We start from the raw sequence: 144,179 nt of genomic DNA, 5'->3' as shown, positions 1-144,179 counted from the left end.
CACGATGTAGCCCTGCCCCATACGTTTATATGAGCCCAAATGTTAGCAGCCCAGTCCAGCAAGTTGTAAGTGAACCTCAGGAGGTAGTGATGACAGCGCTGAAGGGGGTCCAGAAAAGAGGAGTCCAAACCTTGTTTCCCTGCATTGGAAGGCTTGAATCTGTAAAGATGCAAACTTAGCCAATCAGGATGCGGCCTTCTGAAATGGGCACCGCCGGTGAACCAATCTAGGTTCACTGTGAGCGAGTCTCTCAGATGGCTGCAGCAAGCTAATTACAGCTCACCAGGATTTAGCCCTGCCCCTGCCCTTACATTTATATTAGCCCATATGGTAGCAGCCCAGTCCTGCAAGTTGAAAGGGAGAATAGAAGAGCTCACGAAAAGAGAAGAAGACATTGTGCAAAAGAGGAGAAGAGGAAGGGTGACAGTACTGGTGGAGGTCCAGAAAACAGGAGCCAATCTCTGGAGAAGAACTTACCTGCCCATTGAGATATGTCTGAGAAGTTGCTATCATTGCTCGATATCTGGCCATTAAATACACATTGTTTCCCTCTATTGGAAAGCTTGAATCTGTAAAGATGCAAGCTTAGACAATCAGGATGTAGTCTTCTGAAACTGGCACCACCAGTGAACCAATCATGGTTCGCTGCGAGTGGGTCACTCAGATTGCCGCGTCAAGCTAAATACAGCTTGCCACGATATATATCCCCACCCCTTCATCTTGGTTTATAGTAGAACGAGTGGTATCAGCTCAGTCCAGCAGTAGGAAATGGAGCAGATAAGAGCTCCCGAAAACAGAAGTAAGAAGATGTGGTGCAAAAGAGGATAAGATGTAGGAGTAATTGTACTGGAGGAGTTCCAGGAAAGTGGAGCCCAGCTCTGGAAAAGCACTTACCTGCCCATTGACAGATCTTTATGAAAATATGCTGCCATTGTCGGATCTTGGGAAAGAGAAGCCAAGCTCTGGAGATTTACTTGCCTGCTATACTTGTGTGGAAAAGTACCAGATGCAGACACCTGGGAGCCCCAAGAGGTAGAGATGACAGTGCTGGTGAAGGTCCAGGAAAGAGGAGGCCAAACCTGGAGAAGTTATTACCTGCCCATTGAGGTATCTGTCAGTTGCCATATTTGCTGGATCTCTGGTACACATTGTTTCCCTGTATTGGAAACTTGAATCTGTAAAGATGCAAGCTTAGCCAATCAGGATGTGGTCTTCTGAAACTGGCACCACCAGTGAACCAATCATGGTTCTCTGCGTGTGGGTCTCTCAGATGGCCGCGGCAAGCTAATTACAGCTTGCCACGATTTAGCCCAAACCCTTCACTTTGGATTGACAGCTCAGTCCAGCAATAAAAAATGGAGCAGGGTAGAGCTTCTGTCCATTGACAGATTTTATAAGAAGCTGCTGCCATTGTTGGATCTTGGGAAAGAGGAGCCAAGTTCTCGAGATGTATTTGCCTGTTATCCTTGTGTGGAAAAGTGCCCAATTCAGACACCTGGGAACCCCAAGAGGTAGAGGTGATGGTGCTGGGGGAGGTCCAGGAAAGAGGAGCCCAGTCCTGGAGAAGAACTTACCTGCCCATTGAGATATCTGTTTGAGAAGTTGCCGTCTTTGCTGGATCTCTGGACTGCACATTGTTTCCCTGCATTGGAGAGCTTGTATCTGTAAATATAGTAAGCAGAGTGGTCCTCGCTCCAGGCTCTAATGGGTGGATCTAGTGGATGTGTGGGGGAGGAGGGGGCGACTGGGGGGAAAGGTGGGGTGGGGGATAAAGTGGTGCTGCACGTGGAACAGGAGTACCGGATCCTGTTGGTATATGCTGAAAGAAAAAAGGTACACGTGCGCTCCTCGGTGTGTGTGTATGGAGGGGGGGTGGAGTGGGGAGGAGGGCGACTGGGGAAGGGGGGTGGGGGGTGGCGTGTAACAGTGTATGAGTACAGTGTGGGTGGGTATGAGGTGTGTAAAGGATGCGCCAGACACTGTGAATTGAATCCAACCTGTTTATTAGGTGAGGCACAATGCTCCCCAGGTGGTTCCGTTTGTGGGGTTGGGGATGGACAGATGGTTCCGTGTGATCCTGGTCAGGGAGTGGGTGGACCCTTGAGGGGGCTCCTTGTCGTGCGGCCCTTACTTCTGCACGTCCCCTTTGCTGGACCTATGGTCTACAGTCTTATTGGACCAGGATGTGTGTGTTGTCAAGGAAGTCCCGTACAGTAGCAATTGGCGGCGTCCCGCACTGGTTGTAATAGTACCTACCGGTAGGTCTGCTGTCCCTGGTTCGGTGCAAAGTTGGTATGTTCTCCGGTGTGGGTCCGGTGGTTAATGACACCCTGCGAGCCCGCAGGGTGTCTTCTGGACGGGTGCCCGTCACTGCTCTGTGGGTTAGGGTAATGCGGAGGTCCGCGCTGCAGTTCTGCCCCACGTATCCGTGGGGTTAGTGATGAGCACCAATGGTGTGTTGATGCAGCAGTGATGTGTGGGAGATGTAGCTTCTCCAATGCGTTTCGGCCTGAAGCCTTCATCAAGGAGTTACTGATTAATAGACTGAGAAGTGTTATATAGGTGGAGGGTGGGTGTGTGGGCGGTCTCAAGTGGGTGCATAGCCTATTCTGGCCGGAGGTGCTAATCTGAATAGGATACAGGTGGGGAGGAGGGGGCGGTGTTGTAATCTAAGTGATTGACACGTGTAGCGGCCAACCAGTGTGCGTGTGTGACTCAGCTGTGAGAGGGGGGGTGTGCGGGCGCAGAGTTAGCGCCACGTGGTAATGGCCGGGCTGTGTAGGAATGTGCTTCGCCGTGGGAACACTTGTCATATCGGGTCTCCGTCTGACGTCACGTACACACGTGGGTGCGGTGTCCTATTGTGTGTAAGCGTTGGTGGGTCATATGGTCGGAAGGGTGTGACGCGCATGCTGAGGGAGCCCCCTCAGCCGCTGGGGTCACGTGGTGTGGGTGTTCCTATTTACCTGTCCATTGAGATATCTGTTTGAGAAGTTGCCGTCTTTGCTGGATCTCTGGACTACACATTGTTTCCCTGCATTGGAGAGCTTGTATCTGTAAAGATTCAAGCTTTGCCAATCAGGATGCGGCCTTCTGAAACTGGCACTGCCGTGAACCAATCACAGTTCGCCGCAAGTGAGTCACTCAGATGGCCGTGGCAAGCTAAATATAGCTTGCCACGTTATATCCCCACCCCTTCATCGTTGGTTTATTTTAGAACGAGTGATAACAGCTCAGTCCAGCAGTAGGAATTGGAGCAGGGAAGAGCTCCCGAAGACTGAAGTAAGGAGGAGGTCCGGGAAAAAATAGCCCAGCTCTGCAGAAGTACTTACCTGTCCATTGAGAGATCTTTATTGAGAAGCTGCTGCTATTACTGGATATCAGGAATGAGGAGCCAAGCTTTTAAGATGTACTTGCCCACAATCCTTGCGTGGAAAAGTGTCTGATGTAGATGACAGAGAGCCACCAGAGTTACAGTAGAGGTGACAGTGCTGGATGATTTAGAGAAACAGGTGCACAGCCCTGGATAAGAACTTTCCTGGACCTCCTCCATTACAGTGTGAGAAGTTTCCGCCATTGCTGGATCTCTGGCCATTAAGAAATATTGTTCTAAGCATTGGAGAGCTTGAATCCATAAAGATACAAGCTTAGCCCATCTGGATGTGGCCTTCTGAACCTGGCACTGACAGTGAACCAATCACAACTTGTTGCAAACAGGCCACTCGGGACAATTACAGCTCAGCATGATAGAACCGTCTCCCTTCACTTACTGAGTGGTAACAGCTCAGCCACTGGTCCAAAAGGGTGCAGAGAAGAGATCCTGAAGACCTAAGAAAGAAGACGTAGTGCCAAGAAAGAGAAGAATTACCTCCAGGAAAAAAGATTGTAGATCCAGTACAGGAGAGTCCTGGAGTCCTTTGCTGTCCCAACTTCTTTACACGAAAATCTCTGAAGGATCCCCCTCCGTCCCCTTGGCGACAGTGCGCAGGCCAATTTCCATGCATGTATAATAGAGTCCCCGGGTCATAAACCTTTGCGCAACAGCTGTCCCGGCCGGCAAGTGTACCTGCATACTGGTGATCACAGATGCTGGCATGCAGGGGAAAGAGGGCGGGAAGCATTACAATTTTCATGCAAAAATTGATACAGAGGTCCTTATTGTTTTATCTTTATCTGTTTTTATTATTTAGATCGAGATCTGAACACATTTTAAGTAACCTTTATGCAGATATTCTGAAAATTCTACAGGGTTCACAAACGTTCTAGCAACAGCAACAAAGTAGCTGAGTAAATGACTCTTTGCTGTAGCAGACATATTGTGTAAGCTACTAGCTACAAGATTTCCAAACTCATTCCCTCGCCATTCAGACTCTCTACCAGCCTCCCCAATTTAAATGTGCCCTTAAGACGTACCTTTATATTAAAGCTTACCAGCTCTCCTTATAACGTTATACGCTCTCCTACAACCCTCCACTATGTATCTTTCCTAGTCCACCACCCCCCCCAACAGTTCCCCCCTTCCCCTTAGTGTGTAAGCCCATATGGGCAGGGCCCTCCTTCCTCTTGTGCTTTCCTAGCGCTCGCCATGTCACCAGGGCCCCACACCCTCCTCTCCTTCTCCCATTCAGTGACTCTACCTGCTCACCCATACATTGTGTACCGTTATCTGTCCTACCCAGTCTGTGGTGTGATATTAATGTTTGGTACCTATGCTATGCCGGTGTGTACTGTACTTATGATGTAATACATTGTTACTGTAAAATGGGCCAGATTCAGAGCTGTACGCTAATACATTGGCAGCTGCGAGCTTGCACGCTGTGTATGTGGGAAGATATGCTAATACCGGTGGGCGTGTAGTGACACACCCACCGGAGTCATCGTAGCTGTTCACCACTGCCTACACATACACAGCTTCTGATGGAGATTATGCCAACATTAACTCCCTGAGTGAGTCTATGGTCACTCACAATGGCTGACAGACCTGAGACGCCGATGACACTCTATCTGTGTACATGAACGCAGTGTCAGTCAGACGCACCCTGACAATGGTTGTGACACGCCTGTGTTTTTGCTGCCACTCCCAGCTACCTCCCACAAAATGGTCGCATCCTGTCAGTGATTTCAGAAAGAATTCTCATTGTGAGTGACTTTGCAAAGTTATCTTGGCGCAGTATGATCGGAACGCATGCGAAGTTGGCCAATGATCGCTCACCTGCAAACAAATTGGCATAGCGTACAGCTCTGAATCAGGCTCAATGTTTCTATATTGTACTTATGCTATAATACCGTTACTGTATAAAGTTTGCTGTTTTTGCCATGTACGGTGCTATGTATTGTACTTATGCTATAATACCCTTTTACTGTATAAAGTTTGCTGTTTTTACCATGTACAGTGCTATGTATTGTACAGTTGTACTTATGCTATAATACCCTGTTACTGTATAACGTTTGCTATGGTTACCATGTACGGCGCTATGTATTGTACTTATGCTATAATACCCTGTTACTGTATAACGCTTGCTATGGTTACCATGTACAGCGCTATGTATTGTACTAATGCTATAATACCCTGTTAATGTATAACATTTACTATGTGTGCCATGTACGGCAGTGTGCAATGTACTTATGCTATAATACTTTGTTACTGTATAACGTTTGCTATATTTGCTATGTATAGCGCTATGTATTGTACTTATGCTATAATTCCCTGATACTGTATAATGTTTGCTATTTTTTACCATGTAGGGTACTGTGTATTGTACTTATGCTATAATACCCTATTATTGTATAACGTGTGCTGTGTTTACCATGTACGGCGATAAGTATTATACTTATGCTATAATACTCTGTTACTGTATAACGCTTGCTATATTTGCTATGTATGGTGCTGTGTATTGTACTTATGCTATAATTCTCTGATACTGTATAACGTTTGCTATTTTTACCATGTACAGTGCTGTGTACACTTTGTGGCACTTTATAAATAATAGTGGATAATACAAATTATTATTATATTCACAGTTATGCTTTGCACTCTATCAATGTGTTATTGTGTTATCCAAATATGTTGTAGACTATGTGACATTTTCCCCATTGAAACAAATCTATCTGTATGGATTTCCTATGTCCAATGTATTAAACTTTATCTCACACCCTGTAATAATTGTAGCACTGTATCATTATTTGTACTTTTACTGAACCAAAATGAATATTCAGTAGACACTAAAAAATGTCCCTACAGTATATAGAAGATACAGTAAATGTTACACATGAGGAAATGAGATCGCAAGGCGCCATTTTGCGAATGGCCGCCTAAGCGCCATTTTAGATAAACTCACACTTTAGTACATGTGGCGATATTACTAATAGCATTATGCGATTGCATCTTTCACCATTTCTCATACACACATTAATATGCACAATTGCGCTGTTAACTAGTCGCATATTAGCGAATGCATAAGACCCTGTATGAAAACGCTGAATATTAGCTCCATGCACACGCATCTGCCCCAAGTTAACTAGCGTCTTTACATCAAACCCCACATACTCACACATTACATATTCACATACAAGGTTCCATACGCTTTAAGGTATAAGATTCGACTATGCACATTTATTATCATTGCAAGGAAATAAAGGTTATTTCGTAACTAAAGTTTTATACGTGATAAGTAAGCCATGTTTGGTATTGTACTGATGCGTACTCTCTCATCAGTATTCCGGTAATATCGATGGAGAGATCGCAACATGCATTTTCAACTTATGGACCTCAGAGACTTCAAACAACAAAATGTACATTATATGAACAACTGTTAGGATTTGCATGAGGCGGGAAACCAGAGACCACCAGTTGTTAGAGGCTGGATTGTGTCTATTTGAACCAACCTGTTAAATGCCTTGTAACATATGCCCTCTCCTTTAGGACCAATGGTATTAGCAACAAACTTCTCTATTGTGTTGTTTATTCCTGGGGGGTATAAATATGTGTGCTCTGACCCTGGGTTCCTAGTCTTCGTGCTGAATACTGATTGACGAGGGGTTTCTTGCTGATGCCTACATCTGGACCAGAGAGCGCTGCGTATGTATAATTGTACTTGGGTCTGTATAATTTCTTTGCGCTACGATGATGTGAGGATCATAGCGAGTAACTGCTGTACTTTTACTTGAATAATACTTTGTGCTTTGGAACCACAGGTCTGGAGTCTTTATTTACTGTATGACTGTGTACGCAAATTAGCGTCATCCTTAGAGGATTATAGGCAGGATATTAGAAGGTATAGGCAGGGGTATATAAAGGTCCAAAGGCAGTATTGTTAACACTAATACTGACCCTATATAGAGGATACAGTATATGTTACACATGGGCTACAGGTACAATACACACTAATACTGACCCTACTAAGAGGATACAGCGTATATTACACATGGGATACAGGTACAATCCACACTATTACTGACCCTATATAGAGGATACAGCGTATGATACACATGGGATACAGGTACAATACACACTAATACTGACCCTATATAGAGGATACAGCGTATGTTACACATGGGATACAGGTACAATACACACTAATACTGACACTATATAGAGGATACAGTATATGTTACATATGAGCTACAGGTACAATACACACTAATACTGACCCTATATAGAGGATACAGCGTATGTTACACATGGGATACAGGTACAATACACACTAATACTGACCCTATATAGAGGATACAGCGTATGTTACACATGGGATACAGGTACAATACACACTAATACTGACCCTATATAGAGGATACAGCGTATGTTACACATGGGATACAGGTACAATACACACTAATACTGACCCTATATAGAGGATACAGCGTATGTTACCCATGGGCTACAGGTACAATACACACTAATACTGACCCTATATAGAGGATACAGCGTATGTTACACATGGGATACAGGTACAATACACACTAATACTGACCCTATATAGGGGATACAGCGTAGGTTACACATGAGCTACAGGTACAATACACACTAATACTGACCCTATATAGGGGATACAGCGTATGTTACACATGAGCTACAGGTACAATACACACTAATACTGACCCTATATAGGGGATACAGCGTATGTTACACATGAGCTACAGGTACAATACACACTAATACTGACCCTATATAGGGGAAACAGCGTAGGTTACACATGAGCTACAGGTACAATACACACTAATACTGACCCTATATAGGGGATACAGCGTAGGTTACACATGAGCTACAGGTACAACACACTAATACTGACCCTATATAGAGGATACAGCGTGTGTTACACATGGGATACAGGTACAATACACACTAATACTGACCCTATATAGAGGATACAGCGTATGTTACACATGGGATACAGGTACAATACACACTAATACTGACCCTATATAGAGGATACAGCGTATGTTACACATGGGTTACAGGTATAATACACACTAATACTGACCCTATATAGAGGATACAGCGAATGTTACACATGGGATACAGGTACAATACACACTAATACTGACCCTATATAGAGGATACAGTAAATGTTACACATGGGATACAGGTACAATACACACTAATACTGACCCTATATAGAGGATACAGCGTATGTTACACATGGGATACAGGTACAATACACACTAATACTGACCCTATATAGGGGATACAGCGTATGTTACACATGGGATACAGGTACAATACACACTAATACTGACACTATATAGAGGATACAGGGTATGTTACACATGGGTTACAGGTACAATACACACTAATACTGACCCTATATAGAGGATACAGTGTATGTTACACATGGGCTACAGGTACAATACACACTAATACTGACCCTATATAGAGGATACAGCGTATGTTACACATGGGCTACAGGTACAATACACACTAATACTGACCCTATATAGGGGATACAGCGTATGTTACACATGGGATACAGGTACAATACACACTAATACTGACCCTATATAGAGGATACAGGGTATGTTACACATGGGTTACAGGTACAATACACACTAATACTGACCCTATATAGAGGATACAGCGTATGGTACACATGAGCTACAGGAACAATACACACTATTACTGACCCTATATAGGGGATACAGCGTATGTTACACATGGGATACAGGTACAATACACACTAATACTGACCCTATATAGAGGATACAGTGTTTGTTACACATGAGCTACAGGTACAATACACACTAATACTGACCCTATATAGAGGATACAGCGTATGATACACATGGGATACAGGTACAATACACACTAATACTGACCCTATATAGAGGATACAGCGTATGTTACACATGGGATACAGGTACAATACACACTAATACTGACCCTATATAGAGGATACAGTAAATGTTACACATGGGCTACAGGTACAATACACACTAATACTGACCCTATATAGGGGATACAGCGTATGTTACACATGGGATACAGGTACAATACACACTAATACTGACACTATATAGAGGATACAGGGTATGTTACACATGGGATACAGGTACAATACACACTAATACTGACCCTATATAGAGGATACAGTAAATGTTACACATGGGCTACAGGTACAATATACACTAATACTGACCCTATATAGAGGATGCAGCGTATGTTACACATGGGATACAGGTACAATACACACTAATACTGACCCTATATAGAGGATACAGCGTATGTTACACATGGGATACAGGTACAATACACACTAATACTGACCCTATATAGAAGATACAGCGTATGTTACACATGGGATACAGGTACAATACACACTAATACTGACCCTATATAGAGGATACAGCATATGTTACACATGGGTTACAGGTACAATACACACTAATACTGACCCTATATAGAGGATACAGCGTATGTTACCCATGGGCTACAGGTACAATACACACTAATACTGACCCTATATAGAGGATACAGCGTATGTTACACATGGGATACAGGTACTACACACTAATACTGACCCTATATAGAGGATACAGCGTATGATACACATGGGATACAGGTACAATACACACTAATACTGACCCTATATAGAAGATACAGCGTATGATACACATGGGATACAGGTACAATACACACTAATACTGACCATATATAGAGGATACAGTATATGTTACACATGGGCTACAGGTACAATACACACTAATACTGACCCTATATAGAGGATACAGCGTATGATACACATGGGATACAGGTACAATACACACTAATACTGACCCTATATAGAGGATACAGCGTATGTTACACATGGGATACAGGTACAATACACACTAATACTGACCCTATATAGAGGATACAGTAAATGTTACACATGGGCTACAGGTACAATACACACTAATACTGACCCTATATAGAGGATACAGGGTATGTTACACATGGGTTACAGGTACAATACACACTAATACTGACCCTATATAGAGGATACAGCGTATGATACACATGGGATACAGGTACAATACACACTAATACTGACCCTATATAGGGGATACAGCGTATGTTACACATGGGCTACAGGTACAATACACACTAATACTGACCCTATACAGAGGATACAGGGTATGTTACACATGAGCTACAGGTACAATACACACTAATACTGACCCTATATAGAGGATACAGCGTATGTTACACATGGGCTACAGGTACAATACACACTAATACTGACCCTATATAGAGTATACAGCGTATGTTACACATGGGTTACAGGTGCAATACACACTAATACTGACCCTATATAGAGGATACAGTAAATGTTACACATGAGCTACAGGAACAATACACACTATTACTGACCCTATATAGGGGATACAGCGTATGTTACACATGGGACACAGGTACAATACACACTAATACTGACCCTATATAGAGGATACAGCGTATGTTACACATGGGATACAGGTACAATACACACTAATACTGACCCTATATAGGGGATACAGTGTATGTTACACATGGGATACAGGTACAATACACACTAATACTGACCCTATATAGAAGATACAGCGTATGATACACATGGGATACAGGTACAATACACACTAATACTGACCATATATAGAGGATACAGTATATGTTACACATGGGCTACAGGTACAATACACACTAATACTGACCCTATATAGAGGATACAGCGTATGTTACACATGGGATACAGGTACAATACACACTAATACTGACCATATATAGAGGATACAGTATATGTTACACATGGGCTACAGGTACAATACACACTATTACTGACCCTATATAGGGGATACAGCGTATGTTACACATGGGATACAGGTACAATACACACTAATACTGACCCTATATAGAGGATACAGGGTATGTTACACATGAGCTACAGGTACAATACACACTAATACTGACCATATATAGAGGATACAGTATATGTTACACATGGGCTACAGGTACAATACACACTAATACTGACCCTATATAGAGGATACAGCGTATGTTACACATGGGATACAGGTACAATACACACTATTACTGACCATATATAGAGGATACAGTATATGTTACACATGGGCTACAGGTACAATACACACTAATACTGACCCTATATAGAGGATACAGCGTATGTTACACATGGGATACAGGTACAATACACACTAATACTGACCATATATAGAGGATACAGTATATGTTACACATGGGCTACAGGTACAATACACACTATTACTGACCCTATATAGGGGATACAGCGTATGTTACACATGGGATACAGGTACAATACACACTAATACTGACCCTATATAGAGGACACAGCGTATGTTACACATGGGTTACAGGTACAATACACACTAATACTGACCCTATATAGAGGATACAGCGTATGTTACACATGGGTTACAGGTACAATACACACTAATACTGACCCTATATAGAGGATACAGCGTATGTTACACATGGGATACAGGTACAATACACACTAATACTGACCCTATATAGGGGATACAGCGTATGTTACACATGGGATACAGGTACAATACACACTAATACTGACCCTATATAGGGGATACAGTATATGTTACACATGGGATACAGGTACAATACACACTAATACTGACCCTATATAGAGGATACAGCGTATGTTACACATGAGCTACAGGCACAATACACACTAATACTGACCCTATATAGAGGATACAGCGTATGTTGCACATGGGATACAGGTACAATACACACTAATACTGACCCTATATAGAAGATACAGCGTATGATACACATGGGATACAGGTACAATACACACTAATACTGACCCTATATAGAGGATACAGTATATGTTACACATGGGCTACAGGTACAATACACACTAATACTGACCCTATATAGAGGATACAGCGTATGATACACATGGGATACAGGTACAATACACACTGATACTGACCCTATATAGAGGATACAGCGTATGTTACACATGGGATACAGGTACAATACACACTAATACTGACCCTATATAGAGGACACAGCGTATGTTACACATGGGTTACAGGTACAATACACACTAATACTGACGCTATATAGAGGATACAGCGTATGTTACACATGGGATACAGGTACTACACACTAATACTGACCCTATATAGAGGATACAGCGTATGTTACACATGGGATACAGGTACAATACACACTAATACTGACCCTATATAGAGGATATAGCGTATGTTACACATGGGATACAGGTACAATACACACTAATACTGACCCTATATAGAGGATACAGCGTATGTTACACATGGGTTACAGGTACAATACACACTAATACTGACCCTATATAGAGGACACAGCGTATGTTACACATGGGTTACAGGTACAATACACACTAATACTGACCATATATAGAGGATACAGCGTATGTTACACATGGGTTACAGGTACAATACACACTAATACTGACCCTATATAGAGGATACAGCGTATGTTACACATGGGATACAGGTACAATACACACTAATAGTGACACTATATAGAGGATACAGCGTATGTTACACATGGGATACAGGTACAATACACACTAATACTGACCCTATATAGAGGACACAGCGTATGTTACACATGGGTTACAGGTACAATACACACTAATACTGACGCTATATAGAGGATACAGCGCATGTTACACATGGGATACAGGTACAATACACACTAATACTGACCCTATATAGAGGACACAGCGTATGTTACACATGGGTTACAGGTACAATACACACTAATAGTGACACTATATAGAGGATACAGCGTATGTTACACTTGGGATACAGGTACAATACACACTAATACTGACCCTATATAGAGGACACAGCGTATGTTACACATGGGTTACAGGTACAATACACACTAATACTGACGCTATATAGAGGATACAGCGTACTGTACCTGCACTATTAGATATATTTTGTTTTGATAGGTTTTTTTAAATACATTAGTGATACCCACCATAGGCTTAAACACAGTGTTTTGGTGGGGTATCACACTGTAATCGGGACTGCGATCGGAGAGGCTACGCAGACCCATGGCAGAGTATTGACAGGAGGTGCAACATGTGGGTGGTGACGGAGGGGTGATCGGGCGAACGCAGGCGTGCCAGTGCGTTGGAACGGCGTTGCAGGGGCGTGCATAAATTATCCACAGTGATACCATACACAGCCTGAGGCCTCATAGCATGCGGTGAAGTAAGCATTTCCCGAGTGAGGCCTGACCTGCCTTATCTGTGCGTATGGGTCCGATGTTACTCAGTGTTACCGATTGTTTAGCTATGTTGCCAATGTATACGAATGTGAGTAAGGACATCCTTATGTTAGGCTGCGATCGCAATGTGAATGCAAACACTTACACATCACCGCTGGTACTAGCAACTGCGTTACTTGCATATAAGTAGAATAGCGATCCATGCTGAATCAGGCCCATAGTCAGGACAAATCTCTGCCAACCTAAAAGTGATTTACTATATGCCAGTGAAATGTAAATTGATTCCCTCTTCATGTGACCTTGGTATATTAGAGGTTTGTTATAAGGGGTTTCAGTTTATTAGGATTAGATAAAATCTTACACAGAGCCTCAGAGATAATGATTTAGGTCAGGGATGGGGAACCTCAGTCCCGGGGCCGTATAAGGCCCCCGGAATCATTTGGTCTGGCCCTCTGAGCATTTTTCGGCTAGCCTCATCTGGCTAGAAGGGTGCATAGAATGGCACCCTGCAGCCAGAATCTATGCAGCAGTGCCGCCTGGATCATCCTTAGGGTGCTTCAGACTGTCACACCGCTGCCCTTACAGCTCCCCAGAGCATCCTCAGGATGCTCTGGGGAGCTGTAATCACCGGCAATTGTGGCCCTGCCCCTGTGTGATGTCACGTGGAGGGGGCATGGCCTGCACCGGGCCCGTGAATAATGTTATATACAGTATATCTAAATGGCCCTCAGCAGAAAAAAGGTTCCCCACCCCTGATTTAGGTCATTTCTGTAATGAATTTCAAAAACTATAATTTCATGTTTTACTCAGATGGATTTGCTACCTGGGTGCCACAGACTTATGTATTCAGAAAATTATTTTACACTTAATATTTACACACTGGACATAGATGATCAGTGCTAGATCGGTTTACTATAGTTTTCTGCTGCTGCCTGACCAGCACATTCAGTGTACTCACATAAGGTTACATCACTCTTTGAATTGCCTAGATGTTATCAGTAGCTCATTAGCATAAATAACGCATCACAATCATCATTCCGTGTCACAATGCCCAATGTAAGCAGAGCACCTCTGACAACAACCTTCTGGACTCAGTCGCTGCCTAGTCTACAAACGGGCAGCTTCTTTCACAAAGTGCTGGAAACGGATTGTGCCGATCTGATTGCCTGCTGCAGTCAGATCCACCACAGATAACAGACCGAATCCAAATTTGCTTCCTGCAGACATTTCTGCTTGCAGGTACCATAGATAGAGAATAGGAACTTGATTGGGAATGTGGAATTGTCTCCCATTCCAATGTTGCCGCAAGGCGGGTCAGCATGAGGAAGACTCACCAAATGGGACCCATCGTGCTGCTGTCGAGAACAGCAAGACTGGAGGATCTGTCAGAAGACAGTCGCTTATCTGGCGCTTTAGGCGATTTATCGCTAAAAGGAGACCACGCAGAAACGGCGACACCAATGTCACCCACCTCATCAGAGAGAGCATGAAGGGATCTCTATCCTGTGTTGATTTATCAACCTTCACACAGGCCTCAGACAGCACTTTTGCTAAGAAGTCTGCGTCTAATGTCATTGAAGACCAGCAAGTGTGCTTTGAACCAAAATGCACCATGATGCAGGCATCCACCAGCGAGCTCCTGAGCTGTTTTGCAGAGTTCATCGGTAGAAGGTATCACCAGCTGACCAATCTGTCACCTACAGATATCATTTTATGGATGGCGAGTATAGACGCGTCTCTCACTGGATACTGGCAGGAAGAAGGCTTCATCAACCCAACCAACGTACTGTTCCTCTACATGCTCTGCCAAGACTTCATTCTATCAGAGCTAGACAGTGAGCAAGACCTACTGGCATTTCTATCCACATGCCTGTATATATCCTATGCATACGTGGGTAGTGAGACCTCCTATCCAATGAAGCCATTCTTAGTGGAAAGTTCAAAGGAAGACTTTTGGAGCCGTTGCCTCTATATTATTGATTCCATGAGCGCAAAGATGCTGCGCTTCCACACTGACCACAAGTATTTCATCGAGGTGTTTGTTGATCTCATGGCTGAGGGTGGACAGGAAGGTATATAAACAACGTAGAATAGTACTGGACAAGTAACATCGCTCCAGGCTATAGACTACACACAGCAGCTCCACCATCTGCTCCAGGCTGTGCACCCACACAGCAACTCCACCATCAACTCAAGGCTGTGCGCAAACACAGCAACTCCACCATCAGCTCCAGGCTGTGCGCAAACACAGCAACTCCACCATCAGCTCCAGGCTGTGCACAAACACAGCAACTCCACCATCAGCTCCAGGCTGTGCACCCACACAGCAACTCCACCATCACCTCCGGGCTGTGCACCCACACAGCAACTCCATCATAAGCTCCAGGCTGTGCACCCACACAGCAACTCCACCATCAGCTCCAGGCTGTGCACAAACACAGCAACTCCACCATCAGCTCCAGGCTGTGCGCAAACACAGCAACTCCACCATCAGCTCCAGGCTGTGCACCAACACAGCAACTCCACCATCAGCTCCAGGCTGTGCGCCAACACAACAACTCCACCATCAGCTCCATGCTGTGCACCCACACAGCAACTCAACCATCAGCTACAGGCTGTGCACAAACACACCAACTCCACCGTCAGCTCCAGGCTCTTCGCCAACACAGCGACTCCACCATCAGCTCCAGGCTGTGCGCCAACACAGCAACTCCACCATCAGCTCCAGGCTGTGTGCCAACACAGCTACTCCACCATCAGCTCCAGGCTGTGCGCAAACACAGCAACTCCACCATCAGCTCCAGGCTCTTCGCCAACACAGCAACTCCACCATCAGCTCCAGGCTGTGCGCCAAAACACAGCAACTCCACCATCAGCTCCAGGCTGTGCGCCAACACAGCAACTCCACCATCAGCTCCAGGCTGTGTGCCAACACAGCAACTCCATCATCAGCTCCAGGCTGTGCGCTGACACAAAGTGACTTTTATTTATAAAGTTCTTTGCATTTATAATAAAATGTTTTGTTTTTCTATAAAATTGGTTGGTGTATTACTTTGCTGGACAGGTCTCATATATGGACAGGGTTCAACTACACAATGTTTTGTGATATTTTTTTTACAGCAACAATGCTCTGCAGAGGGCCCAGAGATCGCCTTATTGCCAACCAATATCTGTTTGCAAATAGGAAGTGGGACTTGCAAACATTTATCTAAAAAGACCCAAGAGTATTATGCTGTACCGGTACACACTGGCAGATAAATTGGCAATGTGCAATGTGTACCAGCGAATATGTCATTCACAGACATATACTGTACTACACAGACGATGGCAGGTATATCTGTTCATTGTGCTGTGTGTACGGGCGGTCTGCTGACCACCCGTACACTTGCAGCAGAGGCCGCAGGGAGGGAGGCAGATAGATGGAAGATGATGGTAGGTCAGTGTGTATGAACAACCATCATATGCAGGTGTGTATCCAGCTTCCATCTTTTTCAAGATATCCTACATGGTGGCATTGGTGTTGATACAAGTTTGCCAGCTTTATGCCACTCTATACTAACAGTGTCAGCTTTGGAGAGCTCTTGAAATGGGCTATACATACATTTGATTTTTTGTTTAGGTTTAGTGGCTATTTAAAGTAAATGTAGATTTTATGTGACTTCCTAATCAATGACAATTGGATAGAAACATTCACCTACTTTTATGGTTCATATGAAAATGTGAAGCTGGCAGAGAGCAGAGCAGCTGCGGGAACTAAGCTCCAGCACCCATTTCTACTCCATTTCCCCTCCAGCTCCGGGTTTTGGAGTTGGCTCTTAACCAACCAAAAAAAAAAAAAAGTGATTGGAATTGGTAAATCAGATTTTCCAACATGTTGGATGTCACAGATGGATTGGGGCTGCAGATTGCTAGTGTATGGACATGGGGCCTGATTCAGAGCCGGTCGCTATTTGCACTCGCTCGTCCAGAAAATAGGGGTGGCTATTTAAATGAACCGTTCGCTGTTTGCGGTCTGTTCACGCCTCTAGGTCTGAACGAGTGAACAAAACTTGCGGTCGTTTTTTGGGAAACTACGCCCCCTGGCCGCTCGCATCCTACGTCATGTCCGCTATTTATTAGATTAATCGAGTACATCGAACAGGGTATGAGCTGCTCGCTATTCTTGTGTTTGGTTTTTGCTACCACAATTTTGCGAGCAGTTCTGGCTATAAAATAACCCAGTGACGTGGTCAATGACGCTGCTGTTTTAATTATGCACACCCATAAAACGCCCGTTTTGACCTTTAAGCACGCCTGTGATCGGATCTCCACTCCCCGTTTCAAGCACCTTCCCCTGTTACCACCCACATACGCCTCATTCTGTCACTCAAATTATCAGGCATTCGCTATTTTGCGAGCACATGAATTTCGGCCGCACTGACTGGTTCGCGCATGCGTATAACGATCCGTAAGCATGCGCAGTTGGGCAAACATCGCTCGGAGCGAACGAACTGCCGCTTACGAGTGGCTCTGAATCAGGCCCATGATCAGCAGATTTGCAGACCGTTACTAGTAAAAGGATGGGCCTTTCAAGATTGGCAGATCTGAGTTTGCTGCAATGGATCTGCAAATCACTGTAAGAGATCTGTAATGTATGGGCGCAGATTGCTAGATAGGGAAATCCTAAGATCGGGCAATAAATCTTCAAATTGTTCAATTGTGGTTTTCAGATTGCTGATGTATGGGGGCCTTATGGGGGTATTTGTCACTAGGGTAATCTTTCAGTTCCTGTTGGTAAGTTGACTTGTCTTGAGGAAGGTCTCACGGCTCATCGAAACGTCATTTGCTGCATTTACTAAGTGCGAGTGCTGATCTTTTCTAAACTGACTACATGTCTATAATATATATATATATATATATATATATATATATATATATATATATATATATATAATATATGCACATATATAAGTCAAGGCCGTAAAATCATCAGCCCGACAGCGGTTTCTGTTGTACAATTTATTGTACACTGTTAATTTCATATTGTGTTACTGCATTTGGACAGTGTTGGAGAGAACCTACAGTAGGAGCAAGTGCAGGTTTTCCGGATTGATTAATGTATTCACATATTATTGTTATTTATATAGTATATGGAAACTACAGCTGGGGCTAAACCAAATTACAAAGACAGGATTCCTTCTTCTGTGACATATTACACACATAGGACCAGATTCAGAGATGTACGCCGGCTAATCTCACCGCAGAGCTGCGAATGTGTACGCAGCGGCTGTGCGAAAATACACAAATGTCGCAGCCCCCTGGATTTGTATTGAGACGCCCACCCGCGCAAATCCAAGTGACTGTGTAAAAAGACGCAGCATTGGTTGCAGATCAGTGGATAAATCGGCCTTCTGAGTAACCCTATGTTTGCACAGAACGGCTGAGGTGCCGGAGCCATTGTTACTGCATATGGGATCACAGAGAAAAGAAACACCCAGAAAACGGTCCCGACACACCAGAGCCGCCACCCAAACAGTGCCTGCCAGGTAATAACTTTGCAGATTACCGATAACTGCTCACCCATGAAATAACATGGCATTCAGCTGATGTGCCAGTATAATCTTTCTTAATATATATCAGTTTGAGAGGCAATAATGAAGGTTCATTACGATTTCCCTGACTACAGATGTGGACAAATCTATGTCCCATGCCCCATACAATAAATATATACAGTGTGTGATTTCAGCTTTTGCAGTACCTATGAAATAACACTTATGCTCAGGGTGAAGCCTGCAGCACTTAAGGACTCACCGACAACTCACTGAGCACTGCAGCTGGATAAGTCGCCTGGCTGGGCTGCCTTCACAAAACAGAGCATGGGCTTAGCTACTTCTGGGCGCGGAGTCTAGACCGTTGATAGGGCGGCATCTATACGACGTCTGGTGAGGCGTTGCACTGAGTCACTATGCATCAGCAAAGCAGCATATAGTTAAGATGTGGTGATACGGGTCACCTTACTAATGGCAGTGGGGGAAGGTGTATGCAGGGTCACCCTACTAATGGCGGTGTGGGTAGAGGAGCAATGGGGCTGCAGGCAGTAAGGAGGAGGTGACCCTGGAATATGCATATTCCCTGGGCTCCTCTGATTGGCTGCTGTCGTTGAAGGGGGCGGGGAGAGCAGGGAGAAGGCTCCTAATGCCGTCCTGTGCTGGCAACCAATTACATTCGAGCTATAATCTTCTAGAAGATGCTAGTTAAATGTTAAGTAGAATCTGATTGGTTGCTATGGGCAACATCTCCGCCTCTAAAAACTCTCACTTTAGTAAATTTGGGAATTTTGAAGTGGGGGTATGGAGAATCTAAGGTTGTACTCATGCGCGCACAGGAAAAGGGAGCGTGGCCACTCAAAAAGGGGCGAGCCATTAAGGAGTGTCCCCTTTTTATCATTGTAGTGTACCACATTGTAGTACCCTTATACCCTTAGTACCCTTATACACATTATGCCACACAATAGTATTCCTACTTATAACATATTATGCCATGCAGTAGTAGTGCCCCTTATAAAACATTATACCACACACAGTAATGCCCCTTATAACAAAATATGCCACACAGTAATGCCCCTTACACATTATGCCACATAGTAAAGCCTCTTATAACATTATGCCCCACAGTACAGACCCCCCCTGTAGCCTCTTACCTCTCCCTTGTGTACCTTCAGCAGCCTCAGTCTCATGTATTCGGTGCGGCAGGCATCCATGGAGAAACACCACCACCGCGCCACATCATTTCAAATCTGGTGCTATATATATATATATATATATATATATATATATATATGTCCTGATACAATAAGCAGCATTCGGGTGCCTTCCTAAATCAAAATTCAATTCCAAGAGTCCTTACAAATAAGAACAAGGCAGCACTCCAATACACAGTGTAGAAAAAAGTTGTATTTGAATTCATCATTGTGACAATACAGACATCATCGACGTTTCAAAGTCCTAAGACTTATTCCTTAGGATGTGTCACTAACAGTGCAGTGATCGTGCTCAGAGACAAAAAATTTGGGTCCCAGGGACCCCTAACTTAAAAGAATTGGGGTCCTTCTCCACTGATTCTGGGTCCCATCACATATTATGCTTTTGAGCTCCCCATAAAACATCAGACCACCCCACATGCCCCACACATACACCAAAGTCAAAATCGTATTACAGTACAGATAATGCTTATAATTACATGCCATGATCTCACATAGCCAACAGGTGCAGTGCTGGGGGCAGAGAAGTGGGTGAGGGCAGTGCTAGGGTCAGGTGGCTAGTGCTGGGGGTAGGTAGCAGTTGGGGTAGAGGGGATTAAGTGCAGACAGCAGTTGGGGTAGAGCTGGGGGTTGAAGCAGTTGGGCAGGGGGGTAAAGGCATGTGGCAGGTAGGGTAGCAAGGCGGGTTAAGTGTACATAAGATGTTGGGATAGTACTGAGGGGCGAGGAGATGGTTACGGGCAGACAGGTTGGGAGCAGGGAGGGGGTAAGGTGGTAATAAATGATGAACAATAAAATGACAATCCTGTGGACCACCCTCAGGAACCCCCCCTCCCCCGCCTGCCAGCCACATTGATGGATGCAGAGTGTTAGCCTCTGCGGTACACCTAGACCCCACCCTGTTTGTATTATTAGCAGCACGCATTACTGTAACCAATATAACCGCACCAAAACTCACCACACCTAACAAACCCCCACCGCACCTATGTCACTCCCACCCACGGTGCTACCCACTTTACACTTACCTGTCTATCCTCCGTGCAGTGTCTCTTCTGAATACAGGGTGCCATGGCAGTCTTCACGCAGGGGCCGGGGGCAGCAACAAGTCCTGATGCGGGACCGGGGGTCGGCATTGTCTTCAGGCCAGGGGCCGGCGCAGCCATCATACCGGGCCATACCTTCTCCCCACACAGCGTTGTCTCCGGAGGAGGGGGGGCGGGACCTCCGTATCTCCAAAACAGGAAGTGACGCGGGTGATGACTTAGGATGTCAGACTCATTGCTCTCCTCCGCGGAGCTGGGGGGAGAAGAACAGCACAATAATGTAATTACAGTGAATATAAAAGACCATGTTAAAAATAGCATGGAAATAGTATGTGACATTACTAGTGTATATAAATGTGTTTAAAAACAAAAGGGTGGCATTCATTAATACTCAATCTAAGGCCCGTATTCAATTTGAGGCGAAAAGTCCGTATCCGCAATACTTTTTCGCCGATGACGTCATTTTCGCCTGTTTTGACTTCACTCCGTAATTTGAAAGACTTTCCCCCTACATGGAAAGTCAATGCAATGTAATAGGCGGAAAAGTTTCCCCTATGAATAGGAGGCGGAAACAAAGTGCAGAATTGGGGTTTTGGGGTGCAACGTTGCAGGAACCCCCGTGCAGCCTTCAGACAGTCCCCCAAAGGTAAACTGTGTAAAAAAAAAAAAAAAAAACACACTTAAGGACACCCCAAAAAATTACTGAATTTGGGGGCGTAAAAAAAAAATGTTGGGGGACAAAGTTAAAAACTAGCGAACTTGACTCTGGGGGGTTCCCAAGTATGCCCCAAGTGTTTTTTTGATTGCAGGTGCTTGCGGCGGGTGGATTTTTCATGATCTTTTTCAACTTTACTTTAGCAACTTTTAAATATGATGGCCCCCATTTTCAAGTACCCCAAATTTGCTGGAATAAGTTATTTTATGCAAAAAAAATGCTCCTGAATACTATTCTGCACCATATACACAAAAACCCTATTTAGCAGCTATTGAGCCCGTTTAAAAACACCAAATACCTTCAGCAAGCCAAATCGGGGGGTACAATAGCTGACTCCCATATCAGAGCATCTTTTGGGGGGTGTCAGGCTGATTTCCCCAAATCTGACAGTACTTTCTGCTTGTTTAAGTTTCGCCGGGTCCCGTTTTCGCGTACTTTCAAATTGAATACGGGGTAAAGCGGGCACGCGCGCAATACTTTTCCGCCTACAAAACAGGCGAAAAGTCCAGGAGGTGAAAAAGTATCGCGGCTAGGCTCAAATTGAATACAGCTTATATATATATATATATATATATATACACACATACACACATATATATATATATATATACACACACATATATATATATATATATATACACATACATACATATATATATATATATATATCAGACCCTCCAACATGACCCCTTCCATCCCGTACATAATACTCTGCTCTTGGACTTCCTTCTTAATTGATGATTGCAGCCACCTGTGGTGAAACACCTGTCTCATCTATTACCTAGTTCAACACAGGTGACTGCAATCATACATTAGGTGGGAAGTCCAGGAGCAGAGTATTTTGTAATGGATGGAAGGGGTCATGTTGGAGGGTAGGACATATATATATACATACATATATATAATATATATACACAGATGCAGACACTCACATACACAGTTATACAGGCACATATGCAGTTACAAACACACACACACACATGTATTTATACAGTTACATAGACACATATACAGTTACACAGGGGAGGGGGCAATATAATATGTCACCCCTCCCTCATACCCACCTCACAGGCCGGGCAGCTGTCTGTTAGAGTGGGCTTTGGCAGCTCCATGATCCCTCCCATCTCCCATGGTGCATTGCAAGGTTCAGGGCTGTAGCCTGAGCTGGGAAGCCCCGCCCCCTACTCAGACACTGCCCCGCCCTTCTCTTCTTCCTACAGGACAGTTCTGTTCAACCTCAAATAGTGATGGGGAGAGAGAGGGGCGCCCAGGGCACATGCCCAAGGTGGCTATGAAAGACAGCTATTAATTGGGCACATTTGGAAGGAGTTTCAGGGGTCAGGACAGCTCAACATGCTATGTCAGCATGGAGTCCGGAGGGACAAACATTATTATAGTTTATGTATATAGCGCTGCTAGCTTACATAGTACTGTGCAGAGAATACATGTCATTGCTATTAGTCAGTCTCTGAATTCCCTAACACACACACCCACCCCCCACCCCTAGAGGTAACCCACGCAAAGGGGTAGGACATACAAACTCAATACAGACAGGTCATGGCCAGGACTCAAGAATCCAGAGCTGTAAGGTAGTACTGCTAACCACTACGCCACTGTGCTGCCCATCATCTTTCCTCCCAGCCAAGGCCTCCCATTTCTGCCACTTTCTCCCAACGGACAACAGTGGAAGTAAGCGCTTAGTCCAGGTATTCCATGACCCTGATACGGGTGCAAAACCGGTAACCGGCTGCAGATAAATGCATTATTAGGAATCTTAGGAGAACAACCGGTTCAGAGGGTTTTTTTGGTACATAAAACAAAGAAGAGTTGAAGATTTTAGAAATTTTTAAGGTTAATTGCAATTTAACATTGCCAAAAAACACCAGAAAGAGAACAGGATTTTGGAACAGGAAATGATCAGATAATTTGGCAAGTGGTGAGGTGGTGGCATTAGGCCTAATAAGTCCAGTACACCCAGTGGTTGTAAGGACGTCAGGGGAGTACAGACCAGGGCAGGATTTACCAATAGGCAACCTAGGCATCCTCCTAGGGCCCGGCACGTCCCATGGGGCCCGTGGCCCCCCAGGAATCCGGTCCTGACTAAGGCAGGCTTTTCTAGTGATATGTTTTACAGAGGCTCCGCAGCACTGTTCTCAGGCCAGTAATAGCGCTAATACTGGCAGAGGGCTCCGTCACAGAGCCTCTGCAAAACATCTCCCAGGAGAGCACCGCGTGACGTCATGGCATCACGCATCGTGGCCCTGCCCCACGCTCCCTCACTAGGAATGGCCATCGGTCTGCACTGCATCAGCAACACTGGCAAGCAGCAGCCCAGGCTCAGCCAGCCCCAGCACACAAGAGTGAGGAATGGAGGAAGACTGTGCTGCTGTATGTGAGGCCAGGTTAGGGATAGAGTTTTATTGATATAATGGGCCATATTATATTATATATGTGATTTAGGACACCTACTGTAATGAGTGTGCATAAATTACTGTAGGTGTTGCTGGAGCAAGGTACACACATATACCGTATATACTCGAGTATAAGTCGACCCGAATATATGCCGAGGTACCTACTTTTACCACAAAAAATTGGGAAAACTTATTGACTCGAGTATAAGCCTAGGGTGGGAAATGGCAGCAGCTGGTAGTGCCCCCAGTAGTAATTCCCCCTGGTTGTGCCCCCAGTAGTAATCCCTCCTGGTAGTGCCCCCAGTGGTAATCCCCTCTTTCAGTGCCTCCAGTAGTAATCCCCCCCTTGTAGTGCCCCAAGTGGTAATCCCCCCCTGGTAGTACCCCCAGTGGTAATACCCCCTTTTAGTGCCCCCTGTAGTAATCCCTCCCTGGTAGTGCCCCCTGTAGTAATCCCCCCCTGGTAGTACCCCCAGTGGTAATCCCCCCTTTTAGTGCTTCCTGTAGTAATCCCCCCCTGGTAGTGCCCCCTGTAGTAATCCCCCCCTGGTAGTTCCCCCAGTGGTAATCCCCCCTTTTAGTGACCCCTGTAGTAATTGCCCCCTGGTAGTGCCCCCAGTAGTCCCCCCCCCCCAGTAGAGAGAGACGTAATAAGAATAAAAAAAAAAATCACTTACCTGAAACTCCCGCTCCTGGTCCCGCCGCTAACAGCTCCTCCAGCCGCTTTGCATGGGAGAGACGTCATTACTCATGGCGCCTCTCCTATTACCCACTGCGGGACCCGGAAGATGGCTCCCGCAGTGGGAGCAGCAGCAGCCGCTGAGAGTGTAACAGACTCTCAGCGGCTGCTGATTACACCAAACACGCAGCTGCCGGCTCCGGCGGCTGTGTGTTTGTGCTGTGTAGAGCTGACCGAACTCCGTCCGGTCAGCGCTACACTTCACTCGAGTATAAGCCGAGGGGGTACTTTTTCAGCACAAAAAATGTGCTGAAAAACTCGGCTTATACTCGAGTATATACGGCATATATATATATATATATATATAGCAGCAAAGTCCAAATAGGGACAGATCCAGCACATCCAGTCGAAAAAATATTTAATGAAAAAACACCAACAGGGATACATAGCCATGTAGCACAGAAAATATACTTAGCACATAGTATCAAGTGTAAATAGCCTCCAGTGGGCTCGGGGAGCCATGCTCATAACCCGATAGGTCCCGACAGCAGCCGTTTCGCCTCCTTCGTCAGGGGACTGTCCAGTCATAGTGTCACAAACACCGCTAAATACCCCTATCAATCACCCACCAAAGAGGCTCACCTGCACCAGGCCACACGACGCGCCACACGGCCACCGGGCTCCCCGCTTCTCCAGGGCAGCTCGTGACGTGTAGCACCACCCGTCGCACCGGACATGGCGCAACAGCCGGAACCAACATCCCACAGCCGCTCAGACGAGAAGACACAAAGGTTCCCTGGCGCCGGAAATGACGCCGGCGGACCCGATAAAACATACACCAGACCAATAATAATAATAGCATATGGCATATCATAAGTCTAAATAAGCCATCTGTATACACACCCGATAACAGTATTCAATAACATCATTAAACACAGGTATAAATAACACAGGCAGAACATATGCCTGTGTTATTTATACCCCAGACCAATAATAATAATAGCATATGGCATATCATAAGTCTAAATAAGCCATCTGTATAAACACCCGATAACAGTATTCAATATCATCATTAAACACAGGTATAAATAACACAGGCAGAACATATGCTACAAGTGTAGACAAAGAATCAGGTATTAATAAAGAAACAGACAGATGACACACAGTACATGAAACACATAACACAAATATACCATATAATGAGGCAAAACATTATTGAACATATTATTAATATTTCAATAATATTTTACAATTATTTTAAGGGAGTCGAATAAACTGAATCGGCACTGGGATCAACCTATAATACAGACAAGCCATTCAAATACTCACAAATTGAGCAAAAGTGAACTCCTCATTTAGTCCATGGGGAACCATGGTTCCAAGTTTATGGATCCACCTGCATTCCTGTCTTAGCAAGAGTCCATGCCTATCACCTCCTGTTCGAAGGGGTGGCACATGATCGATGGGCATGAAGACAAAGTCACTCAGGGTATGACCCTCTGTAACAACATGTCGGGCAACCGGAGGTGTACTGGATTAAATTTTCACATAAGCTTTCTTAATGGAGGACCGATGCATCGCTATCCTCTCTTTAAGCATCCGGATGGTTTTGCCAACATAGATCTTCTTGCAGGGACAAATATATATATATATACTGTATATAACCGCCACATTCATATATTATATGTGTATCTTGCTCCTAATGTAATTTATGCATTGTTATTTTATAAGTATATAGTACCAGATTGACCAACACTCAGGAAGATTAGATAATGTGCTTAGGTGCCCTTCACATATGTGTATATAGTCTCCAGTATTGGCAGCACTGACAGGACTCATCTTATAAAATGAAACACGTTTCCACACGCATGGGATAAACCACGTTTCAATAATTTATAAGATTTTTTGTCAGCGCGTGGGAGCTTGTTTCTGTATATAAGATGAAAGTCCTGTGAGTGCCGCCAATACTGGAGGGACACTGTTGGAGCTGGCAGGAGGGACAATGTGGGAGGCGTTGCTGGAGCATATATATACATACATATACACACATCCTGCACCCATATTATCTAATACTAACCTCTCCGAGGTCCCGCGTCGGGTGTCAGCCCTGCACAAAATGCCGGAAAATGGTCGCCGTGGCCATTTTTCCGGAGTTTTGCGCATGCACAGTGAGGAAATCGCCGGAAAAATGGCAGCTAGTGCCCAGAGTCTACTGACGCTGCGGCCGCCGAGTAGAAAGGAGGGGGCCCTCTCCTCTCTTAATACGCCCCTGCACTGTAAATATATATATATATATATATATATATTGTGACACAGTCAGATTAGGGGTCCCTCTCCTGGGTAGAGGTCTCCTTCCTTACACACACACACAGCAGCAGGGAAGCAGCACACCAGTCTGGATGCGAGTACAAGCTGGTCGGCGCCAGTCTTTATTGTACAGTGTCAGAAATAACATAAGGAAAACATAACATAAATCCTAGCCCTGTCGGGGCACTAACTTCACAGGTGGTTCCCTCACTACCAGAACCTGGCAGGGCCTAATGCCCTCACCAGCAACAAAGGCACAGCACAACACTCACAGTTAGGTTTTCAAGTGTCTCTGAGCAAACTCCCTGCCTGCTCTCCCAGGTGAGACACTCAGCTCTAAACACACTAGGCTTATATTGGCCACTCTCAGGTGGAAACCCTAACAAGCCTGTTACCAGGCTGCGAGAACCAAAACCTGGAGAGGCCGTGGGTGGAGCCCTCCCTCTCCTCTCACCCACAACCCCCAGGTCCCAAACCGGCTTTTCAAAAAGCCGAAACTCAAGCCTGCTACACTGCAGACTTTCTCCTGGGGGTTTAAAACACATAAGACAGGAATCTGGGACAAATGTACCTGCCACAGACCACTTTACCAGTGATCCTATCACAATATATATATATATATATATATATATATAGTGTGCATCTGGAAAGTATTCACGGCGTTTTACTTTTCCACATTTTTTTATATTACAGCCTTATTCCAAAATGGAATAAATTAATTTTTGTGCTCAAAATTCTACACACGATACCCCATAATGACAACATGTAAATAGTTTTTTTTTTAGATTTTTGCAAATTTAATAGAAAAAAAAAAAAAAAAAAACTAAGAAATCACAAGTACATAAGTATTCGCAGCCTTTGCTCAATACTTTGTTAATGCACCTTTGGTAGCAATTACAGCCTCAAGTCTTTTTGAATATGATGCCACAAGCTTGGCACACCTATCTTGGGGCAGTTTCGACCATTCCTCTTTGCAGCACCTCTCAAGCTCCATCAGGTTGGATGGGAAGCGTCGGTGCACAGCCATTTCCAGATCTCTCCAGAGCTCTGGGCTCTGGCTGGGCCACTCAAGGACAGTCACAGACTTGTCCTGAAGCCACTCCTTTGATACCTTGGCTGTGTGCTTAGGGTCGTTGTCCTGCTGAAAGATGAACCGTCGCCCCAGTCTGAGGTCAAGAGCGCTCTGGAGCAGGTTTTCATCCAGGATGTCTCTGTACATTGCTGCATTCAGCTTTCCCTCTATCCTGACTAGTCTCCCAGTTCCTGCCGCTGAAAAACATCCTCGCAGCATGATGCTGCCACCACCATGTTTCACTGTAGGGTTGGTATTGGCCTGGTGATGAGCGGTGCCTGGTTTCCTACAAACGTAACGCCTGGCATTGACGCCAAAGAGTTCAATCTTGTTTCTCATGGTCCAAGAGTCCTTCAGGTGCATTTTTGCAAACTCCAGGCAGGTTGCCATGTGCTTTTTACTAAGGAGTGGCTTCCACCTGGCCACTCTACCATACAGACCTTATTGGTGGATTGCTGCAGAGATGGTTGTCCTTCTGGAAGGTTCTCCTCTCTCCACAGAGGAATGCTGAAGCGGGTTCTTGGTCACCTCCCTGACTATGGCCCTTCTCCCACGATCACTCAGTTTAGACGGCCGGCCAACTCTAGGTAGAGTCCTGGTGATTCTGAACTTCTTCCATTTACGGATGATGGTGGCCACTGTGCTCATTGGGAACTTCAATGCAGCAGATATTTTTCAGTACCCTCCCCCAGATTTGTGCCTCGAGACAATCCTGTCTCGGAGGTCTACAGACAATTCCTTGGACTTCATGCTTGGTTTGTGCTCTGACATGCGCTATCAAGTGTGGGACCTTTATATAGACAGGTGTATGCATTTCAAAATGATGTCCAAACAACTGAATTTACCACAGGTAGACTCCAATTAAGATGTAGAAACATCTCAAGGATGATCAGTGGAAACAGGATGCACCTGAGCACAATTTTGAGCTTCATGGCAAAGGCTGTGAATACTTATGTACATGTGATTTCTTAGTTGTTGTTTTTTTTTTTTATTATTAAATTTGCAAAAATCTAAAAAAAACTTTTTACACGTTGTCCTTGTGGGGTATTGTGTGTAGAATTTTGAGGACAAAAATGAATTTATTCCATTTTGGAATAAGGCTGTAACATAACAAAATGTGGAAAAAGTGAAGCACTGTGAATACTTTCCAGATGCACTGTAATCCACTAATAACCATGTACATGTAGTATTGTTTGAGGGACGGGGGCCCCCGAACCGGTATCTTGTCTAGGTCCCCATGAGGTCGAAATCTGGCTCTGGTACAGACAAGTGGGGATGTGGCAAAGCTTGCTGGTCTACTTAGCATGCTACAGCCAGGGAGGTTTTGGGCATCTGTAGCTCCCATCTAAAGTGATGGCGGCTATTATTTGCACAACCAGCCCCGCCCTGGTCAGATCCGCCACATTCTCGCACCCAAAATGCACGGGATTGGCCACACGTAGCGGCTTCTCCTGAGCCATTTGCCAGTTAAGGTGCCTAAAAGCAAGGAGCGCTGCAGTTAAGACACCACAAAGCCCTACTTAATGTGGATTTTTGTTCGCACCTCAGTAGAGCGTGAGCACAAATCTGCAATAAACGCAGCCTCAAGGCTGATTGCGCAAAACAATCAAATAGCTTTATATAGGCGCTAAACTGCCACAAAAAATGTAATCACCCATAATATGTCCATTTACCTCCACCCCCATTTACCTCCAGCAACCCATGCACCCATCCTGCCAGCACCTATTAACTTCCCCCACCCTCACACAGTGGGCCTGATTCAGACCCGCTCGCGAGCGCTGAGCGCTCGCAAGCAGGTAGATGGTGCCCTAGTGCGCATGCGCACGACGGGGGCTGCTCCGTCGTGCGCATGCGCGAGACACGGCTAGCGACGGGGAAGCCGTTGCTCCGAGTCTCGCACCAAAGGGGGCGTGCTGTCGATGGTGAGTGACAGCACACCCCCTTTGGTGGGCATGCCGGGGGCATGGCTGCCAGACGGAGGCGTTCCCATGGGAACGCCTACCGTCTGGGTCCAGCCCCACTGACATCACTAGTGATGTCAGAGTGAGGGATTTTGGCTCTGATAGAGCCAAAATCACTCCAGGGCTTGCGTTCACCAAGACCCTACCGCAGGGTCTCGTCGTAAGCCGGATGGTCGCGATGGTCTTGACCATCGCGACCATCTTTTTGGCCGCTCGCATATGCTGTGGGTGGTCACCCACAGCTATGCGAGCGGCCAGGAGGCCGCTCCAAGTTTAGGTAGGAGGGCCCCGATTCAGAACGAGCGCTCTGGTCAGAGCGTCTGGCTCTGAATCAGGCCCAGTATCCGCTAACTCAGTTTCCCAAACTCCACCATTACAGTACATGTTTTAAGGATATCCATGTTTGAGCACAGGTGAATTAATTAGTACCTCAGTCAATTTGATTTAACCATTTAGACTCAAGCAAGGATATCCTTAAAACCTGGACTAAAATGGCAGAGTTTGGAAAACTTTGCGCTAGCCTATTCCTGTTGAGAAACCCAATTATCCCCCCTTTCCCCTCAGCATCCATTAACTCATCTCTCCCCAATTCACTAGCAATCAACCCTCCCAGCACCCATTAACACATTCATCCACCCTATCAGCTCCCATAACACTGCACCCATTAATTTATTCATCCTCAGGATCCATTAATACAATCACTTAACACCTATTATCTTCCCCCCAACCAGCATTCATTAAGCCATTCATTAATCAATTTCATCCCAGTACCCATTAACACATTCACTCACCCTGTCAGCACTCATTAATCTTCCCCCACCACACACACACACACACTAGGGATGGACATCGAATCGCGATGGTTTTTACCATTTGATTGTGGCTTTCCGAAGTTTGTCGCCATCGAATGGTAATGATTTGATGGTGTTCCGATGGTACCTTTTTTTTTATAGGGGGCAGTGACTGGGTACAGAGGAGCTGGCTGCCAGGAATTACCTTGCTGCATGAGAGCGAGCAGCCATACCTGAATGGAAACACACAAGAGCCGAATGTGAGGACAGCACCAAGACTCTGGAGCAGCAGGTACTCAGTAACCTCTCCGGGCCTTGCCCCCAGTCTTGTCCCCGGCCAGCCGCGCTGCAGGGGTATTGTGAATGCGCCAATAGGGTTTTTGCTCAAGCGCAGATCATATACTTTCTCCATCATATTCTATTGATGCGATGGTTAGTTACAATCGCATCAAAAGTGAAGATGGCTAGACAATACTAGGGTAGGCTGAGGTGTTTAAATAGTGCTCAATTCCTATTAAAGAGCCTTAGAAAGGAAACACCACATCATACATCATTGCGCCATCGACACAAGCCTCACATGTTAATGCATTGCAGGATGGATTCAAGAAGTCATGTTGATTACAACAAATTCCGACCCCATCATCAGAACAGGTGACATTTTTCCTATTTCCAACTGTTTTGATGAGCCTGTGTTCCGGTCCCAGGAGTGGAACTACATGGTTATTTGAGTTACTGTCAGCTTGAACAAGTCCGGCCATTCTCTTTTGACCTCTTTCATTAACAAGGTATTTTCACCCACAGAACTGACGCTCACTGCTGGTTTTGTTCTGTGCACCAGTCTCTGTAAATGTTGTGCATGGCGATCACAGAAGATCAATACTTTCTGAGATACCCTGCCTGGTACCAACAAAGTAATTTCTACACTATTATGGTATTCAGTTTGAACGGTATGCAGTCGGGACCTGGCAGACCTAATCCCGACAGCCGGCTTCCCGACTGCTTAATCCCGGCGAGGGTTAAATGACAGGTGTCATTTTACTGAAGCCGGGAGACCGGTGCCCAGCATCCCGATCGAAGTGATGTCAGGCGCAGAGCGCGGACAGCCGCGCTTGGGAGTTAGGTTAGGGGCTCCCGGGGGGGGACTTAGGGTTAGGCACCCCCGGGGGGAGGTTAGGGTTAGGCACTGGGGGGGAAGGTTACGGTTAGGCACCCCTAAGGGAGGGTTAGGGGGTAGAATAGGTTAGCTAATACTTACCTGTGGACAATCGGGATTTTCATCCTTGTCGGGCTGCTGCTGTCGGGATTTGAACCGCCAGCCAGGGGTCCGTCGATAAATCATACCGATTCCGTTTGAACAACTGAACCTCTTCACCATATCTGCATGATGTCATGCATGAATGAGGAAGACACTTTTTGTTCTTATACTGCAAATGTTTTTATTTTAAATTGCAAGAAACTTAAAATTTACAATGAGTCAATCCTATAACACTTCACAAAACATTTGCAATGTAATACAAGTTGACCCCTTTTTAATTAATGTTTCATTAATGTTCGTCCCTCAGATAAGTACTTTCCATTGACAAATATACCAGCAGTGTGTCACCTGTGTAAGTTTGAATGAGTTCTCTGATGTTTAACAAGGCTATGTTTGTGTGCAAAATAATTTCCACAGTAAGTACATGCAAATGCCTTTTGCCCTGTGTGATTTATATGATGTTTAACGAGTGTGGATTTCTGGGTAAAACATTTACCGCACTCAGAACACGGAAACGGCTTCTCGCCAGTGTGAATTCTCTGGTGTTTAACAAGAGTTGATTTCAGGGTAAACGATGCCCCACATTCTGAGCAACAAAATGGCTTCTCACCCGTGTGAGTTCTCTGGTGTTTGACCAGACTTGATTTATCCGTAAAACACTTCTCACATTCAGTGCAAGGAAATGGTTTCTCGCCTGTGTGAATTCTCAGGTGTTTAACAATGTATGATTTCTGCATGAAGCATTTCCCGCACTCAGAACATGAAAAGGGCTTTTCCCCTGTGTGAATGTACTGGTGTTCAATGAGATTCGATTTATTAGCAAAACATTTCTCACAATAAGAACATGGAAATGGTTTTTCACCAGTGTGAATTCTCCTATGTTTAACCAGATTAGATTTTATTGTAAAACGTTTGCTACATTCTGAGCATGAAAAGGGTCTTTCGTTTGTGTGGATTCTCTGATGTTCAACAAGAGATGAATTCTTGTTAAAATACTTCCCACATGCTGCACATGAAAATGGCTTCTGGACCATGTGACGTCTCTGATGTTTAATAAGCTTTGCATTCTGGGTAAAACATTTTCCACATTCAGAACAAGCAAATCTTTCATTACCTATTTGAGCTGGCTTACATGTAGCAATAGCTAAATTATCAGGCAAATATCCCCCATGTTGAGAGGGACCATATAATATATCTTTGCTGGGAAGTACGGGCTGTCTGTCCTGGGTAATGATGTTTTCTCTTCGAGAATCGCTGGTGATATCCATATCTTCCATTCCATGATCTGGAGATAAAAATCGATGACGCTCTGAGGTATTTATGCTATTGTATCTATGTTCTGGTGCTGGAAATAAAATAAATATGTGTAAATATGAATCTTTGCACTAGACAAGCTATATTTACAATGAGGGCACAGTTGCAATCTAATTGCACATTATGGGGCAGATTGAGAGGTGGACGGTGTATGAAGTGCGCATGGACAGAGGCGATTTTCGAGCCCGCACACACTGCTCTAACCAATGCTGAAATAACCGCCCCTGCCAGGCCAGCGTTTTCTCGTTGCCATTAACCCTTTAGGGGCTGACCTGGGCTTGGATTGCTCACAAGGAAGGTATTTAAAAAAAAAAATTTAAAAAATTGAAATGGTCAGAAAAGTGTGGCTGACGGGCCCCCTAAGCACTCGCCTAGCCTATCTAATGGGTATTCCGGGCCTTCTCACAATGACCTTTGTACCCTGACAAAACCTTGTTGCATTTATAACAAGCATACAGATTTTGGGCTTTATTTATGAACTGCTACTGCTTCCCGGCGAGCTGCAGGTGAAAATTTAAAACGGCACCTGCAGTCAGTGTAAATCCCGGCGTGCTTTACACTGACTACAGTTGCCGTTTTAAATTTTCACCTGCAACCCGCCGAGAAGCAGCAGCGCTTCGTAAATAAGACCTTAGAGTTGAAATGGTTGAGTCCTATGTCTACCTAGCTAAATTCTGAATTTCTGTGTAAACAAAGCTACCCAGTATTCATGCACAACACGCAAAATGAGCCAGTAGGTCTCCTGCATGATAAATACTGCGGATTAGCAGATCAGCAATATACGGGCCTGATTCAGAAGCCTACGCAATTGCATTTACGTATGCAGATTGATTGATTGCATGTGCGCTGCGATTACGGACGCACTTAGGGATCCATCGCAGAGTGAGTGACAAGCTGTGAGCGTTTGGGGGTGTGGTGTCCGTTTCATGTGCGTACATAAATTAGCCACGGCATTTGTGTAGGTAGCATGCGAGCCCTTTGCATGCGAAGAGACTTACAATATCTGCGGCTGGTCAAACCTGGTGTCAATGCGTCGATGTGCTACGCTGGTACCAAAGTCTATGCAGAAGAGAGAGGTTGGACGAATATGAGAAGACAGCAGTGGACGCCTATGCCGCGCATTAGCGATCGTTTCTGAATCAGGTCCTGTATGCAGTTTTGGTGGTTAATGGCTGCTATCACCACATGAGCAGAATGTCCCTCCAAGCATGGAAGACTACGGCTAAGCTTGAGAAATACCACAGCACAGCGCAGATGCAGCTTATGTATTTTGTTTTGCTCCTTCTTTGCTAAAAAAAAGCTTGTAGGAATCAGGACTGGTCAGATCTCTTGGCTGTCGGCACACAGTGACCTGATACGAGGAGGAGAGCGAATAATGTAATCAGTGATTATTACTAACCTGTGCTGATATCTGTAGGGGTTTCCTCCTCCTCAATCTTCATGTTCACATTCTCACCTTCACTTGTGTTATCATGATCAACTACCCCAATATTTAGGCGTTCCTCCTAAATAACAGACATAATAATATGGATGATCACTTCCAAGCACTTTAGGCATATAACAGAAGCGTAAAAAGATGGAGGTGGCAGGTGGTCATGGTACAAATAATAATAGTCATGAATGACCTACGAAGGCACTAAAGGGGTTTTATTTCATTGGAAGAGGCATGTTTAAACTAGAGATGAGCAGTTCGGTTTAGGTTCAGATCTACCCTCACAAATTTTGGCATTCAGAATGAGGTAATGTGTCATCTTTCACAAGGGCCAGATTAAGGGGGGAGGGGGGGGCAACAGGGGCTGTCCTCCCTGGGCCCCCACACACAGAGGGGCCCCCACACAGGGTCGATGTGACCCTGCCGAGAACAGGTGCAAGCAGCACCTGTTCCCGGGAGGAGGCTCTGCAGCCACGGCTGCATTATTCAACTACAAGCAGCAGCACAGTTAGTTCTGCTGCATCAGTTTTCTAAAGGGGAGAGGGGGCTACCGGCTTTACGCTAAAGCATGACCTCCAAGTCCCGACACACTTATTCAAATTTGCCTTTACCAAATGGAGCCACTAAGGCCCCGATTCAAGGATGGACGCTGTTAGCGTTCAAAGACGCAGAAGCAATGCTAACATATGCGAACGCTTGCTGGCGATGCTGGCAAGAGGTGTCTGATGATAAAAGACACCTCCTGCCAGCATCGCAGATCTGAGTGCTGCGTCTGAAGACGAAGCATTGGATCACCATCGCGACCATCGGTTGCAATGGCCGCAGTCATCACCCATCTGAGTAAGCTTAAGCTTACTCAGTACAGGCACTGGAACTGCTCAGCCAGGGCAAGGAAAGCTGCCCCCATTTAGTAAAACGGCCCTCGCTGACGACCCTCCCAGCCCCCCAAATGGTCGCAGCATTTTAATCATGCTTCGGCTTTGGGGGCGCTGCGATTGATCTTGCAGGACTTGTTCTTCACAAAAGCAGAACGGGTCCAGAACGAGTCCTTCAAATCCGCAAACCATTGTGTTTGTGCTCATCTCAGAATCAGTACCTACAGTCCAAAAACCACGTACAGTAAAACAAAAGGGTACAGAGACATAGCGCTATATGGGTCCGACATAGTTTTTACAAAGTCTTAGCACAGGGATAATCACACATATTAATGTATTCTTCCAATCAATCTTATCCTGCCAGATATTCCATATACACACATAACAATAGAAACAAAAACACAACTTAGTGTAATAATAGCAAACTGGAACACCAAATTGGTAAGAGACATTAAGTGTGACTTTATAACACCTCCCCACAGTGACAGAAGACACAGCAGGTGTACCAGCCTTCCCTTTAAATCGCAATGAAGGGGATTGGAATGTCCCCTTACAGATATTCAATTATTGTGTAGCAGCTTATAGGCATATAGCAAGAAAATGGCAAAAAAAAAAAAAAACAGTAAAAGATAAAAAAAAAACAGTAAAACATAAAAAAAAAACAAATCCACCATTCCATAGTATTCATCAATGCAGCATAAAATAAAATACAGAAAAATTACATATATATTTTTAATGTGTAAATGTACCAAACATAAGAAAATACCAGCAGGAAATATCCGCTTTGTATAAAATGACTTGGAGACCCTCACTAAGGGCACCAGCAAACTATCCTGCAGCAAAGGAATTAAAATAATATTATATTTCCCAAGGTTTCTCTATATTACATACTGTAAATTAATAGTAAAACTAAGATGCAAACGTGATTAATGACAATTGTACTAGAGAAACACATTCTATATACTAATCAAACCTTAATGTATTTCTTTGGTGTGAAATCTTCCTCTGCTGAATCGTATGAAGAACGACTAGGATGTGTCTCAGGGGTACTCCAGTTACTGGATCCATCTGCAGAACACACACAGTGGCTGAATACATTGTCTATACATCTATCTCTCTCAGCTGCACAAGAGGTAACATACACAGTATCCAGAGATTTTGTACTGGTCACTAATTCTCACTATGGGCTAAGTCGGTGTGGCTCATACTCCTTTCACATCGCAATCCCGGGTTGGACCTGGAATTTTGGACTCGGGTCTCTCCCGGCTGAGACCCCTTTCAGACTGGCGGGTCGACCTGGCTTATTGCCGGGTGGATGACGTCAACGTCATTACGTGCAGAGTCAGCGCTTAGAGATGAGATCATCTGCAAGCGCCGACTCTTCCTATGCTGTGAACGGACCCGGGTCACATTGACCCGGGTTACTCGTTCACACTGCACCACGGGCCGGGTTCAACCCTGCTCGTTACTCTGGTTGAAATGCCTGGTCGCTCGACCTGGGTTATTTCAACTGGGCCCTTTCACACTGCACAGTAACCCGGTTTGCTGTGCGTTCATGCAAAATAACACAGGTTATTGCTGGCAGTGTGAATGGGGGCTCAGTGGCAGAGAACAGTATTAGACTCTTTAGGGCTGAGCGGTAGACTCCCTGTGTGGTACATCCCCTGGCTTTTGGTAATGATAATAATATACATGTGTGCTCTGTAAATGGAGATATGCTGAGTGTGCAAACAGAGTAATATATTAGCCCAGTGTCCTTGCAAGCATACATATAATGGTCAGCCTCATTTCAGTACTGAAAGTTAGAGATGAGGCATGGCACCCCCCCTCCCAACTAAAACTGCCCATAAATATTTACTTAACCCCAAGCAGATCAACATGGTTTAGTTTTGGTAAGGATGTATAGCACCTTATAGCTAGATTTACCCCACACTCTATATATGAGGGGATTATGATGGAGGGAATAAAATCAAACATACGTGCCCCAAATTTTCATGTCGCCCATCTGCTGTAAATTATTCATTTTGTATGACTATAGCAAAATGTTGTCATAGGACTCTGAATAAAGATGGAGAGAAATTGGATCAGGTCTAAAGAGCTACAGTAAAAAGGTAGACAATGTCTAGATAGACACCAGATGTTAGACAGTCAATAGGTCGACAGGGACAAAAATGGTCGACACATGATTTTTTTATGGTTAGGTTTAGGGTTAGGCACTTACCCCAACGGTTAGGGTTAGGCACCAGGAGGGAGGGTTAGGGTTATGCACTAGAAGGGACGGTTACGGTTAGGCACCTGGAGGGAGGGTTAGGGATAGGCACCAAGGGGAGGGTTAGGGTGAAGATTAGGGTTAGAAAACAAAAACATGTGTCGACAATTTTTATCCCTGCCGACCATGTGCATCTGTTGACCTTTAGTGTCGACTTTTTGTCCCTGTCGATCTATTGACTGTCTAACATCTGGTGTCTATCTAAACATTGTCTTTTAACTGTAGATCTTTCAAACCACACCCGAGAGAAACACCAGAAATAGTGGGGAGGACACTGGTCAGATCTTTGAGCTACTAGCACACAGTGACATTATGTGAAGGGAGAGGAGTATAATAGAAGCTGATGACTCCTGATGTATGAGATACACCAGAGAGTGTGGGGAGGAGACTGGTCAGATCTCTGGGCTGGTAACACACAGTGACATTATGTGAAGGGAGAGGAGTATAATAGAAGCTGATGACTCCTGATGTATGAGATACACCAGAGAGTGTGGGGAGGAGACTGGTCAGATCTCTGGGCTGGTAACACACAGTGACATGATGTGAAGGGAGAGGAGGAGTATAATAGGGGCTGATGGCTCCTGATGTATGAGATACACCAGAGAGTGTGGGGAGGAGACTGGTCAGATCTCTGGGCTGGTAACACACAGTGACATTATGTGAAGGGAGAGGAGTATAATAGAAGCTGATGACTCCTGATGTATGAGATACACCAGAGAGTGTGGGGAGGAGACTGGTCAGATCTCTGGGCTGGTAACACAGTGACATTATGTGAAGGGAGAGGAGGAGTATAATAGGGGATGATGGCTCCTGATGTATGAGATACACCAGAGAGTGTGGGGAGGAGACTGGTCAGATCACGGTCAGATCTCTGGGCTGGTAACACACAGTGACATGATGTGAGGGGGAGAGCAGGAGTCTAATAGGGGCTGATGGCTCCTGATGTATGAGATACACCAGAGAATGTGGGGAGGAGACTGGTCAGATCTCTGGGCTGGTAACACACAGTGACATTATGTGAAGGGAGAGAAGTATAATAGAAGCTGATGACTCCTGATATATGAGATACACCAGAGAGTGTGGGGAGGAGACTGGTCAGATCTCTGAGCTGGTAACACAAAGTGACATGATGTGAGGGGGAGAGCAGGAGTATAATAGGGGCTGATGGCACCTGATGTATGAGATACACCAGAGAGTGTGGGGAGGAGACTGGTCAGATCTATGGGCTGGTAACACACAGTGACATGATGTGAGGGGGAGAGCTGGAGTATAATAGGGGCTGATGGCTCCTGATGTATGAGATACACCAGAGAGTGTGGGGAGGAGACTGGTCGGATCTCTGGGCTAGTAACACACAGTGAGATAATGTGAGGGGGAGAGCAGGAGTATAATAGAACCTGATGACTCCTGATGTACGAGATACACCAGAGAGTGTGGGGAGGAGACTGGTCAGATCTCTGGGCTGGTAACACAGTGACATGATGTGAGGGGGAGAGCAGGAGTCTAATAGGGGCTGATGGCTCCTGATGTATGAGATACACCAGAGAGTGTGGGGAGGAGATTGGTCAGATCTCTGGGCTGGTAACACACAGTGACATGATGTGAGGGGGAGAGGAGGAGTATAATAGAAGCTGATGGCTCCTGATGTATGAGATACACCAGAGAGTGAGGGGAGGAGATTGGTCAGATCTCTGGGCTGGTAACACACAGTGACATGATGTGAGGGGGAGAGGAGTATAATAGAAGCTGATGACTCCTGATGTATGAGATACACCAGACTGAGACGTCAGAGCCAGTTTCACTGCGTACGTGATCATAGACATAGACTGTGACACACCCCGAAAACAGTCGCGACACATCTGCGTTTTTTGCCGCCACTCCCCATTACCCCCCACAAATGCTGCCTCAATCACACTGCGAGTAAATAGTAGCTGCGAGTGACTACAGTAATGTACCTTGATGAATGCGTCTTACGACTTAGATGCGTGTGCAGATTGCCGGTTATCACTCAACTGTTAAAACATGGAAATAGCGCACATCTCTGACTGAATATGTGGGAATAATTTCTGTATCTACTCACCTGTGCTGATGTCTGTAGCAATGTCCTCCTCATCCTTAATCTTTATGTGAATCTCTTCTTCCTCCTCATCTCTGATATGTGTCTGACCTTCACCCTGAATATTGATTGACAGATTACAATCAGAGAATTTCATAGTTGACAACATTTTAAAAACAATTTTCAAAAACATTTTTAGCAAACACCTAATGTAATTAGCGCCTGATTCAGCAAGGATCGCAACTGCAAAGCTGCACGCAAGGGGAGGCTGGGATCACCATCGCAACCGTCGGTGGTCGCGATGGTGGATGGCATCAGGCGGCCGGACAGCGGAGTAAGCCTCAGCTTATTCAGGCTGGCCGGCTTGCGAGCCCAGAAGACTGCATACGTCCATGCAGTCCCTAGTATGGCCACTCACGGAAAATGGGGCGCACACGCCCCGTTCCTGGAACGCCGGCCTCCCCCACCCTTTAAATGCCTCTGCCTGTCAATCAGGCAGAGGCATTCAAAGGCTTGCGTGTGACTGAGCAGGACCCATTCTGCACACTCGCAGAATGGGCCCTGCGCATTTGCAGATTCCCGATAATCGTGAATCTGCGTTCAGCAATGCACGCAATCATTTATAAATCTCCCCCATAGAGCACTGCTGAATCAAGCCCTTAGTCTTCTCTGTCTGCCACCAACATTTTCACCTCAATTCACGTAGTCTCTTTTCATTACAGCCAAGATTTGTTCTGGACTCTATTGTGACTGTGGGCCTGATTCAGAGCTGAACGCTCTGACCAGAGCGCTCGCTCTGAATCAGGGCCCTCCTACCACCCACAGCTATAGGGAGCGTCCATGATGATGGTCTCGATGGTCTTGACCATCGCGACCATCGAGCTTGCGACGGAGACCCTGCGGTAGGGTCTCGCTGCCGCAAGCCCTGGAGTGATTTTGGCTCTATCAGAGCCAAATTCACTCCCAATGACATCACTAGTGATGTCAGTGGGGCCGGATGGGACGGTAGGCGTTCCCATGGGAACGCCTCCGTCTGGCAGGCACGCCCACCAAAGGGGGCGTGCTGTCAATCAACATCGACAGCACGCCCCCTTTGGTGCGAGACCCGGAGCGATGGTGAGCCCGTCGCTCGCCGGGTCTCGCGCATGCGCACGACGGAGCTCCCTCCGTCGTGCGCATGCGCAGTGGGGAACATCGACCCGCTTGCGAGCGTCCTGCCGCTCGCGAGCGGGTCTGAATGACCCCCTGTGTATGTTAGAAACTCTTCATATAAACTACATATTTTTTTACTTCTACATTTCCAATTTTTCGATACAGGGTATTGTTTATCCTAATTTGAGTGGCCCCTTCTGTATTATTGCTAATGACCTATTGTTAGTGTCGTTTCACTGGTACTATTACTCTGATGGATTTTGTATTTTACCAAAAATCCTTCTTCTGGACAACAGTCCTTCCTATAAATACAGTGAGATTACCCATGCTGATATCATAGCTTATATATTCCTCATTGTAGATCTAACATTTATAATCAGACTAGTTTCTGGCTAGCAGCAGCGCACTAGAGGGGAGGCCCCACCACATGCACTGAAGGACAGGGGCTGGAGCACTGACAGCTAAACACTTACCTCCCAACATTTTGATAGCTAAAATCGAGACTTCACGCGCATGAAGTCTGCTCTTGCCTGCTAGGTCACAACCGCTGGTGTGACATTTTAGGGCACACTGGGGGTGAACCCAATGTTCCATCAGCTGCTGGGCATCCTCCTCATCGCACTAAATGGACACTGAGCGCATTGCATGGCATCCATCCACAGCGGTCAGCGGGTAGGACAGCGGTATCGAGCCAAAAAGAGGAACTCTGTCCCGCTGAAATCTGGACTTTTGGGAGGGATGCGAATGGATGACTGCACCAGGAGGGGGAGGCAGGAAGGGAACAGAGATGAAAGTGAGATGAAGGGAAAGTGGGACAGAGATATAAGAGAGAGAGAGAGACTGAGAGAGGCGCAAGAGAGGGGTACAGAGATGAGGGAGAGGCAGACAGGGGAGGACAGATAAGACGGTGGAGCGAGGAAATTCATGAAGGAGAGATAGACAGGGTGGGATAGGAGGACCGAGATGAGAGAGACAAGGAGGGAGTCAGACAGGAGGAGGGAAGATGGAGATGAGCAAGAAACGGGGGAGGGTGGACAGAGATGAGAGAAGAGAGACAGAATGGACAGAGGCCCTGATTCAGAGCCGGACGCTATTTGCGCTCAGTCGTTCAGAAAATAGGGGCTGGCTATTCAAATGAACCGTTCGCTCTTTGCGGTCTGTTCACGCCTCTAGGTCTGAACGAGCGAACAAAACTTGCGGTCGTTTTTTTGAAAACTACGCCCCCTGGCCGCTCGCATCCTACGTCATGTCCGCTATTTATTAGATTAATCGAGTACATCGACCAGCGTATGAACTGCTCGCTATTCTTGGGGTTGGTTTTTCCTACCACAATCTTGCGAGCAGTTCTAACTATAAAATAACCCAGTGACGTGGTCAATGACGCTGCTGTATTAATTATGCACACCCATAAAACGCCCGTTTTGACCTTTAAGCACGCCTGCGTTCTGATCTCCACTCCCCGTTTTCAAGCACCTTCCCCTGTTACCACCCACATACGCCTCCTCATGTCACTCAAAATAGCAGGCATTCGCTATTTAGCGAACAAACGATTTTCGGCCGCACTGACTGGTTCGCGCATGCGTATTAAGATCCGTACGCATGCGCAGTTGTGCAAACATCGCTTGGAACGAACGAGCGGCCGCTTTCGAGCGGCTCTGAATCAGGCCCAGAGATGAGTAAGATGGACAGAAGGGACAGAGATGAGAGAGATAAAGATTTGGAGAATGGGGGACAGAGATGGGAAGGTGGTAGAAGACAGAAAGAAAGAAATCCCTGCAATGCCGATTAACATGAAAGCTAGTGACCAGGCAAATGACCGGTCTAACATACTAATATAAGTGCAATGTAACAGAATTCTTTAATCCCATCTACATGGAGATGCTGTTGGTGTACACTGTAATCTTCCGGTCTACGTACAATGTCGTCCATTTGTGGCCTGGGCAGAAGCTACAGTTGGTGGAACACCCAAACCATTAACGTCTAATAGATCCAAAAAGTCAGTCTTGCAATTTTTGAAGGTCCTCTCTCAGTCTCTAATGGAGAAAAACTAAGCAGGTAAATTATTGATGTAAATGCCATTACCAGGATTGTGTTATCCTGAATAAGGACAGCTTACTTGCCTATTGTACCTAGTAGTACAGCACAGACTAGTGCCTTATCAATACCTGCCTACCTGATTGATCATACGTCTCTTACAATTCTCCAAGATCTTTGCAAAACTCTTGTGTTCTATAATCAGCAAATTTATGGGTCTTCAAATACTCAACTTATACTCGAGTTTTCTTATGAATCAACATTGCACCCTTCCTTCATTGATAAAACTACTCCCAGTTGCAGACATATATTTCATACCATCCACCCATATCATACTAAAAAAGTCATAACATTCTTTCCCTAGCTTTTTATTCGGTTCCACACTACTCACCACTTCTTTCACCTTATCCTGTCTCATACAGGATGCCGACGCTCAGGATCCCAGCGGTCAGAGTCCTGATGCCGGCTTCCCGACAAGGTTAGGATGCCGACACATGTCGGTCAGTATCCTAACCTCCCCCCCTAGTACCTAAACCTAACCTTCCCCATAGTGCCTAACCCTAATACTTCCTCTAACCCCAGTACTTACCGCCGAGATTCCGGCGCCAGCATTGACCGGATCCCCTTTTGTCATATCACACTAGCTCTTTCATTCTACATTCACCTATCCACCTTCTACAGATGTGTTCTCATTCACCCATCCTTTTGGCTCCATAAAGCACAACTTAGATGATTTCAGACTTTCAAAACTATTTCTTAATTTAGCATCTGTGTAACTTCACTGGACGATGTGTGTCCGAAGCGATGTCGGAAGAGGCGGGCCCGCTGGGAGTGCTGGCATCAGCTACTGCACTAATACTTGCCGATGCCGGCAATGACGAACGATGGGGGGGGGAAGCGGGGCTATGCTGCATTTGGCAGCATGGCATCACTAACGTTTTCCCCAGATTGGACTGCATGTACAGACGACTAGCGATATCGTTAAGAACCCGCGGGAAGGCGCATCGTTCGTCTGTAAGTGCATACACACTGGACGATTTCAACAATATATCATTCAAAGATATTGTGTTCATTCAAATAAGTGTGTACGGGGCTATAGTGTATTGGACACTCAGGAATAGGATTTTTGTTACAGGTATAAAGTCGCAGATTAACAACAACGCTGCGTGGCGGGAAGCATGGCGTGGCTCACTCGCATCTGTCTTTTTTCCTGAAGTTAGCAAATGAATCGCACACAGCTGCTGCATACAGGATGCTCATGCATTGTAATTTGGTCACATCAGTGATGCGACCGAGACATATGTTTGATACAAAACTGTGTGGCGGGACTCATGGTGCAGCTAAGTCACAAAGATCTGTGGTGACCAAACGGGGCTTTTTGGCGTGATTTGAGGATAGCTGTATGTGGACACAACTGTGCACCCAAAACAACTTCTTGCTCCATTTATGCATTGTCTCCCAACCATCCAATATCTTCGCTTCACTTCTCATATTAACAATCTTGCTTCTTTCAACCTACACAAACACTGTAACCGTTTATTCATCCACCTATGCATTTCTCCTCTTATGTGTGTCCATGCTATCGCCATTCTTCCTGAAATATACGCATTTCTCCTCTTATGTGTGTCCATGCTATACCCATTCTTCCTGAAACCCATGCATTTCTCCTCTTGTGTGGCCATGCTATCCCATTCTTCCTGACACAGATGCATTTCTCCTTGTGTGGCCATGCTATCCCATTCTTCCCGAAACACACGCATTTCTCCTCTTGTGTGGCCATGCTATCCCCATTCTTCCTGACACACATGCATTTCTCCTTGTGTGTCCATGCTAGCCCATTTATGCTGAAACACACACATTTCTCCTTGTGTGGCCATGCTATCCCCATTCTTCCCGAAACACACGCATTTCAGCTTGTGTGGCCATGCTATCCCCATTCTTCCCGAAACACACGCATTTCTCCTCTTGTACAGCCATGCTATCCCATTCTTCCTGAAACACACACATTTCTTCTCTTATGTGTGTCCATGCTATCCCATTCTTCCTGACACACACGCATTTCTCCTCTTGTATGGCCATGCTATCCCATTCTTCCTGACACACATGCATTTCTCCTCTTGTGTGTCTATGCTATCCCATTCTTCCTGAACACACGCATTTCTCCTCTTATGTGTGGCCATGCTATCCCATTCTTCCTGACACACACGCATTTCTCCTCTTGTGTGGCCATGCTATCCCATTCTTCCTGAAACACACGCATTTCTCCTCGTATGTGTGTCCATGCTATCCCATTGTTCCTGAAACACACGCATTTCTCCTCTTGTGTGGCCATGCTACCCATTCTTCCTGACACACCCGCATTTCTCCTATGTGTGGCCATGCTATCCCATTCTTCCTGACACACACACATTTCTCCTCTTATGTGTGTCCATGCTATCCCCATTCTTCCTGAAACACACTCATTTCTCCTCTTATGTGTGTCCATGCTATCCCATTCTTCCTGAAACACACTCATTTCTCCTCTTGTATGGCCATGCTATCTCATTCTTCCTGAAACACACTCATTTCTCCTCTTGTGTGTCCATGCTATCCCATTCTTCCTGAAACACAAGCATTTCTCCTCTTATGTGTGTCCATGCTATCTCATTCTTCCTGACACACGCATTTCTCCTCTTATGTGTGTCCATGCTATCCCCATTCTTCCTGAAACACACTCATTTCTCTTCTTATGTGTGTCCATGCTATCCCATTCTTCCTGAAACACACATTTCTCCTCCTGTATGTCCATGCTATCCCATTCTTCCTGAAACACACGCATTTCTCCTCTTGTATGGCCATGCTATCCCATTCTTCCTGAAACACACTCATTTCTCCTCTTATGTGTGTCCATGCTATCCCATTCTTCCTGAAACACACTCATTTCTCCTCTTATGTGTGTCCATGCTATCCCATTCTTCCTTACACACACGCATTTCTCCTCTTGTGTCCATGCTATCCCATTCTTCCTGAAACACATGCATTTCTCCTCTTGTGTGGCCATGCTATCCCATTCTTCCTGACACACCTGCATTTCTCCTCTTGTGTGTCCATGCTATCCCCATTCTTCCTGAAACACAAGCATTTCTCCTCTTGTGTCCATGTTATCCCATTCTTCCTGAAACACACGCATTTCTCTTTTTGTGTGTCCATGCTATCCCATTCTTCCTGACACACACGCATTTCTCCTCTTGTGTGTCCATGCTATCCCATTCTTCCTGAAACACGCATTTCTCCTCTTGTGTGGCCATGCTATCCCATTCTTCCTGACACATGCATTTATCCTCTTGTGTGTCCATGCTATCCCATTCTTCCTGACACACATGCATTACTCCTCTTGTGTCCATGCTATCCCATTCTTCCTGACACACACGCATTTCTCCTCTTGTGTGTCCATGCTATCCCATTCTTCCTGACACACGCATTTCTCCTCTTGTGTGGCCATGCTATCCCATTCTTCTTGAAACACACGCATTTCTCCTCCTGTATGTCCATGCTATCCCATTCTTCCTGACACACCCGCATTTCTCCTATGTGTGGCCATGCTATCCCATTCTTCCTGACACACACACATTTCTCCTCTTATGTGTGTCCATGCTATCCCCATTCTTCCTGAAACACACTCATTTCTCCTCTTATGTGTGTCCATGCTATCCCATTCTTCCTGAAACACACTCATTTCTCCTCTTGTATGGCCATGCTATCTCATTCTTCCTGAAACACACTCATTTCTCCTCTTGTGTGTCCATGCTATCCCATTCTTCCTGAAACACAAGCATTTCTCCTCTTATGTGTGTCCATGCTATCTCATTCTTCCTGACACACGCATTTCTCCTCTTATGTGTGTCCATGCTATCCCCATTCTTCCTGAAACACACTCATTTCTCCTCTTATGTGTGTCCATGCTATCCCATTCTTCCTGAAACACACATTTCTCCTCCTGTATGTCCATGCTATCCCATTCTTCCTGAAACACACGCATTTCTCCTCTTGTATGGCCATGCTATCCCATTCTTCCTGACACACCAGCATTTCATCTCTTATGTGTGTCCATGCTATCCCCATTCTTCCTGAAACACACTCATTTCTCCTCTTATGTGTGTCCATGCTATCCCATTCTTCCTGAAACACAAGCATTTCTCCTCTTATGTGTGTCCATGCTATCCCATTCTTCCTGACACATGCATTTCTCCTCTTATGTGTGTCCATGCTATCCCCATTCTTCCTGAAACACACTCATTTCTCCTCTTATGCGTGTCCATGCTATCCCATTCTTCCTGAAACACACTCATTTCTCCTCTTATGCGTGTCCATGCTATCTCATTCTTCCTGAAACACACTCATTTCTCCTCTTATGTGTGTCCATGCTATCCCATTCTTCCTGAAACACACTCATTTCTCCTCTTATGTGTGTCCATGCTATCCCATTCTTCCTTACACACACGCATTTCTCCTCTTGTGTCCATGCTATCCCATTCTTCCTGACACACCCGCATTTCTCCTTTTATGTGTGGCCATGCTATCCCATTCTTCCTGAAACACATGCATTTCTCCTCCTGTGTGGACATGCTATCCCCATTCTTCCTGAAACACACGCATTTCTCCTCTTGTATGGCCATGCTATCCCATTCTTCCTGAAACACAAGCATTTCTCCTCTTATGTGTGGCCATGCTATCCCACTCATCCTGAAACACACATTTCTCCTCTTATGTGTGTCCATGCTATCCCCATTCTTCCTGAAACACATGCATTTCTCCTCTTGTGTGTCCATGCTATCCCATTCTTTCTGAAACACATGCATTTCTCCTCTTGTATGGCCATGCTATCCCATTCTTCCTGACACACCAGCATTTCATCTCTTATGTGTGTCCATGCTATCCCCATTCTTCCTGAAACACAAGCATTTCTCCTCTTATGTGTGTCCATGCTATCCCATTCTTCCTGAAACACACTCATTTCTCCTCTTATGTGTGTCCATGCTATCCCATTCTTCCTGAAACACACTCATTTCTCCTCTTGTGTGTCCATGCTATCCCATTCTTCCTGAAACACACTCATTTCTCCTCTTGTGTGTCCATACTATCCCATTCTTCCTGACACACGCATTTCTCCTCTTGTGTGTCCATGCTATCCCCATTCTTCCTGACACACGCATTTCTCCTCTTATGTGTGTCCATGCTATCCCCATTCTTCCTGAAACACACTCATTTCTCCTCTTATGTGTGTCCATGCTATCCCATTCTTCCTGAAACACACTCATTTCTCCTCTTATGTGTGTCCATGCTATCCCATTCTTCCTGAAACACACTCATTTCTCCTCTTGTGTGTCCATGCTATCCCATTCTTCCTGAAACACACTCATTTCTCCTCTTGTGTGTCCATGCTATCCCATTCTTCCTGACACACGCATTTCTCCTCTTGTGTGTCCATGCTATCCCCATTCTTCCTGAAACACACTCATTTCTCCTCTTATGTGTGTCCATGCTATACCCATTCTTCCTGAAACACACTCATTTCTCCTCTTATGTGTGTCCATGCTATCCCATTCTTCCTGAAACACACTCATTTCTCCTCTTATGTGTGTCCATGCTATCCCATTCTTCCTGAAACACACGCATTTCTCCTCTTATGTGTGTCCATGCTATCCCATTCTTCCTGAAACACACTCATTTCTCCTCTTATGTGTGTCCATGCTATCCCATTCTTCCTGAAACACACTCATTTCTCCTCTTGTGTGTCCATGCTATCCCATTCTTCCTGAAACACACTTATTTCTCCTCTTATGTGTGTCCATGCTATCCCCATTCTTCCTGAAACACACTCATTTCTCCTCTTATGTGTGTCCATGCTATACCCATTCTTCCTGAAACACATGGGTTCCTCTTTTATCCAATCCCCCGTTTCATTCTGTGCTTCAAACAATATTAAAAGAAAAAATTGTAATCCTTTCTTATCGAATCAAACGTCCATTCAAGTTCCATACACCATTCCCATACTCAACACCAATCTTACATTTCAAGCACTTGTGATGTGAATATCGCACATGCAATTGCTTAAAACATATTTAATTGTTTTCACTACCAGCAAGTTATCCAGCCCTAACTTATAGTTACACCCCAATAGGTGAACAGTGGTTCACCTATATTACATACACACAGAGCAGCCATAAGGGGAAAATCAGGAATTATACTTTTTAACATATTAACTTTGAGATCAATCACTTTCACCCTTCAGCCTACTAAAATGATACTTGTCCTCTTTAAAAGTTTTCCCCAGATGTCATATTTCCGCCCTCACAATTGTAGCCCTGCTAGCCTGGGAATGTGATATCAGGGCAACCGCCCGTGTGGGAGAAAGTATTTGTCATACAGTTCTATTCCTTATAGCAGTTTGTATCAGCTCACATCGAGATAATAACTGTTTCTCCCAAATTGAGGGCTCTAATTATGTAGCTTCTCCAAGAAAGAGAAGTAACTAGCAATTTGTACCACTGCTTACTGCACGAGTTACCACTGCAATACAATAATTTCTACTGCTTTTTCAAGATGGTGCAGTTTGCCACCACTCCACTGTTACCACTTTCATATACAAGCCAAAAACCTGGATTTATGCATGTGAACGCAAATCGACCCGGGTCTGGCGTATGTCTGACACGTCCAACCTGGGTTGACAGTCCCGGATGCACAATCCTGGTCGCTATCAGGGTTTTTCCCAGGACTTGAATTGAAATTAAGAAATTAATTGGCCAGGGTCAGTAGTGCTTGGAGATTGCATCATCTACAAGCGCCCAGTGAATGCCGGAAGACCTGGATCAATGAAAGACCCGGGTCCGGTGTGAAGAGTGATGACCCGGGAATAACTCAGGTCGTCGCCCAGGTGTAAAAGGGGTAACCCCGACTTCACCCTGTGCTTAGTGTCCTGGTTCCGGGTATTTTATGTGATGCCGGTATATTATGTCTATAAGGGGTATAAGTAGCTTCAGCTGGAGCATAATGCTTTCTGGGCTGTGTGAGAGTGATATTTTAACATTTATCTCTGCATTTCCAGGCTGTAAAGCCCACACATTTGCAGTAAACATTTCCCCACAGCCAGATACTGGGCGTATACGCGAGCTGATAAGGGCCCACTGAAAACTTGATAAGAACTTTATGTGTACTGTATTAGAGTTTATTATAGTTGTTTTGATTATTAGTATTCTTAGTGCTTAGAGTGTGCACCTGCAATTTTATTTTCTGTATGGAACAAAAAGTCTCAGCATGATAGCACCTCTTATTATGATTACAATTAGGGGGTCCATCCACCCCCTATCCTTTTAACTCCAATAATAAGTAAGAATGTTATGTTTGCTTCAAAAGTTTAAAAAAATTGCACACAGATTTTAATCCCGATAACATACACTGAAGTGACAAAAGTCATGGGATAGATGCCTTGTATTGTGTAGGACCCCCTCTAACTTGGTAAAGTGCAGCAACTCAACGTGCCATTGATTCCACAAGTGAACAGAAGACCCATGCTATCTAGATAGCTTCCCACTGCTCCCTGATATTTGTAGGTGCAGGATCTTGAATGGGAATGGACCTCTCCACCACAGTCCCATAAATGCTCGATTGGGTTCATGTTGGGTGAACATGGTGGCCACACCATTCGTCAGAACTCTCCAGAATGCTCCTCAAACCAATCCTGGACAACTTGGGACCAATGACACAGTGCATAATTCCATCGTTGCAGGGGTACATGAAGTCCATGAAGGGCTGCAAATGGTCATCAAGCAATGCAACGTAGCAGTTACCCATCAATGACGTGTTCAAGAGGACCAGCGGACCAAAACCATGCCATGAGAACACACCCCACAACATTATGCCCCACAACATTATGAAACCACCACCAACCTGCACAGTGCCTTGTTGACAACTGGGGTCCACGACCTTATGGGGTCTGCACCACACCCAAACTCTACCATCTGCCCGAAACAATTGGAACCTTGACTCATCGGACCACGCCACATGGAACCTTGACTCATCAGACCACACCACCATGTCAGTTCTCCAGGGTCCAATTAGCGACATCACGATCCCAAGTGAGGCGTTGTGTCCATGTTGTAGTGTTAGCAGGGGCACTCTGGTGGGTCTTCTACGCCCATATCCCATGGAAGCTAAAGAATGCTGCACTGAACGGCTGGATATGTGTCTGGTACCTCCTGCAATGAATGTGTATGTGATTTGAGCCAGTGTCGATTGTCTGTTACCACAGACAATTCTGGCCAAATGCCGCTGGTCACGATCATCAAGCACCCATGATCTGCCACTGCGCTGTCCATGGTAGTTGGTAATGCCTTCCATGAGGTATTTCTGGTAAACATGTGATACTGTAGATCAAGTTGTTGAATGTCTGCAAAACTTCGGAAATGCAATGTCCCATTCGTCGGGCTCCCAATATCATGCCCCATTTGAACTTTGATCATTCACGTTGCGTTGCCGTGAGCAGCCTAGTCTGTGTTCAAACTGACTCACGGGATGTTAGATTACAATTTATGCAGGTCTGGACATTTCCAAGACATCACAGAACAATGACGCCACCTACCATTACATTTACATACTGCTATCCCATGAATTTTGCCACTTCAGTGTACTATGGGAACATGATCAATTATGTGGTGTCCCATCTCATGAATTGGACAAAGCAGTGACAATCCCTTCTTTCATCTCAAACAGACGGAAAAGGGGTTATCACTGCTTTATAATTAGAGATTTGAGTCATCTTTCTAGTTGTGAAAATGCTGAAAGTAGAGACACTGGACCTGAAAGACCCACTATCACTATGTTCCCAAACACGCAAAAAAATGGATTCACTACCAGTTGGTCTGAACGACCAATATTGGGCTTTTTTACAATACTGGCACCAGTCATTTAGCAGTCTTGCCAAGGTCTCTGTAAAGCCCTGATCATTAACTGCTGGCAATGAGGTCTCTGTAATATTTGACTCAATGTAAGCAGTGCCAGCCAGGTCAAGAGTGCTCTCAGTATACTCGCCAATGGAGGCACTGGCAATGAGGAGTTAGATGGGATCTCACAGTTTTTATATCATTCTTCATTCATCCACATGTAGCATTTTGGGTCTTTGGGCACCATCCAGCTTGATGGCCAACAAAAACACAATTCCTGCATAGCCTACCATTAGGACATTCTTCTTTAATATGGCAATCATGGTAGCAAGATCTACAGAAATAAGACTGTCCCACTCCCGGGCCACATAAACGAGAGACTCTCTGTGCTCACCAATGGAAAGCTTAGCAGTGGGGTGAACAGACGCCCTACATCATCAGGCTCGTTTCAGGCAAACCCCAAATTTTGTTTTGCCATTGAATATTGCAAGATATTTTTTCAGATTCAGCCCCCTGCACACTGAACTGCAATAATACAACAGGAAAGCTCCCGGTATGAGTCGGGAAGCCGGCGGACGTAATCCTGACTGCTTTATCCCAGTGAGGGTTAAATGACAGGCGTCTCAGTCTAGATGCCTGTCATTTTACTGACGCCGGGAGACCGGTGCCCGGCATCCCAATCGAAGTGAAATGGGCAGCGGACGATCTTGGTTTGAAAAAAGGGCGCATCTCTCCATTTCCAGCTGGAGCAACATCGCCCGCATTCTTCCTTACATTTCCATAAACATTCAGGCAATCCCCCCAGCAAAGGGTCACGTCAAATATGCATGGTGATGGAAAATCCTGAATGCCGTAAGATTTTTTCTTCTTAATCCTGAAAAGCTTGATGAGTCCTTTCTTACCAGTGTGCTGAGAAAGGTCATGACCATTCAGCACTGAGAGGAGGGTTGCTGCTATTTCCTAGTTGGAGAAAGGACCTCTGTGACGTATCCACCACGTGACTGCTCCTGCGTTACCATCCACTAGGGCATAGAGGGGGAATAAATATTTGTGTCGAGCGCAGCGGCGAACCACCGCGCCCGAAGCGTGGCGAGCGCAGCGAGCCCGCGAGGGGACACTTTTGGTCCCACGTTAGCATCCCCCCCCCCCACCCGTTCCAGGCAGGGTCACGTGGGTGTGACGTCACAGGTCCATCTGCGCTGTATAGTCTAGTCCTAACCCTCAGAGGAGAGCTTTGGTGCATCTGGTGGTAACCAATGACCAGCGCTGAATGGTGAAGCACAGTGTTGCAGACCTTGGGAACCTAAAACCTCCCCAAGAAAATTCTAAATCCTCCTCCTTACCCAACCATGAAGGACCCCAAAATACCTTCTGGTCAAGACTGAATGTATCGCTATAATGAATCTTATTCAAAAGACAGAAGTGATTTTAAAAAAATATTAATAAATATCATTATTTTTACATCTGAAGTATAGAAAGAATAACATATATAATGGCAGCTCTTACCGGCAGCATCTTCTTGCACCGTAATATTACACCGGAGGAAGCAAAAATTGGGTTTCGTGTTGCATCAATCCTTTAATGTATCCCTTACTGTGGGTCCCTGGTTCTCCCTTCCCCAGCGCTGGCTGCATCCATTCTGATTCAAAATGCTAAGTGGGGAGTCCGCAGATCCCGGAGGTAGGTGGAACGCAAAACCCGGAAGTTGCATGCAACGCAAAACAGGGCTTTGGATCGCATAACCAGGAAGTACACTTCTAAAAGCAATTTCCAGTTCCGGCCGGTTAGTAAAGGTAAAAAAGGGGGTGTGAACTAGCTGCTGCTGCTCCCGGTAAGTGCTGATTATACTACTGACTGACACACATCTATATTACACCCTGTCGCTCTTCTCCAGGTTTTTACTTTCAGGACTAAAATATCTACAAAGAAATTACTACATTTAAGAATCAATGAAACAAAAATGTTGACCTGTCTCTGTACCTGCATATTAATAATAGACATTAGTACTTAGTACTAGCAAGGCACTATAATAACACACAGAAGCTTGGAAAGCCTAGAATGCTGGCCTGACCACAATGGGCTCTGTCACAAGCACTCTGTACATTTGTTAATCATTCAGCATCAAATAGAACATGAGAAATCTAAAAAAATGAAATAACATCTATATATATATATATATATATATATATATATATATATATATATATATATATATATATATATATATATATATGGAATTGGTATGTAACACCCCGCGGCCGCATGGTTCGATTCCCGGCAGCAGCGGCCCGACATCAGCAGAGATCCCGGCAGCGGAAGCCCGACAGCCCTGGAAATCCCGATCGTGGATAGCTAAGTATTGTCTAACCTAACCCCCCTAACCCTAACCCTCCTTAGGGGTGCCTAACCCTAACCTCCCCCCCAAGTGCCTAACCCTAATCCCCCCTCTAAGTGCCTAACCCTAACCACCCCCTTCCCCGCTGCCTAAACCTAAGTCCCCCGGGGGGGTGCCTAACCCTAACCCTCCCTCCCCCTAGCCTAACCTTAACCCTCCCGTGGGGGTGCCTAACCCTAAGTCCCCCCCGGGAGCCCTAAACCTAACCCTCCCCCCCCCCCCCCCCTGCGGGTGTCCGCTCGCGGCGCCCGGCATCCCTACGATCGGGATACCGGGTGGCGGTCTCCCTGCGTCGGGGAAATGCCGGGCGTCTACATCTAGATGCCCGGCATTTCACCCTTGCCGGGATATGACAGTCGGGAAGCCGGCTGCCGGTATTTAGGCAGTCGGCTTCCCGATTGCATACCGTAACATATATATTTATTTATCTATTATTTCCCACTGGTGGTTATTCAATTCAGATGCTGCGAATGTTAAATGATCAGAAGTCTCTTCATTAAAAGTAAAGTATAGGTGATGTTTTAATGTAGCTGCCCCTGACCTACAATGCAACATTATAAATAAATATTGACATAAATAGCACAGTTTAAATTTAAGCCTACGTTGTGAAAAGACCAATGCATAGTATATGATAAAATTAACTTACAGAGCAAATACTAAGAACCATCACTAATAAGCATATGTACAGTATAGAGAGCAAAGGATCTGGCTTCTCACATATAAATGACATCTAACATAGATAACATTTCTGTTCCTTTGAAAATCACAGTCTAACTACAGCCTAAAGGTCTAACTACACACTAGAGGATTTTTTACACGATTTGGCCGATTTCAACACATTGGAACTACGAACGAGAACGTTGCCGTCAGATGCATCCTCATATCTGGCAATCTCGTTAACGATGCACCGCAGATCGTTATGTGTACGCTCTACTAAACGACCAGACGATATGGTTACATCAGGGCTCGACAAATTTTTCTAAAATCTAGGAGCCAGCTTAAAAGTTTAGGAGCCAGACCATCGCCTTAACTAAAATATCTGAAACCTTATATAGACCACAACACAAGCCCCTTCAATGCCCCTCAGAGCTCCCATCCCCCAGACCCTTAATCATATGCTCCACAATGATTCACAGCAGTCTGCAGAAAAAGTGACAGGCAGGAGAAGGCTGCATTTATCACCGTCAGATTCACAACCAGCCCACACAGTCCAGCCTGCTCCGCTGCTCAAGATGGTGCCCACCTCGATGTATCCTCTGCGTCCTCACTGCGCAAAGAGGACAGGTGGGTCCAGCCGCGGAAGAGACATACTGAGCCCGTGCACCGCGCAGCCAGCCCAGAGTCTGTCACACATCACTCTGCTGCGCTGCGGGCCTGTGCGGCTTCAATGCTGAGACGGCTGACACTCAAAGTGTGCGGGGCTTTCAGGGTTGTGTGTACTGGGGGCGAAATGTGAGTCAAATCTCGCGAGACTGGTACTGTGACAGCTCCTCAGCGGCCGCAGTAACAGGTAATAACATCTGAGCCGCCGAGGAGGAGACAAGGACCGGAGCTGACACAGCTGAACGCTGTACTCTGGGTATTTTATAGTAAGTGTCAGGGACAAGGAGTGGGGGCCCCGGGGTTGCCGCCCTGTCTATACCCTGCACAGCCGCAGTCTAGGGGAACTGCTTCCTTGGATCCTCCCTCCCTGAAAAATCTGGTCGCCAGGCAACAAAATATAGTCTCCATGGCGACCTGGACCCCGGGATTTGTCGAGCCATGGGTTACATTATATAGATAACGATCTCAACCACCAAACGATGCACGACATATCGTTTGTTAGCTTGCACAGTGTGTATGCACGATATCGTTTGTCCGGGAGCTCCAAGGAGTTCAAGGGAAATCGTTGACGACATTGCATCGTTTGCAGGTCGTCTAGTGTGTAGGGGCCTTAACTCTCTTTGGGGGGGATTCAGTTGGACGCGATGTGCCGTTCCGGATTGGCACATCGTACCCACTGGCATCGCAAGTTTTGCAAAGTCGGCACTTCCGTAACTGGCTGATATGTGCATAGCAGGCATTTCAGTGATGCTGATGGCTCATTGCGGAGAATTGAATCCCCCCTTTATATTGCATATTGTGGCAGTATCACCAGAGATGGCGCTGGTGAGCAGCAGATTCTGTGTGGGGCAGGAGCGTTCTGCCCACACAGGGTAGAAATACTAATGCTGGGCTTACACTATACAATTATGTGTCCAGTCTGGTTTTTTGGAATGCAAACCTGATAATACAGTATATGGGAGCAAATAACAATAGAAATTTGCTCCCAAACACTAGAAAACGGACAAGATTTTCCTTCCCACCAGACAGATTGGACAGATATCTGACAGATAATTGTAGAGTGTAAGCCCATTGTGCCTGGAGGCCATTGAGGGCCAGGGTCCTGAGTCCAGACCTGCAGGAGGCAGGGAGGACCGAAAAACTGTAAAGACTGTGGGCCTGATTCAGACCCGCTCGCAAGTGGGTCGATGGTCCCTCACTGCATATGCACACGCGGGAGCCGGCTCCAGTGCGCGCATGCGCGAGACCCGGCCAGAGACGGGCGCTCCGTCGCTACGGGTCTCGCACCAAAGCGGGGCGGCTGTCGATTTTGATTGACAGCATGTCCCGTTTTGGAGGCAGGCAGGGGGGTGGCTACACAAACGGAGGCATTCCCGAAGGAACGCCTGCCGTTTGTGGGAGGCACCACTGACATAATCAGTGATGAGCTTCCGGCTCTATTTAAAGCCGGAAGCTGACTGGGGCTTGCGGGAATGAGACCCTACCACAAGGGTCACCCACAGCTATGCGAGCAGCCAGGAGGCCGAAACAAAAATAAAAAATGCCCTGATTCTGAGCGAGCGCACTGAAAGGTCATCCGGCTCTGAATCAGGGCCTGTAAACATTGAAGCAGCTGGGCTGCAGGCTGGGGAGGCCAGAGCCTATACCTGGAGGAGACAGGGAAGGACATCAAGAAAGACTGTGTATATTACTCTGCTGGAAGCAGATTGTGAGACATGAGCAGACCGAAGCCTGTGAGAATACCTGTCAGAGCTGCTGAGAGACATTGCATCTACATCGCTTCTGAGACCAGCGTTGTCAGCTTTAACTAAAGTAAACACTGCCCGATCGGAGCTGAGCTCCGATCGTGGCAGGAGTGTGGGCCGCATATTATATATATGTGGGCCCACACTGTCGGGCTTCATAAAATGTCCGGCGATTCAAATCCCGATGCCGGAAGACCGGCAGCAGTGAAGATCCCCACAGGTGAGTAGGCTAACTATACCTAAGTCTCTCCCCCCTAACCCTCCCTTAGAGGTGACTAACCCCCCCGTAAGTGCCTAAGCCTAACGGGGGGGTTAGGCTTAGGCACTTACGGGGGGTTAGGCACCCCTAAGCTTAAACCTAACCTTTCCAGGGGGGTGGCTAACCCTAAAGGAGCCAATAACCTTACTGGGGGGGTTAGGCCCCCACGGCTTAAACCTAAACTTTCCAGGGGGGTGCCTAACCCCAAATCCTACCCGGGAGCCAATAACCTAACCCTCCCCCCCCCACTCCTTGCAGCTGACGCGCCCGCCGCCCGGCTTACCTTCGTTCGGTATACCGGGCGTCGGGCTCCCGGCGTAGGGATAATTATAGGCGTCGGTCTTTCGACGCCTATCATTAGACCCCTGTCGGGATTGCACAGTCGGGAAGCCGGCGGTCGGCTTCCTGACTGCATACCGCCTAGTGTAGATGGTATTTATCCTGTCACTCACATTACATCTACATTATGTGGAGTATAGGTGGTATTTATCATGTCACTCACATTACATCTACATTATGCCGTGTATAGATGGTATTTATCCTGTCACTCACATTACATCTACATTATACCGTGTATAGATGGTATTTATCCTGTCACTCACATTACATCTACATTATGCCGTGTATAGATGGTATTTATCCTGTCACTCACATTACATCTACATTATGCAGAGTATAGGTGGTATTTATCCTGTCACTCACATTACATCTACATTATGCAGAGTATAGATGGTATTTATCCTGTCTCTTACATTACATCTACATTATGCAGAGTATAGATGGCATTTATTCCTGTCACTCACATTACATCTACATTATGCAGAGTATAGATGGCATTTATTCCTGTCACTCACATTACATCTACATTATGCAGAGTATAGGTGGTATTTATTCCTGTCACTCACATTACATCTACATTATGCAGAGTATAGGTGGTATTTATTCCTGTCACTCACATTACATCTACATTATGCAGAGTATAGATGGTATTTATTCCTGTCACTCACATTACATCTACATTATGCAGAGTATAGATGGTATTTATCCTGTCACTCACATTACATCTACATTATGCAGAGTATAGATGGTATTTATCCTGTCACTCACATTACATGTACATTATGCACAATATAGATGGTATTTATTCCTGTCTCTTACATTACATCTACATTATGCAGAGTATAGATGGTATTTATCCTGTCACTCACATTACATCTACATTATGCAGAGTATAGATTGTATTTATTCCTGTCACTCACATTACATCTACATTATGCAGAGTATAGATGGTATTTATCCTGTCACTCACATTACATTTACATTATGCACAATATAGATGGTATTTATTCCTGTCTCTTACATTACATCTACATTATGCAGAGCATAGATGGTATTTATCCTGTCACTCACATTACATTTACATTATGCAGAGTATAGATGGTATTTATCCTGTCACTCACATTACATCTACATTATGCAGAGTATAGATGGTATTTATCCTGTCACTCACATTACATCTACATTATGCACATTATAGATGGTATTTATCCTGTCACTCACATTACATCTACATTATGCACATTATAGATGGTATTTATCCTGTCACTCACATTACATCTACATTATGCACATTATAGATGGTATTTATCCTGTCACTCACATTACATCTACATTATGCGGAGTATAGATGGTATTTATCCTGTCACTCACATTACATCTACATTATGCACATTATAGATGGTATTTATCCTGTCACTCACATTACATCTGCATTATGCGGAGTATAGATGGCATTTATTCCTGTCACTCACATTACATCTGCATTATGCGGAGTATAGATGGCATTTATTCCTGTCACTCACATTACATCTATATTATGCACATTATAGATAGTATTTATCCTGTCTCTTACATTGAATCCCTTTACACAAAAAAGAGATTTTATTAAGTTATAATAATGTACATTTCATGGAGTTGTGAAGATTTTACTCCAGTGATTCACATTACAGCCACATTTTATGGACCTGGTTTTATTCGTGTAATTTATACCAACCCACATTATACTGCATAGAGATTTTATTTGACTTTTTTACTTCAATTCATACTGTATGGCATTGCCATCATTTGATTCTCATCCTTCATATTAAACTCATGTACATCCAATATGGAGTACAGATGATTATAAATGTTGTCATTCATTTGTAAACCATAATAAAGTCACTTTGTGTTTGTATATATAAATATATTGGGGTACATTTACTAAGATGGGAGTTCTATTAAGAAGTAATGTTGCCCATAACAACCAATCAGATTCCAGGTATTATCTTCTAGAAGGTGCTAGATAAATGAGAAGTAGAATCTGATTGGTTGCTACTGGCAGCATCACTTCTTTTTTTTTGAAAAACAATTTTTATTAGTATTGTAAGAACAAATAAAACAGAAGTTAATTATGTACAGAACATACAAAAATAATACAGTCAATCTCAAGTTTGAAAATACAAAACAGAGAATACAATAAAATATATTCAAAAATTATGATAAAACCGTAACAAACAGTACAATTTTTTGAAAATATAGATCCAATACCATCTTTTTAATTATATATATATATCAACAAAATAAAATAGAGTAAAAGAATAAGGGGGAAAACAAAATAAAGTTGCTCTTTGATTGGTATAATGCAGTACTCTTTCACAAGTGTAAAAAAAAAACCAGAGCTTGAATATCATAATACAATACACTTATCTATGTAAGATTTCGCATCAATGACCACAAAGTGTTTTCAAATATTTTCATTATATATGTCACATTTTCCGGAGGGAGATAGTCCAAATATAACTCCCATTTCTTATGAAAAGATGCAATCCCTTTTTCTATATCAATTAAAGCCCTCCTTCTCTCAAAATATAGGATAGAAAGTAGTTCAGTTCTCACCATACTAATCGATAGTGGGTTCGGAGGTAGCCAGTTTTGCAATATAGCCTTTCTAGCTATTGTAATCAGTAGAGACAAAAAAGGGATATATTCTTTAGGCAAGGATGTCTGAATCCAGAATGTAAAGTCTACTAGTAAAAATGGAGCCCAAGAAAAAGGTAAATTAAGTTTAGTCACATCCACAATAAAATTATGAAGCTTACGCCAAAACTTTTTGACCTTAGAGCATTGCCACACATTATGTATAAATGTTGCAGAAGAGGCATGACATTTTGGGCAATTGTCAGAGACGTATATGAAAAATAGAGTCTCTGTGCCTGTGATATATAAGCTCTGTTCATAAATTTAAAATGTACCTCTTGTAATTTAGAAGAAACAAGAGAACTCATAATGCGCGGCATTGTGGACAGTATAACATCAGAAGAGTCAAAGTCCGGGGAAATCCGTCAACCAAGCTTTCCATACTCCGGTCCATAAACTGGTAGAAGTAAATAAATCATTATATATGAAACGTAGTTTGAATTTAATGGATGAACAGAGTGTAAATAGAGCGCGTAATGTACAATCTGACATAGGTAAAGATTTGGCACCAGAAGGTAATTACTAAAAACAAAATGTCTGACCTGTAGATAAAGAAAAAATTGCGAATGTGAAATATTGTATTTTTCGTGAAGCTCTAAGAATGAATAAAATCGTCCCCCCGGATCGAATACATCTCTAATTTTCGCTATACCCTTCTGTTTCCATGTGGTATAATGGGAAATAGTTAGCGAGAGTGGGAAGACAGGATTGCCCCATATTGTAAGGTAGTTAGTAAATGTAGGGTCAGATTTCAATTTCTTATGAATAGCTATCCATGCTTTGTAAGTATCTTTAAATAAAAAATTATGCAAAATGCCAGCTGGTATTTTTGAGCGTGGCATATGTAGAGTCGCTACTATAGAGTAAGGATAAAATAAAGCGTTTTCTATTTGTGGGTTTGTGAAATGAGCAAGTCCCAAACACCAATCTGATATATAACGAAATGATGCTGCCTGGCAGAAAGTCTTTATATCTGGCAACCCCAATCCTCCCTTAGCTTTTGGTAAAATTAATCTAGCTCTGGCAATTCTAGGTTTTTTTGTTTTTCCAAAGAAAAGACTGAAATATGTTTGTACAGATCTTGGTATCAGATGGGGAAAGGAAAATGGGAAGCATTTGGAGTGGGTATGTTAATTTCGGGAAAAGTACGCTTTTTATTACCGCTATATACGTCCCAAAAGAGACAGAGGTAGTAACATCCATTGTTTAACTAGTCTAGTGATTTTAGCTGGCAGCATCACTTCTTAAATAGAACTCCCATCTTAGTAAATTTACCCCATAGTATCTGTCTTGGAGTCGCCTTCTGCTGACTTTATTTCTTTATGGGCCATATTCAATTTGGAGCGAAATGACGTCATTTTCGCCTATTTCAATTATCCCCGTATTCAATTTCAAAAACTTTTTGCAGGTTTGATAAGACTTTGGAAAAAAAACAGGGATAACTTTTCACTACTGAAATAGGTGGCGAAAAAAGTGCAGAATTGGGGTTTAGGGGTGCAGGCTTAAAAAAAAATAGCCTGCACCCCTGGAAATGTAAAAAAAAAGTTTAAAAAAATCGGGACACCCAAAAAAAAAAACACTTTTATTTTGGGGGTAAAAAAAAAATATGGAGCACGCTTCTAAAATAGCCAAAAATTCAGAGGGCTTCCCAAGTATGCAGCAGGTGTTTTCTACATTGCTGGAGTAGCAGAAGGTGCATTTTTGCAGAAATTTTAAAAATCACTTTTGGGTCTTAAAAAAATGCTTACCCCCATTTTCTAGTATCCCAAATTTGATAGCAATAGCTATTTAAAAAAAAAAAAAAATCTAAGTGCTATTCTTCACTTCTTCATAGCCGCAAATTTGCACCTGCCGTGGTTATTACAAACCCCGACTTCCTTCAGCAGGTAAAAATGGGGGTACCCATAGTGATCCCCCATGTCCGGACCTCTTTAGGGGGGTCCCAAGCACATTTCCCAAAAGTTCCCGTGTTTTTTTTTTAGAGATCCAAATTCGCCGGGTCCCGTTTTTGCAACTTTTAAATTAAATACATAAATTAAATTAAATAATGCGAGCACGCACCCGATACTTTATCTCCAGAAAAGCTCCGATGTGGAGTGAAAAGTCCTGCACTGACTTTTCGCTCCCTAATTGAATACCCCCCTATATATACTTATCTTGGATTTTTGCCACTGAGGTAAGTCACTGACTAACAGCGAAGAGACAGAGGATGAAAGTCAAGACAACAACTGCAAATAATGGCCAATCAGTGGTTCTGTTGGTAGGAGAAGGCAGCGCACTGGCCTGTAAGAAAAAAGTCTCTATAGCTGATCAGGTTGGAGATAGTAAGAGGACGCTGAATGCAATAATCAGCTGAGCGTCCGACGTCTTAATCGCAATCGGATGACTGCGCTGATTAATTTGATATGCAAGACTTGTACATCTGTATCGTTTTTATTCTAGCACCCAGCACCTGTCACAACCCGTGCAGTTCCTCTTTCCTGCCTGGGGTATCACTATCTGCTCTGGTGCTTCTAGCACTCTCTGGTCTGTAGCTCAGCAGTTTGTTGCATCAGCTGAGGGTGCTAGAAGCACCAGAGCAGAGAGCGACGCCCCAGGCAGGAAAGAGGAACTGCACGGGTTGTGCTAGAACGAAGATTATCTGTATACAGTAAAATTGCCCTTAGTCACCCATCTACAGTAATGTACTGTTCCTGTTCCTAGGTGTCAGCCCTATTTCCCCAGGACTCTTCGTTGCTTCTACTACAATTACCATACCTTAGTTATTATATTTCACCCCCTTCTCAATGCATTATATTTGTCTGCAACAAGTCACCTCAAGGTCAGCTCCTCCCTCCAACACCAGAGCCCATTCTCAGGGTCCTCAGGATGGACAGGGACAGGAGTCACATGACTGAGAGGATATTACATCTCACCCTGGAGATCATCTATCTGCTGACTGGAAAGGTGAGGGCTTCTGGGAGCGTCACAGTGACATCACTATTTTCTTACACACGACAACACAACCACATTTTCACCTATTTATTATTTATTACAAGTTATTTATATAGTGCACACCTATTGCGCAGCACTTTAAGGAGAATATTTGGTCATTCACATCAGTCCCTGCCCCAGTAGAACTTAAATTCAATATTCCGTATTACACAGCGTCATACTAGGGTTAATTTTTTTGCCACAATCCAGTTAACCTACCAGTATGTTTTTGGAGTGTGGGAGGAAACCGGAGTACCCGGGGGAAACCAACGCAAAGACAGAGAGAACATGCAAACGCCACACAGCTAGGTTCTTGATGGGAATCGAGCCCAAGACCTCAGTGCTGTGAGGCAGTAATGCTAACCATTACACTAACCTTGCTGCCCAGAAATGAACCATGAAGGTAAAATTGTGCAGAATAGATCTGATCTTCCACTTGCCGGTTTGCGTAGTGTTCGCTCATGCAGTCTTTCATGCATTTTGCATCTTGATTGCATCTGACCTTACGACCAAAGAGAAGTAATGGGGGTGGGAAGAGGGCGTTCTCACACAGGCCAAATACAGTAAGGTCATGTCTTCTAAGATAATAAACTGGGGGCTCGATTCAGACCTGCTCACTAGATACGTTCGCACGCAGCCAAAGTGTGCAAATCCCGCAATTGCACAGCCCACTATGTCTTGGCGTGTGATCGCAGGGTAGATGTAGATGCCCACTAGTCTGTCTCAAGACGCCCACTTATGCACGTCATCTCCAGGAAGTGTATGCAACCATCGATATCATCGAGTACCATCGAAAGCGATCGCAGCACTTGTGGTTGACCATACCCTACCGCAAGCACTACGAGTGCTTCATTGTGAAATTCAACCAAGTGACGTGTACTATGACGCTTGGTAATAATTATACACGCCTCAGAAATGGCGTTAAGACGCTCAGGCACGCCTGCGTTCGCACCACCACAACTCTGTTTTCATCTACCATCCCCTGTCACCTCCCATAAACAGCTTGTCTTGTCACTCATTCTAGCGAGCTGGCTATGCCCAGCGAGCGAACGCTTCCCAATTGCATTGACTAGTTTGCGCACGCGCACTGCGAAACAACGGCAGCTACGAGCGAATGCAGTCTAGCAAGCGGGTCTGAATCAGGCTCTGGGCTCGCTGCGTGAGAGCAGATGCACTTTTCTTTTGAATCATTTCTGCTCCTTTTGCTGCCAACTGGGCATCAGTTCAAACAGTGCATTTGCGCTATGCAAGTCTGGCAAGCTGCCAGCCACTTTTTGCTGGTTTAGTTAAAGAAACACCTTACTCCAAACATGGCAGCCTGGTGCACAGAAACGAGAGCTTGATGGACCTGGTCAGTCGCGTTTAAATAGATACCTCTTATTATGTATTCTAGTGTTGTTGTGTGTCTATGAATAGAGGGTCTCATTCAGACCCGCTCGCGAGCGCAGGACGCTCGCAAGCGGGTCGATGGTACCCAAATGCGCATGCGCAAGACGGAGGCTGCTACGTCGTGTGCATGAGCGAGACCCGGCGAGCGACAGGGAAGCCGTCGCTCGGGGTCTCGCACCAAAGGGGGCGTGCTGTCGATGGTGAGTGACAGCACGCCCCCTTTGGTGGGCGTGCCGGGGGCATGGCTGCCAGACGGAGGCGTTCCCATGGGAACGCCTACCGTCTTGGTCCGGCTCCACTGACATCACTAGTGATGTCAGTGGGAGTGATTTGGGCTCTGATAGAGCCAAAATCACTCCAGGGCTTGCAGCAACGAGACCCTACCGCAGGGTCTCGTCGCAAGCCCGATGGTCGCGATGGTCTTGACCATCGCGACCATCATCATGGACTCTCGCATAAGCTGTGGGTGGTAACCCACAGCTATGCGAGCGTCCAAGAGACCGCTCCAATTTTAGGTAGCCCGGCCCTGATTCAGAGCGAGCGCTCTGGTGAGAGCGTCCGGCTCTGAATCAGGCCCAGAGATCCCTCCAACTCAAAATCATCCCCTCTAATCACTAGGAACACAGATAGTCAATCTATATAATAAACTCTGCAAATAGCATGAAGTACAATTAAGGTTCTTAGCACATATTTGGCCAAACGTGAGCTCATCAAGGTGCTCCCCATCGTATGGGTCCCTAATATTACTAATACTAACATATTATGTTAATTTATCAAGGTCTTACCATAAACGTGACCCCTAATATGTAGACAGCAATGCAGGAACCTGTGCTGATTAAAAACACCTAAGGGCAGAAGGAGAGGTGCTGGTACCAAGCAGAAGGAGTCTCTACCTTCAAGTGTTCATTATATTCAAAAATACAGGGAAAAAAGGGAAAGGCTGGACATCACACCCTAATTTTAAACATCAGAGGTGCTGCCATGCTTAGGGCGGTATCCAATTAGCCCTTATTTTTTTTCTTCAGGGGCAAAAAAATGGGGATTTTTCCCTAGAATCCCCGTTTTTGTTTTTTTTTCATTTTATCCTCTTTGTTTCGGGTGAGCAAATAGGATAATTCACCCGAAAACACATAAAATCCTTGATAAGATTACGGACCTATGTGTTTTCGCAATTGTGCTGGTGAAAAAATTGCACTTTTCAGGGATAATTTTTCAGGACACATCAGGCCCCGAAAAAAAAATCTCTGACAAGTGTCAGCGTTGGGCCAGACTCCGGGGCTAATTGGATAGCCCCGGGGAATCCATGAGCATCCGTAGAATGTTCGGGGCTAACTGTATACCGCCCATAGACTTGCAGTGCCATGCAGGAAAAAGAAGATGCGCACTCTTAAGTACTAAAACAGTTATAATAAACTCTGCAAATAACATGGAGTATAATGGAGGTTCTTTGTTGGCCAAACTTGTGAGCCCATCCACCACGTCAGGGTGAAAAAGATATTTCTTGTATATTCTTTTTTTTTTTTTTTTTCAATAAATTTTTATTGAGACAATATGTATTACAACATCCAACATAAAATCACATTGATCATTTTGTGAAGTACAACTTTCACATTTATAAACAAGTCTTCAATTTTGTCCTTTACATTTATATTTCTATTTTGATAAACCATTACAAATTTATTGAGCCGGAGAGAGAGCAAACCAAATCTTTCTAAATGATATTAATAGGAGGATCACCTACCGCCAGTCTTGTGAGATACCATGTGGTATTCCTCAAACTGGGGTGTATTTGTTTCCTTATAGTAACTGGGAGTGTGTCTATGTATATTTCCCATAGTGAAAAGAAACGTTCCACCTTTTTTTCTTTTTGTGTCAAAGTCTCTACCCAATCCATTTTAAAAATAAAATACAATTTTGTCATGAATAGGGACCATTGGGGGGGTGAGCTATCCAACCAACCCTGCAGTATGGTTTTCCTACCTGCCGCGCTCATAATCAACAGTAATTTCTTACTATCTAAGGTCATACGCTGGTCTGGATCGAAAACCCCTAATATCGCCCACTCAGGAGTAAATGGAACATAGTTTATAAAAATAAAATTCTGTATATCTTCTTATCTGATGCCAAAAATTATTTATTGTATATTCTAAAGATAGATAGATATCTCTTAATATGTTTTATTGTGTACAAGTGACTTGACTGTTATCAATAAGACCTTCTTCCTTCTTTATGTAGAAATACACAGTGGTGCAGGAGAAGTATAGTGGATGTGTGACCCCCAGCAGCCATCCCCATGTGTTAGGAGTATGGAGCAGGACCCAGAGCCCCATCACGGTGCCTCCACCTCACTCACTGATACATGAGAGAGACAATGACCAGAAGATCCTGGAACTCACCAACAAGATCATTCAGCTGCTGACTGGAGAGGTGACTGCTGGGAATGGGACATTATACAGTAACACCAGGGGCTGTGTCTGGGTGATGACTGGAGAGGTGACTGCTGGGAATGGGACATTATACAGTAACACCAGGGGATGTGTCTGGGTGATGACTGGAGAGGTGACTGCTGGGAATGGGACATTATACAGTAACACCAGGGGATGTGTCTGGGTGATGACTGGAGAGGTGACTGCTGGGCATGGGACATTGGCCCTCATTCAGAGCCGTACGCTCTGAGCAGAGCGCACGCTCTGAATGAGGGCCGGCCTCCATGAAAATGGAGCGTCCTTCTGGACGCTCGTATAGCTGTGGGTCACCACCCACAGGCTATACGAGCGTGCATTTTGATGGCCGCGATGGTCGAGACCATCGAATTTGTGAGTCGGATCCTGCGGTTGAGGTTTTCAACCGCAAGCTCCGGAGTGATTTTGGCTCTATCAGAGCCAAAGTCACTCCCACTGACATCACTAGTGATGTCAGTGGGCCGGCTTCTGACGGGAGGCGTTCCCGTGGGAACGCCCCCGTCAGGGAGGCACGCCCCCAGCACGCCTACCAAAGGGGGCGTGCTGTCAATCAACATTGACAGCACGCCCCCTTTGATCGGACACAACGAGCGAAGGACTTTCCTTCGCTCGTCGTGTCTGGCGCATGCGCACGACGGAGCTCCCTCCGTCGTGCGCATGCTCAGTCCAGAACATCGACCCACTTGCGAGCGGACAGCCGCTCGCGAGTGGGTCTGAATCAGGCCCATTATACAGTAACACCAGGGGATGTGCCTGGGTGGTGACTGGAGAGGTGACTGCTGGGAATGGGACATTATACAGTAACACCGGGGGTGTGTCTGGGTGATGACTGGAGAGGTGACTGCTGGGAATGGGGCATTATACAGTAACACCAGGGGATGTGTCTGGGTGATGACTGGAGAGTTGACTGCTGGGAATGGGACATTGTACAGTAACACCAGGGGATGTGTCTGGGTGATGACTGGAGAGGTGACTGCTGGGAATGGGACATTATACAGTAACACCAGGGGCTGTGTCTGGGTGATGACTGGAGAGGTGACTGCTGGGAATGGGAAATTATACAGTAACACCAGGGGATGTGTCTGGGTGATGACTGGAGAGGTGACTGCTGGGAATGGGATATTATACAGTAACACCAGGGGATGTGTCTGGGTGATGACTGGAGAGGTGACTGCTGGCAAAGGGACATTATACAGTAACACCAGGGGATGTGTCTGGGTGGTGACTGGAGAGGTGACTGCTGGGAATGGGACATTATACAGTAACACCAGGGGCTGTGTCTGGGTGGTGACTGGAGAGGTGACTGCTGGGAATGGGACATTATACAGTAACACCAGGGGCTGTGTCTGGGTGATGACTGGAGAGGTGACTGCTGGGAATGGGACATTATACAGTAACACCAGGGGCTGTGTCTGGGTGATGACTGGAGAGGTGACTGCTGGGAATGGGACATTATACAGTAACACCAGGGGATGTGTCTGGGTGATGACTGGAGAGGTGACTGCTGGGAAAGGGACATTATACAGTAACACCAGGGGATGTGTCTGGGTGATGACTGCAGAGGTGACTGCTGGGAATGGGACATTATACAGTAACACCAGGGGATGTGTCTGGGTGATGACTGGAGAGGTGACTGCTGGGAAAGGGACATTATACAGTAACACCAGGGGATGTGTCTGGGTGATGACTGCCGAGGTGACTGCTGGGAATGGGACATTATACAGTAACACCAGGGGATGTGTCTGGGTGATGACTGGAGAGGTGACTGCTGGGAAAGGGACATTATACAGTAACACCAGGGGATGTGTCTGGGTGATGACTGCAGAGGTGACTGCTGGGAATGGGACATTATACAGTAACACCAGGGGCTGTGTCTGGATGATGACTCTATCATTGTGTGTGTCAGGTTCCTATAAGGTGTCAGGATGTCACTGTCTATCTCTCCATGGAGGAGTGGGAGTATATAGAGGGACATGAGGATCTGTACAAGGACATCATGATAGAGAATCATCAACCTCATATTTCACTCGGTAAATTACTTTCTCTCAATACAATTTTACACCATCAAAATATTACGTTTTCTTTTTGCTGTTACAATAAGCCCGATATGTCTCTTAAATAATGATGGAAATAAAAAAATCACAGATAAAAGGGTTTTACTGACCAGGAGTACAATCGTATATCTGTGCCTGTGGTTGCTCTTCATTTTTTGGGGGCTCTCACTTACTTACTGATATATCTCAGTCTCATGCGTAGGAATACGCATGAATCCTTTTACAAAGAGTAGATAAAATTGGGAAGGTGGGAGAAGGATTTCAGTAGGGCGCTGTCCGTTAAGCAGCTGGTTCAATAGCGGTGTCAACTGTTTATCAATAGAACATGGTAAAAAAACGAACAATACAATATGAACAGCGCTATAATGACTAAAAGGTGATGAGTTGTTAAATTAACATAAAGTCATTAGTACTCCTGCATTAAAATATGATACACATAAACAGCAGATACTATAAACATAAATATGTTTAGCATTGGACAGTGACGACTCTATATGGCTTGATTAAAAGAAAGAACAATTTATTAATGTAAGCAGATATTCAATGATGTGCAAATTGGATAAAAAACACATATAGGATGTCATTTCGGGATCCTAAAAATAAAATAATACAAAATAAACACAATGAGAGTCTCATGAAACAGTTATAATCCAATGGATAAGAATGAAAGTCATTGGCCTATGTATGTGGGTCCGGGTTAATGTCCAGCTAATGGTGTATTACCAATGATGGTACACATATCCGCAGCCTGAGATGGTGTGCAAAAGGTGTTGCATTGGCATGCTAGGGTGTAGGATTAGGCTGGAAAATAGATGAGAATGAGCATCTTATATATATATATATATATATATATATATATTTATGGGTCCGGAATAGTATCCAGCTTATGGTTACTTACCAGACTTGGTTGACTGGTCCGCAGCCTGAAAGATGTGCAGATATTGCTGCACTGGTGTGCTGATATTGCAGGATCTGGGCTGTAAAGCAGATGAATGGTGCTGGTCCGGAAGAAGATCCACAAAGGCTCCAAGTGCTGTAATGGATGAAGGTATGGGGGCTAAACGCGTTTCGCTGTGGTAGGACCCACAGCTTCCTCAGTAGCATGTTAATTTAACAATTCATCACCTTTTATTCATTATAGCGCTGTTCATATTGTATCGTTTGCCCCCACGTGTTGATAGGCGCCTATGACTCCTATAGACGTGGCAATGCGACCTCTGATCTGCAGAGTTCACTAATATGCACATTTTTAATCAGTGCTTTATAAATAATGTATTAAGCTTCGAATGTCTCCTACAGATGGACCCAGTAACAGCATTACACCAGAAAGATGTCCCAGTCCTGTTCCTACACAGGATCCTACAGCAGATGATGACCATGTCCCACAGGATTACCAGGTAGATTCAATTGTTAGTACCTAAATGCATGTTTAGGTATAATCATTTAATGAATCAGACCTCTTTATTCTATTGTATGACACTTAGGATGAAAACTTGAGTGATGGCAAGATCACAGAGGCAACGTTTGCAGAAGGTGAACAGCAGCATAAGGAGGAGGAAATTCTTGAAGATGAAAGCACAGGTGAGTTATGTATGTATGTGTGTGTATATGTATGTATTGTGTGTGTATATATATATATATATATATATATATACATATATATATATATATATATATATATATATATATACATATATATATATATATATATAATGGTATGCGTTCAGTATCCTGGCGGTTTGTATGTATATGTTGTCCATGGCAACCATTCAGCTTCTGCCTATCATTTTTTAGAATATTCTTGATAAATGCTAAGTAGAAGTTGGTTGCTATGGGTAACTTCTCCACTTGTCTACTACTCCACTCTTTAGAACGTTTGATAGATCTCCCCCTAAGAGACCTATGTATCTTTGAGTTTATAGGTGTGTCCGTATTCCAGTAGTGTGTGACTCCTTGTCTTTACATTTTATTGAACATAATGTTTTTTTATGCGTTGTATAGTGCCACTATTTTCTCAAGTAGACCTGTTTAGTCACAGTGTGTGCTTCCTACAGACGGGTCCAGTCACAGAGATACACCGGAGAGATGTCCCAGTCCTCAGAATTCACAGGTTTCCACAGAGGAAGAGTTTAAACCGGACACATACGTTAAGGTATCTGCAGCACATGGAGAAATGTATCTCCCATGTCTGTGCCATGTTGTTTTTCCTTAGTCTGGGAGAGGATGTCCTCTTGTTAGAGGGTAGCTGAGAAGGAGAATGACAGTAGTAAACCATACTACTGCTTTCTATATTCATTTTCATATTGAGCCACTGGTATCTACTTGTGACCTACCCCGAGGTGCCCGGCATGTGATGGTAAGACCGTCTCCAGCCCCTCATCCAAGAGAAGGTATATTCATAGCAAAGAAGGAATGAATGACGTCGGATATACTGAACTTTGGGTGATGTTCTATAAAAGAGCAGAATAGAAATGTGGCCTGATCTTGTCCTTAGCATCATCCTTGTTTGTACTCCACTTTGCATAACATTAAATTCCTATTTTTTTCCAATACTACCACCCAGAGCCGTAACTAGACTTTTTGGTGCCCTGTGGCAGAAAGAGCATTGGCGCCCCCCTCATTTTTCAAAGGGACATAAAGCACCCAAAAAAGGGCCATGGCTTCATGGGGAAGGGCCAGGGAAGAGATAGGAGAGGCCAGGAGATGCTGGGGATGAAATAAGAGGAAGCTACAAGTGAGAATGATAATAAACATAAATTAGACAGGCCCAAACAGCTCCCCCTGCCCTGTGGTGCCCTGTGCGATGGCACCGGCCGCACTACCCTAGCTACGGCCCTGCTACCGCCTGTTATGCTGATGAGGGAAGTGGACGTGGGTTAGTCAACGGCGATATAAAATGTAACTTTGTTTTGTAGAATATTCTATATATTTTCTTTACATATATTATTCCGAATAGACAGCATATTAAAAAAAAAAAAAAAAAAACATTTTTAAGAACATTTTCCTATATCTATAAATTTATGGGGAGATTCAGTTACCTGCGCGGTTGGGTCGGGGAAGTGCCTCTCTTGCACTTAGGATACAGCCACTATGCATGCGACTCATATCTCTTTTACACCAAAATCCCGGGATATTGCCAGGGCTTACCTCTACCTACACTCGGAGATTACATCTCCAAGCGCCAGGAATTGCAGCTCTCCCTATGCTGTGAACGGGACTCAGGTCGGATGACCCGGGATACTAGTCTCCACTGAGCCAGGTCTTACCCTCATAAAACCCTGCTCGAGAACCAAGAAGAAATGCTGCGTCAGTCGACCTGGGATTTTTTCCTAGGAGCCTTTTACACTGAGCCGCAACCCAGGTTGACACGGCAATAACCTGAGTTTTGTTTCATGGCGGTGTTAAATGGGTTTCAAATCAGACTCCGTAAGTCTTAGGCATGAAGGTCTTTGTTCTCCTTTTGAACGTTTGTTTATCTGTCTCCTGCTTTGTGGCTACTGTATTCGGCATCAGTTAACAGTTTCATCCCCAGATATCGGTGGCATCTCTAAACCTGTAGTAGGTGACCTAGTGATGACTTGTCTAGCTGTGCCTGGTGATCAAGCTCCCGATGACCATTCTAATAGAATCTGTTATTAATAGGAATAGGTGGCTTAAACGTAGTAAGTGGGTGGTTACACTGCTTTCAAACTGCTACCGTGGAATGGTAGAGACACTACATCACTCAGCATGCATCGTTGTTTAAAGTGTTCTTGAACACTCGATGACAGAATGTGTTAGCACTGAGCAGTTCCTGGTGAAGTACTTGACTTTATTTTCACACACCAATAAGGAACTAAAACTCAGTGTTGTAATTGTGACAAGTCAAAAGGGTGTTCTGGTAGATCGGGGACTGATTCAGTTAGGGGTGATGTGACGATGAACATCGCGCAATGTTCAGCTGCGCACAATCCGTCTATTACGGTAAGTTTAACCTTGCTGCTTCACATCTAGCGAGGAAAAAGCATTGGCCACGACATGTTGCGGCCGAACCGCTAATTGAATTGCCCCTTTAGACCTTTTCAGGCAGGTTGTTTGGAGTCCACAGGTTTATTGAAGGGGATTTAAATCCACAAGATGCAATGGGTGAACTGAACTGACCTGGGTTTCCATAGTGACTAAAAGAACATTGGTTGAGATAACTGTCTGGGTCCTAACATCAGGGCCTGTTGCTTTATAAAGCCCTTTCCCAGGTGGGTAGAGAGGTTTGCACTGCTCTCATGGAGCTAGCAAGGCTGCTGCATAGGGATTATTGCGTTCCTCAGCTGCTACTCACATCGGTATGCAGTCGGGAAGCCGGCGGACCTAATCCCGGCAGCCCGCTTCCCGATTGTCATATCCCGGCAAGGGTCTGAAGACAGGCGTCAATACGCCTGTCATTAGACATACGCCGGGAGACCTAAGCCCAGCATCCCGATCGAAGGGACGCCGGGCGCTAAGCGCGAATAGCCGCGTGGGGGGGGAGGGTTAGGCATCCCCGGGGCGAGGTTAGGGTTAGGCACCCCCCCGGGGAACTTAGGTATAGGCAGCGGGGAAGGGGGGGTTAGGTTTAGCACTTAGAGGGGGGATTAGTGTTAGGTACTGGGGGGAGGTTAGGGTTAGGCACCCATAAGTGCGGGTTTGGGGGTAGAATTAGGTTAGCTAATACTTGCCTGAGGACGATCAGGATTTCCACTGCTGCCGGGATGCTGGTGTCGGGATTACAACCGCCGATCGTGTGTCCGGCTATAAATCATACCGATTCCCTCACATCACAGTGTGCTCTGAACTAGTGTTATATACTCAGCACTATAGAAAGACAGAGGGAAATCTCCGGACTCTAGAAGGATGCAGCGCTGAGGGGTGAACTACAAGAACCGCACATATCACATCAGTACCTGCAACTTACAGTAATATAAAGTATTCAAAATTAGAAACAAACAGATACTGATTGCAGCACTGAAACTATCTTAGTCAGTCACCTGTTAATTTTTCATTAATCATTAAAAAGTTTAGGCAATAAGTTGTCCTAAAATCTTAAAAATAAATCCACACTCCACCTATTTAGCAAGGAGAGGGGCTGCAATGTTATGTGACCATGAGCTGAAACACTTACCTGGGTAGTGCTTTGTTTCTTCACCCCCCCCCCATTTCAGACCAACAGCCCAGATACTGTTACTGTAGCTCCTGGGACAAGTACAGGGAGGAGGGGAAAGCATATTTCATCATCGAGCAGCAAGGGGTGGGGCTATGACCTAATTTACATTAGCAGGCCCCACCCACTGCACAGTTACTTGTGCAGTGGGTACCTTTTTGCAGTATGCCTGAGAGATTACCCCTGGTTTAATATTAGTTTTGGCATAATCAGAGCTATATGTCCTTAGTTATATGGGCACTACCCTCCGACCACCACTTTTGTCCCAAATTCACTGGGTTCTGTTGGACAATCGGGTAGGGCACAGTCCATGGGTGACAGGCTTTTAATTCACCACACTGGCGGCTATTGGGAGTGCTGAGTTTAGTGCCTAGTGCACAGCAAATGAGAGTCAACCTAATAACAGGCCCAGGACTAGATGCCTCTTTGGTGTAGTAGACCTAGTGCCTATTACACTATACTCACACTATATATCACAGCGGGGAATAATGAGCCCTACCTTCACTGTGGTGCCTCAAGGCCAGTGCGGGCTGATGGAGATCCTGGATGAGCCTGAGCCTTATGCCCACAAATGTGTGCCCATTTTTGTGAAATATTTGAGGGCTTAATTACCATTATGCAGCAATGCAGAAGGCCTGAGGCTTAATCGAGTCTCTGGACTTAGTGCCCTATAAGATGCCAGGGCCTTATGCCAAATACTTTGGTAGCTCAGAAGAGCTTGGGGAGATCAGGCCCTAATGCCCTCACTTGCAGTCAAAGAGACTTTGGGCTTTATGCCCACTTTCATAGGTGACTAGTGGGCACGATTAGGTGCCCCACTCTGACTTTACCTGCTCTGGCTGACCTCCACCGGCACGAGAGGGAAACCCAAGATGAGGGGTGACCACCTTGATCCCTAGCTTGACTCTCGGCGGGCATTTATCCTGTTGCCTCTTGCCGGTCTTTATCTGGTGAGCAAGGGTACAATGATAAGCTCTTTCATGAGGAACCTCTTTCCTGCATCAAGGCTTCCATATTTTCCAGTCTTATTGCTCCTTTATGATGGTGGCTCCTCTTCTTCATGGTACAGTGTTTTGCTCTTGCCGGCTCCCTTTCTACCGCTATCTGCCTCTGTGCTATTCGCAGATAAATAAGAAGAAACCCTATATAACTGAATGAAGACCTGTATAATTATAGTAACAGACACACACATAGAACAAGCAAATCTCTATTATACTCCTTTCAGACATAAACCCTGGCTTTAATCCGATTCAGAACCCTGGACACTGAACACGGGTTAAAGCTAGGGTTTCAGTACTTACCCCATTTCACGCCTGGGTGATGGTCCCGGGATATTCCTGGGTCGTCACCCTTCACACTGGACCCGGGTCTTCCAGTGACTCTGTCTTCTGTCTAACAGTGGACGCTCAGAGATGATGTAATCTCCAAACGTTACTATGCCCGCCAATCAAGTCTTTTTAGGCATGATTCGGGTCATCAAGACCCAGTTTAGCCTTTCAAACGTAAGCTGGGGCACTGACCCGGGTTGCAAGATCCCGGGAAAAACCCTGGTGGATTGCAGGGTTGGCGACCCAGGTAGTTTTTGTTCAGACATAGGCAAGACCAAGGCGCGTACACAGGAAAAAATCCGGGTTTTTGACATTTGTCTGAAAGGGGTATAAGTAGCATCTGGAACACTGCTCTTGTCACATAAGTAAAATCCTATTTACCAATCAGTTAAGAGCTTGCAAGACCATATAAAAAATGACTGATGATGTTATTGCGTGTGTGTTATTTAGGAAGAAAATCTGGATATTGTAGTCGTTGATTTTGACCAAGCAGCTATGGAAGAAGAGGACACAGACATAAACATTAAGGAGGAGGAAATCCCTACAGAAATAAGCACAGGTGAGTATTAATCACGAAATACAGAAATGATTTCCATAATCTCCCAGCCGTCATCCTGTATTAGGCAATGAGGATGAAGGAGCACCTGGAGCTGTCTCACCTCCCTCCTCTCTCTTCCCTGAGCATGGTTCCTCTCTTTTATTGTGAGCTCACTGGTGAGCAGGACCCTCCCTACACTTTGATTTCACATCTACATTTTAGTCCCATTATTCAGCGTGACGGAGCTCTGTAGCCCAGGGGATCTCAGCTCCAGTCCACAAGTACCACCAACAGGTCATGTTTTGTGGATTTCTTTAATCATGCACAGGTGAGTTAATCTATTTTGCTGGGTCAGTAACTATCCCACCTGCTTCCACAGACAGAAATCCTCAAAATTTGACCTGTTGGGAAAACTTCAGAGTTGAGGTTGAGAACCACTGCTGTAGCCTCTTGCGAATCTACAACAACATTAAATATCCAAACACGACACATCATTTATTGGTACTTGTACACTGTGTAGACAAAAGTGATTGGACACTGACCGCAAATGGACCAACAAGATTTTATTGACGTCAGTACTTTGCAGGTCCACCACGTGCAGTGATTACTGCAGACACCCTTCTTGGCAAACTGTCCACAAGTTCCTGGACAACAGCAGGCGGTATGTTTTGCCAGTCGACCTAGAATGCACCCATTGCTCCAATTCATCCCAGAGGTTCGCAATGGGGTTACGATCTGGACTCTGAGCTGGCCAGTCCATCCGAGTTACCACATGTTCTGTATACCAGTCCAGCATCGTCCTGGGAACATGACAGGTGGCATTGTCGTCCTGATGAAAACTTTTGTTGTTTCCATAGAACTGCAAGATATGGGCCTCCCTACGAAGTGTTTTTGTTGAAACCACCACTTTAGTGGCCATTTGGAACTCATGTGCAATGGTATGCATTTCACCTTCGTAGGGGTGTCCAATCTACTACATAGTATAGTATCTCAAAAGCCGCTTGTTGCCTGAAGGTTTTTATTGTTTTTTTTTTAACTATCATCAGGTGTCAGCATCAGGTCTTTTTGAAATAAAAAATTGTGTTGACTCTCATCAATGACAGCAATAATTCACATGCCGGGGTCTTCTATTGTCCAGTATTACTTTGTTATGCCCAGAAGTAGACCACAGGAAACATGTTCATGTATTTAACCTGTCATTTGGGACCTTATTGACTGTCTTATTTCCCTCGTTCTCCAGCCCTTGAAGATAACGGTAGTGGAACTCGGTGTATATCTGCTGATAGCAATACTTCAAACGTCCACTCAGAACTCTTCAGTACAGATACATCGTCTGAACTTGAGGCGCAACAAGACATGCACACGGAAGAGAGACAGTTTATATGTTCCGAATGCGGGAAATGTCTTACCAGCAACGCTCATCTTCTCGCACATGAGCGCGTCCACGCGGACGAGAAACTATTTTCATGTGCCGAATGTGGCAAATGTTTTACACGGAAACAATACCTTTACAAACATAGGAAGGTTCACACCGAAGAGAAACCGCACACGTGTCCTAAATGCGGAATAAGTTTCAGGCAAAAATCGAATTTGGATATACACCAGAAAATTCACACAGGAGAGAAACCATTTTCCTGCCCTGAATGCGGCAAGCGTTTTCGATTGAAGACGGACTTTATCGTGCACCAGAGGAGTCACACAGGCGAGAAGCCATTTCCCTGCCCCGACTGCGGGAAATGCTTTGTCCGTAAAGCGAGCGTTCTCGTACATCAGAAAATTCACACAGGAGAAAAACAGTTCTCGTGTTCCGAATGCGGAAAATGCTTTCTTACTAAAGCAAGTCTCCTCTACCACAAGAGAATTCATGCCGGCGAGAAACCCTATTCGTGTCCCGAATGCGAGAAAAGTTTCGTTAGCAAAGCAAATCTTCTCAAACATAAGAAGATTCACACAGGGGAAAAGCCGTTTCCATGTCCCGCGTGTGGGAAGTGTTTTACGGAGAAAAGTAGCCTAGTTTTACATGAAAGAAGTCACACTGGTGAAAAGCCATATTCGTGTTCCGAGTGCAGGAAAAGCTTTGTCGGGAAGGCCCATCTCCTCAAACATCAGAAGGTACACACCGGAGAGAAGCCATTTTTGTGCTCCGAGTGCGGGAAATGTTTTGCGCAGAAGGCGAACCTCATCAAACATCAGAAAATTCACACAGGAGAGAAGGAATTCGCATGCTTGGAATGTGGGAAGTCGTTTGGAATAAAATCCTATTTGGTTTTGCATCAGAGGATTCACACAGGAGAGAAGCCATTTTCATGCTCTGTGTGCGGGAAATGTTTTACCATGAAATCAACCTTGGTCTCACACCAGAGAATGCACACGGGAGAGAAACCATTTCCATGTGCGGAGTGTGGGAAATGTTTTAGGCGGAAAACGAATCTTACCACTCATCAGCGACTTCACACAGGGGAGAAGCGATACGAGTGTTCCGAATGTGATGAGTGCTTCAGTAATAACTCAGATTGTAATGAACATAAGAGGACCCATGCTTTATACACGGACGTGCAGTTTATTACACATTGACCTCTTCTTTGCAATGGATGTTTCTGAAATTTGGTCCACACACTTGCAGTGGTGAAACCAAAGTGGTATATTTACTAAAGTGCAGATTTTTATAAGTGAAGTTGTTGCCCGTAGCAACTAATCAGATTTTACTCATCATTTATCTAGCACCTTCTAGTAGAAAATAGCTAGAATCTGGTTGCTATGGGCAACAACTCCACTCCTAAAAACCCGCACTATATATACACTCAGGAGTTCAGTATTAAGTTCTCATTTATCTTCACTATAAGGACAATAGTTCTGCGTAAAATACAGAATACACTTCCCTTCCCCTCCTCTATTTGCCCAATGCACTAGATAACAAGGATAATTTACAAATTACAAAAATCAGATTCTAGCTATTATCTTCTAGAAGGTGCTAGTTAAATGTTAAGTAGAGGCTGATTGGTTGCTATGGGCAACATCTCCACTTCTATAAACTGTCACCTTAGTAAATTTACCCCTTAATCTGTGCCCAGAGTTCTGGTATAAGACCAGACCTCAAACTGCACATTATGGGATAAATTAAACTTATTTTCAAAGCCCAACATATGAACATCTTTATTCATGCAATTTTTCCTTTTTTCTTATTACGTACTTCATATTTTAGCCTGTCTAAATTGATCATGAGAGAGAGATAAGCCTGTATTTATTACTTTTTTTGTTTTAGAATCTTTTATATTACATTGTTCGAACTGTAACAAATAATCTGTACCAAGTGGAATTGTGCTATAATTTGCACTAATTTGTGTGATGTGGCAGAAGATATAAATAAAGATTCATAGACATATATATAACTTCTAAGACATGTTGATGAACCATAAATTTAATTCGATTTACAATATGACATATAGTACACGCACACAAGAAAAAATAAATATAAGGTCCCGATCAGATGTACATAAAGAGTGTAGATGAAGTGCTGAACTTACACTCAAGAACCAGTTACCAGGAGATACTCCGTCAGTAGCGATGAACCGGCCCCCGTGCAATCCTACCAGCGGGTGGTCACCAGTTTGTAAGTGCGGGTCGATGGTGCCCTAATGCGCATGCGCACGACGGAGGGAGCTCCGTCGTGCGCATGCGCGAGACCCGCATAGCGACAGCCAAGCTGTCGCTCCGGGTCTCGCACCAAAGGGGGCATGCTGTCGATGGTGACTGACAGCAAGCCCCCTTTGGTGGGCGTGCCAGGGGCGTGGCTGCCAGACGGAGGAGTTCCCATGGGAACGGAGGAGTTCCCATGGGAACATCTGGGGTCGGCCCCACTGACATCACTAGTGATGTCAGTGGGAGTGATTTGGGCTCTGATAGAGCCAAAATCACTCCAGGGCTTGCGGTCACCGAGACCCTACCACAGGGTCTTGACCATCGCGACCATCATCATGGACGCTCGCATTTTTAGGGAGGAGGCCGCTCCATTTTTAGGGAGGAGGGCCCTGATTCAGAGCGAGAGCTCTGGTTAGAGCGTCCGGCTCTGAATCAGGCCCTGTATGTAGTGAGCAGTGCCTGTACCTAGTGGTCGTCCCCTGCTTGCTTGTTAGTAGCGGCACGCTCGCAGAGCTGAGCAGCATTTATGAACAAGTGGAAAACAGTCCCAGTGTGGTGTCCGTCAATAGGAGCCAACAAGTAATACAGTGTAGTATATCTGACACTTTATGATAAAGCCCACAGTGGTAGGGGTGAAACACGTCACTTTGCTCCATTGTATTACTTGTTGGATTATTGTTGTATTTTTAGATTTATATGGTATTATATGTTTTTATGTGTCTTCTATATGTCATATTTTAGAATACACATAAAAAATAAATCAGATCAGATTAAATTTATGGTTCATTTCTAGAACATGTATTGGCCTATATATATTTTTATATTTTCTGATGCAACACACAAATTAGTGTAAACTATAGCACAGTTCCAATTGGTACAGATTTTTAGGTACAGTTTTGTGGTGCACACTCATTTACTATTGGAGTTTGCAGCTGAATATATACCTAAGTTACTATGGTAGTATTATTTAATCTATTTCTTAAATTAGCGCCCAGTTATTTGTCTTTTGCATTGATTTTTTTAAACTGTGCCTACAGTAGGGCTGCGTTTCCTCATACAGGTACAATGGAAAGGTACAAAGTGTGTCCTATTATAAGCATAGAGAGGCACACAAGATATATTTGTGGGCTTGTACTAAGGGCCTGATCACAGCGATTTTATACGCAGCTCAACTGCGAAATTATGCTAATGGTTCCAAAGATCACCCGTGCATAGGGACGCCCACTGCTGCCTTCTCATATGCGTACTATATTGCTTACCTGCATAAATATCGGTAACATCTTCGCACATCGAGCTGCCATCTTGCCCTTGCGGCACGTCTGACCAGCCACAAACACTGCAGCTCTCCTGACACGCAGAGAATGTAATCACAATGGCTAATTTATGCACGCCCATGAAACGATGTTCAAACGGACACACATGCCTGCGGTTTTCTGACCATGCCCCCGTTACCACCCCCATATGCTGACTACCTGTCACTCACTTTGCGAGTGTATCCTCTGTGCGTAGGTAATCACAAGGTAATCGCGCCGCACGCGCAGTGCAGCGTATACACGTGCGCAATGGCTAATAATCGCTCCATCTGCGTAAATATTGCCATTGCGTCTGTCCTATTGAAAAGTGTTTTTTCCCCCATGTTTACATTGTTCTGATGTCAGTATGTATTGCAGTATGGTTTTTTTCTTAGATTTTATAAAATATTATTGGTTCCCAAAAAAAGTTATTAAATTCACTGGACCAGACTTAGAATTAACTAAAGTTTCATTATTTGTAAAACAAATTGTGCACTTGTCTAGTCCAGTGTTTCCCAACACCAGTCCTCATAAACCCCTAACAGTGCATGCTTTCCAGATCTCCTAGTGGAGTGGTTCTCAAACGCGGTCCTCAGAACCCCACACAGGTCACGTTTTGCAGGTCACCCAGCAGGTGCACAGGTGTAGTCATTACTCACTGACACATTTCCCAGGTCACCCAGCAGGTGCACAGGTGTATTCATTACTCACTGACACATTCTCCAGGTCACCCAGCAGGTGCACAGGTGTATTCATTACTCACTGACACATTTCCCAGGTCACCCAGCAGGTGCACAGGTGTAATCATTACTCACTGACACATTTCCCAGGTCACCCAGCAGGTGCACAGGTGTAGTCATTACTCACTGACACATTTCCCAGGTCACCCAGCAGGTGCACAGGTGTATTCATTACTCACTGACACATTCTCCAGGTCACCCAGCAGGTGCACAGGTGTATTCATTACTCACTGACACATTTCCCAGGTCACCCAGCAGGTGCACAGGTGTATTCATTACTCACTGACACATTTCCCAGGTCACCCAGCAGGTGCACAGGTGTAATCATTACTCACTGACACATTTCCCAGGTCACCCAGCAGGTGCACAGGTGTAGTCATTACTCACTGACACATTTCCCAGGTCACTCAGCAGGTGCACAGGTGTAATCATTACTCACTGACACATTTCCCAGGTCACCCAGCAGGTGCACAGGTGTAGTCATTACTCACTGACACATTTCCCAGGTCACCCAGCAGGTGCACAGGTGTATTCATTACTCACTGACACATTCTCCAGGTCACCCAGCAGGTGTACAGGTGTATTCATTACTCACTGACACATTTCCCAGGTCACCCAGCAGGTGCACAGGTGTATTCATTACTCACTGACACATTTCCCAGGTCACCCAGCAGGTGCACAGGTGTAGTCATTACTCACTGACACATTTCCCAGGTCACCCAGCAGGTGCACAGGTGTATTCATTACTCACTGACACATTCTCCAGGTCACCCAGCAGGTGCACAGGTGTAGTCATTACTCACTGACACATTTCCCAGGTCACCCAGCAGGTGCACAGGTGTATTCATTACTCACTGACACATTTCCCAGGTCACCCAGCAGGTGCACAGGTGTAGTCATTACTCACTGACACATTTCCCAGGTCACCCAGCAGGTGCACAGGTGTATTCATTACTCACTGACACATTCTCCAGGTCACCCAGCAGGTGCACAGGTGTACTCATTACTCACTGACACATTTCCCAGGTCACCCAGCAGGTGCACAGGTGTATTCATTACTCACTGACACATTTCCCAGGTCACCCAGCAGGTGCACAGGTGTATTCATTACTCACTGACACATTTCCCAGGTCACCCAGCAGGTGCACAGGTGTAGTCATTACTCACTGACACATTTCCCAGGTCACCCAGCAGGTGCACAGGTGTATTCATTACTCACTGACACATTCTCCAGGTCACCCAGCAGGTGCACAGGTGTAGTCATTACTCACTGACACATTTCCCAGGTCACCCAGCAGGTGCACAGGTGTATTCATTACTCACTGACACATTTCCCAGGTCACCCAGCAGGTGCACAGGTGTATTCATTACTCACTGACACATTCTCCAGGTCACCCAGCAGGAGCACAGGTGTATTCATTACTCACTGACACATTCTCCAGGTCACCCAGCAGGTGTACAGGTGTATTCATTACTCACTGACACATTTCCCAGGTCACCCAGCAGGTGCACAGGTGTAGTCATTACTCACTGACACATTTCCCAGGTCACCCAGCAGGTGCACAGGTGTATTCATTACTCACTGACACATTTCCCAGGTCACCCAGCAGGTGCACAGGTGTATTCATTACTCACTGACACATTTCCCAGGTCACCCAGCAGGTGCACAGGTGTATTCATTACTCACTGACACATTCTCCAGGTCACCCAGCAGGAGCACAGGTGTATTCATTACTCACTGACACATTCTCCAGGTCACCCAGCAGGTGTACAGGTGTATTCATTACTCACTGACACATTTCCCAGGTCACCCAGCAGGTGCACAGGTGTAGTCATTACTCACTGACACATTTCCCAGGTCACCCAGCAGGTGCACAGGTGTATTCATTACTCACTGACACATTTCCCAGGTCACCCAGCAGGTGCACAGGTGTATTCATTACTCACTGACACATTCTCCAGGTCACCCAGCAGGAGCACAGGTGTATTCATTACTCACTGACACATTTCCCAGGTCACCCAGCAGGTGCACAGGTGTATTCATTACTCACTGACACATTTCCCAGGTCACCCAGCAGGTGCACAGGTGTATTCATTACTCACTGACACGTTTCCCAGGTCACCCAGCAGGTGCACAGGTGTACTCATTACTCACTGACACGTTTCCCAGGTCACCCAGCAGGTGCACAGGTGTACTCATTGCTCACTGACACGTTTCCCAGGTCACCCAGCAGGTGCAAAAGTGTATTCATTACTCACTGACACATTTTAAAACATCCACAGGTGGAGGTAATTATTTCCCTTGTGATTGTGTGAGTAGACCTGGAAAACATGTACTGTTAGGGGCCCTGAGGACCGAGTTTGAGAACCTATGTCCTAGTTGTTAAACAGATATATTCATTGCTGGCTAACACATACTTTAAAAGATCCACAGGTGGAGCTAATTATTTCTGTTGTGATAATGAGGAGGATATCTGTAAAACATGTGCTGTTATGAGTCCTGGAGTTGGGGAACACCAGTATAGTCTTTAAAGTGATTATACCTATAAAAACTGACAACATTAAAATAAAGTATACAGATAAAAATAAATAATGTATTAATTATTTTTTTGGGATCTGCTTCGTTCATTATTTTGTCCCCATTTATCAGAATTGTGGGACTGCATGCATGTCCATGTCTAGAAAGCAAGCCCCATGGAGGATTCTCCAAATATCTCATGTTATCGTTTTACCAACTATTTACTAAATCTATGGTACAAACCTGTTTCCAAGTATTGTATGCATGATTGAAATTTTAACATTTAGAAATGGTTCTTAGATGGGTTGGCTACGCAATCCCAGCGCAAAGAATGCAGGCGGTCAGAATCCCGATGGTTAAAGTACCAACACCTGCTGGTAAGTCATTTAGCCCTAACCCTCCCCTCTCGCAGCCTAACTCTCCCCCTAGTGCCTAACCATAAACCTCCCCCTAGTACCTAACCCTCTCCCTAATGCCTAACCCTAAACCTAACCCTCCCCCTAGTGCCTAACCATAAACCTCCCCCTAGTACCTAACCCTCTCCCTAGTGCCTAAACCTAACCCTCCCCCTAGTGCCTAACCCTAAACCTCCCCCTAGTACCTAACCCTCCCCCTAGTGCCTAACCATAAACCTCCCCCTAGTACCTAACCCTCCCCCTAGTGCCTAACCATAAACCTCCCCATAGTACCTAACCCCCCCTAGTACCTAACCCTCTCCCTAGTGCCTAACCATAAACCTCCCCCTAGTACCTAACCCTCCCCCTAGTACCTAAGCCTCTCCCTAGTGCCTAACCCTCCCCCTAGTGCCTAACCATAAACCTCCCCCTAGTTCCTAACCCTCCCCCTAGTGCCTAACTATAAACCTCCCCCTAGTACCTAACCCTCTCCCTAGTGCCTAACCATAAACCTCCCCCTAGTACCTAACCCTCCCCCTAGTGCCTAACCATAAACCTCCCCCTAGTGCCTAACCATAACCCTCCCCCTAGTACCTAACCCTCCCCCTAGTGCCTAACCCTAAACCTAACCTCCCCCTAGTACCTAACCTCCCCCTATTGCCTAACCATAAACCTCCCCCTAGTACCTAACCCTCCCCCTAGTGCCTAACCATAAACCTCCCTCTAGTACCTAACCCTCCCCCTAGTGCCTAACCCTAAACCTAACCTCCCCCTAGTACCTAACCATAAACCTCCCCCTAGTACCTAACCCTCCCCCTAGTACCTAACCCTCCCCCTAGTGCCTAACCATAAACCTCCCCCTAGTACCTAACCCTCCCCCTAGTGCCTAACCCTAAACCTAACCTCCCCCTAGTACCTAACCATAAACCTCCCCCTAGTACCTAACCCTCCCCCTAGTACCTAACCATAAACCTCCCCCTAGTACCTAACCCTCCCCCTAGTACCTAACCCTCCCCCTAGTGCCTAACCATAAACCTCCCCCTAGTACCTAACCCTCTCCCTAGTGCCTAACCCTAAACCTAACCCTCCCCCTAGTGCCTAACCCTAAACCTAACCTCCCCCTAGTACCTAACCATAAACCTCCCCCTAGTACCTAACCCTCCCCCTAGTACCTAACCCTCTCCCTAGTGCCTAACCCTCCCCCTAGTACCTAACCCTCTCCCTAGTGCCTAACCCTAAACCTAACCTCCCCCTAGTGCCTAACCCTAAAAGTTACCTTCGGAATCGCAGCCGCCAGGATTGTTGAGCCTGTATTCTAACCCTTGTCGGGATTCCAATGCCAGGCTTGTGGCTCCTAGGAATTCGATTGTTTTATCATGGTGTTTTTTCCCGTGATAAACATGTTTAGTATTGAAAATTTTTTTGGTTGTGATAATTGTGATTTATCACTCCTAAATTCCATCTATAACATGGCCAGGGCTATTCAGTTGTTGTAAATTAGGCGTGACAAAAAATATTGGTCGACCTATTTTCACTTTATCACCTGTCAGTTCTCACGACACCCCTAGGGGGTGTGAGTTTTGAATAAAAGTTATTTTAATATTTTAATTGTATTAATAATTAACTGGTATGCTATTTCTGAAGGGTTGATATCAATTATTTAATCAAATATTTAAATAAAATGACTATTGCCGACAGCCAGAATTCTCTGACTGAAGGCGGGTCACTTTATATAAATCTGATCACCCGTTCTGCATATGCATTCATTAGCATGTTTTCGCTGTGGCCGGGTGCATACGATTCCGCAGCTGCGTTCCTTGCTGAATCAGGCCCTTTGTCCACTGCAATAGCAGCGATAGCACTGCCGGACACTGCTGTAGGAACTCAATGGACACGTGCGGGACCGGCCGGCGGACAGTCTCTACACTTAGGCCAGGAGGGCCCCCTGTGCCCCCCCTTAATCCTGCTCTGCACACAGCCACCAGGGCTGCCATCATAAATTGTGGGGCCCGGGACTGACAAAGTAGGCAGCCCTCCCCCCCTGCTTATTCAATCCAGTCTCCTTCCCTCCCAAATCAAACTTTAATTAACATAGGGGACGGCAGGTCCTGTGTAGGTTGGTGGAGGAGCTGCCCGAGTAGACCCTGGCTTTCTCATTTACTTAATGGAAACCGGGTCGGTGGCCGGTAGCAGCAGCCGAGCCCCCTTTCTTCTGTTCAAGGGGTAGTGCGGATACTGCGGCAGGCTGTGCAGTGGCAGCAGGCGGTGGCGTAACTAGGGTATTTGGAACCCAGGGCAAGTTGTAATATATAGCCCCCCCTCTAGGAATGGGTGCGTGAGCTGAAAAAAGTGGGCATGGTCACATGCCGCAAGGGGCATGTCCACTGAAAAATGGGAATGTTTCAACATGACACATCACCGTTTCTCGTCACTCTGGGAACATTACTTTCCATTCCATATGCACCTTAGTGCCCCCTTATACGTTGCCCCCACTAGTGGTCTCTCCTATGCAGTGCCTCTTATACAATGGCCCCAAAAGTGGCCCCCCCTGTGCAGCGCCCCCTATACAGTGCCCCCAGTAGTGCCCCTTATGCAATGCCCCCTTATACCGTAGTGGTCTCTCCTATGCAGTGCCTCTTATACAGTGCCCCCTTCACCCGGGCAGCCCAGGCGTGCGGCAGCGAAAGGACAATATATACATGCAGACAAATGAGACGAGTGTACAGCTGCAGTCCCCGGTCTCTATGGAGTGCTGTCCAAAGCTATGTATAGAGCAGTGGTCGGGGAACAGGGGTAAATTACCCCACATGGGGTAAACATTCCTGGGGGTAATGGACGGACAGCCGGGAATGCATATGAATCATTGCATGCCCGGCTGTCCGTCCATTATCCCCAGGAATGGAGGTCACTGGCGCCGCGTGCAGCGGGCTCTAAGCCTGACGCCCGCTGAGATGTTATTACCAGCGGGCGCCCGGCTCCTTCCCTGCAGCGCCGCGTTGGAGTTCTGAACTCCAGCTTCCGGCTCTCTCCATGTCATGACGTCTCTCCCATAGTCCTGAGGAGCAGCCGGGCGGACAGGATGGCGGCGGGAGTGGGGATTAAGGTGTTTTTTTTTTGTTTTTTTGTACAAGCGGCACTACAGGGGCATTATATGGGGGCACTACTACAGGGGCATTATATGGGGGCATAACTATGGGGGCACTACTACAGGGGCATTATATGGGGGCATAACTATGAGGGCATAACTACGAGGGCATTATATGGGGGCACTACTACAGGGGCATAACTACGAGGGCATTATATGGGGGCACTACTACAGGGGCATAACTATGGGGGCACTACTATATGATTTCCTTCCTTTCAAATGAAGGGGGTAACGTTGGCGTATCTAAATATATTTTGGGGTAAAAAAGTTCCCTGACCCCTGGTATAGAGTGAAGCTGCGCAGTCCCCCCCCCCCCCCTTCATCTATGGTCCTGGCTCAGAATAAAGCTGGGGGTGCAGGTCAGCCAGGACAGTGTTAGTGTCTATGGTACAGAAAGCATTTCCTTACCAAGTTACAGAGATGGCGAACACATCGCTGTTACGGGTGGCTGGTGGATTGGCCGGTGCTGCTGTCAGTCATCGGTGAGTGTACCCAGGACACCTGGGCCAATGGGGAAGCTCCGCTGGCAGGTGGGCGTGGAGGGAGAGCGGCAACACAGCAGCACGTCCACATTGCGCTCACGGCGGGGAGGAACCAGTATGGTTGGGAAGAAGCGCACATCACCGCCCACCAATTCTACACGCCCACATAAAAGTGACAACAAAACAATTGAATCAGGACCTGACCAGCTGGATGATTAGCCGCAATGACGGCGAAGAATACAGGGCAGAGAAATAAGATGCCATGACAGTAACAATTGGCTCCCCCCCCCCTAGACTGTGTATGGATTTGTCAAGAGCCAACTGTAATCATTCTTTGAAGCATATAAGACTTGCAGCTACCTGGACAAGATTGGACATCTCTGTGGTGACAGTAGAGTACGGTGCAATAGTAATACAGATTAATGGTGCGTAATCACTAATAGACTTTAAAAACGACTGTACAATTACGACATTGTAATCGTGCGGTCGTTTCAAAGTCTGTGATGTGCCTACACCAGTGTTTCCCAAACTGTGTGCCGTGGCACCCTGGGGTGCCTCAGGTTGGTGGACCAACATCAAATCAAATTATTTACAGTCAATGTAATGTAAAAATGTGGATAAACAGAAGCACAAACCTGTCCACCACCACATAACTGAGCCTAAGGATGACAGGTAAGCACAATTTACTTATTATTTATTTTTTAAATTTTTCATTAACAAACTTTTGGCCTAGGGGTGCCATGAAAACAAAGCTGATACTCTAGGGTGCCGTTATTCAAAAAAGTTTGCGAACCACTGGCCTACACTGAAGATCAGTCGTTCAGTGTAGGCACATCAATCATCCCCGAACATGGGCAGCCTGACGATAATTGTCAGGTTGTCCAGCATGTTCGGGCGATGATAGATGTCTAAAGCGACCAGCGGGTGCGCACATCACTGGTCGTTTTAGACATTTAAATGCCCGATTCATGCACGATTGAACGATATCGTTATCGTTCAATCGGGCATAGAAATTGTCAAGTGGATACGCACCTTAAGTCTTGCTTGGACCCTCTCTTGTCGGGAAGAATGCCATTGGTACTTCCCTAGGTTTCTTAAATGTAGCTCGGTTATAGTACATATTACAACATGATATGGTATAATCATAGATGCCATGGTATAATCTTAGGTGCCGGTTACCCGGAGGGTGAAAAAGCTTATAAAAAAAACCCACGGGGTTCAGGGGCAAAACTGTGCCAAGGTGTGTTTGGCAATGGTTATACTCCTTTTATCATGATGTTTGGGAACAATATTCATGAAATCTTATTAACAGCGGCAGGGTCGTAACTAGAGTAGTGCGACCAGTGCCATGGCACAGGGCACCGCAGGGCAGGGGGCGCTGTTTGAGCCTGTCAATTTTCCTGTTTATTATCATTCTCACTTGTAGCTTCCTCTTCTTTTATCCCCAGCATTTCCAGGCCTCTCCTATCTCTACCCTGGTCCTTCATCTATGAGGCTATGGCCTTTTTTCAGGTGCACTATCTTATGTCCCTATTTAAAAAATGGAGGGGGGGGAGTGCCAATGGTCTCTCTGGCACAGGGCACCAAAAAGTCTAGTTATGGCTCTGAACATCGGACCACAGCCAGCAGGGTCCTGCAGAATGTAGGGGCACAGAGTAGGTGCTGACCCAGCCCTGCACTATAATTGGCCCCAAATTGGCATTCCGAAATTCAGTTTTCCTTCTATTACCCTATCTGACAGCATGGGAACCAGAGGGTGATAAATGAAGACACCTGGGGGTAAATTTACTAAAGTGAGCATTTTTAGAAGTGAGTTTTAGAAGTAATGTTGCCCATAGTAACCAATCAGATTCTACTTAACATTTAACTAGCACCTTCTAGAAGATAATAGCTAGAATCTGATTGGTTGCTATGGGCAACATCACTTCTAAAACTCACTTCTAAAAACTCTCACTTTAGTAAATTTAGCCCCTGGAGTCCTAATAGGTGCTTCAGGTGACTGAGCTTGTTGGGACTTTAATCAGTACTGTCAGTACTAGATGGAACAGAGTTGTTTCATGCTGCTATATGAGCCTGCCTAAAGTGCACCGACGTTAGGCCAGACCCAGCCTTGTTGACAGAACTAATGGTTTTTAAAAAAAAATATGATTCAATTCTCGCACTAGTCACCCTCTCCTTTTCATCTATTTATATGAGTGGTGTTTATATGACAATGACCTGCATATTAGCGGCAGTGGGTGACTGTGCTAACTGTTAAAACCATTGTACATACTGAAAGTAAACAGCAACACGCTGTCATACTATATATCTATGTATTGAGTTAGAATTTACGCTACTATATCTATCATCCACAAAAATCACCAATGATTGTTACATAAGAATGAGCTGTACACTGACGGGAATCAGCTATTATTTATACTGACAGGCTGATCACTACCTAAGTTGTACATTAGCAACATTGGAACACATATACAGTATATACTGACAACTAACTAAGTCATAAAGCAGTGATATCTATACATAAGGAATTGCTATATAAGCCATATATAAGCCGCAGCACGCTGACTGCTGACTTTAGCCGCACACTAACGGCATTGGAATATATAAGCAGACTGTTAACTAATACACCTTTTACACCAGAGCAAAACTTGGGTTTGTCCTAGGTCTACCCGGGTCGCAGCCAGTGGCGTCACAAGAGGGGTGTGGCCTGCACCCGGGTGTCACCCGCCGAGGGGTGACACCAAAGTGCAGACTCCCCCTCAGTGACAGGAGCCGGGTGTGCTCCACTGTAGCATTATGTGCAGCACCTGTCACAGTGAGGGAGCCGACACTACAAGTACTCTGGTCCCCGGGGGCAGCCCGCATCTCCAGCACTTCCACGGAGAGACTAAAACCGGGGTTCGGGTGTGTGGCCCCGCCCCATCCATGAGGCCACGCCCCTATGACACAAGGTCACGCCCCCTTTTTCTGGCGCACAGCACTGCTAAATTTCCCACTGCACCAGGACGCCATTGGTCGCAGCTCAGTGTGAAAGTTTCCCTGAAAGATGACCCGGCAATCCAACCCAGGTAGCTACCAGGGTCGAACACAGGATGGACCTGGGTACTGGTGCAGTGTAAACAGCACAACCCGGGCTATCCGACCTGGGTCATGCCTATAGTGAGCTGATTGGTGGTTGTGCAGCAACTTCCCACTTTTTATGACCCTACAAGTTTAGCAGGGCAGACCTGGGTTCAGTGTGAACGGGGCTGATCTGAGAATAACCCACATCGATGGTGCTGCGTAAACGGTATCTGACCTAGGTTGGAACCATGTCTGAAAACCCAGGTCGGACCCGGGTTTTTGGTGGAAAAGAGGTATAAGCCGCATATTACTGGTATCTACACACACGGACTTGCCACCTAAGCCAAACATCAGCGGCATTGAATTGTGTATGCCTGACCGCACATTAGAGACAATTGATTATATGCACTGAGCGAATGCAGGTTTACGATCATGTTACGGATTGAATGCAGCGCATTTCCATTGTGACAAATGTGAAATCACAGCAGTAACTTAGAGAGAGAATCTCTGCCGTACTATTGAAGAAAATGAACTGACAAGCATAGAGGTCCTCATTCAGACCCGGTCGCAAGTGCTGAGCGCTCGCAACCGGGTTGATGTTTATGCCCTGCGCACGCAAGCCCCGGAGCGAGAATTTCTCTAGCTCCGGAGCTCACTATAAAAGGAGTGGTTGTCGATGTTGATCAACAGCTCGTCCCGTTTTGTAGGCGTGGCAGGGGGGTGGTTTCACAAACGGAGGCATTCCTTAAGGAACGCCGGCCGTTTTGTGAGCGGCCGCACTGACATCAGCAGTGATGTCAGTAGGGAGCTTCCTGCTCGAGCGGTTGCCGAGACCAAACCTTAGGGTCTCGTCACAAGCCCCGATGGTCGTGATGGTCTTGATCATCGCGGCCATCAACCCACAGCTTAGCTAGCGACCAGGAGGCCGCACTTAAAAAAACAAGCGGCCGCCCTCATTCAGAGCGAGCGGTCGCTTCTTGCGACCGCCTCTGAATGAGGACCAGAGAAGAACGTTAGGGTGCTGTTGCCAATGTTCCAACTCCATTGCAATGGCATATCACATATTCAGGAAACTAAGGCTATCACTGCTACAAATGGCAGCAGACTGTCATTCACTGCCAGTCTGCCTGTGGGATTGCAGACCCGTTCTGCACATGCGTAGAACGGGTCATGCGTCTGCGCAGATTCCCGATAATTGGGAATAATCGAGAATCTGCGTTCAGCAGTGCACTAGCGAATGAGGCCCTCAGTTTTTAATCACTACTATTTTATCTTTCACACATTCTTATATCTATCTGTTTTTATATTGCTGGTTTTTTTATGTTTACGACAATAAAAGTTCTGTTTTAATGTTTGGTATATGGGCACTACACATGACAATCCTTTTCTTTCCTTTCAGCTTTCTGTGTACTCATAATTGTCAGTGGTAGCACCCCCCACTTCATATGTGTCAGTGGTAGCACCCCCCACTTCATATGTGTCAGTGGTAGCACCCCCCACTTCATATGTGTCAGTGGTAGCACCCCCCACTTCATGTGTCAGTTGTTGCACCCCCCACTTCATATGTGTCAGTGGTAGCACCCCCCACTTCATATGTGTCAGTGGTAGCACCCCCCACTTCATATGTGTCAGTTGTAGCACCCCCCACTTCATAATTGTCAGTGGTAGCACCCCCCACTTCATATGTGTCAGTGGTAGCACCCCCCACTTCATAATTGTCAGTGGTAGCACCCCCCACTTTATATGTGTCAGTGGTAGCACCCCCCACTTCATATGAAAATGTAAAAATAATTGCGCTTTAAATATCATTTAAATGTTTGATATATGGGGGTACAATATTGAATCACATATCTTTTTATTATGTAGCCGGTGGGGATCAGTATGAAATACCGCCAGACGCATGTCCGGAGGTTCTAATACCAACGCTGGAAGACCGGCGGTTCTAATTCCGATAGGTAAGTATTTTCCTATTCACTAACCTAACCCCCCCCTAACTCACTTAGGGGTGCCTAACCCTAACCTCCCCCCCAAGTGCCTAAACCCCCCTGTAAGTGCCTAAACCTAACCTCACCTTCCCCGCAGCCTAAACCTAAGTCTCCCGGGGGGCCTAACATCCCCTCGGGGATGCTTAACCCTAACCCCCACTTCCCCTAGCCTAACCCTCATGGGGGGGTTGCCTAACCCTAAGTCCCCCCTGGGAGCCCCTAACCAAACCCACCCCGCAGCACCTGGCTTACTCTGGATCGGGATGCCGGGTGTCGGGCTCCCGGCGTAGGTAAAATGACAGGCGTCGGGAATTCGACGGCTGTCATTAGACCCTTGCTGGGATTAGACAGTCGGGATGCCGGCGGTCGGTGTTTAGGCCGTCGGCATCGCGACTGCATACCGGCCAGTGCATCTGGTAAAACTCTCTTTTTGCAGTTCATTACCTGTCAGTCAGAAGTGATCAGCCGGTACGGTGGAGAACATGCTCCTGTGACCGCACCGCAGGTTACAACCCCATCACAGGTTACAACAGCACCGGAGTGGCCCCCAGAGGGACATTTCAATGTTATAGTGCAAGCCCTCTGTTACAGACAATAGGCTGTACTATCATCAGATTGACATGGCTCAGAAAGCTCATTCGTGCTCGTCCGTCAGAAACTCCAGAACGGTCTATAGACTAGGGATGGCCATAGACCATCAATGGTTTCAAAAACATCGATGGTGGTCAACTGATGTTAACTAGTTTTGCCATCGGGATGAAGCTTAGCCCCACCCTAATTTTTGATTGGCCGTCCACCCGAGGTTTTGTGGGCGGCCGTGATTGCGTCTGACGCAGGATCAGGCCTATGGTCTCTTCTGCTCATATTGATTTCTATTCATATACCAGTATGCAGTCACTATGTCAGCTGATAATATGTCAACATTCAAAATGTTGACAGCAGGTCGACAGTGGTGCCGACATGGTTAAAATGTCAATATCATGTCGACATTTCCAGGGGGTTTAGGGTCAGAAGAAAATCTGCATGTCGGCATTGTAACGATGTTGACATAGCATCTGCACTGACATGCTGAATGCAGACATCTAAGCTCTGGAAAGTGATGAATTGGAAAAAGATAAACTACCAACCAATCAGCTCCTAACTGTTATCTTACAGGCTGTGTTTGAAATATGACAGTTAGGAGCAGATTGGTTGATAGTTTATCACTCTCCAATTTATAAGTTTCAGAGTTTAGTACATCTGCCCCATGGTCAACATGAACTTTATGAACTACTAAACCCCTTATTCTTTTATAACTTTTGAAATAGATTATGTGCACATTTACAATCTGACCAATGCATTACTTGCTTACTGGTGGGGAATATATTCCAGGTCTGTTTTCCCACATTTCCTTTTGTGCGAATTTTACTCTTAATTGTGGTTCATTTGGGTGACAGTAACATCTGGACACAGTTGTTGATAGTACTCCTTTATTTAAAGGACTCTCAGTTTTCAACTCTTGCAAAGATGGTCAGACGCGAACCTAATGCCGTTGATCTTACGCCCTCATCACTGACCTTGTCAGTTGTATCACAGGATCCTCTTCCAGCTGGATGTGATCACCGAGGTTATATTGGTGAGAACATGCAGGAATGGCAGCGACGTTTTCTAAGGTCATCATTCCTTACAATGATAAAATGCTTGAGGACCTTTAGACTGGCTTAAACCTTTATCCATGGCTAATATGGAATCTAACTGTGCGAGGGTTAATGTCCACTCCCTACGCGCTTCACCGTACTCAAGCCTGATATTTCCAAACTGTAAAAGAGACCCTTTGCAGTTTGGCGCACTTGGATAGAAGCAACGACTTTGAGATTTAATGATTACTGAGAACCACCATATCTCCCCTGAAAACAGACGTGGATGAAAGTGACACAGAATTAGTCCAATTGTATCACTAAGGTCCATTTAGAGAGCTGTTTTCCCATGGGGGATACTGGGATACTCAGTCACTTGGAAAAGTTGCAGTGAACACTGGCCTTGGACTTTGCAGGACTTCCACTGATAGTGTTTGGCCATGATGGCCTGGAAGTGCCCGTCAGTATATAGGACATTTCCACCAAGGATTCACTGATGGACCAGTGACTTAATGCAATTATCCTTTATCGCCTGATAAATGGGTTCTTTTCATTCGCCAGCTAGACTCATCATAGGGTTCCTGCTGAGGACTTGGGGGAGGCTCAGTGGCCGCTCTCCAGATGACAAGCCCCACCACCATGGGAACAAGAGCAAGGTTAGAAGGTGGAGCACAGAAGCTCCCAGGGTGTTCATTCTATTCAGAGACAGGCTGACAGGGGTTACGGTCTTTATGGATCCTCTTGTAATGGTCCGGGATTACAGTATATCGGTATTCGATCTCTAAGCCTCAACGAACATTGCTACCTAAGCAGTAGGATATTGAGCTTGGTCCCAACATTGCTGGTAAAGGGGTGAACACTGTGGCAAATAAGCATCAGCTTTGAAGAACCACTATTTAGTAAATAAACCACTTTGTGTACAGCTTTATCACTTCTATTTGTGCTGGTGTGATTTGCAGATACACATATCTGATTCTGATATAAACTAAAGTACACCTTTACTGCTGCAGATGTTTGCCTAAGTGATTCCAAACTCAGTAAGGATCTCCCAGGGCACCAGTTAGGTATCCTCACAGGTGATAGCAGCAGTGGGATCACTTAATGCTGGCCACCAGCCCAGGTACAGGTGCAGGGTACTCTGGGCCTGATTCAGAGATGTACAAAAACCTGATGGTTGGGGGTCTGCGCATGCAGGGGGGAGTGTGGATGGCCTGCGTTTCCAGAAACGGGGACGTGTGTCGTCCCCACTTTGTGTGAGTGCGAGGGCCAGGGTCTACGTCTTCCGATGCAGAGTTAATTACCCCAGCTGCGAAGCTAAGTTGCCCATTCCCAGTAAACTGAAGCTTACTCAGATGGGTGATTACTGCAAAGATGGCGATCCAATGCTACATCTTCGAACGCATCACTCAAATCACAGATGGTGACAAAAAGTAATGAACTTCTCCACGGTAAACAGCTCTGTGAATAGCACCAAGCAGAGAAAAGCCCTGTTTACCGCAAAACAGGGCTTCTCTCTGCTCTATGAATAGAGCACTACGTGGGTTAGGTAGTGGGTTAGTTAAGGCTGGGAGATAAGGGGAACATGCCTATGGTACATCCCAGGGCTCTGCAAATATCTTAGGTCAAAACAGTGGCGCAATGGTTAGCTCTGCTGCTTCATAGCACTGGGGTTGTGTGTGTGTGTGTGTATGTGTTTTTCCTGTGCTGTGTGGGATTTTTCCCACTATCCAAAAGCATACTGGAAGGCTAATTGGCTTTGCACAAAATGAACCTGTGTGTACACGTTACTAGCAGTGCACCCAGCAAGCTCCTTCTCAGCACTCCGGAGGCTGGAGCTCACTCCTGAGTTCTGTCTTCCTGCTCCCACAGTGTGTGCACGGAGAGACGTCATGACGTATCTCTCATAGTGCCTAGAGTTTGGAGGAGCTGTTGGGCGTCAGGCACAGCAGGGTGGCATCTGGTTTTGCAGGCAGGGAAGGAAGACGATCAGGACAAGCAGTCAGTAAGTGATAGTGAGAGATTGGCGGCTGGGTGAGTGCTATCACTGTGACTCACCTTATGTAAGGGGCATTACTATGTGGCATAATGTTGTGTAAGGTGCATCACTGTGTGGCATAATGTGTAAGTGGCACTGTACGGCATAATGTGTAAGGAGGACTACTGTGTGGAATAATGTGTAAGAGGCATTACTGTGTAAGGGAAATTAATGTGTGGCATAATGTGTAAAGGGCATTACTGTGTGGCATGATGTCTAAGAGACATTACTAGGTGGCATAATGTGTACGGGGCTTTAATGTGTGGAAGAATGTGTAAGAGGCATTACTGTGTAAGGGACATTAATGTGTGGCATAATGTGTAAAGGGCATTACTGTGTGGCGTGATGTGTAAGATACATTACTAGGTGGCATAATGTGTATGTGGCATTACTGTGTGGAATAATGTGTAAGGGGCACTACTGTGTGGCATGATGCGTAAGGAGCATTACTAGTTGGCATGTGTAAGGGGCACTACTGTGTGGCATAATGTGTAAGGGGTACTACTGTGTGGGATGTGTAAGGGGCATTACTAGTTGGCATAAGGTATAAGGGTCACTACTGTGAATGTGTTGCTTTTGCCCATATAATGCACTTAAAATAAAGTTATTTCATTATTACAATGTAACCTGACTTTAGAGAAACAAGGAGGGGGGGGGAGGGGGGGAGAATTTTTGGCCTGGATACAGTCTCTCTCTCTCTCTAATACCCTACGTGTGATTTTTATGGGTGTCATGTTGCATGTGGGATCCAGTCAATATGATGATATTGACATATGAGCAACAAAAATAAATGTTGACATTCACAAATTTCGACATGTTCATAATGTTGGCGCCAGGATATCGACAGCGCATTTTTTTGTGTTATGTATAGGTTTAATGCTAGATTTAGGATTATGGTTAGATTTAGTCTAAAATATGCAAAATACAATTTCAACATTAGGGAGTCTGCATTTTAAATGACAACATTATGAACATGTCGACATATTGTTTGTCGACCTAATGTACATGTCGACGTTTTGAATGCCGACTTTTCATAGCACACCCTGGAATGCTGGCAGGTATTGTTATATAGCATTATACCCAACATAAATGGCAACAAAGTGACTGATTTCCCATATTGTCACATACATAATGGCAGCCATTTTGTTGTCCTCCTAGTTACAGCGTATCTTCAAATCCCGGGTATTACAACCGATAGGCATAGAGGTCCAACATGCTGGGCTGCTACTTTGATAAGCCCTGGGCTGAAACTCTGCTGACGGAACGTTCCATGAATACAGGAGCGTGGCTTTAGGCACAGTAACAAAGTACAAAGCACTGGCCTAGCTCTATTAGATTGCAAGAAATACACTGGACAGCAGGCAGTCATTTACAGTCTAATCCTACGGCAGTGCGGAAGGAGGAAGTACAAAAGGTGGTTATAAGGGAACATAAGTTAGGCACCAGGATGATAGGTAGTTGTGCAACCCTGGAGTATACACTGGGAGGTGTGCATGCATGGGGGAAGACGTGTACTGGAGCTGTGCTGGTATCGCCCGGAAGTGCTAGGTAAGTAGATATCAGGGCACCGTGGAGTACACAGTATCTAATGGACTGCTGGGTTGTACGTGGCCTGTGAAGGCTCTGGCCTTTTATTATATTTTAGGGTTGAGTGGCAGGGGAAACATAAGGATCACCTATTATGGATAGGGAATGACAGCACTTAATGAAGAGCCTGGATTGCAGCACGGAGGTATATTACCGGTTGCAGTTAAATTATATTTTTGGGTTTTCTGTGGGAGGTCATGAAAAGTTTTCGAATAGTTCCGGTGTTCATAAAATGGGTGAAGTTACTGTATTATGCTCCTTGTGCCAGAATATCTATTAATGGATATATCTCTCCTTCTTTTGCAACCTTAGAGGTGGAAGCAGTATGGGGTAGCAGAGGAAGAACGGTGTTGAGACAGGTCTATGGCGATAATGTTCTAAAATCATTTACCCAATTACGTAGTGAATTCAACCTTCCCCATACACTATTCTTCAGATATTTACAGCTTAGACACGCTTTACATACACAATTTGCGGGTGCACCTCTGATGTTACAGGATTCTGTGCTCAAGTTGTTCCTATTGTCCCTAAACACTCATAGAGCTCTCTCATGCCTCTACTCCTTTATTATGTATGCTCACCATTCATCTAACCTTCCAAGTCTTACACAAAAGTGGGAAGTGGACGTACAGTAGGCCCAACGTGTGATGAATACTGGTCTCTGGCCCTTGGGAGTCCGAGAGAATCCACGGCGGCTATTCGATTCCAACAAATTCAATTATTTATACTACACAGGACTTACCTCACCCCTGTAAGTCTCCTACAATTTGGGGGGCATGCTGATGATATTTGTCCTAAATGTGGGTGTTCCCAAGGGACCTTTTGGCATCTCCTTTGGTCCTGCCCAAAAGGTGCACAGTTTCTGGGGCCAGGTAATTGGAGCGATTGCATCATTAAATATACCCCAATCTGCTGTGACTCCGGCAGTTTGTACTCTTGGTACTTTGGCCGAGGATGTATTTGATAGGTACACTAGACAATACATTCTCAATTTATGTACCTTGTTCAAGGTATGTATAGCGAGAGCGTGGATGGCTACTACGGGTCCTGAGCTTCAAACGCGGGTTGCTCTAGTTACTACCACAATATCTCATGAGCTGTATTTATATACCACTCGTACAGCTGAATCTAAGTTTGATCAAATTTGGCAGAGATGGTTACAATCTACATATGCCAAGTTGCCGCCGGATCGGCATACTTTACCTAGACTCTAAATTTTATGTTATGTTTATGGATTGGGAGTCAGACTATGGATGGATTTTGCTTGATGCTGTGTATATATGATTATCTAATGCATATTGGGAATGGAGGTTTCTACATTCTGTGCCCTAGCATTTAAGTGTTAATGCTCTAGCATGATATATATTGTATATTCTGTACTAGATGATTTTGATACTTTTCTGCACTGAGTCTATTCTCTTTTTTCATATATTTATATAATATGTTTATATATGCTGTAGTGTTTTTTTTTTTTATGCTCTGCAGTTTGCGAATGTGTTATTCATATTAGGTGTTCTATATATTTGTGATGGATATGTTTTACGATTTGGATGTGTGATAATTATTGTGTGTTTTTTTTATTGTTATATTGTATTGTTTGATTGAGTATTTTTTATTGAAAATGTTTTTCCAATTTAAAAAACATATTTTTGGGACATATTTCTGGGTTCAGAGGTACTTTTGAATGATGCTGAGTTACATTGATTGCACACCAGTGCTATATAATTTTTTTCAAGCAGTATTATAGATCTTTATGAATGCTCTAATGTCTCAGCAGTGGTGTCACTGATGGGGTGCTGGCACAGCAGGTGACACCAAAATAGCACAGCTGCTCTGCTATTTTGGTTTCCCCCCCTCGGATGGTGTCACCGAGCAGCACTGGAGTGGTGATGGATGACCGGGGCATCATTCACTGTGGCGGGAGAGGTTTGGGGCTGCCCAGCAGCTCCCTGGGCACTGAGCAAGCCCCCAGAGTACCAAAACTTAGCACCCATCAGGGGCATGGCCTCACAGGCTTGAAGTCACGCCCCCTTTCGCAAGTGCACACGTGAGGGGTCCCTAGGTGCAGCACTGGGTATCACCACCCATAGTGATGCCACTGCGTCTCATACACTGCTCGCTGTCTGCATCTCTACATATTTACACCGTTTTTTTTTCTGCTTCGTTGCCATATTTCACAACGTCAACCTGGTTTATTATTCTGCAAAAAGAGCTCTTTAAAATATATAAATTTTGAATACATATTTACATATTTATAATGTCCCATTAGCACTAAGCAGTGACCACCAAACATGCCACAAGTGTTCTATTGCAGGAATGCTTTGCTATGGACCCGTTGGTGTTTAACAAGATGGGTCGACCTCTTGAAACATTTGTCGCAGGCAGAACACATATAGGGCTTCTCTTCGCTGTGAATCTTCTGGTGGGAGACGAGTTGTGACCTCTGGCTGAAACATTTCCCACAGTCTTGACAGTCATAAGGCTTATCGCCGGTGTGTATCTTGTAGTGTTCTCTCATCTTGGCGTGGCTGTAAAAGGACTTTTCACATTCCGAACAGATAAATGGCTTCTCTCCTGTGTGGGTTTTCTGATGGGCAACCAGCCCCGACCTCTGCCTAAAAGTCTTGTCACACTGAGGACATTCAAATGATTTTTCCCCCGTGTGAGTGATCTGATGCGAAACCAGCCCAGCTCTGTGGCGGAAACTTTTGCCACATTCGGGGCACACGAACGATTTTTCCCCTCTGTGATTTCTCTGGTGAGAAGCTAGGTAGGTGCTACTTATAAAACATTTCCCACAGTCGTGGCATGTGTATGGTTTTTCACCAGTGTGAATTCTCTGATGTATAATGAGATAGGACTTCTGCCTGAAGCATTTCCCGCAATTGGGGCATGAAAATGGCTTCTCCCCTGTGTGAGTTCTCTTGTGTACAGTAAGCTCGGACTTCTGCCTGAAGCACTTCTGGCAATCAGGGCACGTAAATGGCTTCTCTCCTGTGTGGATCATCTGATGGATAACAAGGTACGAGCTAGAATTGAAACATTTTCCGCATTCAGGGCAAGGAAATTTGCCTTTCTGCTTGTCTGCCGGGCCTATAACATTAAGGGATCTTTTTCCAGGTTCTGGGGGATCAGACGATATATCGGCATAGAAATCTTCCATTTCTGAGGTAATGGCAGCACTTTGGTCAGTGTGGAACAGTTCATCGCTGTCTCGAGAGAGAGAATTCCTGTTGTAGTGAATACCTGTAGAAACACAAAATGTTTAACGTGTATAAAACTGGCTCATGAATTAAAATGGCTACAGCTGCTGGCAGTTCTGAGGTGATTTTCTGGACATCCCTGCCCTATAGAAGAGCCATATTTGTAAAGGTTAACTGTGTGTATATATCTATCTATATGTAGACTCGAGACTCTAGATCACAAGTTTAGCGTAAATTTACATTGGCCGATAATAGTGGTGGCTTAGGACCCTTGGAATTAGGCAGGAACCATTTTGGTTCAGCTCCTGCCCATTTTATTATCAGCAGAGTGAGGTGCAGACTTTAATAGCGGTATTGGGCAAGTCCTGTTTGGATCTCACCTGCCCCTATTAATAATGGCAGTTTTGATTATTAAGGCGGCATCAATAATTGGGATCCAGCTTGATGGGCAAGCCCTGGAGGCATACCATGCCCTGTACCCTATTGGACAGGGAACAAAGGTATTTATATCTCCTGAGCCCTAGCATGCTTGTAAAAATATATGTCCATGTCACACAGAAAGTCGTTCACCATAAAATACCCCAAACTACACTAGCCCCCCAATAGCTGTTTCCCTAATCTCGTTCCTACCCATATAATTAACTGTACACACCACACGTATGTGCCCGTGTGCAATGGTGGCATAGCATAAGGGTTATTGTCCCTATAACGGTATCAAACCATCTATAAATGACACATATTTGGGTACTTGTTTACTGTATGAATATTACCGTCCAAACTGTGTGACCCACTCATTCCAATATACTATCAGCCTGTAGATGGCGCTAAACAGATTTAAATCCACAGCTGTGCGAACATATTATAAAGATATACAATGACAAAATCTGTATTTGCAGCCAGAACCCTGTATATGGGCATCACTCAGACTAATTGCTAAGCTGGCAGCTGTATTCAACTCCCCCACTGCCTGGCTGACATCACTATACCGAGTCAGGAAGAGGGGGACTGGAGTACAAGTTTGAATTAGCTGCATGACATGCTACTATAGCTCATTTGAATTCTATTGTAGAACAATAACTCACATAGAGGGAGAAAGTACCAACCAATCAGCTCCTGTAATTTTTTAAATGCAGCCTGTAATGTTACAGGAGCTGATTGGTTGGTATTTTAGCTTTTAGCTCTCTTCAAGGTTTGATACATCTCCCCCATAATTCCACAAAACGGGCCTGATTCCGAGTCACACAAAGATCCGTATGCGGCTGCAGGTAGCGCATTTTAGCAATCTGCAAATGGGCCGCAGTGAACAGTAATTCTGACGGATCTAAGACGTTCCTCTCAGTCTGTGAAATGGGCGCTTATCGGTGTCAACTTGAATGTGAGCCACGCGTATGGCAAGGGGAAGCCTATTTCAGACAGTTCTCTTGCACCCTGTCTGAGTGTAGGTGTCAGTGCCGATAACGGTGATGGCGGAAGGAGGACTGGTAGCGGAGAGTTTGCTGAGATGCGTATGACTCCCAATCACGCCCAATAACTTTTCCTAGTGTATCGCATTAACTTTAAATATCTCAGTATAGTGATTCACAAACAAATACTTTTATTTAGTGTATCACATCATTGTATAACGGAGTGAATCATGTAAACTCCTCAACAGCATTTTACAGCAAATGACTTTAACGTTAAGAAAATATATAATTCCAATAACAGCTTATCACAAATCACATTAACGTTCTAGCGAACAATGGGGTCTATGTACTAAGCCATGGAGAGAGATGAAGTGGACAGAGATAAAGTATCAACCAATCAGCTCCTGTCAATTTTCAAACACGCACAAAAAAAAATTGGTATATATTACATTTGGGGTGAGTGTCTGACTGGGCCTCCTCAGGGCATCACCACTTAATACACATAGTTACTTTTCACATCACCTTTTATGTTTGTTTTTTATTCATGTAATTTTTTCACATATATTTTAACCTCTTTTTCAACACTTATTAATTACTCGCACAAATCTATACTTTACACTGCACTGTCACTCTTTTTCCATTTTCGTGTGATGCCCTGGGGGGGTCCTGCTAGATGTTTGTTGGGGTGCTCTGCGCCCCGAGCGTGAACCCCTTAGTGTTAGGGACTGCTAGTGACAGAGAAGCCGTGACGTTGCCTAGCAGCTTCCCATGTATTTGCAAATGCATGCAACCAATATCTCTGAAGTTCTATTACCATATAGTGTTCATATATTGTTGCAAGTATAATTCAGTGTGCTGAGGAACAATAGGGGGATAAACCGCCCCTCTCTTTTCCATTTTTCAAACACAGCTTGTACAGTGACAGTGAGGAGCTGACTGGTTGGTACTTTATCTCTCTCCAAGGCTTAGTACATAGGCCCCAATGATACCATCATCTTTTGCAACTGCCCTGTGAACACTGTTGACTTTAACGGTCTCCGGTTCCAACCTCTTGAGATGGATGAGAGTCTCTATCCTTGCGAACTGAGGAATAAAACAAGGCTATGTCTTTGAGGATTGCATAAAAAGGATCATGGTCATCAACTCTCATTCTCCACATGAATTCAGCCAAGTAAGAATCCAAAAAGTTACTGTTGGTCCCTCTCCTCCTCTTATTTGCCCATTTGGCAGACCCCCACATCTCTATGAATTGCTGGGTATTGGCAAAACTCTCGGGATCCACAAAATTAAATCGGTGGCTGGCGGTTTCAAGTTTACAAGTCTTCGCCTCAACATCGATGTACGTCCGCCAACGCTCAGAGATGATTACTGAACCGGCTCTCACTTTCTGTCTTATGACTGACAAGAGCGTCTCAGCGGAGCGGTTAGGAACTTTTAATATAAAGCACTCTTTGGTCTCCCTACAAAATCCCCCAAAGACCCACTGCTGGGGCAAACTTCTCCCTGCATTGTTTCTACGGTGGATAAAGAGACTCTCGTCTATTTCGACAAACAATCCTTCTCCGCCAATTGTCGTGTCCATCTGCTCCATGCGCCACACGCAGATTTCCCGCATGTAATTGTTCCAGTCCACGACAGACGGCTGTGACATGTTTAGCTTCTGCTTACAGAATTTGATGGACGTTAGCTCGCGGGACCAGCAATAAATAAAGTGCACCACCGTTTTCAACGGAATCTTGGATCCCTCGAGCCAAGTGTCTTGTCGAATTCCCTTTTTTGATCTGCACGCTCGTTTGTGACATCTCCAGCGGGGCTGTTCGTCACTAAATGATGGTCTCATGTCATGGCTGTTATCACACTTTCTCCCCCGTGGTATTATGTTGTGTTTCTGAAGGAACTCGATAGCAGATTCCTCATTACACACTGTACAAAATAATGTTTTATTCCATTACTCTCAAAATAATGAATCTACTGTAAAGCTTTATTATTTGCTTCAAATACTTATTCTACTTTGGGTGCACAACCCTCACAGCGTGCCGAAAATTATCCTCTCCCACTGCACCGCATCAGGTTAGCTAAAGATTTAGGGGAAATGGTGGACACTCAGATGTGCAGCCACAGCTGCCCGACAACTTTAGGGGCCAAAACAGCCCCTCTCTGTTAGAGGTGCTCTGACTCCGAGCCGGGCACCGACGAAACTGAGTGCCTGAAGCTCGGGGGCGGGGTATAGGAGAGGGACCCCAGTGCATCCTGGGAGGATGAAAAACTTTAACTCTGTGGTGCCCGATGCCTGACATCATCACCTATACCCCAAGGTATCCTGTGGATACCCTATGGACCCTGCAGTAGAAAGGGGGGACATGATATAAACGTTCAAATATATAAAGGGTTTTAACAAGATAAAGGAAGGAGACATTCTTCAAAGAAAGAGAAGTATTAGAACGAGAGGACATGTTCTGAAAATAGAGGGTAGTAGGTTCAGGGGAAATTTGAGGAAAAATTATTTCACAGAAAGGGTAGTGGACAAGTAGAATAGCCTCCCATCAGAGGTGGTAGAGGCTAAGACAGTAGAGCAGTTTAAACATGATTGGATAGACATAATGATATCCTTCAGAAGAAATAAGGATCAATAAGGGTTGCGGTAACAATATGTTTAAAAATGGGGTAGACTAGATGGGCCAAGTGGTTCTTATCTGTCGTCAAATTCTATGTAACCCTACAACCAGTGACAGATGCATGTCTGTAATGGCACCACCAAGTGTTCTAGAACATGTGTGCCCCAGTACAGCACTACTGGCAAAGCACTGGCCAACCTGACTATGAACAAGTTTGCTAAGACCATGCTGCAACCCCCTTAGTAAGAGCAAACTTTCCTCCAGCTGAAACTGGGGAGCTCTAGTGTTGCCAGCTCTAGACTTACAAAAAAATGTTATCGTACAAATGGAATTTAGCCAGATAGTTGCCTAACTGTCCCCATTTCTACCCACATTAACAGTACTGGGTGCAAAGTGAAGGTGCAGTAAAAGCCCGGTGGTGCACAAGTCATTCCTGATTATGTCCAGGTGTAATGTTTGTCAGTTCACAAGGGTAAAGATTCTGTAGGACCTTCAATGGGACAATCATACAGTCAATAGTCTAATTGGGACTGTTGGCTCCCAACTTCCCCATTGGGAAGATAATATGGATCTCATTAGTATGTAGTGACAGAGGAGGGTGTACAATAAGATTTTTGTGGTGAAAGCAACATGAAGAACATGTGTTTTATCTGTATTTAGTGATTATTCCTCACCTGTGCTGATATCCGTAGGAAAGTCCTCCTCCTTTATCTGTATGTCCATCGGTTCTTCCTCGGTCTGCGTGTCAATATCAACTACCACAATGTTCAATTCGTCATCCTAAATAGTCAACAAGGTAATAAAACTTCAATTGACACCAAGTTCACAGCATGTGATGTGCTACATATATTGGGGCAGATGTATTAAGCTCTGGAAAGTGATAAAGTGTAGAGTGATCAGCGAGCAACCAATCAACTCCTAACTGTCATGTTACAGGCTGTGTTTTATAAATGACAGTTAGTAGCTGATTGGTTGCTCGCCGATCACTCTACACTTTATCTCTTTCCAGGGTTTAATACATCTTCCACATTCTATGTTAACCTTGGTCCTGCCATAGGCATTGTGGAAGAATATGCTGCGAGTAAATGGACCCTGTATTACCCTCTGTCTACGGAGCATTCACTGATTCCCTGTACAGTAAATTAATCTTTTTTCTTTTAATGCGGCTTATTGTATTGAGTAACAAACGTGACACTGGTACCATTCCAGGCATGATATCATCAAGATTCAAATTTCTAATAGTCAACACTAACTCAATAGGCTTTTCCCAAATCAACCTCCTCCTGCTGCTTATATTATCTTTTATTCATAGAAACCACAAGGGGGTCTGCAGCACTGTACAAAAACGCATACAAAAGACAAGACTTTGCAGGACATAAAGTGTATACAAAGGTCCATCACAGATATAGAGTAGTGGGGTAGGATGAGCAGCTGCAGCACTGCAGGGGGCGGAGCAGTGCAAAGATGGGGGCAGGGCTGGAGAGAGAGGAGGCGGAGCAGGTCGATGTGACCCGGACTATGACGGGTGCAATAAACTAATACTTCTATAGGGAAGGGGCAGTAAAACATGTTTCGGGACCTTTTCCACTGGCTGCTGGGTGGCAGTTCGCTGGCGGAAGAATACAGGATGTGTCCTGGAGTCAGGCAGCCAGTGAGACCTGTGAGGAGAGGGAGAGCGGGTGTGTGGCCTCCCTCCATCTATCGATACGCACGACAGACGTTTAGCAGGATTAATAGATCATATCTCAGTATAGATCATTTGTTTAGTATGTAGCACGTGACAGTGATGGTATTAGTTTAGGACGTAAAGAACATTGGTTAAGATAATAGTGTAAACTGAATAAAATACAAACAAAACTGGGACGCATTTTCCCAGTGCAACTCAGATGCCTTTGCAGACAATATAACATCAGCCGTTTGTATGATAGCACTGAACCAGAAGCAGATCCAGTGTATCTTATACTGTCATAAGCAGCTGCTGGATTGTGCCTAACAAGTCTGTAAGCAGTCAGGACGGCAGTGATGAGATAAGCCTGGCTGCACTAGGATTCAGAGTTTAGTCCCCTCCCACTTTTTAGGTTTCTTTTCATTTACTTTATTATTCTCTCATTTTCTTTCTTGAACTATCTATGTTTTCTATTTCTTCTCTTTACTTGTGCTACATTGTGCCACTTGTGTGGAGCCTAGGCCCGTATTCAATTTGAGCGGACCGGACTTTTCACCTACATCGCGTATTTTGCAGGCGGAAAAAAGTATCGTGCGCGTGCCTGCTTTACCCCGTATTCAATTTGAAAGTAGGCGAAAACGGGGACCCGGCGAAACTTAAACAAGCGGAAAGTACTGTCAGAATTGGGGAAATCAGCCAGACACCCCCCAAAAGATGCTCTGACATAGGGGTTAGCTATTGTTCCCCCCGATTTGGCTTGCTGAAGGTATTTGGTGTTTTTAAACGGGCTCAATAGCTGCTAAATAGGGTTTTTCTATAAGTGGTGAAGAATAGTATTCAGGAGCATTTTTTGCAGAAAATAACTTATCCCAGCAAGTTTGGGGTACGTGAAAATGGGGGCCATCATATTTTAAAGTTGCTAAAGTTAAGTTAAAAAAAACGTGAAAAATCCACCTGCCGCAAGCCCCTGCAATGAAAAAAAACACCTGGGGCAAACTTGGGGACCCCCCAGAGTCACATTCGCCAGTTTTTAACTTTGTCCCCCAACATTTTTGTTTTTTTTGCCCCCAAATTCAAAGTGATTTTTTGGGGTGTTCTTAAGTGTTTTGTTTTTTTTTCTACACAGTTACCTTTGGGGGACTGTCTGAAGGCTGCACAGGGGTTCCCGCAACGTTGCACCCCAAAACCCCAATTCTGCCCTTTTTTCCGCCTGTTTTTTCGCCTATTACATTGCATTGACTTTCAAATTTTTTACTTCCATTTTCCATTTCACAAAAATTAGTATGGGGGGGCGTTATGGTCTTACATATTTTAACAGGGAGAAAATTCACTTCTTTATAGGGGAAAGTGAAAAAGAAACAAGAGTCTATGAAATGATATGCATATGACATATTACCTCTGATCGCTCCTTGTATTCTCTGTTATCAGGTGATAGGACCGGGGTGGGACTTCTTTCTGGAGTCTCTCTGTATTCATCTGGAAGAAATGCATAAAGTGATGGGATAGATCTGATGGAGGGATGCAGGTTCTGGCACTAAAGAGAGCCTGGCAATGCCGGTCTATCTACCCGAAGGCCAGAATTTACTAAGTAGCGGCTTCTATATGTCACTGCGTCCCGTCGCGTTTCAGGAGAATATTTAAAACGGCAGCCGGAGTCAGTGTAAAGCCCGGCGTTCTTTACACCGACGCCGAGCACCGTTTACAATATTCACTAGCAAGCCGCCGGGACGCAGCGGCTAACAGAAGTGCTGCTTAGTAAAATTCTGGCCACAGCCTCAATCTGATCTTCCATGTTATATTTAATATTCCTGCATTGGGTAGTCACTGCGTATGTGCAGTATTGTTCGGAAGAGCAGAGCAGGGGGACTCTAAGATGGACTAGTGATGCTGTATTCTGCCGTTTATAAAGGGTTTATCAGAGAATGTGTATATAAATGGTCTGCACAGGAATCAGCAAGGAGTATACTCTACCGAATGTACTCATGATCACTCACACCCAGCTCTCATTTATAACAACAAAAGAACAGTGCTAACTATAAAACAAAAAAATTAAACACTTCCTCTTACCCAGTGATGTGAGTGGCCGGTGATTTTCCAACATGACGTCATCATACAGATCCTTATGTCCTTCTATATACTCCCACTCCTCCATGGAGAAATAGACAGTGACATCCTGACACCTTAGAGGAACCTGACACACACACAATGATACAGTCATCACCTAGACACATCCCCTGGTGTTACTGTATAATGTCCCATTCCCAGCAGTCACCTCTCCAGTCATCACCCAGACACATCCCGCAGTCACCTCTCCAGTCATCACCCAGACACATCCCCTGGTGTTACTGTATAATGTCCCATTCCCAGCAGTCACCTCTCCAGTCATCACCCAGACACATCCCCTGGTGTTACTGTATAATGTCCCATTCCCAGCAGTCACCATCCAGACACATCCCCTGGTGTTACTGTATAATGTCCCATTCCCAGCAGTCACCTCTCCAGTCATCACCCAGACACATCCCCTGGTGTTACTGTATAATGTCCCTTTCCCAGCAGTCACCTCTCCAGTCATCACCCAGACACATCCCCTGATGTTACTGTATAATGTCCCATTCCCAGCAGTCACCTCTCCAGTCATCACCCAGACACATCCCCTGATGTTACTGTATAATGTCCCATTCCCAGCAGTCACCTCTCCAGTCATCACCCAGACACATCCCGCAGTCACCTCTCCAGTCATCACCCAGACACATCCCCTGGTGTTACTGTATAATGTCCCATTCCCAGCAGTCACCTCTCCAGTCATGACCCAGACACATCCCGCAGTCACCTCTCCAGTCATCACCCAGACACAGCCCCTGGTGTTACTGTATAATGTCCCATTCCCAGCAGTCACCTCTCCAGTCCTCACCCAGACACATCCCCTGGTGTTACTGTATAATGTCCCATTCCCAGCAGTCACCTCTCCAGTCATCACCCAGACACATCCCGCAGTCACCTCTCCAGTCATCACCCAGACACATCCCCTGGTGTTACTGTATAATGTCCCATTCCCAGCAGTCACCTCTCCAGTCCTCACCCAGACACATCCCCTGGTGTTACTGTTTAATATCCCATTCCCAGCAGTCACCTCTCCAGTCATCACCCAGACACATCCCCTGGTGTTACTGTATAATGTCCCATTCCCAGCAGTCACCTCTCCAGTCATCACCCAGACACATCCCGCAGTCACCTCTCCAGTCATCACCCAGACACATCCCCTGGTGTTACTGTATAATGTCCCATTCCCAGCAGTCACCTCTCCAGTCATCACCCAGACACATCCCCTGGTGTTACTGTATAATGTCCCTTTCCCAGCAGTCACCTCTCCAGTCATCACCCAGACACATCCCCTGATGTTACTGTATAATGTCCCATTCCCAGCAGTCACCTCTCCAGTCATCACCCAGACACAGCCCCTGGTGTTACTGTATAATGTCCCATTCCCAGCAGTCACCTCTCCAGTCCTCACCCAGACACATCCCCTGGTGTTACTGTATAATGTCCCATTCCCAGCAGTCACCTCTCCAGTCATCACCCAGACACATCCCGCAGTCACCTCTCCAGTCATCACCCAGACACATCCCCTGATGTTACTGTATAATGTCCCATTCCCAGCAGTCACCTCTCCAGTCATCACCCAGACACATCCCCTGGTGTTACTGTATAATGTCCCATTCCCAGCAGTCACCTCTCCAGTCATCACCCAGACACATCCCCTGGTGTTACTGTATAATGTCCCTTTCCCAGCAGTCACCTCTCCAGTCATCACCCAGACACAGCCCCTGGTGTTACTGTATAATGTCCCATTCCCAGCAGTCACCTCTCCAGTCATCACCCAGACACATCCCGCAGTCACCTCTCCAGTCATCACCCAGACACATCCCCTGGTGTTACTGTATAATGTCCCATTCCCAGCAGTCACCTCTCCAGTCATCACCCAGACACATCCCGCAGTCACCTCTCCAGTCATCACCCAGACACATCCCCTGGTGTTACTGTATAATGTCCCATTCCCAGTAGTTACCTCTCCAGTCATCACCGAGACACATCCCCTGGTGTTACTGTATAATGTCCCATTCCCAGCAGTCACCTCTCCAGTCATCACCCAGACACATGCCCTGGTGTTACTGTATAATGTCCCATTCCCAGCAGTCACCTCTCCAGTCATCATCCAGACACATCCCCTGGTGTTACTGTATAATGTCCCATTCCAAGCAGTCACCTCTCCAGTCATCACCCAGACACATCCCCTGGTGTCACTGTATAATGTCCCATTCCCAGCAGTCACCTCTCCAGTCATCACCCAGACACATCCCCTGGTGTTACTATATTATGTCCCATTCCCAGCAGTCACCTCTCCAGTCATCACCCAGACACATCCCCTGGTGTTACTGTATAATGTCCCATTCCCAGCAGTCACCTCTCCAGTCACCACCCAGACACATCCCCTGGTGTTACTGTATAATGTCCCATTCCCAGCAGTCACCTCTCCAGTCAGCAGCTGAATTATCTTGTTGGTGAGTTCCAGGATCTTCTGCTCATTGTCTCTCTCATGTATCAGTGAGTGAGGCGTAAGTTCTTTGACACATTTACCAAGTTCCTTCTTCACAATTATATGATCCTTTATGTTGAGAAATCCAGCATTAAATTACTAGTCAACAGACAGTACTGAAACACATGTGACATTTTTTGCAAAATCACATTCAGAAGTTTAGTGCAGATCCGTTTTACCAAGTCACTCAAAGAGGAGGAGGATAGACTTCTGGGTAATGCCGCTAGGCAGAAGAACATTACAAGCTCTCATTATGTTTGAAAAATGCAAAGGGAGAACTAACTCAGAGACCTGACATCTAAGCACCTATTGGAATGGCTTATCTGTATATTATCCCTATGGACTTTAGATTACAGTTCTCCCTAACATCATAAAATATCAAAATATAGAACTTTTTGCACTCTTTAAAACAAACATTCATCACTATACCAAAACTGGAAATGCTGTTTCGGTGGATTACAGTCATTTAAATAATAATACTGAATATTATTTAACAAAATAATGCTGCTTCCCCTGATCCAGCGAGTCCCCCAATGTCTGCAGTCTACCCATGCTCTCCATGCACTGAGACGGACATTTATTCAAACAAACAGTGTTTTGACATTGAAGTTCATACACGCACTTCCAGTTTGAATGTATGAGATGTTCATAGATATCGGGGCATAGACATGTTTGAAACAGACAGAAGCGGCAAAAGACAATAGGGGCCAAATTTACAAAGCAGGTGACAATTTAAAACGGCACCCACAGTCACTGTAAAGCACGCAGTTTAAAATTTTCACCTACAGCCCGCCAGGAAGAAGGGGCTTACAAAAGACGCTGATTCATAATTTAAAGCCTTAAGAGTGCTTTCTGAACTATTACAGACATCAAGAGACCTTGGGGGGGGGGGGGGGGAGAGGAAGTTTATTTTTTATTTTTTACTGAATTTACTCTGCCAAAGACGAAGTTATTCTTCAATTCTCTTCTCACTTTCTCTCTAGAAAAATAAATCAGATTACTATCACTAATTTTCCCAGAAGCCCTCACCTCACCGGTCAGCAGGTAGATGATCTCCAAGGTGAGGTTTAGTATCCTCTCAGTCATGTGACTCCTGCCCTTGTCCGTCCTCAATGGAGAAGATAGACCAGGTACACTGGCCATCTTATTTGGTGTTTGCCTTCTATTATGCACACGTAACGTAAGCGTTCTCGCCTATCGCAAACTAGAATAGAGATTGATCAAGATAGAGACAGAATATTTAATAGACATCAATATGTATAAACTCCTAGAAATTGTAGCATTTAGACACTGTGGAGCAAAGTCCGCCAGAAGAACGAAAAACAGAATTTACAGTACAGTAGATATCCTTGGACAACCTATAAGCCAGGTAGGGCCCTTAAAGAAAGTCCAAGGAAATAAAGACACTATTTGACATTAATACACAGCAAAGGCCATGTACAGTATTTATGACCTGAGTAAGAATGCCGACATGCTCTGAATGGCAACAGTGAGGATGTCTACATGGGCATTAAGTCGACATATAACATGTCGACATTCACAAATGTCTACATGTTCTTAATGTCGACATATTCTTAATGCAAACAGTTAACATGTTGACAGTATATGTTGGTGTTATTTTTAGGTTTAAGCTAAAATGTGCAAAAAATTATATGTCAACATTATGATGTCGACAATGATGGTGATAAATTGGATTTTGTAATTTTATTTTATTTTTTAAATCAAAAACAGATTTATTTGATTTAAATCAGATTTTTGGGGGGGGGATTTAAATAGGATTTTTTATTAAAATCTTTATTAAAGTAAACGTTTTAATTGTTTAAACATTTATTTTAAAATTTAATAAAAAAAACCTACTTAAAACAAATAAATCGTTTTTTAATTTAAAAAAAAAATAAAAATCCAATTTTTTGCAACCCTGGATGTTGACATTACAAACATGTCGACATCTTTATATCAACCTAACGTACATGATGACATTGTGATGGTGAACATTCAGAACATGTCAGTATTTTAGTATCAACTTTTCATAAACACAGTCCTCAAAGCTTTACTAAACCACAAATGTGATGCTGGAGGACAGGAGGATGAATCCACTATGACAGACATGGCACAGAAGGCAGCGACTGACCAGCTGGTGGTTAACATAAGACAGGAGATATAATGCACCTGTATCCATCTCCTCTCTAGAATGACTGATAAGCCCAACGTCAGCCGGACTTACATGTCATCAGACAGACAGATCATGGATAAAAAGGAGCACAATGCACTACATCCAGGCTGTGATTTCTTGCAGCAAGTGCAGGTACATAAATGGACTGGCAGACTTTTTGTTTGAACACTATTACGTGATGGGCACTGCTGGGATAACCTACATGTTTGGCACTGCGCAGTTAAAGTTATACAATACTGAGTGTAACATAGGGCACTATTCAGCAAAATTCATTTGATGGTCACACTTGGGTATGGGGGATGAAGAGTCAAATGCACCCCAGGGGTAGCTTTACTAAAACATCTAAAAATGAAGAGTGGTGGAGTTTCCCATAGCAACCAATCAGATCATAGCTGTTGCATCCTTGCAAATGCTAGACAGAATCTGATTGGTTGTTATAGGTAACTCCACCACTTTTCATTTTTAGAGGCTTTAGTAAATCAACCCCTCGGTCACATTACCACTGGTGACTGTGCAGGCATAACTGGGCTGTTCCTAAGTAGGCTGAATTCAGAGAGGACATGTTGGCAAGGCTGCAGGCTGTAGAATTGTGCATATGTGTAATAACGCCTGCATTCACACATAGACCCGTATTCAATTTGAGGCAAAAAGTCAGAGCTCGGACTTTTCGCCATCATCGCTGTTTTTTGCAGGGATAAAGTATCGGTCGCGTGCCCGCTTATCCACGTATTCAATTAGGATCCAGCGAAAACGGGACCCGGTCGAAAGGTAAGTATCGTAAAGTCCTGTCAGTTTAGGGGAAAGCAGCCTGTCACCCCCCAAAATATGTCCTGACATGGGGGATCACTATGGATAGCCCGATTTGGCCTGCTGAAAGTAATCAGGGTTTTTAAATAGCCGCGGCAGGTGCATAACTGCGCCTGCGAAGTGGTGAAGAATAGCATTTATCTTTTTTGGGGGGGGAAATAACTAGTCTGATCAAATTTGGGGTACATGAAAATGGGTGCAATGATATTTTTAAGTCCCTAAAGTGATATTTTTAAATTCTTCGAAAATGCACCTGCCGCTAGCCCGCATTCTAGATAACACCTGCCGCATACATGGAAACCCCCCCTTAGTCAATTTCGCTAGTTTAGAAGTGTGTTCCCCAATTATTATTTTTTTTCGTCACCCAAAATGAAAGTAAATTTTTTTTTACGTATTTTGACACAGATCACTTTAAGGGGATATTCCAAAGGCTGCAGGGTATTTTTTTAATTCTGCACCCCAAACCCCGAATTCTGCACTTTTTTTCACCACCTAAACAGTGGTGAAAACTTATCCTCGTTTTTTTTACAAAGGCTTTTCGCACCAGCGAAAAGTCTTTGAAATTGAATATGTGTATAAGTGCAACTGGCGAAAATGATGTCATTATCGCCGATAACGGACTATTCGCCTCTAAATGAATATGGCCCTAAAGGGTAAACTTACTAAAGTGAGTTTTTAGAAATTATGTTACCCATAGCAACCAGTCATTATTATCTTCTAGATGGTGGTAGTTAAATGTTAAGTAAATCTGATTGGTTGCTATGGTCAACATCTCCACTTCTAATACTCACTTTAGTAAATTTACCCCCAAGTATAGGGCTGGTGAATACAGATGTTAATGATGGGTTATAAACTAAAGCTGGCAGGGTACACACTTGAGCGATGTCATGGTTTTCCTTATATGCGCGCTCCAGCGGTCACATGCGACGTTGTGGGACACATTGCCTAGTCTGTACGTCCCACCTGCGATATGTTGTTCCGATTTGACGTCCCCTCTTGCCACTCCCAGTCAGTGAACTTAAAGATGGTTGTTCTAGTGTGAAAAGGAGCAACAATAAATTGTGTACGAGCAAACTATACTATATATGGTTCGGTCGTTTGCAAGATTGCAGTGTGTGTAAGCTCACTTTCGCTAGTTCTGGGCTCAAGGGAAATCGTCCGCAAAGTCGGAACGATTGCCGGTCATCTCCAGCTTTAGCGCATGGATGGGGGCAGTCTCTTTGCAGAGCTAAGTACAGGTCTGCATGGGGCCAAATATGTGTAATTCGTTCTGTGCAAATACTCCTGCTACGGTAATAACCTTAATGGTGCATACACACGGGACGATCGTCAGCGATCAACGATTGTGGGTCCCGATATCGACCAGGTTGGCCTGCATGCATGGCCGATGGATGATATCGTTATCGTCCAGCGTGCCCGCGCATCGCAGGTCGTTGGTGGGTTGGAAGGCACCAAAAAATGCACGATATGAATGATAACAATATAATCAATATCGTTATCGTTCATTTTTATCGTACCGTGTGTACGCACCAACAGATCCTCCTATATACCCAATTGTACTAGGCTCCACTAGGCGACTAAACAGGACGATTAAATGCTAACGACATCATTATTGTTCAATCGCTTGTTAATCGCCCGCAAATCAGGCCTGTAAATGTCAAAGACGACCAGCGATGTGCGTGCCCGCTGGTTGCTTCCGACATCTATCATCGCCCATACATGCTGGTCAACCTGACGATCTCGTCAGGTTCAGCATGTACGGGGATGATGGATGTGCCTGGACTGAACGTCCAGTCTAGGTACATCGCTAGGTATACAAATAACTGCACGATTGCAATGTGGTAATCGTGCTGTCATTTCCATGTCTATAAGTGGATACGCACCTTTATGCTGCAATTGCAGGTGTCTGAGCTTAGGTGATTGGAGAGAAGGATGTTTATTAAATATAAATGAAGTGTAAGTGGCTGAAACAATAGGAAGGGATATGGGGGAGCAGAGGATTTTGTAGCAGGTTCATGTTGGATGATTGCTACGTTACTACCAGCCCATTATTGTGTCTTCAATTTTGGGATCATCCCCTAAAAACTTTGGTGATCCCCTGGATCATTTCCCCTAATCTAGCCAGCAAATCAGTAGTGAAAAGCTAATCCTCAGCATAGTGCAGATGCCTCACACTCTCTGATAGTAAAGTATCTGGTGTTATAATGATCAAAATGATGTTGTCTCCCTTATAGTAATACAGAGAAAAGCTCAAGTACAACAACATCCCTATAATGAGTCTCTACTAATAATATAGTAATGCTATAACCCACATCCATCATGAAGTATCACAGTGCTCCTGCTGCTGATGGCAAGGCAATGACCTCCCTCCCATCGGCGCTCTCAGCCCTAGTGCACTGCACTCACTGTGACTGTACTCACTCATATGCAGGAGCTGAGGCTCATTACAGGGAAACCAGTGTCACACAGTTCTCCCACTGCAACAACTCCATTGTGCCGTCACTCTCCGCACATGCGCAGTGCGCTCTCTGTCCAGAGTGACACCAGTGGGCCTACTGCGCATGCGGTTAATGTGAGACCGAGAGAGAGAACTACAGATCCCACAATGATCCGCGCTGGCCGGGGGTTGTGACCAGTTAGAGTTCCCAGCAAAGCCACAAATAGCGATGTTCTATTAAACGTTTCCGTTTTATTTAGTGTAGCAGATCAAGTTATCATTCTATCTATTTATCTATCAATCTATTTAGTAGACTTACAATACTATCCCTTTAAATCAGGACACTCATGAATTACACAGGTTCTGTGGCTGGCTGACTTCAAGCCTGGTTTTAATCAGCCACAGAACCTGTGTAATCCTCGAGTGTCCATCCCCTGTGTAATCCTCGAGTGTCCATCCCGGTTTAAGGGATAGTTCAGCATGGTAAGCCTATATCCTGTGTACCTGTGTCTATGTATTTCTATCTGTGTATATGTCTCTGTAGGTCTATCTCTCTCTCTCTCTCTCTCTCTCTCTATCTATCTATATGCAGTACACTTTCTGGACATAAGAGTTTGGCTGGGTACACTCTAGGACGATGGATCGGTCAGCAGACTGATGCTGATGGTAAGGGTATATTACAATCGGACACTTACCATCAGACTGATGCTGATGGTAAGTGTATATTACAATCGGCTGCTCAATATGTCTGGCCTGACATCACTACTGGGTGGGCATTTACATTTGCCCACCCAGTTGTGATGTCAGTGTCGGCAGTTCCTGTGGCCATTGTAATAGGTCGTTCAGTGGGTCGCCCCTACACAACCGTACAATATATTTGCAAGATATATCCTAATCGGCTGTGCTGCAGGGCCGACTAGATATGTCGATGGACAGTATCGTTCACAGACATATTAGGTGTACCCACCTACAGATGCACTAGCAATATATCATTTGTAGATCGAACTAACGATATATCGACAAGTGTGTATCCAGCTTTAGGCAGGATTTGTTTGTATAGTACAAGGCCACTTAGAAAACATTTCTGTTTTAAGGGTGTCTATGGCCCTGATTCAGACCCACTCGCGAGCGGCTGTCCGCTCGCAAGTGGGTCGATGTTCTGCACTGAGCATGCGCACGACGGAGGGAGCTCCGTCGTGCGCATGCGCCAGACGCGACGAGCGAAGGAAAGTCCTTCGCTCGTTGTGTCTGATCAAAGGGGGCGTGCTGTCGATGTTGATTGACAGCACGCCCCCTTTGGTGGGCGTGCCGGGGCATGCCTCCCTGATGGAGGCGTTCCCACGGGAACGCCTCCCGTCAGAAGCCGGCCCACTGACATCACTAGTGATGTCAGTGGGAGTGATTTTGGCTCTGATAGAGCCAAAATCACTCCGGGGCTTGCGGTTGAAAACCTCAACCGCAGGCTCCGGCTCGCAGTTGCGATGGTCAAGACCATCGCGGCCATCAAACTGCATGCTCGTATAGGCTGTGGGTGGTGACCCACAGCTATACGAGCGTCCAGGAGGACGCTCCATTTTTTAGGAGGGCGGCCCTCATTCAGAGCGTGCGCTCTGCTCAGAGCGTACGGCTCTGAATGAGGGCCTATATGCAAACCATAGGATAAAGCTGGGACTGGGCCACTTCATCCCTAGGGATGATAGACATCGGAGATCATTCTTTCATAGATCAGTCTCCATCTCTGATACATTTGGTGAATTTTTGGATCAATACCCTGGAGCATGGCGCATTGATAGCATGAATACAGGCATCACAACGTGGGCGGTGATCTCTTTCCCTGCTCTCTGCTGTTCCTCTGCATATACTCACGAATGGAGATAATTAAAGATGTATATTATTTTCTTCCATTCTAAATCTTATTTGATTCAAATATACTGGTCCCATATCCATCTGGAAGATGGATATGGGACCTCCAATTGGCCATCCCTGGTGGATCCCTAGCTGCTTCCAGCAGGCATTGAGAAGGAGGCAAACAAGTATACAGCCCCTTCAAATGGACTGAGTGGGGGAAATGGGGAGAGGACAAGATCCTTATTTAGAGTTGGACGTAAAAATAATCGCTAAATGCTGAAAAAAAAAATAGCATTTGTGCGACCTATTCAGAGTAGGGGGCTCACAAAAGTCAACAACTGCGGCTCCCTCCCCTTTGCCTACCATGCTCAGATGCGCCAGGAATACAACTGGAGGTGTGTTGTCACAGTCGGGGCGATTCAATCCAGTGGGAATTTAATCTCGTCGGGAGGGAGCACCTGGAGATATTCAATTCAGCGCGCCGTTTAGTCCGACTAATGATTTCTTCTAGTACCTTCTTGAGGGTGCAAGGAGAAATCCGACTAAAGTGCCGGCTGCAAGGCTGTTTTCCAGCTTAGCGCGGTGCTAACTGGCACTTTAGTCGGAGACACCCAGGTTAAGTTGGACTTAACTGCTCCCGGAGCTCCCTCACGGCGCTATTCAATTCCCGCTGAATTGCTAGAAATCGCAGTACACGATGCATACACATTATAGTTAGTTGCCCAATTAGCTTTTTTTTTATGACAAATAAAAAAACTTGTGGGCAACCTTCCCCTTCCCTAGCAGACTATGGGCCATATTCAATTTTAGGTGAAAAGTCCAAGGTCGGACTTTTCGCCATCATCTCCGTTTTTGGAGGGGATAAAGTATCGGGCGCGTGCCCGCTTATCCCCGTATTCAATTAGGAATCAGCGAAAACGGGACCCGGCGGAAAAGGTAAGTATCGAAAAGTCCTGTCCAAAAGATGGTCTGACATGGGAGATCACTATGGGTACCCCCGAATTGGCCTGGTAAAGGTAATTGGGGTTTTTAAACAACTGCGGCAGGTGCATAAATGTGTCTTTGAAGAAGTGGTGAAGAATAACATTTAGCTTTATTTTATTTTTCTTTAAATAAGTAGTCCCATCAAATTTGGGGTACATGAAAATGGGTGCAAACATATTTTTAAGTCCCTAAAGTGATTTTTAGAAATTCTTCAAAAATCCACCTGCCGCAACTACCCGCATTCTAGAAAACACCTGCCACATCCCCCCTGAGTCAATTTTGCTAGTTTTTAAGTTTGTCCCCAAACTTTTTTTTTTTCGCCCCCAAAATGAAAGCACTTGTTTTGGGGTGTCCCCCCAGGGCATCACACGAAAAATGGAAAATTAGTGACAGTGCAGTGTAAAGTAATTAATAAGTGTTGAAAAAAGGGGTTAAAAACTTAAAATAGATGTGAAATATTACATGAATAAAATACAAATATAACAGGTGAGGCCGCATCCCATTTTAAATGCACCTAAATACACTGGAATAAATTTCTGACGTACGAGCCATGTTGTACAAATAGCTGGCCTTTGATAATGCTGTGAATATTGACATGAAACGCGTCAGTGACCGGCTAGTTGACCAGCCACCACCATCTTCAGCTCAGCGGGAGCCACCTCCACTGTATCGTACCTGGTTCATATATCTGACATTTGTTCCAGCATATTTAGACCGAGCCAAGGGGACTCCACTATCATTGGGCGATATTATCATCGCTAAAGGGACCCTGGACACACGGACTTTGTAATATACCTTACTTTCTGGACATTGCTTATATCAACACCAGGCAAAGCCTTTTATTTGAGGACATTTGGGGAAATAGGCTCGACACAGTGTGGAAGAGGGGATTCATTTGATGTGTTTCATTCGTTATTTTATTGTGATCACTACTATCCTATATTAGTGTTAATTATATGTTTTACATTTCTTAGCTTATTTATAACACAATTAAAAACGCTGTTCTTTGTATTTGGTATAACGTTTTTCTACACTTTTCCTACTATATATTTGGCTTCATATATAATCTAAATAAAAACCAGAGACAGGTTTGGCAATATGCTTTAATCGTGCTCTGCAGTAACAAACTCAGATCCAGAAGTGACAGTATCTGACACTAAACGAGTCATTCCTGCTTGTTGCCATGGCGATGGACGCCTATAGGCCGTGCTACGCGGTGGACGAGTTAAAAAAACGACGTGTTTCCAGTTGCGATGCCCACATCAATCATGGCCGGGGGATCCATCGCTTCCTGTGGCGTCACGTGTCACCTTGAACCGCATGCGCAGTAGGGAAGAAGCAGCTGCTGGGAGTGCACGCATGCGCAGACGTCAATAATTTTCTGCTCTGCCTTTGTCACATCTGAGAAGTGGAGCGAAGGAGTAGTGGAGACCAGGCCCAGACACCAACAGAGGAAGTCAGGTATTAATAATGTTCTGCTATTTATACTCTGTTATGTTATATCTATGGAAGAAGTTATATGTGGGGGGGGGGTCATTGAAATGTATTATGTAATCAGAGTTCCTTCATTCATTGTATATACATATATATACATGCTATTATTGGGTGGATGTGGTAGGATGTACTTCTCAGTGCATGAGACTCATTGTATTATAATGAGATCCATATGTACCAAGTGATGGTATTGGGAGCTGTGATCTCCCCTGTACTATCATATGTGTCATTACTATGGTGTCATGTTGGCAAAATAAATAAGTTAAACTTCTACTAATTGTACAAACTGTCTCCTCCTGAGACTCACATTTCATTTACAAGGCAGTTCTCCTGAGCAGAATTTATTCTCCTTTATAAGATGCCAACTTATCATGCATATTGTTCATTGAGGTAATCAATGATATAAAGTACATACTATGATATAAAACAGAAGGTATCATTGTCCCTGCCCAGAACTCAGTACTGTGCTATGTAACACCAGGCATCACCGCGTTGCCAGGCTGCGCTCATATGTGACTACATTGCAAGTTTTACAGGTGTGAGCGAAAAATTTGCCATGCCGGCGAACGCAATGTGCCATTTTGGAACGGTACATGGCGTTGATGCCAAGATATTGAATCCCCCCCTTAGTGATGGAGGGTACAGTTGATAAGCGATAGCGGAATCACTAATAATTGTAGCTGCTGATGGGCAAAGCGTGTGTGGCTACTGTAACGCAGAAGCATTATCCCTCGCCAACGATAAAGCTGCTTTAGGCGATTTTAGGCCAGTCATTGTAGAAGGGATCCAGTTACATTGTCGACAGTTATCATGTCAACACCACAATGTCATCATGGTTCAACATTTGAAATGTCAACATTCTCCGAATGCCGATGGATAGGGTTAGGTGCCGCCAGGTGTTTAAGCATTAGGGGGAAGATTAGAGGTAAAGAATAGTTAGGGATAGGCAGAAAATACTTACTGAAACCGCCGTTGCATCAGAGGTCTGCATCGGAAGTGACGGTCACATGACCAGCGGGATGCAGAAGCTGCGTTGGAGCCACTGCAGCTGTCGGGACCAGATGCGCTACCAGTAGATGTTCCAAACAGTACTGGTTTGTATTTGGAAATTAGATTGATTCAAATGTTACTCTTCTTTTATTAATTTGAAATAATGCTGCTTTAATTCTAGTGCCTGCGACATAAATAAAATAAAGTGTGTAAGAAAAATCTGTGTCCTAAATTCACAGTACTACGTTGCTGCATGATAAGACAATATCTTTATATATTTAATTATTTTTGAATATGTATAAATGTTTAAAACCCCAAAAATCAGGTATATCTTGGCTAAACCGTTTACTTGCCCCCTTAATAATGTTCTAGCTCTCTGCATATGTGTGTGTATATATGTGTGTGTGTGTGTGTGTGTATATATATATATATATATATATATATATATATATATATATATATATATATATATATAAATGTACATTGAGGGGGGAATAAATTCCTCTTTAAATTGTGACCGGAAACGCCTTTATTGTAACCTATAGAGATCCACCTGGTTCACTTTTCACTTGTTGGTATAACTTCAAATACCTACAGTAGATTGTGAAAGCTATTGTTAGTATTTTAACGTTGATACATTGTAACAAATTCACTCCTCTTGCAGTTTCAATGACTTGTTTCTCCAGTGCTCAGTGTATTCAGCCCTTATATTCCCCTACATGAGCACCTAAGGCAGGGTACATACCTAAACGACCGGCAATTGTGCCGATGTTAAGGGCGATTTGCCTTCACCCTGGACATCACATGATTGCCGGTACACACTTGAAAGATTTAATGAAAGACTGAACCATCACTGTTCCGTCCTTCATTAACTTGTACAGGCTCACATGCAATATTCTATGATTGACTGTGCAGCACGATATCGCATGCGAACGCGGGTACGCGCAAATTGGGCATACACAATGCATGATATGACCAATTTGTCGTTCCGATTTGGCTAAATCGGCCCGATATCGTATAAGGTTTATTTACTAAAGTGAGAGTTTTTAGAAATGGAGATGTTGCCCATAGCAACCAATCAGATTCTACTTAACATTTAATTAGCACCTTCTAGAAGATAAATGCTAAAATCTGGTTACTATGGGAAACATCTCCACTTCTAAGAACTCTCACTTTAGTAAATATACCCCTGAGAATACAGGTGGCTCTGTGTAAGCTCCAGTAAATGAGTTTCCCGGCACAATATAAAGAGAAATGAAATCCCCCCCGGTTACTGGAGATATTTTTTGCCGGAACAAGACTTACTGCAGCCTTATTTTAAATGAATAAGATAAACATTCCATTTAATTATTTCAGTTTGCATTTGCATGATAGTAATGGTCCTGTCCATGTTTTGCCTTCCTACTGTACATATATACGATGACAGTTAGAAACTAGAAATGGATGCACCTCAATGTAACCACTTAATAAACCAAGGTCAGGATTACATTATTAAGGCTTAATACGTAAAGCGATGAATTAGTGCCACAGCCTTTGGGAGCGTCTCTGTATGATTCCTATCGGCTTCAGCATTCGCATAAAAGCGCAGTTTCGATGCGTAAAAAGCTTTAGTGGCCACCTCCGAGTCAGGCCCCCAGTCGTGTTATATGAGGAGCCCTCCTCCACTTGGTTCTCCCCAGTTTCTTATACTGTGGTTTTGCTCCAACCGATGGGATACGATAAATTCCCCTCCAGGTTACATTGTACCGCTGCCCTGTACGTGACAGGGTCACATAGATTAAGAAGGTGACATATATATTGTTTGTAACAAAACCAGGGGGAGATGTTCTAAGCCTCGGAGAGAGAGAAAGCGGATGAAGTTAAAGTACCAACCAATCGGCTCCTAACTGTAATTTTTTTCAAACACAGTCTGTGACATGACAGGAGCTGATAGGTTGGTACTTTATTTAATTCCAGGGCCGTAGCTAGGGTAGTGCGGCCGGTGCCATCGCACAGGGCACCACAGATCAGGGGGCACTGTTTGGGCCTTTCAATTTTCTGTTTATTATCATTCTCACTTGTAGCTTCCTCTTATTTCATCCCCAGCATCTCCTGGCCTCCCCTATCTCTTCCCTGACCCTTCCCCCATGAGGCCATTCCCCTTTTTTGGGTGCATTATGTCCCTTTGAAAAATGAGGGGGGCGCCAATGCTCTTTCTGGCACAGGGAACCAAAAAGTCTAGTTACGGCTCTGTTTAATTCCACTTTATTTCTCTCGAAGGCTTAGTACATCTCCCCCCAGCCTGTTACCATGACAGCACACTCACTTTATAGTATAGTGACTTTAATGACAGAACAATGACAGTCCTCTAACTCACATCCATTACTGTATCAGATGAACGCTCTGGTTTACATTGTGTTAGTTTTATGTTCCATTCTCTTTCTTTGGCATTAAAGAGTGTAGTTTAATTTTCCACTTTAGTAAATTCTATAAACCTACATAGCCTAGTTTAAGTGACAGTATTTAGTGGTAATAATGGGAAAGATTGGCACAACCCACATTGATATTGTAATAACTTTATCTTACACAGATCACCTGAGGATAGTCTCTATCCAGGGGCCACTCCATAAAGTCTCCGATATGGACAAGGACAGGAGTCACATGACTAAGAAGATCTTAAAACTCACCCTGGAGATCATCTACCTGCTGACTGGAGAGGTAAGGGCAGTGGCTATGGCACATTGACACTTTGTGCTGATCTCACTTATTATACATGACCATGCAGTGTGGTTATGTGTCAGCAGTAAATGTTATTGTTACTTTGATTGAGAGCAGCTGGCTGGTGGCCAATTCGCCCATGCCAGCACTTGGAGCACTATGCCACAGCTCGAAGCCTGGAGCCATGCTTATAAGTACACAGACCTGCAGATTAGCCACCGCTGCTCTAGGCCTTTGTCAAGATGGAGTCTAATAGGCCCCCGAAAGAGCCTTGTGCTTTACTGTGCACAAGGGATGGCCATCAGTGGGTTAACTATCGATGGCAACCTTTGATGCTTCCATTGGTGGTGAACTTCGATGGTATAAAACCATCAACTGGGAATCATGGATGGTTTCCCTGCTGTCCTTCCCACTAGGAGGCGAACCAATCCGAGTTTGTGGCGTAGCTTCACTTGTCATGTTGCAGGGAGAGGGCTCGGCTATGCTTCAAAAAAAATAAAAAAATTCCTGGCCTCTGTGCCAACGATGACAAACCATCGACCATCGGTGGTTAACCGTCAGTGGGCATCCCTACAGTGGACTGCTCTTGGCAGAGGAAGCTGATGATATTGCAGTCAAGAAACAGTTCAAGGGTCAGTGGTGGAGACTAGCAGGAAAGGCCAAGGTCCAGTGAGTCATCTAAGAAGTGTAATCAGGAACTGTAGCCTAGCTTAAGAGAACCAAACAAGATTATCATGGCTTTTTTGCCCAGAATTAATATCTAGTGTTAAGACACAGAGCAATAGAAAGAGGCAGAATTTAGGAAGTCTGAATGATCTGACGGGTACCTGATCCCCAAACACTCAGCCAAAGAGCACAGAACCTAGTGGGCATGTTTGAGAGTGGGAACAAGACTGCAAATCACAGCCGATGTGTCACACTAGAACTGTACATCCTCTGAAGCTTTACCCATTGTTGAAATTACTGACATAAGTAGGTCAATACAATAAAGACTCTACTAATATGTTGGCAGGAGTGTTGCAAAGACTTCAGTTTAATCATAATTGTCATGGAAGTAGTTATTTTATATACTAAGTGCCAAGTGTCAGTAATATGTTAGAAGTGCCATAGAAGTTGCCTTGCTATCGATATGTTATTTCCCAATGTAATGGGCTCCGATTTCCTGGTCTCGGCAAGAAAGCAGCTAGCTTTAAAGCGGCAATTCGTGTTGAGGCAAAAACAGCCTTAAAAGTAGCAACCTGCACCTGTCACAACCCATGCAGTTCCTCTAATCTGCCAGGGGTGTCGCTCTCTGAGATGGTGCATTAGCAGATGCAAAAACTGCAGAGATTAAGCAGTTTGTGTGCTATAAGCTCCAGAGCAGAGAGTGACACCCCTGGCAGGAAAGAGGAACTACATGGGTTTTAACAGGTGCCGATTGCTAGAGTGAACACTAAAAAATAATTGCTGCTTTAATTATAGCGGCTATCTCGCCGGAACCGGGACAGGGAAATTGGAGCCTATTACATTTGGGTCTACGTTTTTATCTTCTATCAGAATATTTCCTTGTATAAGTATTTTTGCATGGAGGGGGGAAGTAACATCATGTGATTACAATGTCAGAGTGCTCTCTGATGAATTCATCTTAATAAAGGAACCTCTGATCACCCAGTATTTTAAAACATCTTGAAAGACTACTTAGCATGACAATACCAAACAGAATAGAGCAGTAGGGCCTGTAAACGGCAAATGACATCACATTCAAGTACATTTCAGGTGGATACAAGTAGTGCTTCCTCTTTAACACCAGTTTCAGGTATTACTGGTGGGAGGGCTCTAAGTCAGACATTCAGTTGGAACTGTCCCTGGGAACAAGTTACAGTCCTGAAGCAGAACATCTACAGCCTTATCAGTCTCCACACATACAGATCTTGCAAAGGTAAAGGCGGCTTATACACTGTGCAATTATCGGCAGACAAATGGCCTGATTCAGAGAAGGACGGTAATGCAAACGCAACTGCAGACTTTCACGGATCGCAGTTGCTAAATATATGCTAATGCCTTCTAAAGTACAGCCCAGTATAGGGACGCCCACTGCTGCCTTCTCATTCCGGGACGACGACGTGCAACAGCGTAAAGTCCTGTCTGACCAGCTGCAAACACTGCTTCTCTCCTGACACGCTGAAAGCTCTCATACTGCGAAGGCGATCGCAATGGCTGATATATGCATGCCTGCGAAACAGCGTTTGGACGGTCAGACACGCCTGCGTTTTTCTGAAGCGAGGAAGGTGACTGATGCTGCAAGTCTTAGGACGATGCTATAGAGAGGTTGTAAGATGGACCCTTTCTTAAACTTTGTGGAATCAGATAGAGGTTTGAGAATGAGCCTAGGAAAATAAGCAAAAGTAAGTAGGGAGAAATAAAATCTTCTTGTCGCATTGTCCAGGATAGGGAGATGGTGAGCGCAGATTCTGGGTGTGGCAGATGAATACTGTTGCTTGTGGGCCTCAGATTTTAAATAACTGATTAACATTCGCTTTGTGAGGTACCTGTCCCAAGACCAGGGTTAGCCAACCTCGGTCCTCGAGAGCTACTAACAGTTCACGTTTTTCAGGTCACCCAGCAGGTGCACAGGTGCAGTCATTACTCACTGACACATTTCCCAGGTCACCCAGCAGGTGCACAGGTGCAGTCATTACTCACTGACACATTTCCCAGGTCACCCAGCATGTGCACAGGTGCAGTCATTACTCACTGACACATTTCCCAGGTCACCCAGCAGGTGCACAGGTGCAGTCATTACTCACTGACACATTTCCCAGGTCACCCAGCAGGAGCACAGGTGCAGTCATTACTCACTGACACATTTCCCAGGTCACCCAGCAGGTGCACAGGTGCAGTCATTACTCACTGACACATTTCCCAGGTCACCCAGCAGGTGCACAGGTGTAGTCATTACTCACTGACACATTTCCCAGGTCACCCAGCAGGTGCACAGGTGTAATCATTACTCACTGACACATTTCCCAGGTCACCCAGCAGGTGCACAGGTGTACTCATTACTCACTGACACATTTCCCAGGTCACCCAGCAGGTGCACAGGTGTACTCATTACTCACTGACACATTTCCCAGGTCACCCAGCAGGTGCACAGGTGTAGTCATTACTCACTGACACATTTCCCAGGTCACCCAGTAGGTGCACAGGTGTAGTCATTACTCACTGACACATTTCCCAGGTCACCCAGCAGGTGCACAGGTGTAGTCACTACTCACTGACACATTTCCCAGGTCACCCAGCAGGTGCACAGGTGTACTCATTACTCACTGACACATTTCCCAGGTCACCCAGCAGGTGCACAGGTGTACTCATTACTCACTGACACATTTCCCAGGTCACCCAGCAGGTGCACAGGTGTACTCATTACTCACTGACACATTTCCCAGGTCACCCAGCAGGTGCACAGGTGTAATCACTACTCACTGACACATTTATGTGGATACAGGTGGAGCTAATAATTTCACTTGTGATTCTTTGAGGAGACCTGGAAAACATGCACTGTTGGTAGCTCTCGAGGACCAGGGTTGGCTACCCATGCCCTAGACTGTGGGTTTTTTTTTTTTTGGGGGGGGGGGGTTTACCCATTTTTATCTGGTATTAACCTTTGTCATATAATCAGTGTTTCCCTGTTCCTCTGCTTGTTTAACTCTTCTATGACTAGTAATTATTGGGTGCTTGAAGAAATCTGCACACTACGGGCCTGATCCTGACTGAGTCGGACACATTTGTGGCTGTCCTTAAATCTTTTGCCGCAGTTACGTCTGCAACTTTATGCACCTACTGCTACAAAGCCCTTCCCTAGTGTACTCCCAGGCATCTGAATGTGCAAGGCCTCAGACGCCCACTCACAGCGTCTTCAGATGCTCAAATACTGTCTGGTGCATCTTTAGTCTGTACACAATCACAGTTATGATGATGACCTTACCAGAACACGCCCATTAGATGGAGCGTCTCCTTAGCCACCTCCCTGTCACCGTTCCAGGGAACCCCCAATTCATTTTTATAAACCTTTCTGTGACCCCCTGCGCCTCAATCGCAACTGCGACACTGTGCATACGGAATCTTGGCATACGCGTAGTGACACTTAGACGCATGAGCAGAAGAATAAATTACTCTACTGCGCCCCACTAAGAATCAGGCCATATGTTCCTATTACATGCCTCACACTTCTGTGGCTGGATAGTCTGAGATACTGATCTCTGACCCTCTTCAATTGTATTGCCCTATTTTGCACATGTACACAGTAAATTGTCGGAATAAAAGCTAGCAAATGCATTTGGCACTGAAATCCTAGGATCTGCTATCTCCTACTCAAACGAGACCAAGCTGCCTGGCTCATAAACAGAGCCCTCAATGACTATCAACGCAAGTCTGGGTTTGGGTGCTACTTGGTCTAGCATTTAGAGGTCAGTATCTCCTGGGTGCCCTGTGATCAATAGCTCAACGTGGGGTTCCCTACCATGATAGGAATTTATAATCCTAGCTTCCCATTGATAACTGCAATGGTGCCTCTCCCTCAGTATAATGTGATGTGGGCACAAACTGACATGAGATTATGGACCTTATTCAGAGGCGGCCGTACGGTCTATGACCGCACGGCCGCCTCGATGTTTTGCCAGTGCGCATGCGCATGAGGGAGCCGGCTCCCTCGTGCGCATGTGTGAGACCCGCTACGACCGACAGCCCCGGTCGTAGCGGGTCTCTTTCCAAAGGGGGCGAGCTGTCGATGTTGATTGACAGCTCGCCCCGTTTGGAAGGCGGGCCGGGGGGGTGGCAGCCCAAACGGAGGCATTCCCATGGGAACGCCTGCCATTTGGGGCAGGCCCCACTGACATCACAAGTGATGTCAGTGGAGAGCTTCCGGCTCTGACAGAGCCAGAAGCTCTCCGGGGCTTACGACAAGTGACCCTAAGGGTCTCTTCGTAAGCCCCGATGGTCACGATGGTCTCTGACCATCGCGACCATCACCGGAGCGGTCGTTAGAGCTGTGGGTGTAAACCCACAACCTAACGACGAAAACAGAGGCGGCCGGTCAAGATGCAAGCGGCCGCCCAGTTTCTGAGCGACCGCTTGCATCCTCCGACCGCCTCTGAATGAGGGCCTATATGTGGTAGCACAGTGTTCAGTAAAAAAATTTTCCCTTGTCTTTCAACATGTAATAGGATTACGTACCTTTGAAGAAGTCCAGTGAGTTTAAGACAAACAGCCATCCTCATGTATCAGGAAGATGGAGCAGGACCCAGAGCCCCATCACGGTGCCTCCACTTCACTCACTGATACATGAGAGAGTCAATGAGCAGAAGATCCTGGAACTCACCAACAAGATCATTCAGCTGCTGACTGGAGAGGTGACTGCTGGGAATGGGACATTATACAGTAACACCAGGGGATGTGTCTGGGTGATGATTGGAGAGGTGACTGCTGGGAATGGGACATTATACAGTAACACCAGGGGATGTGTCTGGGTGATGACTGGAGAGGTGACTGCTGGGAATGGGACATTATACAGTAACACCAGGGGATGTGTCTGGGTGATGACTGGAGAGGTGACTGCTGGGAATGGGACATTCTACAATAACACCAGGGGATGTGTCTGGGTGATGACAGGAGATGTGACTGCTGGGAATGGGACATTATACAGTAACACCAGGGGATGGGTCTGGGTGATGACTGGAGAGGTGACTGCTGAGAATGGGACATTATACAGTAACACCAGGGGATGTGTCTGGGTGATGACTGGAGAGGTGACTGCTGGGAATGGGACATTATACAATAACACCAGGGGATGTGTTTGGGTGATGACTGGAGAGGTGACTGCTGGGAATGGGACATTATACAGTAACACCAGGGGATGTGTCTGGGTGATGACTGGAGAGGTGACTGCTGGGAATGGGACATTATACAGTAACACCAGGGGATGTGTCTGGGTGATGATTGGAGAGGTGACTGCTGGGAATGGGACATTATACAGTAACACCAGGGGCTGTGTCTGGGTGATGACCGGAGAGGTGACTGCTGGGAATGGGACATTATACAGTAACACCAGGGGATGTGTCTGGGTGATGACAGGAGAGGTGACTGCTGGGAATGGGACATTATACAGTAACACCAGGGGCTGTGTCTGGGTGATGACAGGAGAGGTGACTGCTGGGAATGGGACATTATACAGTAACACCAGGGGATGGGTCTGGGTGATGACTGGAGAGGTGACTGCTGGGAATGGGACATTATACAGTAAAAGCAGGGGTTGTGTCTGGGTGATGACAGGAGAGGTGACTGCTGGGAATGGGACATTATACAGTAACACCAGGGGATGTGTGTGGGTGATGACTGGAGAGGTGACTGCTGGGAATGGGACATTATACAGTAACACCAGGGGATGTGTCTGGGTGATGACTGGAGAGGTGAATGTATCATTGTATCACCAGGGAATGTATCATTGTGTGTGTCAGGTTCCTATAAGGTGTCAGGATGTCACTGTCTATCTCTCCACACAGGATATGGAATATTTGGACGAGCAGGGTGATTTATACAAGGAAGTGAAAGTGGAGAGTTACCGAACACCAAAATCAAAGGGTAAGGGAAAATGTATCTGGAATATAAAGATATTGTAGACTGTTATAGGAAATGATTAGATACACTGTACAGTGCAGTGACCACTAGATGACATATTGGTGTGATTAATGCAGGGAATGAATCTGCCAAGCTGTTTTGATTGTTTGCTTTTTCCCCCTGTGAGGATTAAGATGACAGCTGCTTTGTTGGTGAATTTGTTTGGTCTCTCTATAGATCAGCAAAGCTAGAATTTACAGTTCAACTTGATGGATGTTTGGCTTTTTTAACACGCTATGTAATGGCAGGTTATGGTATGTGGGTTCTAGGTTGACATCATCAAGGCTAGATCTATTAGTTGTAGTGGGATTACAGTCAGAGCTTATACAGTGTATATTTTTTTAATGACATTTTGACATTTATTTTATTAATTGTGTTACATACATAAAGCAGAGTACACACCTTTACAACACATTCCTAATCCATATCGCAGTGCATAGCTTATATAAAGTAGATGTGCTTCACTGTTGCCACCCCATGGCCCTTGCTCCTGGCCAGCAGGGTATCTGGTACGGCACCCTGCAGTCAGGATCACTGCTGCAACGCCACCGGAGCATCCTTTAGACCAGGCCTGGCCAACCTGTGGCTCTCCAGCTGTTGTGAAACTACAAATCCCAGCATGCCCTGCTACAGTTTTAGCATGCCCTAATAGCAAAACTGTGGCAAGGCATGCTGGGACTTGTAGTTTCACAACAGCTGGAGAGTCACAGGTTGGCCAGGCCTGCTTTAGACTGTCCTGACAGGCACCCTGCAGTCTGTGCTGCTGATGAGTGTCCTCAGGGCTCTTCAATCAGTGCTGCACTTACCGGTGCTGCCGACCCCGTCTGAGGGCGCTAAAGGGGCAGGCTAGCCCTGTTACGGCCCTGGGTAGATGCCAACGACTTATGCCAAATCTCTCATGTCCAACTGTACTATTGATCAATTTGCTGCATTTCCCTATCCCCGACTGCCTGTCTGCCACCCATAATCTAGCAATGCATACTTTCGCCAGCAAAAGTAAAAGAATAATACACTGTTGCATTGGCTTGTTGATCCTTTGTCCAACTTGAATCACAAATACCATACAGTAAGTAGTGACAGTCCCAGTCTTGCTGCTACAGTAAAAGCGATGAGTTTCCAGGCACTGCCACAGAGGATGGAAAAAACGTAGCTGTCAGCTCCACATTTTGGAAAACATGAGATTCGCTATCCCCCAAGGTTTGCTGTGCGAGCAGGTGTTGGGTTTGCCCTATGGAGAATAAACACTTGAATCTGCTGGAATTTTAATGAAAGAGTTGATTTAGGTGTTTCGTAGCAGCTTATCCCAACCATCGTTCCGAAGGGGACCAAGATCTGCCTCCCATTTCAACATGATTTGTCTTATGTCACCAATTGTTTAGCAAATAGGCGTGTAGAATAGAGAGAAGTTTTATTAGACCCCATGGAACGTAAAAGTTGTTTTTATTGGTATCTTCCAAACTTCATAAATCTGTCTCATAAGTCCTAAGAACGCCACCCTTATTTTAGAACTTCATTACCTTTAACTCATTCAACTCTTTCCCCTCACTGTGTTCCCAGTTAGTAGGAAGCAGTGTATTAATGGTGTATGTGTACCTATATATTATGTTTATTTTGCTGGGTGTTTCCTTGTGAAAACGCCTCCTGTAAATATAGAAATACTACCTCTAAAAACCCCTACAAGCTTTATTACTCAGTCACTGTATGTGTTTCCTATAGACGGATCCAGTAACGGCAATACACCAGACAGAAGTCCTAGTCCTCTCTATTCACGGCACTGTACAGATGAAGATCAGGACACCCCACAAGACTATGAGGTACATCGACATGATTTGGTTGCCCAGATGTACAGCAAAATGACCATTTCTGGTGACTGTATGGTCGGATCTGTGGCCATTTATCACACAGAAGACAAAGTTGGGATGATTCGTTTATTTAGCCATCAGAATTGCCAATCACCCCAGACATGCAACATATACACTGCATAAAAAGGTGCTGATTATTTGAGGAACGACAAACTTCCTAAACTAGTCTATTATTATTTTTTTAATAACTTGGTTACCCAGATTGAGTGTGTGTTTCCGATTGTCTATCCTCAAACCCCAAAGTATTTCTTTTTTACGTGTGCCATCTTTAGTTGTTTTAAGGCTGCCCGTCAAACATCTGTCTCCTCTCCATTCACCTTTCAGGAGACAGAACTTAGGGGTGACACTTAAATGACATTTCTGTGCCTGAGCCTTTAATTACAGCATTTCCTTCCTTTCAGAGCCAACACCTGGGAGATGTGAAAGTTGTGCTTATATCACAGATCGATCATGGAGAAGAGACGACTTATATGAGGGGTAACGAGAGATGTAAGGAGGAGGAAATCCCGACAGATATCAGTACAGGTGAGTAACAATCGCCAAATACAGAAGCTACTCACATACAGTATTCTCCTTTTATCATTTACACCAACAACAATCTGATTCTGTACCCTGTATTAAGAGCCTGATTCATTACGGATTGCTATTGGGATCGCGGCTGGATTACACATGCGAAAATATGCTAATAAATGCAATCACAATCCCGTTGCACAGCCAGCATAGAGATGCCGACTACCGATATCTACCACCATAATACCTTGCAATCCTGCATATACATCGGTACCAACAAAGAACATCGGCCCCTCACGCACAATTACAACAGGTCTGACCTTACTCAGAAATTGCACGCATGGAGTACACAAGCTGCGTATGTCATCACAGTGGCTAATTGATGCACGCCCATGCAACGACGTTCAAATGGACAGGTACGCGCCATTCTCCAACCACTCCCCCGTCATCACCCCCAAATCCTCACAGCCTGTCACTCACTCTGCGATGGCTTTCCGTGATCCACGTGATCACAATGCGATCACATTGCTGCCGTTGAACACGCGCCATGCGATGCCTGCGCAGTACGCAACAATCACCGTCTGCGTACTCTGTTACAGTTGCGATCTGTAATAAATCGGGCCCTAAATCTGAACATGCATAATATTTTTTACACCATGGCTGTTCTAGAATACGATTCTCACACTGCTTTTTTTTTAATTTTTACCACAGGTACTTACAGAAATATCTCAGAGGGACCTCCCACATCTTCTCCAGGTTCCGAATTGGAAGATAACACGCAAGACACTGAAGGAGACAATCCCATCATCTCAAACAGACATCAAGTCTTCCGCCATTCTGATTTATCGTTTTCTCTCTCTAAACACAATGATTATTTTCCGAATCCTTCAGACATTATCACCCGTAGCCTGGGTCATATTGGAGAGCAAGTATATATCTGCTCTGAATGCGGGGACAGCTTTAGCTGTAAATCGCACCTAGTCTCTCATCAGAAAATCCACACGGGCAAAAAACAATATGTATGCACTGAATGCGGGAAATGTTTTGCTTACAAATCGCATCTCACAAGACATCAGATCATTCACACGGGAGAGAAACCATACTCGTGCGAGGACTGCGGAAAAAGTTTTACTCAGAAATCCTATCTTGTCCTGCACGAGAGATGCCACACGGGAGAGAAGCCATTTTCCTGTTCTGAATGTGGCAAGTGCTTTGCCCGTAATGCCAGTCTCTGCATGCATCAGAGAATCCACACCGGGGAGAAGCCCTATTCCTGTTCTGATTGCGGGAAGTGCTTCTCACAAAGGTCTTACCTTCTCCTGCACCAAACGTGTCACAGAGGAGAGAAACCATTTTCTTGTCCCGACTGCGGGAAATCTTTCTCCACTAACTCATATCTTGTTAAACACCAGAGAACTCACATTGGTGAAAAGCCACATGCATAGCGTCCAGATGTGGAAATATTTTATTTTTTTAAATCTATCAAATGACTCATAGGTCCATGTTATCAAAGGTGACATAAATAATAAATGGAACAATAAATGCAAAAGGAAAAAAAGTCCTTTGACGTGTAAGCTATGTCTGTTGTCATATCCTGGAAAATCATAAAAGATCTGGTAAAGTTAGTATGTCACCTCTGTGTTCCCCCCCAAAAAAGTTTTTTTCTTCCCAGAAATTCAAAATTTAAGTTTATCAGGATTAAAATGAACTGATTTTCCTCGGACAATACTGATTCTGTCTTTTTATTCAAACAATGCTTTTACTATCAATGTAACTTGGATGTCACTATGAAGACTACCATCAATATAGCAGAATCCGCTCATGAGTTATGTAGGTGACAATATTCAAGCATGATGCTCCTACTGTGTTTATGAAGTTCTGGGTGTAGCCGTTAGCATAGCATCTGTTTGAGTCTGACAAGAGGTATCAGGTTCAGATCCCGGACGAGCCCCCAATTGATAATGTACTTTAGAATCACAATGTCTGGTTGAGTCTTAAGAATATAAAATTTATTATCTGGACCAATTATGCAGTGATCAATGGTGTCACTACAATTAGTTACAATGCACATATTCTACTTGAACCCCAAAATTGTTCTTACTACACATATAAATGCACATACTTTATTCATATTCATCTTCTCTAATACATAAAATTCTGTTGCTCATTGGGTTGGTGTGATATTCTCAGGACTTTCCAGACACCTGACAAAATGGTGTATCTTATGGTTAGCTTGACATTTTGTGGTTGGCTTTGACATTTTATTGAAAATTCCAATAAATTGATAAACATTTAGCAAGACATGGCTAGTAAATTACCATTTTAATGTTATTTTTCTACAGAAATAAGACTAAATAAAAATGTATATTTATCACAATAGAATGTTCTTGTCTTAATCACACATTATTATTGTTATTTTCAAGTAAAGATAAGCACAAGGCTGGTTACAGGGCACAAGTTTCTTGGCATCCAACATTTGCAATATAAAACGCAATGTAATTCGTATCTAAAGCTGTATGCCGTAATAACATGCAAAATACAGTCGTAAGACACAAATGGATTACAAATGATTATTTTATCTGAACAACATTCATGTTTGCTCACAGCATGTAAACTCAATATAACACCTCTAATAGGTGTTATAATAATAACTTCATACATTTATTCCAGTTTTTAATAAATATATTATTAAGTATTGTCACCTTGAACCTGATCAGTCAGTGCTGTAACCCCCAGGCTTTTATAGCATGACACAGAATAGGGCATTGATTGTCTTTGATCATCAACTTAATGGCAGCTTGTGACGTCTCATCTCCACTCCCCTTGTGTTTTCTGTGAAAGGAGAGTGGTGGTTGGACCCTGAGAGCCATCAGGACCCCGCCAAATGGCTTATGCATTGTAAGTATAATTCAGATGGTTGTTGTCTTTTTTCTTTTTCCATCCTAACTTTGTTAATTCAAAAAGATTTTTAAATTTTTTCATTTAGAGTGAATTTCTTTAAAGGGACTGTGCGCCTGATTCAGCAAGGATCGCAATTCCTGTCTGAGTGCGCAGCCGATTGTTGCGTACTTGCCAAAAGGGGTGATAGAGGGCAACCCTGACCGATTCCCATGTACATTTATTTATTTATTTATTACCAGTTATTTATATAACGCACACATATTCTGCAGCACTTTACAGAGATAATATTTGGCCATTCACATCAGTCCCTGCCCCAGTGGAGCTTACAATCTATATTCCCTCCCACATGCGCACACATTTTTGTGGGGAAAAAATTAACCTACCAGTATATTTTTGGAGTGTGGGAGGAAACCGGAGTACCGGAGGAAACCCACGCAAGCACATGGAGAATATACAAACTCCACACAGTTAGGGCCATGGTGGGAATTGAACCCACGGCCTCAGTGCTGTGAGGCAGTAACGCTAACCATTACACCGTCATTAAGATAGGATCCCCCTAACTCCAATAACCAATAAAGACATAGAGGGTTAAGAGTAAAAGGCAGACTTTAGGGGATATTGCTTGATTTGGACACACACAAGTCATTCGATACCGTCACATGGCCTCACCTCTTTACAATTTAAGAAAGGTGCTTATTTAACCCTACATTTATTCAAATGATTTGCTACTTTTCGGGCAGCAGCTATCACTGTTTCAATAGCCGTGCGTATCGCCTTCATAGAGTACTGCAACGGATGAAAACCAGTTGGTGGGAGGTCAATAAATCCATTAGGATAGACTAGCGTCTATTGGCCAATATTTTGGAGAGCATTTTGAAATTTGTATCAATGAGAGAAATGGGACTATAGGCATCAGCTAGTAGGAGATCTTTCTCAGTGTTAGGAATAAGGGTTGTGTAAGACTTTATAAAAGAGTGGTAGGGAGGGACATCCTTGAGAATTTAATTGTACAGTTCTATTAAGGTAGGTGTCATATCTGGCTATAAAATTTGTCGGTGAACCCATTCGGACCCAGACATTTGTGTGGTAGTAATCAAGAAATAAAAGCCCCTAATTCTAAGTCTGTAATGTCAGCAGATACGTCCAGCAGGATTTTAGTAAGGGTAGGCAAATTCATCTAAAGTAGGTGATCTTCAAGTGATAGGCTTCTAGATTGGCCTCTGACTGTTGACTATTGTATTGACAAAAGGCCGAAACTATAGCTGACCGTGGAGATTGATATAGGGCAGATGATTTATTTTTGAGCTTGGACATGTAGTTAATGATGCTTCCCCTTATGAACGCCTTCTGTTTCTCCTAGAAGAGGACCGAGCAATCCCAATGCTCCAAATTACCATCTAAATAATTGGCCCAAGATGCTGCTAAGAACTTTTTAGTCCTCTGATTTGTGCTGAAGAAACATACCACAAGCTAAGTGTAATCAGAGCATGATCCAAAATTATAATTTCCCCAATCCCAGAAATCCTCACATGAGCTATCAGTGCGTTAGCCACTAAGAAATAATCTATATGGGATAAAAAGTGGTGGGCTCTAGCAAGGTGAGTATATGATCTGTCGAGTTGAGCAGTCTCCAAGGATCGCTGAAATGTGGATCATGAATATTATGCCAAGAGGGGGCCGCCACCCTTAAGGCAGGAGGGGTTTTGTCAATACTAGGGTCGTCCACCGTATTGAAATCGCCAGCTAGTATTAGAGTATATAATGTGCGATGGGCCAAAAGCTGAGATCATTTGCAAAAAAAATTGACTATAAGTTTTGGGAGCAAATATGTTGTCCAAGGTATTTTTTCTACTCTCTATCTCCACATCCGCAAACAAGAAATGAACCTTGAGACTGAATCAAGTGCTGAATCTCGGTGGAAGTATATAGACACTCTACGCAACTTTGACCTATTAGCCGATAGGCACTTCCCGATCCAGTGAGCCTAAAGAGTCATTCCCACTGCACCCAGTGAGTCTCCTGTAGGAAGACCAAAGCCGAGTCTACGTAGATGCATGACAATTTTTTTATGTTTAATTGAAGTATTGAGACCATCAATGTTCCACCATACCAAATTGAAGTTGGCGGGAACTAAGGGATTTACTGGACTGTTACTGAAAAAAACATGAACAAATAACTACCGGAGAGGGAGACAACCGCTGAGATCCGTCAAAAACAAGCGGAGCAGGAAGTATAAAAGTAAAAAGTGGCACCCCAAACACTTAGAGGTGCCACATTACAACTCTTTACATCACTAAATAATAGGATTAAAAAAAAAAAAAGACATAATGGTCAATCCAATTAGGTGCGAATTGCGAGTAGCGAGTGAGTTTCATGAAACTCAACAACTTTGCACGAATGCGAGAACCCTAGAATTCTCCAATTCAATTACTCACAGCGGAGGTTTACAAATTGATTGCCAAATGTGATGTGAGAGAAGTGCATGAAAAAGTAATCAAAGGATCAGAGGCCATCCTGGACCCCCCAAAAATGTATAATTGTGTTAGCCTATATAGAAGGCTGTTTGTGGGCATTAGGAAAGTACTGATGGTTTTTAAATGTTGTCAAATGGCTGATTTGTTTTTTTTTTTTATATATATACGATGCTAACTTTTCGTTTAATCTCAAACAAAGTAAATGAAAGAAACAAAATAAAAAAAAATTGATAACAAAGAACAGATAATGAAATTTGGGGTGCAAAATCTAAAATAAAACTTGTGGTAATTGAGGACATTCTCCTACAACCCCCCCCCCTCACAAAAATGACCTGTAATTATTAGACTAATTAGGCTACTCAAACTTCCAATTGCCTAATTAGTAATTTGGGGGGTGTCCAAGGGTTTCAGCACGGTGTCCCGACATTTTAACCTTAAAGAAACAATTTTCTTTTCCATCTCTCACCCTCAGGGAATTCACTCTGACTGGTTCAGTGCGACTTGCTAATTGGATTGCAAAATTAATTTGCTATGCATCGAAGAGAAAACAGCAACTCGCACATCACACCTAATTGGATTGATCCCATATTGTGAATCATAGATATTCCAATAAGGGGTCTATTCAGCAAGAGTGATGATGTTGCCCAGAATATTATCGGGCAACATCGTCACGAGTTTTTATCATTTATGATAAAATATGGCTGCTATTCATCAATATTTTGTGCAGGGACAGCGGTTGCGGTAATACGCTGTCCCTGCGATGTCACAGAAGGTATTGTTATCGGGATTCCGAAAATAATCCTTCTGTTTGCTCCTCTGTGCATGCTCAGTCATGCGCTCGGGAACAGACTCCGTCCCTGCTTTCGGTGACCGCCAACAGGGATAGGTACAGCTCCAGCCTGTCCGAGCTGATTGACATGTGTATACAGGCTTTATACTAGTCTGTATACATGTATATTAATGTGCTTTTATTTTTAATATTTATATATAAGTATTAAATATAATCGCACATAAATATACATGTATACAGGCTAGCATAAAGCCTATATACACATGTCAATCTATTTAGGCAAGTTTTAAAGGCTCTAGAGTGACTTACCTGCCGCCGATCACCGGGAAGCAGGGACGGAGACTGGGAAGGCTTACAAGATGCTGCAGGGACTTATGGGGAAATTTCCCTCTGTCCCTGCAGTTTTCGGGATATTTAAGTTTTTTCCTCATATAACGCCATTCTGAGATGACATTATATAAAGGAAATATTTTAGGAGTGATTTAACACTTTTTGCTTTGCTGAATACCAAAAAGCATTAAAGCACTGTAGAGATCAATGGCTGATCCCCACAGTGCGGTACTCTGCGAATTAGGAAAATATGGAGAAGATAATTACGGTATCTTCTCCATATACACATTGCTGAATAGGGCAAAAGCTTAAATAATGCGGAAACAATTGTTTCCGCATTTTTACTGTCAATTATATCATGCTGAATAGATCCCTAAGTAACAAAATATGATGAACAGTTTTGAAAACAGAACTATATGGTGGAAAAACTCCACCGAACCCTTCAGAGGATCCCATCTCAATATGATGCTCTTGAATGTAAATAATCATGTACAGAACATGGAGATAGAGCAATAAAACAGCTAGAACAGATAAATAATCGATCAGGCATTACATAAACATCATGGCAGGAAAGGAATTGGAAACAACCACCACCAACTGTTTAATAGTTACTATGAGAGGGTGACAGTGGGATCCCCTAGTAACCTGATCTTTAGTCCTCTGGGGGTCAGTAAATATCAAGTGCCTTCCATTCGCCATTACCATTCTTTCTTTTTTCCCTTTGCACTAGAATCTAGAAAGTTGGCAATAGCTGGCTTCGGTCTACCATCCCAATCTTCACAATTGGAGCATCTATGGACCTGGTTGTATTATTTGGGAGCTGATGGCCTTACCTGCCCTATGGTTACACAGGTATTCCCGGGGAACACTCCCATGCAAATACCGTTACGTGGTACTGTGGGTGGGATAAAATCATTACTAGTGCAGAAGGCTGTTCTATGTCAGAGAATAACTGCGCGCGTTTCCCAAGTACTGGGTTAGGATTCAGATACCTGCAGTAAGTAGAAGTGTGGGGAAAATAGGGAGTGACATCTCTCGGACAACTATGAGTCAGGGGTGTTTATATCATTTCACCAACTGCAGCTGAAATTTGCTATGCCCACAACCTTTTTCTATAGATACCTCCAGTTCCTTCACATGTTCCAAACCCAATTTATAGATGACCCTCCATTGATTCAGGATTCCCCCATTAAACAATTACTGACCCCTGGTAGGTTCTAGGCACTTGGTTTCTGTGCTGTATTCCGCTATCCTGCAAGCACACCACTGTACGGATATGCCGCTTATCAAAAGTGGGCAGCGGATTTGGAAGCAATGTCTAATGAAATATGGCAGGATGCCTTGGGTAGCCCACGTGTGTCTACTGCCTCAATTCGGTATCAACAAATACAATTATTCTTGCTCCACAGGGTCTATTTAACGCCTGAATGGCTGTACAGATTTGGAGGTAGAGCTAATTCGCAGTGTCCAAAGTGCGCATCGGACACAGGGATTTTATGGTATTTAATATAGGATGGTCCTATTATCAGCTCCTTTCGGGACAGTATCATTCATACAATTACTTCTACAGGTGTTCCTCATGATATATTCCTACCGTATGTCTGTTGGGCATGATTGAGGAGGATAAATTAGACAAACATACCAGGCAATATATTAATCTTTGTGTGCATAGTTTGGTCATGGATGATCTCTGAGGGACCAGTGCTTAGGATATGGATAACACTAGAAAACGAGACTGCTGCTCATGAGAAATTTGTATACTTATATAGAAATACAGGGATAAAGTATAATTGTATTTGGGGTAAGTGGTTGGACTCAGCTTATACAAAGAA

The 144,179-nt window shown here is 44.8% G+C and overlaps 5 protein-coding genes across 7 annotated transcripts; 3 read left to right on the top strand and 2 right to left on the bottom strand.

The window, feature by feature from the left end:
- Positions 1-15,017: 15,017 nt before the first annotated feature.
- On the top strand, positions 15,018-15,824 carry LOC148473269 (cyclin-dependent kinase 5 activator 1-like). The gene has a single exon (XM_088459907.1). It carries the CDS (start codon positions 15,018-15,020, stop codon positions 15,822-15,824), a length of 807 nt encoding a protein of 268 aa, XP_088316033.1.
- Positions 15,825-32,893: 17,069 nt separating this feature from the next.
- Positions 32,894-54,500, bottom strand: LOC148473268 (uncharacterized). The gene is made up of 5 exons (XM_088459898.1): positions 54,274-54,500; positions 40,688-40,781; positions 37,312-37,406; positions 35,431-35,536; positions 32,894-34,062 (listed from the first exon to the last, which is right to left on the bottom strand). Exons 1-5 carry the CDS (start codon positions 54,280-54,282, stop codon positions 33,062-33,064), a joined length of 1,305 nt encoding a protein of 434 aa, XP_088316024.1. The 5' UTR covers positions 54,283-54,500; the 3' UTR covers positions 32,894-33,061.
- Positions 54,501-64,372: 9,872 nt separating this feature from the next.
- LOC148473267 (uncharacterized) lies at positions 64,373-80,092 on the top strand. Its single transcript, XM_088459857.1, has 8 exons — positions 64,373-64,450; positions 68,102-68,293; positions 70,235-70,358; positions 71,682-71,779; positions 71,867-71,963; positions 72,437-72,534; positions 77,334-77,442; positions 78,662-80,092. The coding sequence occupies exons 1-8, from the start codon at positions 64,373-64,375 to the stop codon at positions 79,993-79,995; spliced, it is 2,130 nt and encodes a 709-aa protein (XP_088315983.1). The 3' UTR covers positions 79,996-80,092.
- A 20,164-nt stretch (positions 80,093-100,256) lies between these two features.
- Positions 100,257-118,926, bottom strand: LOC148473266 (uncharacterized). Of its 2 annotated transcripts, none has more exons than XM_088459889.1 (7): positions 118,801-118,926; positions 114,429-114,603; positions 113,334-113,468; positions 110,873-110,996; positions 110,202-110,281; positions 107,814-107,919; positions 100,257-103,164 (listed from the first exon to the last, which is right to left on the bottom strand). In XM_088459889.1, the coding sequence occupies exons 2-7, from the start codon at positions 114,540-114,542 to the stop codon at positions 102,224-102,226; spliced, it is 1,500 nt and encodes a 499-aa protein (XP_088316015.1). In that variant the 5' UTR covers positions 114,543-114,603; positions 118,801-118,926; the 3' UTR covers positions 100,257-102,223. The 2 variants fall into 2 exon arrangements, with proteins under 2 accessions (XP_088316015.1, XP_088316016.1); XM_088459890.1 differs by lacking the exon at positions 100,257-103,164 and adding an exon at positions 104,768-106,447.
- A 4,029-nt stretch (positions 118,927-122,955) lies between these two features.
- On the top strand, positions 122,956-138,171 carry LOC148473265 (uncharacterized). Of its 2 annotated transcripts, XM_088459899.1 has the most exons (7): positions 122,956-123,109; positions 126,702-126,829; positions 132,031-132,216; positions 133,366-133,444; positions 135,197-135,294; positions 135,744-135,867; positions 136,564-138,170. In XM_088459899.1, exons 2-7 carry the CDS (start codon positions 126,752-126,754, stop codon positions 137,295-137,297), a joined length of 1,299 nt encoding a protein of 432 aa, XP_088316025.1. In that variant the 5' UTR covers positions 122,956-123,109; positions 126,702-126,751; the 3' UTR covers positions 137,298-138,170. The 2 variants fall into 2 exon arrangements, with proteins under 2 accessions (XP_088316025.1, XP_088316026.1); XM_088459900.1 differs by lacking the exon at positions 122,956-123,109 and having other exon boundaries at positions 126,718-126,829; positions 136,564-138,171.
- Positions 138,172-144,179: the final 6,008 nt, after the last annotated feature.

This window comes from Taudactylus pleione, unplaced genomic scaffold (genome assembly GCF_031769625.1).
Source record: "Taudactylus pleione unplaced genomic scaffold, aTauple2 ptg000946l, whole genome shotgun sequence".
In the NCBI taxonomy this organism is placed as follows: Eukaryota; Metazoa; Chordata; class Amphibia; order Anura; family Myobatrachidae; genus Taudactylus; species Taudactylus pleione.
This window is presented reverse-complemented; position numbering and strand designations above follow the sequence as displayed.

Bases quoted from the DNA above. Each gene is read 5' to 3' on its own strand.
- LOC148473269 (XM_088459907.1), top strand. From the start codon at position 15,018: ATGTGGAATTGTCTCCCATTCCAATGTTGCCGCAAGGCGGGTCAGCAT.
- LOC148473268 (XM_088459898.1), bottom strand. The intron at 37,407-40,687 runs GTGAGTAGATAC...TGTGTTCTGCAG, and splicing joins TGCTACAGACATCAGCACAG to ATGGATCCAGTAACTGGAGT. The intron at 34,063-35,430 runs GTTAGTAATAAT...TTTTATTTCCAG, and splicing joins CCCTACAGATATCAGCACAG to CACCAGAACATAGATACAAT.
- LOC148473267 (XM_088459857.1), top strand. From the start codon at position 64,373: ATGGACAGGGACAGGAGTCACATGACTGAGAGGATATTACATCTCACC. The intron at 70,359-71,681 runs GTAAATTACTTT...TGTCTCCTACAG, and splicing joins TCAACCTCATATTTCACTCG to ATGGACCCAGTAACAGCATT. The intron at 71,964-72,436 runs GTGAGTTATGTA...TGCTTCCTACAG, and splicing joins TCTTGAAGATGAAAGCACAG to ACGGGTCCAGTCACAGAGAT.
- LOC148473266 (XM_088459889.1), bottom strand. From the start codon at position 114,542: ATGGCCAGTGTACCTGGTCTATCTTCTCCATTGAGGACGGACAAGGGC. The intron at 113,469-114,428 runs GTGAGGGCTTCT...CTCAACATAAAG, and splicing joins TCTACCTGCTGACCGGTGAG to GATCATATAATTGTGAAGAA. The intron at 107,920-110,201 runs GTAATATGTCAT...TTGACTATTTAG, and splicing joins AATACAAGGAGCGATCAGAG to GATGACGAATTGAACATTGT.
- LOC148473265 (XM_088459900.1), top strand. From the start codon at position 126,752: ATGGACAAGGACAGGAGTCACATGACTAAGAAGATCTTAAAACTCACC. The intron at 126,830-132,030 runs GTAAGGGCAGTG...AACATGTAATAG, and splicing joins TCTACCTGCTGACTGGAGAG to GATTACGTACCTTTGAAGAA. The intron at 133,445-135,196 runs GTAAGGGAAAAT...TGTTTCCTATAG, and splicing joins CCGAACACCAAAATCAAAGG to ACGGATCCAGTAACGGCAAT.